General features: G+C 43.3%; 1 protein-coding gene across 1 annotated transcript; it reads right to left on the bottom strand.

The window, feature by feature from the left end:
• Window positions 1–39,875: 39,875 nt before the first annotated feature.
• On the bottom strand, window positions 39,876–132,255 carry GMPR (guanosine monophosphate reductase). The gene is made up of 9 exons (XM_040432995.1): window positions 131,808–132,255; window positions 112,734–112,853; window positions 109,059–109,142; window positions 105,163–105,336; window positions 96,995–97,076; window positions 82,779–82,885; window positions 67,230–67,272; window positions 60,569–60,728; window positions 39,876–40,188 (listed from the first exon to the last, which is right to left on the bottom strand). The coding sequence occupies exons 1-9, from the start codon at window positions 131,892–131,894 to the stop codon at window positions 40,008–40,010; spliced, it is 1,038 nt and encodes a 345-aa protein (XP_040288929.1). The 5' UTR covers window positions 131,895–132,255; the 3' UTR covers window positions 39,876–40,007.
• Between the last annotated feature and the right edge of the window lie 11,924 nt (window positions 132,256–144,179).

The following is a 144,179-nucleotide window of genomic DNA, read 5'->3' as shown; positions in this document are numbered from 1 at the left end:
GAAATGCAGCCATTTGAAATACAGCCATTTTGTGCAAAGATATATTTACTTTAGGCCTACACTGGTTCAGGCCCTGTGAGATACCCCCACTACATACAGGGGTTTGAATCAGGCATTTGAAATACTGCCATTTGAAATACAGCCATTTTGGCAAAGAAATATTGAATTCAGGCCTACAGTGGTTTTATACCGTGTGAGATACTCCCTCTACATACAGGGGTTTGAATCAGGCATTTGAAATACAGCCATTTGAAATACAGCAATTTTGCGCAATGATATATTTACATCAGGCCTACAGTGGTTCAGACCTTGTGAGATATTCCCTCTACATGCAGGGGTTTGATTCAGGGATTTGAAATACAGCCATTTGAAATACAGCAATTTTGTGCAAAGATATATTTTCTTCAGGCCTACACTTGTTCAGGCCCTGTGAGATACCCCCTCTACATACAGGGGTTTGAATCAGGCATTTGAAATATAGCTATTTGAAATACAGCCATTTTGGGCAAAGAAATATTGAAGTCAGGCCTACAGTGGTTCATACCGTATGAGATACCCCCTCTACATAGAGGGGTTTGATTCAGGGATTTTAAATGCAGCTATTTGAAATACAGCCATTTTGTGCAAAGATATATTTACTTTAGGCCTACACTGGTTCAGGCCCTTTGATATACCCCCTCTACATACAGGGGTTTGAATCAGGCATTTGAAATTTAGCCATTTTGGGCAAAGAAATATTGAATTCAGGCCTATAGTGGTTCAGACCGTGTGAGATACTCCCACTACATATAGGGGTTTTATTCAGGGATTTGAGATACAGCCATTTTGCGCAAAGATATATTTACTTCAGACCTTCTCTGGATCAGGCCCTGTGAGATACCCCCTCTATATACAGGGGTTTTAATCAGGCATTTGAAATACAGCCATTTGAAATTCAGTCATTTTGTGCAAAGATATATTTACTTCAGGCCTACACTGGTTCAGGTCCTGTGAGATACCCCCTCTACATACAGTGGTTTGAATCAGGCATTTGAAATACAGCCATTTGAAATACAGCCATTTTGGGCAAAGAAATTTTGAATTCAGGCCTACACTGGTTCAGGCCCTGTGACATACCCCCTCTACATACAGGGGTTTGAATCAGGCATTTGAAAATACAGCCATTTGAAATACAGCCATTTTGTGCAAAGATATAATTACTTCAGGCCTACACTGGTTCAGGCCCTGTGAGATACCCCTTCTACATACAGGGGATTGAATCAGGCATTTGAAATACAGCCATTTTGTGCAAAGATATATTTTCTTCAGGCCTACACTTGTTCAGGCCCTGTGAGATACCCCCTCTACAAACAGGGGTTTGAATCAGGCATTTGAAATACAGCTATTTGAAATACAGCCATTTTGGGCAAAGATATATTTACTTCAGACCTACAGTGGTTCAGGCCCTGTGAGATTCCTCCTCTACATACAGGGGTTTCAATGAGGCATTTAAAATACAGCCATTTGAAATACAGCCATTTTGTGCAAAGATATATTTACTTCAGGCCTACACTGGTTCAGGCCCTGTGAGATACTCCTCCTAAATACAGGGGATTGAATCAGGCATTTGAAATACAGCCATTTGAAATACAGCCATTTTGTGCAACGATATAATTACTTCAGGCCTACACTGGTTCAGGCCCTGTGAGATACCTCCTCTACATACAGGATTTTGAATCAGGCATTTGAAATACAGCCATTTTGGGCAAAGATATATTTTCTTCAGGCCTACACTTGTTCAGGCCCTGTGAGATAACCCCTCTACATACAGGGGTTTGAATCAGGTATTTGAAATACAGCCATTTGAAATACAGCCCATTTGGGCAAAGATATATTTACTTCAGGCCTATAGTGGATCAGACCGTGTGAGATACTCCCTCTACATACAGGGGTTTGATTCATGGATTTGAAATGCAGCCATTTGAAATACAGCCATTTTGTGCAAAGATATATTTACTTTAGGCCTACACTGGTTCAGGCCCTGTGAGATACCCCCACTACATACAGGGGTTTGAATCAGGCATTTGAAATACTGCCATTTGAAATACAACCATTTTGGGCAAAGAAATATTGAATTCAGGCCTACAGTGGTTTTATACCGTGTGAGATACTCCCTCTACATACAGGGGTTTGAATCAGGCATTTGAAATACAGCCATTTGAAATACAGCAATTTTGCGCAATGATATATTTACTTCAGGCCTACAGTGGTTCAGACCTTGTGAGATATTCCCTCTACATGCAGGGGTTTGATTCAGGGATTTGAAATACAGCCATTTGAAATACAGCCATTTTGTGCAAAGATATATTTTCTTCAGGCCTACACTTGTTTATGCCCTGTGAGATACCCCCTCTACATACAGGGGTTTGAATCAGGCATTTGAAATATAGCCATTTGAAATACAGCCATTTTGGGTAAAGAAATATTGAAGTCAGGCCTACAGTGGTTCATACCGTATGAGATACCCCCTCTACATACAGGGGTTTGATTCAGGGATTTGAAATACAGCTATTTGAAATACAGCCATTTTGTGCAAAGATATATTTACTTTAGGCCTACACTGGTTCAGGCCCTTTGATATACCCCCTCTACATACAGGTGTTTGAATCAGGCATTTGAAATTTAGCCATTTTGGGCAAAGAAATATTGAATTCAGGCCTATAGTGGTTCAGACCGTGTGAGATACTCCCACTACATATAGGGGTTTGATTCAGGGATTTGAGATACAGCCATTTTGCGCAAAAGATATATTTACTTCAGGCCTACTCTGGTTCAGGCCCTGTGAGATACCCCCTCTATATACAGGGGTTTTAATCAGGCATTTGAAATACAGCCATTTGAAATACAGTCATTTTGTACAAAGATATATTTACTTCAGGCCTACACTGGTTCAGGCCCTGTGAGATACCCCCTCTATATACAGTGGTTTGAATCAGGCATTTGAAATACAGCCATTTGAAATACAGCCATTTTGTGCAAAGATATATTTACTTCAGGCCAACACTGGTTCAGGCCCTGTGAGATACCCCCTCTACATACAGGGGTTTGAATCAGGCATTTGAAATACAGCCATTTAAAATACAGCCATTTTGGGCAAATATATATTTACTTCAGGCCTATAGTGGATCAGACCGTGTGAGATACTCCCTCTACATACAGGGGTTTGATTCATGGATTTTAAATGCAGCCATTTGAAATACAGCCATTTTGTGCAAAGATATATTTACTTTAGGCCTACACTGGTTCAGGCCCTGTGAGATACCCCCACTACATACAGGGGTTTGAATCAGGCATTTGAAATACTGCCATTTGAAATACAGCCATTTTGGCCAAAGAAATATTGAATTCAGGCCTACAGTGGTTTTATACCGTGTGAGATACTCCCTCTACATACAGGGGTTTGAATCAGGCATTTGAAATACAGCCATTTGAAATACAGCAATTTTGCGCAATGATATATTTACTTCAGGCCTACAGTGGTTTAGACCTTGTGAGATATTCCCTCTACATGCAGGGGTTTGATTCAGGGATTTGAAATACAGCCATTTAAAATACAGCCATTTTGTGCAAAGATATATTTACTTCAGGCCTACAGTGGTTCAGGCCCTGTGAGATACCCCTTCTACATACAGGGGTTTGAATCAGGCATTTGAAATACACCCATTTGAAATACAGCCATTTTGTGCAAAGATATATTTTCTTCAGGCCTACACTTGTTCAGGCCCTGTGAGATACCCCCTCTACATACAGGGGTTTGAATCAGGCATTTGAAATACAGCCATTTGAAATACAGCCATTTTGGGCAAAGATATATTTACTTCAGGCCTATAGTGGATCAGACCGTGTGAGATACTCCCTCTACATACAGGGGTTTGATTTATGGATTTGAAATGCAGCCATTTGAAATACAGCCATTTTGTGCAAAGATATATTTACTTTAGGCCTACACTGGTTCAGGCCCTGTGAGATACCCCCACTACATACAGGGGTTTGAATCAGGCATTTGAAATACTGCCATTTGAAATACAGCCATTTTGGGCAAAGAAATATTGAATTCAGGCCTACAGTGGTTTTATACCGTGTGAGATACTCCCTCTACATACAGGGGTTTGAATCAGGCATTTGAAATACAGCCATTTGAAATACAGCAATTTTGCGCAATGATATATTTACTTCAGGCCTACAGTGGTTCAGACCTTGTGAGATATTCCCTCTACATGCAGGGGTTTGATTCAGGGATTTGAAAAACAGCCATTTGAAATACAGCCATTTTGTGCAAAGATATATTTTCTTCAGGCCTACAATTGTTAAGGCCCTGTGAGATACCCCCTCTCTATACAGGGGTTTGAATCAGGCATTTGAAATACAGCCATTTGAAATACAGCCATTTTGTGCAAAGATATATTTACTTCAGGCCTACACTGGTTCAGGCCCTGTGAGATACCCCCTCTACATACAGGGGTTTGAATCAGGCATTTGAAATACAGCCATTTGAAATACAGCCATTTTGGGCAAAGATATATTTACTTCAGGCCTATAGTGGATCAGACCGTGTGAGATACTCCCTCTACATACAGGGGTTTGATTCATGGATTTGAAATGCAGCCATTCGAAATACAGCCATTTTGTGCAAAGATATATTTACTTTAGGCCTACACTGGTTCAGGCCCTGTGAGATACCCCCACTACATACAGGGGTTTGAATCAGGCATTTGAAATGCTGCCATTTGAAATACAGCCATTTTGGCCAAAGAAATATTGAATTCAGGCCTACAGTGGTTTTATACTGTGTGAGATACTCCCTCTACATACAGGGGTTTGAATCAGGCATTTGAAATACAGCCATTTAAAATACAGCAATTTTGCGCAATGATATTTTTACTTCAGGCCTACAGTGGTTCAGACCTTGTGAGATATTCCCTCTACATGCAGGGGTTTGATTCAGGGATTTGAAATACAGCCATTTAAAATACAGCCATTTTGTGCAAAGATATATTTACTTCAGGCCTACAGTGGTTCAGGCCCTGTGAGATACCCCTTCTACATACAGGGGTTTGAATCAGGCATTTGAAATACAGCCATTTTGTGCAAAGATATATTTTCTTCAGGCCTACACTTGTTCAGGCCCTGTGAGATACCCCCTCTACATACAGGGGTTTGAATCAGGCATTTGAAATATAGCCATTTGAAATACAGCCATTTTGTGCAAAGAAATATTGAAGTCAGGCCTACAGTGGTTCATACCGTATGAGATACCCCCTCTACATACAGGGGTTTGATTCAGGGATTTGAAATACAGCTATTTGAAATACAGCCATTTTGTGCAAAGATATATTTACTTTAGGCCTACACTGGTTCAGGCCCTTTGATATACCCCCTCTACATACAGGGGTTTGAATCAGGCATTTGAAATTTAGCCATTTTGGGCAAAGAAATATTGAATTCAGGCCTATAGTGGTTCAGACCGTGTGAGATACTCCCTCTACATATAGGGGTTTGATTCAGGGATTTGAGATATAGCCATTTTGCGCGAAGATATATTTACTTCAGGCCTACTCTGGTTCAGGCCCTGTGAGATACCCCCTCTATATACAGGGGTTTTAATCAGGCATTTAAAATACAGCCATTTGAAATACAGTCATTTTGTGCAAAGATATATTTACTTCAGGCCTACACTGGTTCAGGCCCTGTGAGATACCCCCTCTACATACAGTGGTTTGAATCAGGCATTTGAAATACAGCCATTTGAAATACAGCCATTTTGTGCAAAGATATATTTACTTCAGGCCTACACTGGTTCAGGCCCTGTGAGATACCCCCTCTACATACAGGGGTTTGAATCAGGCATTTGAAATACAGCCATTTGAAATACAGCCATTTTGTGCAAAGATATATTTACTTCAGGCCTACACTGGTTCAGGCCCTGTGAGATACCCCCTCTACATACAGGGGTTTGAATCAGGCATTTGAAATACAGCCATTTGAAATACAGCCATTTTGTGCAAAGATATATTTACTTCAGGCCTACAGTGGTTCAGACCGTATGAGATACCCCCTCTACCTACAGGGGTTTGAATCAGGCATTTGAAATACAGCCATTTGAAATACAGCCATTTGAAATACAGCCATTTGAAATACAGCCATTTTGTGCAAAGATATATTTACTTTAGGCCAACAGTGGTTCAGACTGTGTGTGATACCCCCTCTACATACAGGGGTTTGAATCAGGCATTTGAAATACAGCCATTTGAAATACAGCCATTTTGGGCAAAGAAATATTGAATTCAGGCCTACAGTGGTTAAGACCGTGGGAGATACCCCCTCCACATATAGGGGTTTGATTTAAGGATTTGAGATACAGCCATTTTGCGCAAAGATATATTTACTTCAGGCCTACACTGGTTCAGGCCCTGTGAGATACCCTCTCTACATACAGGGGTTTGAATCAGGCATTTGAAATACATCCATTTGAAATACAGCCAATTTTGTGCAATGATATATTCACTTCAGGCCTACACTGGTTCAGGCCCTGTGAGATACCCCCTCTACATACAGGGGTTTGAATCAGGCATTTGAAATACAGCCAGTTAAAATACAGCCATTTTGGGCAAATAAATATTTACTTCAGGCCTACAGTGGTTCAGGCCCTGTGAGATACCCCCTCTACATACAGGGGTTTGAATCAGGCATTTGAAATACAGCCATTTAAAATACAGCCATTTTGGGCAAAGATATATTTGCTTCAGGCCTACACTGGTTCAGGCACTGTGAGATACCCCCTCTACATACAGGGGTTTGAATCAGGCATTTGAAATACAGCCATTTGAAATACAGACATTTTGTGCAAAGATATATTTACTTTAGGCCTACACTGGTTCAGGCCCTTTGAGATACCCCCTCTACATACAGGGGTTTGAATCAGGCATTTGAAATACAGCCATTTGAAATAAAGCCATTTTGTGCAAAGATATATTTACTTCAGGCCTACACTGGGTCAGGCCCTGTGAGATACCCCCTCTACATACAGGGGTTTGAATCAGGCATTTGAAATACAGCCAGTTAAAATACAGCCATTTTGGGCAAATAAATATTTACTTCAGGCCTACAGTGGTTCAGGCCCTGTGAGATACCCCCTCTACATACAGGGGTTTGAATCAGGCATTTGAAATACAGCCATTTAAAATACAGCCATTTTGGGCAAAGATATATTTGCTTCAGGCCTACACTGGTTCAGGCCCTGTGAGATACCCCCTCTACATACAGGGGTTTGAATCAGGCATTTGAAATACAGCCATTTGAAATACAGACATTTTGTGCAAAGATATATTTACTTTAGGCCTACACTGGTTCAGGCCCTTTGAGATACCCCCTCTACATACAGGGGTTTGAATCAGGCATTTGAAATACAGCCATTTGAAATAAAGCCATTTTGTGCAAAGATATATTTACTTCAGGCCTACACTGGGTCAGGCCCTGTGAGATACCCCCTCTACATACAGGGGTTTAAATCAGGCATTTGAAATACAGCCATTTAAAATACAGTTATTTTGGGCAAAGAAATATTTACTTCATGCCTATAGTGGTTTAGGCCCTGTGAGATACCCCATCTACATACAGGGGTTTGAATCCGGTATTTGAAATACAGCCATTTTGTGCAAAGATATATTTACTTCAGGCCTACAGTGGTTCAGACCGTGGGAGATACCCCCTCCACATACAGGGGTTTGAATCAGGCATTTGAAATATAGCCATTTGAAATACAGCCATTTTGGGCAAAGAAATATTGAATTCAGGCCTATAGTGGTTCAGACCGTGTGAGATACTCCCTCTACATATAGGGGTTTGATTCAGGGATTTGAGATACAGCCATTTTGCGCAAAGACATATTTACTTCAGGCCTATACTGGTTCAGGCCCTGTGAGATACCCCCTCTACATACAGGGGTTTGAATCAGGCATTTGGAATACAGCCATTTGAAATACAGCCATTTTGTGTAAAGATATATTTACTTCAGGCCTACACTGGTTCAGGCCCTGTGAGATACCCCCTCTACATACAGGGGTTTGAATTAGGCATTTGAAATACAGCCATTTGAAATACAGCCATTTTGTTCAAAGATATATTTACTTCAGGCCTACAGTGGTTCAGACCGTGTGAGATACCCCCTCTACATACAGGGGTTTGAATCAGGCATTTGAAATACAGCCATTTAAAATACAGCCATTTTGGGCAAAGAAATATTTACTTCAGGCCTACAGTGGTTCAGACCATGTGAGATACCCCCTCTACATACAGGGGTTTGAATCAGGCATTTGAAATAAAGCCATTTAAAATACAGCCATTTTGGGCAAAGAAATATTGACTTCAGGCCTACAGTGGTTCAGGCCTTGTGAGATACCCCCTATACATGCAGGGGTTTGAATCAGGCATTTGAAATACAGCCATTTGAAATACAGCCATTTTGTGCAAAGATATATTTACTTCAGGCCAACAGTGGTTCAGACTGTGTGTGATACCCCCTCTACATACAGGGGTTTGAATCAGGCATTTGAAATACAGCCATTTGAAATACAGCCATTTTGGGCAAAGAAATATTGAATTCAGGCCTACAGTGGTTCAGACCGTGTGAGATACTCCCTCTACATACAGGGGTTTGATTCAGGGATTTTAAATACAGCCATTTTGGGCAAAGATATATTTACTTCAGGCCTACACTGGTTCAGGCCCTGTGAGATACCCCCTCTACATACAGGGGTTTGAATCAGGCATTTGAAATACAGCCATTTGAAATAAAGCCATTTTGTGCAAAGATATATTTACTTCAGGCCTACACTGGGTCAGGCCCTGTGAGATACCCCCTCTACATACAGGGGTTTGAATCAGGCATTTGAAATACAGCCATTTGAAATACAGCCATTTTAGGCAAAGATATATTTACTTCAGGCCTACAGTGGTTCAGACCACATTAGATACTCCCTCTGCATACAGGTGTTTGATTCAGGGATTTGAAATACAGCCATTAGAAATACAGCCATTTTGTGCAAAGATATATTTATTTCAGGCCTAACTGGTTCAGGCCCTGTGAGATACCCCCTCTACATACAGGGGTTTGAATCAGGCATTTGAAATACAGCCATTTGAAATACAGCCATTTTGTGAAAAGATATATTTTCTTCAGGCCTACACTGGTTCAGGCCCTGTGAGATGCTCCCTCTACATCCCGGGGTTTGAATCAGGCATTTGAAATACAGCTATTTGAAATACAGCCATTTTGGGCAAAGATATATTTACTTCAGGCCTACAGTGGTTCAGACCGTGTGAGATACTCCCTCTACATATAGGGGTTTGATTCAGGGATTTGAAATACAGCCATTTGAAATGCAGCCATTTTGTGCAAAGATATATTTACTTTAGGCCTACACTGGTTTAGGCCCTGTGAGATACCCCCTCTACATACGGGGGTTTGAATCAAGCATTTGAAATACAGCCATTTAAAATACTGTTATTTTGTGCAAAGATATATTTACTTCAGGCCTACACTGGTTCAGGCCCTGTGAGATACCCCCTCTACATACAGGGGTTTGAATCAGGCATTTGAAATACTGCCATTTGAAATACAGCCATTTTAGGCAATGATATATTTACTTCAGGCCTACACTGGTTCAGTCCGTGTGAGATACTCCCTGTGCATACAGGGGTTTGATTCAGGGATTTGAAATATAGCCATTTCAAATACTGCCATTTTGTGCAAAGATATATTTACTTCAGGCCTTCACTGGTTCAGGCCCTGTGAGATACTCCCTTTACATACTGTCATTCTATTCTACTATAAATTAAACACCCATTTAGGGCAAGATCCTAAATTCGAAAAATATGAGGAGAGCGTCAAATAAGGTATGTGGCCAAGGTCGTGGTGCTGCTGGTGGAGTTCCTGTTGCAGGTAGAGGACGTGGTCGATCTGTGCCAGCTACACGCACAAGTGAAACCCCTTACTCAGGTGCGAGTAGGCGACAAAACCTGCAGCGGTATTTGGTCGGGCCTAATGCTGCTCTACGAATGTTGAGGCCTAAACAAGTACAGGCGATAGTAGATTGGGTTGCTGACAGTGGATCTAGTTCCTTCACATTGTCTCCCACCCAGTCTCCTGCTGAAAGACCACAGTTGGCATCTGCAGCCAATGTCCATCAGTCTTTCACCTCACCCCCTTGCAAATCAGCCAAGCAGTCTGAGCTCCAAGTCATGCAGCAGTCTCTTCTGCTTTTCGAGGACTCTGTTAGCAGGGTTTCCCAGGGCCATCCACCTAGCCCTGCCCCAGAAGTGGAAGAGATTGAGTGCACCAATGCCCAACCACTTATCTTTCAAGATGAGTACATGGGAGGACCATCGCAGCACGTCTCGGATGATGATGAAACACAGGTGCCAACTGCTGGGGCTTTTGAAAGTGTGCAGACCGACAAGGAAGGCAGGAGTGAAGACTGGGTGGAAGATGATGTGGAGGATGATGAGGTCCTCGACCCCACATGGAATCAAGGTCATGCGAGTGATCTATGTAGTTCGGAGGAAGAGGCGATGATCGCACAGAGCCACCAGAACAGCAGAAGAGGGAGCAGGGTGCAAAAGCGGAGTGGCCGTCCTCTAGACAGTACGCCTCCTACTGCCCACCGCAGCAAGGGACCGAGCACACCAAAGCCAGCTCCAAGGAGTTCCCTGGCGTGGCAGTTCTTCAGACAATGTGCTGACGACAAGACACGAGTGGTTTGCACACTGTGCAATCAGAGCCTGAAGCTAAGCATAAACGTTCTCAACCTGAGCACAACCTGCATGACCAGGCATTCAAGTGCAAAGCACGAGCTGCAGTGGAGTAGACACCTCAAAAACCAAGAAAGGTCTTTGGCTCCTCCTGCTTCCTCTTCTGCTGCAGTCGCAGCCTCTTCATCCCCCTCTGGAGTGACAGTGCCACCTGGCACCCCACAGAGGGTCTGCCAGCAACACCAACACCTGGGTCACCAAGCATCTCCACAATGTCCCACGGAAGCGTTTAGCTTTCCATATCCCAAACGCTGGAGAGGAAGAGGAAGTACCCCCCTACCCACCCGCGATCCCTAGCACTGAATGCCAGCATTTATAATCTACTTGCCTTTGAAATGCTGTCATTCCGTCTGGTGGAGACAGATAGTTTTAAAGGCCTTATGGCGGTGGCTGTCTCACAGTACGTCATGCCCAGCCGCCACTACTTTTCAAGGCGAGCCATCCCTTCCCTGCACAACCAAGTAGGGGACAAAATCAGGTGTGCACTGCGCAACGCCATCTGTGGCAAGGTGCACCTGACTACGGATACGTGGACCAGTAAGCACGGTCAGGGCCGTTATATCTCCATAACAGCACACTGGGTAAATGCAGTGGCGGCTGGGCCTGAGGCGGATAGCAGTTTGGCGCATGTCCTTCCACCACCGATGATTGCAGGGCGCTTCAGTTTGCCTCCTGTTGCTTCCTCCTCCTACTCTGCTTCCTCATCCTCTACCAGCTCCTCATCCGGTCAGCGTAACACCTTCACCACCAACTTCAGCACAGCCAGGGGTAAAGGCAGGAGGCAGTTTTAAAACTTATCTGTTTGGGGGACAAACCCCACACCGCGCAGGAGCTGTGGATGGGCCTTTAACAACAGACCGATGAGTGGTTTGTGCCAGTCAGCCTCAAGCCCAGCCTGGTGGTGTGCGATAATGGGTGAAATCTCGTAGCAGCTTTGGGACTAGCCAGTTTGACGCACATCCCTTGCCTGGCGCATGTGCTGAATTTGGTGGTGCAGAGATTCCTTAAAAATTACGACATCTCAGAGCTGCTGCATAAAGTGCGGGCCGTCTGTGCGCGCTTTCGGCGTTCTCAGCCTGCTGCTGCTCGCCTGTCAGTGCTGCAGCGTAACTTCGGCCTTCCCGCTCACCGCCTCATATGCAACATGCCCACAAGGTGGAACTCCACCTTGCACATGCTGGCCAGACTATGCGAGCAGCAGCAGGCAATAGTGGAGTTTCAGCTGCAGCACGCACGTGTGAGTCTCTCAGCAGAACAGCACTACTTCACCACCAATGACTGGGCCTCCATGCGAGACCTGTGTTCCTTGTTGCGCTGTTTCGAGTACTCCACCAACATGGCCAGTGCCGATAACGCCGTTCTCAGCGTTAATATCCCACTTCTATGCCTCCTTGAAAAAATGCTCCTGGCGATGATGGAAGAGGATGTGGCACAGGAGGAGGAAAAGGGATCATTTTGTAGGGTTTCCGGCCAGTCATTCCCAAGTGGCTCCGAGGGTGGGTTCCTGCACCCACAAACCCAAGGTACACAATTGTCCAGCCAGGCCAAAGTTCAGGAGGATGACGAGGTGGAGGATGAGGAGATGGAGGAGGAGGAACCATGTTCACAGCAGGGTGGCACCCAGACCAGCTCATGGCCATTACTGGTGCATGGATGGGGGGATACAGAGGACACAGACGATACACCTCCCACAGAGGACAGCTTTTCGTTGCCTCTGGGCAGCCTGGCACACATGAGCGATTACATGCTGCAGTGTCTCCGCAACGACCGCCGAGTTGCCCACATTCTAACTTGTGCTGATTACTGGGTGGCCACGCTGCTGGATCCCCGTTACAAGGACAACGTACCATCCTTAATTCTGTCACTGGAGCGTGATCGTAAGATGCGCGAGTACAAGCGCACGCTGGTAGACGCGCTGCTGGTGGCATTCCCACCTGACATCGGGGGCACAGTGGAAGCACAAGGCGAAGGCAGAGGACGAGGAAGAGGTCGCCAACGCAGCTGGGGCACCGCCAGCACCTCAGAAGGCAGGGTTAGCATGGCCGAAATGTGGAAAAGCTTTGTCAGAACGCTACAACCAGCACCACCAGCTGATATGGAACGTCTTAGCAGGAGGCAGCATTTCACCAACATGGTGGAGCAGTATGTGTGCACACGCCTACATGTACTGAATGACGGGTCTGCCCCCTTCAACTTCTGGGTCTCCAAATTGGGCACATGGCCTGAGCTTGCCCTTTACGCCTTGGAGGTGCTGGCCTGCCCTGCAGCCAGTGTATTATCTGAACGTGTGTTTAGCACGGCAGGGGGCGTCATCACAGACAAGCGCAGCCGCCTATCCACAGCCAATGTGGACAAGCTCAGGTTCATTAAAATGAACCAGGCATGGATCCCTCAGGACTTGTCCGTACCTTGTGCAGAATAGACATGTATACCGGCACTAAGCAGCCATTGTTATACTGCAGCACAATTGCTCATGTTTGTATTTTGGATATTTCACACTCTTTTGGAGTGTACCTTAATTTTACAAAATTAAATTAAAACCAAAAACCTGTGTTGGCTATCTCGTCCTCCTCCACCGCCGCTTCCACCTACTCCACTACGTCCACCGCCTCCTCAAACTCCTACTCCATATGGAACTCCACCTCATAAATCCATTTTTTTTTTGTACGTGTTTTATTTTATATCATTTCACCACTTTGTCATTTACATTTTTGGGTTAAATTCACAAATTTTTGGGTGTATAGTACCACTGCTATACCTAGTAGGCCGGTTAAAAAAAAAATTGTCATTTACATTTTAGGGTGAAATTCACTAATTTTGGTGTGTATAGTACCACTGCTATATCTAGTGGACCGGTAAAAATAAAAATAAAAATTGTCAGTTACATTTTATGGTGAAATTAACAAAATTTTGGGTGTAATATACCCCTCTTCTACCTAGTTGACAGCTTAATAAATTTCTATAATTTTTCTGTTACATTCTTGGGTTGACATTATACAATTTTAGACGTGAATAAACACCTGCTATGCATAGGTGACAGGGAATAAAATTTAATAAATTATTCAGTAATTAATGCGCACCACATCCTTTCATTCAAACTTAAACTTTGAAAAGTTGTCACACTTTCATGCTTTAATAATTTCTCCCATATTTCAACTCTAATTTTAAATTTGAAAAAATTAATCCTCCCTTGGATGTGGTCTCTCTTTCTCACGCTCCCTCTCTGGCCTGGAACCCTGATTCCCCGCCACCCGTGATCACCATGGTAGGCGAATAAAAGAACATCGAAAGTTGATAGAGCAGATATCAAATTGGATCGTGAACATCACGGGGACGTGCGATATGGTGGGGCAGTAAGTATGCACACGCCTACACGAACTGACTGACAGGAGTCAGCCCCTGCAACTTCTGGGTCTCCAAATTGGGCACATGGCCTGAGTTTGCCCTTTACCCCTTGGAGGTGCTGGCCTGCCCTGCAGCCAGTGTATTGTCTGAACGTGTGTTTAGCATGACTGGAGGGGGTTATCACAGGTTGTATTTCTCAATGTTTTGGGGTGTACCCTAATTTTAAAAATAAAATTTAAAACCAAAAACCAGTGTAGGCTACCTCCTCCTCCACTACCGCTTCCACCTACACCGCCACATCCACCGCCTCCTCAACCTCCTACTCCATATGGACCTGGTCCTCCTAGATCAAGATTATTATTTTTTATTTTTACGTATTTTATGTTATTTAAAGTCATTTCCCTATCCACATTTGTTTGCAGAGCACTTGCCATGCTCTTAACCACATTTTGATGCCATTTGCAGCCCTCTAGCCCTTTCCATGACATTTTTACAGCCATTTTAGTGCTCAAAAGTTCGGGTCCCCATTGACTTCAATGGGGTTCGGGGTCAATTTCGGGTCAAGTTCCAGTCCCGAACTCAAACTTTTTTCCGAAGTTCGGCCGAACCTGTCGAACCTGAACATCCAGGTGTCCGCTCAACTCTAGTGGGAAGCTGTCGATGACTTGCGGAAATGGGCACACACACGGCACACCTTCACCAGTAGCTCAGGCAAATTGGAGTAGGTTTAGAGAAACCGCTGAACCACTAGGTTGAACACGTGGGATAGGCATGGTATGGCTCCAAAGCCGCCACCGAGTTACGGCCATTATCATACACAACCATGCCTGGTTCTAGGTTGAGTGACGAGAACCACAGCTCAGTCTGGTCCCTTATCCCCTGCCAAAGCTCTGTGGCAGTGTGCTGTTTGTCACCTAAGCAGATCAGTTTAAGCACGGTCTGTTGCCGTTTCTCCACTGCAGTGGTACACTGCTTCCAGCTACTGACTGATGTCTGACTGGTGCTGCAAGATGATAATTCAGAAGTGGAGGAGGGGGAGAAGGAGGGTTGCAGCCACTAACGTAGGTGGCGGCGGAAACCCTGATGGAAATAGGGTCCGCAATCCTTGGCGTTGGTAGCACCTGTGCTATCCCAGGGTACGACTCACTCCCGGCCTCCACAACGTTTACCCAGTGAGCCGTCAGGGAAATGTAGCGTCCCTGGCCAAAAGCACTTGTCCATGTGTCAGTCGTTAAGTGGACCTTCGCACATGGCCTGAGTTTGCCCTTTACCCCTTGGAGGTGCTGGCCTGCCCTGCAGCCAGTGTATTGTCTGAACGTGTGTTTAGCATGACTGGAGGGGGTTATCACAGGTTGTATTTCTCAATGTTTTGGGGTGTACCCTAATTTTAAAAATAAAATTTAAAACCAAAAACCAGTGTAGGCTACCTCCTCCTCCACTACCGCTTCCACCTACACCGCCACATCCACCGCCTCCTCAACCTCCTACTCCATATGGACCTGGTCCTCCTAGATCAAGATTATTATTTTTTATTTTTACGTATTTTATGTTATTTAAAGTCATTTCCCTATCCACATTTGTTTGCAGAGCACTTGCCATGCTTTTAACCACATTTTGATGCCATTTGCAGCCCTCTAGCCCTTTCCATGACATTTTTACAGCCATTTTAGTGCTCAAAAGTTCGGGTCCCCATTGACTTCAACTCAAACTTTTTTCCGAAGTTCGGCCGAACCTGTCGAACCTGAACATCCAGGTGTCCGCTCAACTCTAGTGGGAAGCTGTCGATGACTTGCGGAAATGGGCACACACACGGCACACCTTCACCAGTAGCTCAGGCAAATTGGAGTAGGTTTAGAGAAACCGCTGAACCACTAGGTTGAACACGTGGGATAGGCATGGTATGGCTCCAAAGCCGCCACCAAGTTACGGCCATTATCATACACAACCATGCCTGGTTCTAGGTTGAGTGACGAGAACCACAGCTCAGTCTGGTCCCTTATCCCCTGCCAAAGCTCTGTGGCAGTGTGCTGTTTGTCACCTAAGCAGATCAGTTTAAGCACGGTCTGTTGCCGTTTCTCCACTGCAGTGGTACACTGCTTCCAGCTACTGACTGATGTCTGACTGGTGCTGCAAGATGATAATTCAGAAGTGGAGGAGGGGGAGAAGGAGGGTTGCAGCCACTAACGTAGGTGGCGGCGGAAACCCTGATGGAAATAGGGTCCGCAATCCTTGGCATTGGTGCTATCCCAGGGTACGACTCACTCCCGGCCTCCACAACGTTTACCCAGTGAGCCGTCAGGGAAATGTAGCGTCCCTGGCCAAAAGCACTTGTCCATGTGTCAGTCGTTAAGTGGACCTTCGCAATAACTGAGTTGATCAGGGCATGGGTGATGTTACGGGACACATCCTGGTGTAAGGCTGGGACTGCACACTGTGAAAAATATTGGCGGTTGGGGACAGAGTACTGCGGGACAACCGCTGCCATCAGGCTGCGGAAAGCCTCAGTGTCTACAAGCCTAAATGGCAACATTTCCAGGTCCAGTAATTTGGAAAGGTGCTCATTTAGTGCTATGGTCTGTGGGTGGGTGGCTATAGACGTCTGGGACACAGAAGTGAATGTGCTAGCTGATGGTTCTTGCAAAGGTCCAGGTGCATAACGGGAGGCATCCGGGCCTGGGCATCCGGCATCCGGGCCTGCGTCTTGGACAGGGGATTGGCCAGCATGTAACACAGGGAAGAGGAGGCAGTGGTATGACCCGCAGACACTGGTTGTGGACCCAGGCGTTCGACCCACCTATTAGGGTGCTTTGATGCCATGTGGCGGATCATGCCGGTGGTGATGAGGTTGCTAGTGTTCACGCCCCTGCTCATTTTGGTACAGCACAGGTTGCAAATAACAATTCTTTTATCGTTCGCACTTTCCTCAAAAAAGCGCCAGACTGCGGAACACCTACCCTTTGGCAAGGGAGATTGCTGCAAGAGGGTGCTCCGGGGAACAGTTGCGGGCCTGTTTGGTGTGGCCCGCCTTCTCCCTTTTGCCACCCCACTGCCTCTTCCAGCCTGTTGCGGTGCTGCGGATACCTCCCCCTCTGTACTGCTGCCCTCGCTAGGCTTGCCACCTTCCCAGGTTGGGTCAGTGACTTCATCGTACAGCACCTCCTCTTCCACTTCTTCACTCTGGTCATCCTCCTGACTTGACCTAACAAGAAACTCACTTATTGACAACTGTGTCTCATCCTTATCATCTACCTCTTGAGACACCAATTGCGGTTGACTTATTGGCAACTGTGTCTCATCATCATCCACCTCCAGGGGCGTAGCTAAAAGCTCATGGGCCCTGGTGCAAGACTACAGCTTGGGCCCCCCTTCTCTCAATGCTTTCTGGCCAGGGACCAGGAAGCACATAGCCTTTTTGCTGCCTGAGGCAAAAATTAAAACAGCACCCCCCCCCCACCCATGCCAAATTCTTCACCTAATCCCCTTCCCTAACTTGACCAGCATGCACTTTCTATAATACTGGTGTCTTCTTCTGCTACCTCTGCACCCCCTATAGCTACACCCCTGTCCACCTCTTGAAACACTAATTGACGTTCCCCACCGTCATCTTCTTCTGACTGTGGGTGCTCCAGAGTTTGGGAATCAGGGCACAAGATCTCCTCATGTCCCTCTTTAAGTGGGCTTGGCGAGAGGCCCAAATTAAGGAATGGCGATGAAAACAGCTCCTCGGAATATCCGAGTGTGGGATCACTCGTTTGCCAAGACTCTCCATGGTGGGTGGAAGGAGTATAAGGGTGAGGATTCTATTGACCAGACTCTTGGCTACTGAGACTGGACTTTGTAGAAGACAGGGTGGTGCTTAACCGACTGGAAGAATTATCTGCTGCAATCCAACCGACCACCTGGTCGCACAGGTGTGACTTCAAGAGTGGTGTCCTGCGCCGCCCTGCAAACTGGGACATGAAGCTAGATATCGTTGATGAGTGTGTTTCTTGTGCTCTGGCAGCAGGCACAGTTTCACCGCGCCCAGGGCCACGGCCTCTGCGTGCACCATCAGCATCATGGCCACTTCCCCGTCCCTTACAGCTCGCCTTGCGCATATTGAATGGTATATATGCTTGCAAGTATGTCACACGTACAGTAGCGCAGGTTTTGTGTTTGCACAAATAAAGTACACAGAATGTCACAGATATTTTTAGGATGCGCACACGTTAAACAGGAGGTAAAGCGCAAGTAATGTCACTGTCACCACCTCGTAATAAAAAAATTACACTGAATGAATGTCACTGATAATTAGGATGGGCAAACATTATACAGGTGATGTAGAGCAGGTAATGTAACTGTCTACAGCAGACACCGTCTACAGAAAAAGTACACTGGATGTCACAGATATTTTTAGGCTGTGCACATGCAATGAGCAGGACCATGGTAAGGTGGCCAATGATGCAGTGGGTCAGGATAGGGGCATATAAGTCTATAAGTAGTTTGTGACGCCAATTGCAGCTTGCGCAGGTACTGTAACAGGGCCCTTTAAGATGTAATAACTCACGTACCAGGTGAGGAATGCCAGAGGGGGATAATGTCTCTGTGTAGTAGGTATTGTGTCAACGGTGTCTCCTACCTTGGTACGGCTGGACTCCTAGATCCTGGCTCACTTGCAATAAAATGAGTGTTGTTAGAAGGAGTAATTGAGGAACTTTGGTAGCAGTAAATGAGATCCAGACTGGTAATATAATCCAACTTGTCTTTACTGAATGCAGCATAAATCCATACGAGATATAGCAATAGTCCTTTAGGTCCCAGCAGGTATTGGAAATGTATGGCAGGGGTTAATATCTCTTCTGCTTCTTATCATATGCCTGGAGAATATGGCAGGTATCTATCTTCTGCTCTGTCTATCTTCTGTTTGGTATGGGCCTGACTAGCTGAGGAGGAATTTGGCTTCTCCTGGTCTCTGGATATGTACTCACAGCTATGCTCACAGGGAATGGTTCGTCCTGGAGGACTGGAGATGGCTGCTTGCTGGTCACCAGTTGAGGCTGAAAGGCTCAGACTGGGAAGGTTCTCTGGTCTCAACCGAGACAAGGTCCTGGTTTGGGGTCCCTATTTCTGGGAGCTCCTATTTGCACAGCCTTCCCCTAGCAGGGAGAGCTGGAACACACTCTGGATCTAACTGGTTTTTCCCTCCCTTGCCGCAGGGGGCGTGGGAAATTCCACTTCCCTTAAGCAGGGGGGCAGAACAGAACTGGAATGTTCCATTCTGAATGGCCATAACATTAAAACTATGCCTACCAACGATGCCGCCACCTGCTGGTAGACCTGAAACATTACAGAGGAAAATATAACATTTAAAATGGTTTCAACTGCACAGTAGTGAATGACATGAGGAAATCACATCAGATGACAATATAAATGCTCTTAGCAGATTGTAGCGGGGTAAAAGCGTATAGTAACCCCACTCTGGGATGTTACACACACGTTACACAAGAGATGCAGCGCAGATAATGTCGCTGTCTGCAGCGGCCAAACAATTGCAAGCTATTTAGCGCAGGTTGCGCTAAAAATATATATTGCTGCCAAATACAACTATAGTCCTTAACCACCTCCCGTATCGCTAATGCCGAAAGGCGTCATTGCTGCGGCGCTGCCAGGTCACACTAACGCCGATCGGCGCCATCTTGCGTGAGCCGAGATTTCCTGTGAACGCGCGCTCACAGGAGCGCGTGTTCACAGGATCGCGCAGTTCACAAGTTCATCTGCAGCCTGCCGGCCGCGATCATTGGCTGGCAGGCTGTGGATTTTTGAAATGACCAATCGAAGAGGTATGTCAGACCCTATTTTGAAAATAGCGTCTGATATACCTGCTACCTGCTCCTCTGGTGGTCCCTTTTGCTTGGATCAACCACCAGAGGACACAGGCAGCTCTGTAAGTAGCACCAAATCACCACACTACATATTACACATTACCCTGTCATTTATTAACCCCTTATTTAGCATCTGATCACCCATATTAGACTCCCTGATCACCCCCCTGTCCACCCCCTGTCATTGATCACCCCCCTGTAAGGGTCCCTCATCACCGCCAGGTAGTTAGCTACTTGTTAGGTAGTTAGCGCCCAGCCCACCGCAGTCACTGATTAGTCGCTGATTAGCGTCATCGCTGTCTCTAATCAGCACTAGTACTATATAGTATCTGTAAGTGATCAAGACTGATCGCATTCAGATCTATATCAGTACATTAGGGTCACCTTAGGCTCTACAAAAAACGCAGTGTTCGCCTGATCAGGCCTGATCTTGTGCGCACACTTGCGTTTAGTCCGCCCCACCGCAGTGACAGAATTTTTTTTTTCTGATCACTACAAAAACACCGTAAAATCGCTGCGCCGCTATAAAGATCCCTTTTGAGCTTTTTGGATCTTTATTAGCGATCGCAGCTTTACTTCGCAAGCACTCCTTTTTACTAGGCAGGTTTGCTCTTTTTCCTGGGTAGTCTCAGAGCAATACCCCCTAAATTTAGTGAACCCAAAATGTCAAACAAGGGGTATTCCGCTGAAGAGGCCTACAGGATTCTGGCCGTGATGGATGAAAGCGATGGGGACGCCTCACCCGCTGAATCCAGTGGTTCAGAATATGAACCTGTAGACAGCAGTGGCACTCTAACCTCTAGCGAAGATGACGAGGTTGAGGTCCCTGCTACGGTCAGGCGTACCCGATCCCATGTCAGGGTTCTGCATACCCCGCATGATGAGCCTCATTTGCAGCAGAGTGGTGCTAGCGCTGATCTTGTTTATGGTGCGGCGTACACCAGCAGCGCAGCACATCCTGGACCTTCTACCAGCACTGCCGTATTCCCTGGTGAAGTGGCGAGCACCAGAAGGGCAGTTCAAGCTGGTACGGTGGCACGTGCAATAACCCGTCGCAGCCACCGCGTTCACAGGCCCGTAGAACCCTTAGGCCCCTTTCACACGAGTGAGTATTCCGCGCGGATGCGATGCGGGAGGTGAACGCATTGCACCCGCACTGAATACCGACCTATTCATTTCTATGGGGCTGTTCACATGAGCGGTGATTTTCACACATCACTTGTGCGTTGCGTGAAAATCGCAGCATGCTCCTCTTTGTGCGTTTTTCACGTAACGCAGGCCCCATAGAAATGAATGGGGTTGCGTGAAAATCGCAAGCATCCGCAAGCAAGTGCGGATGCGGTGCGATTTTCACGCACGGTTGCTAGGAGACGATCGGGATGGAGACCCGATCATTATTATTTTCCCTTATAACATGGTTATAAGGGAAAATAATAGCATTCTGAATACAGAATGCTAGTAAAACATCGCTGGAGGGGTTAAAAAAATAAAAATAAATTTAACTCACCTTAATCCACTTGTTCGTGTAGCCCGGCATCTCCTTCTGGCTTCATCTGATCTCTGTGCAGCAACAGGACCTTTGGTGACGTCATTCCGGTCATCAGATGATACATCACCATGGTAAAAGATCATGTGATGGATCATGTGATGACCGGAATGACGTCACCAAAGGTCCTGTTGCTGCACAGAGATCAGATGAAGCCAGAAGGAGATGCCAGGCCGCGGACAAGTGGACTAAGGTAAATTAAAAAAAATTTATTAACCCCTCCAGCGATGTTTTACTATGCATTCTGTATTCAGAATGCTATTATTTTCCCTTATAACCATGTTATAAGGGAAAATAATACTATTTACAGAACACCGATCCCAAGCCCGAACTTCTGTGAAGAAGTTCGGGTTTGGGTACCAAACACGCACGATTTTTCTCACGCGAGTGCAAAACGCATTACAATGTTTTGCACTCGTGCGGAAAAATCGCGGGTGTTCCCGCAACGCACCCGCACATTTTCCCGCAACGCCCGTGTGAAAGGGGCCTTAGTCTCCCAGAGGTGCTGCCAAATCCTAATTGGCACTCCCCTGCTTCCGCCGCACCCGTATTGCCCCCTTTCACCTCCCAGTCTGGAGTTCGCGTGGAGACGACTCATTTAGGATCGGCCCTTTAGTTTTTTGAGCTGTTCTTCACCGCGGATCTCTATGACCTAGTTGTGGCAGAAACCAACCGCTACGCCACACAGTTTAATACCGCCAATCCGGAAAGCTTCTATGCCCAGCCTTACCGGTGGAAACCAGTCACAGTTTCCGAGTTTAAATTTTTTTTGGGCCTTATCCTCAGCATGGGTCTAACAAAAAAAAATGTATTGCGGTCATATTGGTCTAAAGACCCAATACATTACATGCCCATGTTCTCTGCTGCAATGTCCAGGGCACGTTTTGAGGTCATCATGTGCTGACAATAACACCTGTCATCCAAGAGGCCACCCTGCTTATGACCGGCTCCACAAAATTCGGCCCCTCATAGACCATTTCTCATCCAGATTTGCAGATGCGTATACCCCTAATCAAAACATCTGCATAGACGAGTCCCTAGTACATTTTACCGGGCGCCTTGGCATAAAACAGTACATCCCCAGCAAGCGCGCCCGGTATGGGGTCAAACTGTATAAGCTCTGTGAAAGGGCCACAGGCTATACATATCATTTTAGGGTCTATGAGGGAAAAGACTCAAAACTGGAGCCGGTCGGATGTCCTGACTACCTGGGGAGCAGTGGCAAGATTGTCTGGGACTTGGTGTCACCCTTACTCCACAAGGGGTACCACTTATACGTGGACAATTTTTACTCAAGCTTGGCCCTCTTTCGGCACTTACATCTAGTCGGAATTCAATGCTGTGGCACCGCGCGACCTAGTCGCCGGGGCTTCCCCCAACGACTCGTTAGTACCCGACTTGCACGGGGGGAGAGGGCTGCCTTGTGTGACCAAGAACTGCTCGCGGGGAAGTGGAGGGACAAGAGGGACGTTTACCTTCTGTCTACGCATTCATGCAGACACGACTGTCCAAATTGAAAGGGCAACTGGAGTCATTGTGAAACCCCTCTCTGTCCACGACTATAACCTTCACATGGGAGGGGTGGACTTCAATGACCAGATGTTGGCTCCCTATTTAGTTTCCCGACGCACCAGACGCTGGTATAAGAAGGTGTCTGTATATTTAATTCAATTGGCTGTATATAATGGTTTTGTTCTCTACAGAAAGGCTGGGAGAACAGGATCCTTCCTAAAATTCCATAAAGAGATCATTTCGGAAATCCTGTATCCAGGAGGGTCCGTGCCCCAAGTCCCTGATGTAGTGAGCCGGCTACGTGGCAGACACTTCCCGTCTGTCTATCCTGGTACCCCAACTCAACGTTCCCCAAGAAAAAGATGTTGTGTCTGTAGCAGGGGTGGAATATGGCTTGACACCACCTTTTTTTGTCCTGACTGTCCTGACCAGCCTGGGGGAGTGTTTCCGCAAGTTCCACACACAGGTACACTATTAGTATAGGGATTGCGTGACACAGGACAGGCACACAGGGATCTTAGGGCCCTTTCACACAGAGCTGCCACAAACCTCTCCTTTCACCTGGGACAAAGTGCATAATGTACTTCGCCACATCTCTGGGCGATTTGCGCTTTGCACATTGTCCCATGGGGAAGGAGAGGTTTGTCCTCTAAAGGTAAAAATAAAATAAAAATCACAGGTAAGCAAAAATGTTCTGTTTCAAAAGTTCAATAAAGTTGATAAAAGTTAATGTTCTGTTCAAATGTTATATAAAGTTAATGTTAATAAATTTATTGCGTTGTGGCCTTTTTTTTTTTTTTTACCTTTCTAGGTGGACCAAGCAATCAAGCAGCTGCAGCACTGATGTGCATTCTGACAGAAGCATTGCGCTGCTGTCAGATTACACAAAAGTCGGTGTATGCAGCGCTGCAAGACGAGATTTCTCCTCTGCAGTAAAAAAAGATACGTTTGCCGAGGCTTATGAGCTGAGGGGCGGTGTTCATATGCTTTGGCAAACATTTTTTATAAAAAAAAATAAAATCCCGGCAATGATTTATTTATCCACATCGATTGATGTGAATGGAGAAATCGGGTTTGCCAGGGCATACAAGCTGAGTGGGTTTGGATGTTGGGCGGAGCTCCTATGTCCTGGCAGACGCCTTTCCCCTCCTTTTTTTTTGCACATTTTTTGGCAGAGATTTTTTCATCCACATTGATCGATGCGAATGAAGAAATCTGTGCCGTTCATTTTTTTTTCAGCCCAGAGGCTGAACGAAAAAAATATATATCATTACCCGTGTGCTCAATATAAGGAGAATAGCAGAAACTCCTAATGCTGGCCATACATGTAATGATTGTGGAGACCCTCAAATGCCAGGGCAGTATAAACACCCCACAAATGACCCCATTTTGGAAAGAAGACACCCCAAGGTATTCACTGAGGGGCATATTGAGTCCATGAAAGATTGAACTTTATGTCCCAAGTTAGCGGAAAGGGAGACTTTGTGAGAAAAAATAAATAAAAATCAATTTCCGCTAACTTGTGCCCAAAAACAAAAAATTATAGGAACTCGCCATGCCCCTCACGGAATACGTTGGGGTGTCTTCTTTCCAAAATGGGGTCACTTGTGGGGTATTTATACTGCCCTGGCCTTTTAGGGGACCTAAAGCGTGAGAAGTAATTTGGAATCCAAATGTGTTAAAAATGCCCTGTGAAATCCTAAAGGTGCTCTTTAGAATTTAGGCCCCTTTGCGCACCTAGGCTGCAAAAAAGTGTCACACATGTGGTATCGCCGTACTCAGGAGAAGTTGGGCAATGTGTTTTGGGGTGTCATTTTACATATACCCATGCTGGGTGAGAGAAATATCTCTCTAAAATGACAACTTTGTATAAAAAATGGGAAAAGTAGACTTTTAAAGATATATTTCTCTCACCCAGCATGGGTATATGTAAAAATACACCCCAAAACACATTGCCCTACTTCTCCTGCGAACGGCGATACCACATGTGTGACACTTTTTTGCAGCCTAGGTGCGCAAAGGGGCTCAAATTCTAAAGAGCACCTTTAGGATTTCACAGGGCATTTTTTACGCATTTGGATTCCAAATTACTTCTCACGCTTTAGGTCCCCTAAAATGCCAGGGCAGTATAAATACCCCACAAGTGACCCCATTTTGGAAAGAAGACACCCCAAGGTATTTCGTGAGGGTCATGGCGAGTTCATGTAAAATTTTATTTTTTGTCACAAGTTAGTGGAATATAAGACTTTTTAAGATAAAAATAAATAAATAAAAAATACATCATTTTCCGCTAACTTGGTCCCAAAAAAAAAAAATTCTAGGAACTCGCCATGCCCCTCACGGAATACGTTGGGGTGTCTTCTTTCCAAAATGGGGTCACTTGTGGGGTATTCATACTGCCCTGGCCTTTTAGGGGACCTAAAGCGTGAGAAGTAATTTGGAATCCAAATGTGTTAAAAATGCCCTGTGAAATCCTAAAGGTGCTCTTTAGAATTTGGGCCTCTTTGCGCACCTAGGCTGCAAAAAAGTGTCACACATGTGGTATCGCCGTACTCAGGAGAAGTTGGGCAATGTGTTTTGGGGTGTCATTTTACATATACCCATGCTGGGTGAGAGAAATATCTCTCTAAAATGACAACTTTGTATAAAAAAATGGGAAAAGTTGACTTTTACAGATATATTTCTCTCACCCAGCATGGGTATATGTAAAAATACACCCCAAAACACATTGCCCTACTTCTCCTGAGAACGGCGATACCACATGTGTGACACTTTTTTGCAGCCTAGGTGCGCAAAGGGGCTCAAATTCTAAAGAGCACCTTTAGGATTTCACAGGGCATTTTTTACGCATTTGGATTCCAAATTACTTCTCACGCTTTAGGTCCCCTAAAATGCCAGTGCAGTTTAAATACCCCACAAGTGACCCCATTTTGGAAAGAAGACACCCCAAGGTATTTCGTTAGGGTCATGGCGAGTTCATGTAAAATTTTATTTTTTGTCACAAGTTAGTGGAATATAAGACTTTGTAAGATAAAAATAAATAAATAAAAAATACATCATTTTCCGCTAACTTGGTCCCAAAAAAAAAAAATTCTAGGAACTCGCCATGCCCCTCACGGAATACGTTGGGGTGTCTTCTTTCCAAAATGGGGTCACTTGTGGGGTTTTTATACTGCCCTGGCCTTTTAGGGCATAACTTTTGCGCAAACCGATAAATATACACTTATTGCATTTTTTTTATCAAAGACATGTAGAACAATAAATTTAGAGAAAAATTTATATAGAAATGTAGTTTTATTTGAAAAATTTTACAACAGAAGAATTTCGATTAATATCAAAAAAAGTAAAAATGTCAGCAGCAATGAAATACCACCAAATGAAAGCTCTATTAGTGAGAAGAAAAGGAGGTAAAATTAATTTGGGTGCCAAGTTGCATGACCGAGCAATAAACCGTTAAAGTTGTGGAGTGCCGATTTGTAAAAAAGGGCCTGGTCACTAGGGGGGGTTTAAACCTGTGGTCCTTAAGTGGTTAAAAGGACTTTTGGCTCTCTAACAAGTTTTAGCAATTTAGTGCAGGTTGCGCTAAAAATATATATTGCTGCCACACACAATAGTCCTTAGTAGGACTTTTGGGTCTCTAACAAGTTTTAGCAATTTAGTGCAGGTTGCGCTAAAAATATATATTGCTGCCACGCCCAATAGTTCTTAAAAGGACTTTTGGGCCTATAACAAGTATAAAAACCGAAAATATTGCTATTTCCATCCCTACACTTCTACCCTCCAGCTCTCCCTGACTAATACTGAATCACCCGATGACGCGTTTCGGCCAGCCAATCACTGTAATGCCAGCAGCCAACATGGCTACAGCATTATAGTAAATGGCAGCACTTACCTGCACGTTTATTGGCTGCGTAGCAGCCAACAAACGTGCGGGGAGGAGACTCGAGTATCGCGCTCGAGCACACGCGGTATTCAGCCGAACATCATGATGTCCTGAGCATCGCGATGCTCGAGCCGAACTAGTGCTCGGCCGAGCATGCCTGCCCAACACTAGTCATGTACTCCACAAATCTGAGCTTTGTGGAAGAGTGACAAGTAGTGTTAAACGAGCATGCTTGGCCGAATACCAGCTCGGCTTGAGCATCGCTATGCTCGGCACATGGCGGTACCCGGCCGAGTACCGCATGTGCTCAAGCGCAATGCTCAAGTCTCCTCCCCGCACATTTTGCAGCTGCTAAGCAGCCAATAAACATGCAGGTAAGTACTGCCCTCACTGTAATGCCAGTAGCCATGTTGGCTACTCGCATTACAGTGATTGGTTGGCCGAAACGCTTCATCGGGTGCTATATAACACCCGATGACTCATGTTCAGCTCATTCTAAGTCAGGGAGAGCTGAGCATAAGAAGGGACAGAGAGTGTAGAGAGTGAAATTAAATTACATTTTTCTACAAAAACGTTTCATAGACCCAAAAGTCCTTGTAAGGACTATTGTGTGTGACAGCAGCAATATATGTTTGTGGCGCAACCTGCGCTAAATTGCTCAGTGTTAGGGAGAGCTGTGCATAAGAAGGCACAGCCAGTGTAGGGAGTGTAATAGGAACATTTTTATACAAAAAAAAATTCAGACACCCAAAAGTCATTTTAAGGACTATTGTTTGTGACAGCAGCAATATATATTTTTACCACATCCTGCGCTAAATACCGTGTAATAGGCCACTGCGGACAGTTAAATTATTCGCACCACATCTCCTGTGTAAATTGTGCACAACCCTAAAATATCAGTGACATCCAGTGCACTTTTTCCGTAGACGGTGTCTGCTGCGGACAGTTAAATTATCCGCGCCACATATCCTGATTAAAGTGTGCGCATCCCTAAAATATCAGTGACATCCAGTGCACTTTTTCCATAGACGGTTTCCCCTGTGGACAGTTAAATTATCCGCACCACTTCTCCTGTGTAAATTGTGCGCATCCCTAAAATATCAGTGACATCCAGTACACTTTTTCTGTAGACGGTGTCCCCCTGCAGACAGTTAAAGGGAACCTGTCATGTGGATATTTGATTATATTCTAACTAATTATATACAATCATTAACTACTAAAAAGTACCTTAGATGTATTTACTTACTGGTGTGACAGATGGTTACCTCATAATATACACACAAAGATGCCACATGCCACATGCTAATGAGCTGATTTGAGTCCAGCGTGATGTCATTGAGTCCAGCGTTTATTTAATTCAGAGATATAGCCACTCCCCTGCCCACCTGCTGCTGATTCATATGGAAAAAAACTGTCAATCAGCAGCAGGTAGGCGGGGAGAGTCAGGAGCTCATAAATATTCATGACTCATCATTATCAGCTGGAGCTTTTCAATACAAGATGTTGGCAGATTGACTGCGTCAATTAAAGAAAGTGAACCAGCATTTTGCTAAGAGAATCAGTCACTTATTTATGTTGCCCTTAGGACACCATAAAACTGGTGACAGGTTCCCTTTAAATTATCCGCACCACATCTCCTGTTTAAAGTGTGCACATCCCTAAAATATCAGTGGCATCCAGTGCACTTTTTCTGTAGACAGTGTCCGCAGCGCACAGTTATTATCGGTGCAACATCTCCTGTTTAAAGTGTGCGCATACCTAAAATATCAGTGACATCCAGTGCAGTTTTTCTATAGACGGTGTCCGCTTCTGACAGTGACCTTACCAGGGTCACATCTTCTGTGTAACGTGTGCGCTTCTAAAATTTTTCTGTGACATAATTTTTTTTTTTTCAATAGATAGTGTCCTCTTCTGACAGTGAACTGACCAGGCCCACATCTGCTGTGTAACGTGTGCGCTTCTAAAAATTTTCTGTGACATAAAATAAAATTTTTCAATAGACGGTGTCCTCTTCTGACAGTCGGGAGTGGGTAATTTGCGCATCCCCCGCTTGCCTTCCTTGGATTTGTTAGCCATTTCTCAGGCTCCCTCTCCAGAATCGAACACTCATTCCCCGTTATCCATGGTCACCATGTTAGGCGCATAAAAGAACATCGAAAGTTGATAGGGCAGACATCCAAATGGATCATCGACGTCACGAGGACGTGTGATCAGGCAGAAGTTATCTAGAGTCAACAAAGCGGAAGCAGGCCCTCGCCTATGATGTTTGCGATGGTCAGATCACCTGCAGGTCAGCTCAATTCTTTCCGTGTCCGGGCCGGGTGAGGTTTGCCGTGTTGAATTAAATTAAGCCGCAGGCTCCACTCCTGGTGGTGCACTTCCGTCAATTAGTTTAAGTTTCAGCTTTGCAACCATACTCCCCCCGGAACCCAAAGACTTTGGTTTCCCGGAAGCTGCTCGGTGGGTCATGGGAATAACGCCGCCAGATCGCCTGTCAGATCGTCTTCGAACCTCTAACTTTCGTTGTTGATTAATGAAAACATTCTTGGCAAATGCTTTCACTGTGGTTCGTCTTGCGCCGGTCCACGAATTTCACCTCTAGCGGCACAATACGGATGCCACCAGCCGTCCCTCTTAATCATGGCCCCAGTTCCGAAAGTCAACTAAATCTTCTGCTGTATTTGCATTTTATATACAAGTAAATATACAGGAAAGAATGTTTCCTAACAATTTTTCCTCTAAAATCGTTTTCATCTTCGATTTTGTGTGTACTGTAAAATTGGCATACTAATCGGACAACATCGTTCCCAGAAGCGACCTGGGAGTCCAAGATGCAGCCAAATATCCTCCCCATGCTGTTCCTGAACCATTTCAGTGGTGTTTCCATCAATTTCTGACATTTTCCTATGAACCAGGCACCCTCCCCTCTTTAGAGCAGGGTGTACCTGGTTTAATGCTCAGATTCTCCCATTGACTTCCATTATACTCGGTTGCTCGGTTGAGCACCCAAACATCCTGATGTGTTCGGTTCCTAGCACCCGAGCACTATGGTGTTTGATCAACACTAGTCACAAGAAGAAAGCCATTTTTGAAAGCAAGCCATAAGAAGTCCCAATTACAGTTTGCCACAAGCCATGTAGGGGATACAGCAAACATGTGGAAGAAGGTGCTCTGGTCAGATAAGACCAAAGTTGAACTTTTTGGCCTAAATGCAAAATGCTATGTGTGGTGGAAAACTAACACTGTACATCACCTTGAACACACCATCCCCACCGTGAAACATGGTGGTGGCAGCATCATACTCTGGGTATTTTCTTCAGCAGTAACAGGGAAGCTGTTCAGAGTTTATGGGAAGATGGATGGAGCTAAATACAGGGCAATCATGGATGAAAACCTGGTAGAGGCTGCAAAAGACCTGAGACTGGGTTGGAGATTTATCTTCCAGCAGGACAATGACCCTAAACATACAGCCAGAGCTGCAATGAAATGGTTTAGATCAAAGTATATTCATGTGTTAGAATGGCCCAGTGAAAGTCCTGACCTAAATCCCATTGAGAACTTGTGGCAAGACTTGAGAGTTGGTGTTCAAAGACACTCTCTATCCAATCTGACTAAGCTTGAGCTATTTTGCAAAGAAGAATAGGCAAACATTTCAGCCTCTAGATGTGCAAAGCTTGCAGAGACATACCCTGTGATGACAGAGGTATCCAGATAAAAAAAATTATTGTTAGGAGTAGGCAACCCCTCCCTTTACATTCCAGGATTGGGTCATAACCTAGTCCTTGTTCCCTTCCCAAAGCCAGGTCAGGAGATTGTAGCCATAAAATCATTAAGATGGAACCACTTCACAGAGACCCTATAATAAAACGTGAAGAAAGCGTTAGGTTTATATATACAAGCTTACACAGACCAGAACCGTTAGAGGGGTCAGGAAAACTCTAGGATCCTTTCCAGCTGAGGTCACACATGAAACCCCTATCTTGCCATATACATCAAAGAAATACATGGCCTAATCCATGTTTGGGCCACGTGCTTCCTTCTGAGAACTCAGGCCATGTATATGCTACCACGGTATCAAAATCAAATAGATCACAGCTCAGTAATGGGGAGCAATTAGATAACTCCAGCCATCCTACTATTTCCTCTGCCATGTTTGGTACTCATGTGTGCGGGACATTAGAACGGAGTGGATGCAGGTAATATGAAATTGCTAGGATGCATGCCCCAAAAAAGATTGTGAGGAATATGGATTGATATTTACTGTCAGCCATGTCCCGACAGCCACCATTTGCTGAAAGATAGCAGAGGTAGTGAATGCCACAGGAGGGCCCTGCTTCAAAGCCCCATCCATATGGCAGGGAACTTCTTGCAGGCCACCTTTGTTTACAATTTCACACCCCATTCAGACAGCATGGATCCTGCAGGAAAACCTCCCGGCAGGGGGTTTAAGCCATTCCCTAGTTCAATCAAATCTAGCAGACAGCATGGAACCGGTGATTTATAAGGAATTATGAATCACCCGTCCATCACATGCGCAAACCGGATACATATTTGTGTCCCGTAGCCACGATGAACATGCCCATGGTCTTAGTTTGGTGGTGGGATGCCAGGGAAGGGAGATATGCATATCTCCCCACAGAAACCAATTAACGGTACCATGTTTGGACTCTACTTGTAGCTGGAACCCATGTGGATCTGTTGGTCCCAGAACCATCTCCCTGTGACCCTCTGACCTGGAGCTATGAACCCTAAAGGGTTTTGTGGGTCATTTGCTGCCAGCCCAGCAGGGGGGGGGTGGACCCTCCCAAAGGCCGGAAGAGGAGGGACCGGCTACAGGTTAAAAGGTTTGTGCCAGCAAGCGGGCGTGTCTTTTCTCTGAAGGAGGGTCACATCGTGCCATGTGTTTAGAGGGACCTGCAACCAGCTGACATCACTGCCCTCCATGTGAATACAGCAAAGGACTTATCATAACCCAATGGAACATTTATCTACCCGGTAACTGACTGGTGCCCTGTGTAATCCTGTTTGTACCATATTACCTGTATTTGTAACCTCAGACCACTTTATAGTGTGTATAGTGTTATATCTAGTGTGCCCTTAAGGCGATTAAATACAAACCGGATTCCAAAAAAGTTGGAACACTAAACAAATTGTGAATAAAACTGAATGCAATGATGTGGAGATGGCAAATGTCAATATTTTATTTGTAATAGAACGTAGATGACAGATCAAACGTTTAATCCGAGTAAATGTATCATTTTAAAGGAAAAATACGTTGATTCCAATTTTCACGGTGTCAACAAATCCCCAAAAAGTTGGGACAAGTAGCAATAAGAGGCTGGAAAAAGTAAATTTGAGCATAACAAAGAGCTGGAAGACCAATTAACACTAATTAGGTCAATTGGCAACATGATTGGGTATAAAAAGAGCTTCTCAGAGTGGCAGTGTCTCTCAGAAGCCAAGATGGGTAGAGGATCACCAATTCTCACAATGTTGCGCAGAAAGATAGTGGAGCAATATCAGAAAGGTGTTACCCAGCGAAAAATTGCAAAGACTTTGCATCTATCATCATCAATTGTGCATAACATCATCCATGTTAGAGAATCTGGAACAATCTCTCTGTGCATAACATCATCCATGTTAGAAAATCTGGAACAATCTCTGTGCGTAAGGGTCAAGGCCGTAAAACCATACTGGATGCCCGTGATCTCCGGGCCCTTAAACGACACTGCACCACAAACAGGAATGCTACTGTAAAGGAAATCACAGAATGGGCTCAGGAATACTTCCAGAAACCATTGTCAGTGAACACAATCCACCGTGCCATCCACCGTTGCCAGCTGAAACTCTACAGTGCAAAGAAGAAGCCATTTCTAAGCAAGATCCACAAGCTCAGGCGTTTTCACTTCACTGGGCCAGGGATAATTTAAAATGGAGTGTGGCAAAATGGAAAACTGTTCTGTGGTCAGACGAGTCACGATTCGAAGTTCTTTTTGGAAATCTGGGACACCATGTCATCCGGACCAAAGAGGACAAGGACAACCCAAGTTGTTATCAACGCTCAGTTCAGAAGCCTGCATCTCTGATGGTATGGGGTTGCATGAGTGCATGTGGCATGGGCAGCTTGCATGTCTGGAAAGGCACCATCAATGCAGAAAAATATATTCAGGTTCTAGAACAACATATGCTCCCATGCCAGACCACATTCTGCATCAATCACAACATCATGGCTGCGTAGGAGAAGGATCCGGGTACTGAAATGGCCAGTCTGCAGTCCAGATCTTTCACCTATAGAGAACATTTGGCGCATCATAAAGAGGAAGGTGCAACAAAGAAGGCCCAAGACGATTGAACAGTTAGAGGCCTGTATTAGACAAGAATGGGAGAGCATTCCTATTTCTAAATTTGAGAAACTGGTCTCCTCGGTCCCCAGACTTCTGTTGAGTGTTGTAAGAAGAAGGGGACATGCCACACTTGTCCCAACTTTTTGGGGATTTGTTGACACCATGAAATTCTGATTCAACATATTTTTCCCTTAAAATGGTACATTTTCTCAGTTTCAACTTTTGTTCCGTGATTTATGTTCTATTCTGAATAAAATATTAGAAGTTGGCACCTCCACATCATTGCATTCAGTTTTTATTCACGATTTGTATAGTGTCCCAACTTTTTTGGAATCCGGTTTGTATATAATTTAATCTTGTGCTGTCTTGTATCTCGATCACGAATCCCCACGTCCGTGTTTTGGCCTAGTTATAAGCTATCTCGGGTTGGTTTCTCACCCCATATAATCCTGTTAGCAGACCGGGCTTATATCAAACGAGAAGCTGGTGGCAGATTACCCGGGCTGAGAAAGCGCGGTTTCACTGCGGCAGTGAAATGGCTCTCTCAGCTTGTTGCCTCTCTGTGCCCGCGTGGCTCTGTGTAAACTGTACCAAGCTGACCTTACCTGCTCCTCCAGGAGGGCGTAACGTCACGTCTTGGTAACCAGGAACCATACCACATCTCGTAGTTGACGTCAAGCGGGCACGAGGGGTGGTATCCATCACAAATACAAAGATTTTGAGGCAGACCTGATGGGCAGGAGAGGCCATAAAAAGCGGTCATAAAAGTTCATTACCATACTTACTGGCCTCCTCTTACATCACAGGCCAGGGGGGTTGTGGGGGACTCTATAGACCCTTTTTAACACATGTATGGAAAAAAAAACAACTGTAATTTCTTTGGTGATTACTAGCTGATAGACTGACCGATATTTCCTCTTCCCCAGGCAACTAAACTTAACTGCCTTGTAATGTATTAAGTTATGTTTTTATCCCTTTTTTTTCAAACTGTTATTTTGCCCTATATGTATATGTTTGTATATTTTATGTTGTATTTTCTATGACAACACCATTGTTTGTACACATTGTCCTTTTTGATATTAAAGCTTCACTTTACTAAGAGCCTTTTTGTGTTCCAGCGATTCCATGACCCTAGAAGAAGCGTTACTTATATTGCATTATTAACCTGTGAATGCTAGCAGTTGTAGAGTGTACTTAGGTGTTATTTAATGCAAGATGTCTCGTCAGCCTGATAGGATGAGTGGTGCCAGCTAAGGCTACTTTCACACTAGCGTTCGGGTGTCCGCTCGTGCGCTCCGTTTGAAGGGGCTCACGAGCGGCCCCGAACGCATCCGTCTGGCCCTAATGCATTCTCAGTGGAGGCGGATCCACTGAGAATGCATCCGCCTGCCAGCGCTCAGCCTCCGCTCCGCTCAGTGAGCGGACACCTGAACGCTGCTTGCAGCGTTCGGGTGTCCGCCTGGCCGTGCGGAGGCGAGCGGATCCGTCCAGACTTACAATAGAAGTCAATGGGGACGGATCCGCTTGAAGATGACACCATATGGCTCAATCTTCAAGCGGATCCGTTCCCCATTGACTTTCAATGTAAAGTCTGAACGGATCCGCTCAGGCTACTTTCATACTTAGAAAATTTTCTAAGTTTTAATGCAGATGGATCCGTTCTGAACGGATGCGAACGTCTGCATTATCGGAGCGGATCCGTCTGATGAAACATCAGACGGATCCACTCCGAACGCTAGTGTGTAAGTAGCCTAAGATTGATTAGTTTTGGATGACGGAGTGCTAACAGAGGGAGGTCCGGAGTGACCCTGCAGGCCCCCATCCTGACATACCCCAAGAGACTTGCAGCTGAAATTGCAGCAAAAGGTGGCCCTACAAAGTATTGACTCAGGGGAGCTGAATGCAAATGCACACCACACTTTCCAGAATTTTATTTATTAAAAAGTTTACTCTATTAGAGCTGTATTTACTAGAATGTGGAAATGAGAGGTTTCTGATTCAGCTCTGCTATTTCTGGAGTACTCCAACCTGCATGCCTCTAGCACTCCCACACATGCAGTCAGGCTTGATTCCTCACTACCACAGGCAGCTTCAGACAGTCAAGACAAATGCTGCTGAACATTTTAATTAAATATATGTACATCATGCAGGATTATTCTGTGGTCTAAAATAAGAGACAAAGCAGCCGCATTATAATTAAAATGGCAAAGATAAAATCACTTTAAGGCTGTTACAGACTGAAAACAAGCAGTAGATTCTCTTTAGCCACCATCTGTTTAAGCACCCTTCAAAATACTGTGCTGATCGACAATGAGGAGCCACTCAAGCAGCAAAAGGTCTTGCCGGATTGCTTGCAACATTAAATACCTAAAGCACATTTTAATGCACGACATTCTATTCTGCCTGAAGTTACATTTGTGAAACAAGCACTTTTTAATGAGTATATAGGCAAAGTAAACCTTAAAGGGGTTTCCGGGAATGAGTTAAAATTACCGCAAGCAAGGACTGGTTAACCCCCCCCTTGCAGAACTTGCAGAGGGGTCCGAGCCTCAGCACACATTACACTGTTTTACAATAGAAGGTAATGATGTGATCCTGTCTATGATATGCTATCATGGTCGAGCAGCCTGACAGGAACAGTGTAACTGTTGTTTCAGTTTATTTTAATATTGTGTATGGACAGGGAGGTTATACTTTTGTAATACACTTTATTGGGGAAAGATGTTTCCTTGTACTGGAAAACAAGTTTTAAAGAGTTTTGTTAGGAAAGCTGTAACTGAACATTGCTAAGTAGAGTCTGTCTGCAGCATTCTTCTGAGCACCAAAGACACCTGTATGTAACAAATTAGCTAGGCAGGGATAGTTATGGCACATAGTCAGGGACTGGGGTAAGGACAAAAGGCAGGCTGGAGGCCTCTTTCTGTTACACATAGGGGTCTACTGGTTATAAGAGTCTAAGAGTATCTGTCAAAACGCGGATCTCAGATTTTGATGTTGAATCTAATAAAAATAGTTTTAATAGGACAGTGCTGGAATCTGCATATACATGGTTTACCTTACTCTAGAACAGGCATGCTCAACCTGCGGCCCTCCAGCTGTTGCAAAACTACAACTCCCATCATTCCCTGACAGCCTACAGCTATCATCCTACTGAAGGGCATCGTGGGAGTTGTAGTTTTACAACAGTTGGAGGGCCGCAGGTTGAGCATGCCTGTTCTAGAAGCTCCATGCACACTGATGTATATCCTGAGGTGATGAGCTGATATGCGATTTCTTTTTATTATATATCGTAGAACCTGGTAGTAACATTTTATTCCCCAAAATTTAGTAATCAGAATTAATGTTTTCTGCAGCTCAGTTCAGTATCCCACTCTAGGTAAATCCTATTCACAGAGCTACAGGAGCAGAGATTTGAGCTGCTTAGGCCTGAAGGACTGATTCAGTTGTCCTTGAGCAAGTGAATATAAGAGAAAAAATAATAATCACTGACTTTCTTTCACTGAGCAACAATGTAATAGCTCTACATAGAACAAAACTGTAGATTTCCTTTTCAACAATTGTTGTACTTAGTGTGTATAATTAACACAAGGTACCAAAACCCATTATATTGCTGAATCAAATGGTCACTGTACTTTCAGCAAACATTTTATAAATGAATAGTACAGGTGAATTTAAGAAACTTTGTAATATACGGTATCTTATGACAGAAACATTTTTTTTCTTCCTCTAACAACTCATACTCCTCACCCCTCCTATCACTATAGATTTTGTGGGTATCATGTATGTGTATGAGTCTTTCTCACTGCACATCACTACATCACCCCTCCCCCTCCATAGACCTCCATGGCCAGCATGAAATCTGATCTCTCAGTGAACTGATAGCTCTCTTGTCTCTAAAGATAGAATTAGGTCTGTATTAGACCTTTCAAAGGGTTTGCCAGATCATCTCAAACAAGCCTTCGTAGGAACACTCATTAGCGATAATGTGCCTGTGTAAAAGTGCTGCCAATTACCTGATGAACGAGCAAACATCGGACAATCGCATATTTTATGAATGCTAAAAATTTGTTTGCTGGTAGCAAATCGTGCTGTCTAATCACACTCTGCTGCCAGCAAATAATTATTCTGTATGGGGACAAGCAATGGCATTAGCGATTGCTCCTCCCCATACTATGGAGGAGATCACTATATGCAATAGCAGGGGGCTCCTTCACTGGCAAGCAGGCGATTGTTGGGAAGGAACTCCTCCTTCCCAACAATCGTAATGCTCATCTCTAGGTCTAATACAGCCCTTAGCAGAGAATGGGGCATTTTTCTCTGATAAGATATATTACATCGTTTTTTATATTCACCTGTACTATTGCTTTATGCAAAGTTTGTTGTATAAACTTTGACAGTGACCATTTAAAGGACTTGTTGTAGTGGTATCTTATTGTACATGAATACTGATTAGAAGACCTAAGTCAATAGCAATAAGGAATCTTCCTATTGCAGAACAACTGAAGATTACCCATCATCTTTATTGATGTTCTTTTCAGCGTGGATCTTTAATTTATAGTTACGGTTAGAAGAAAATGTAAGGTTCTTCCAAAGTGCATGTGTTTAACAAACCATATTTAATAAAGGCACATCCAAAGAAAATATTCTTACATTGCATCTTGACCTCTACATGTCAGGAACCACTTCTCTTATTACATGGATATTGCAGTTATCTTTCTAGTCATCCATAAATTATCATGGCTGTAAAGTATCTATTGAAACGGCACATAATTGCAGATTTGGCACGTTTTAATGACCCAAGACTGACATGGTGGAATGAGGACACGTGCTGTGCCTTCTTGTCACATGAGAAATGCAAATTTTAAGCAGCAGGGACTAAGTTTCAAGAGAAACATGATAGTGAAACAAATGCAGATCGCATTGTTTTTAAAAAAATCTCTAGGGTATGCTGAGTGAATGTTCACATAAGTGATACTAAACATGATGCTGTCATACAGTAAATGTTACAAAGCATGAACATACAGGGTATTAATCACTTTATGTAGAAAAGATACATAGCTCATTCCAAGTCACATAATATTATTTTCTGAAACCCACTGGACATTGCAAATCATCCTTGTCCAGCAATAATGATAATCTTTTCAGCACATTACATCATGTTTATTAGCAATATACAGTAATATACCATGCATATAAGTATTTTTTGCAGACAACCCTTTCTATCTTCCTCAACGAAATGAAAGTGTCTTCAGAGGAACATGTTACCTTCTTATTGGAACAATGGATATGCGGATCGGTGGAGTTTAGAGATTAGGTCCTACATCTACGTACAGAGAGAAATGGCGGATATCCACCTGTGGAAATGCTTGGCGGCTGATGGTCAACCCCCTAAATCATAACTAAAAAATTTAAAATCAGTAAAACTACCACTTTTGACATTGCCAACCACATTACCAGGATCAGCTGACAGAAGTACCAGAGGATCTTTGGATGGGACCAAGTTTTGACACAATAATTGTCCTTAAAGCTTCAGCAGAAGACAACTCTATTTGAAGCTTATTTGAAGACCATCCCTTGTTGCTAGTGTCAATAAATAAATAGAAATAAAATAAAAAGTGGATATGCATGTTTTCTACATAGTTTGATGGTAGGCAGGCACTCCTCTGGTGGGCCAAACACAATCCTGGTTGACTATTAGCACAAAAGGTTTAATTCACTATTTTGTATAATTTATCAACATTTTAACAGTGTATAAAAGAAAAAAGTTGTTACATTTAAAAAATTTAAATTCACTACAATATCAACCCATTCGGTAACACAAGTATTGTGTTCAACATTTCTATAGAGTAATAGGGCCTTAGGGCTGAGAACATAGATTCCAATGATAACATCATCTGGCATATCACTGTGACCTTTCTGAACATGATTTTAAGGGGGAAATTAAGGCCACAAATTGGCCACAAATGACTGGCAGAACTTTTCTAATGTACATGAATGCACGTTTCTATGACAGAAGTTAATGCATTAAATTAAATACAATCAGTGGGTCATTAGTGTAAGTTAAATTATTCTAAAATGTGAAATAAATAAATACACATTTGTCTGTAAAAATAAATTAATATGTGTTACGTAGAAAGTGCTGTGTGCACTGTCTATAAACTGGTTCTACCTAAGGTTACTAAGATCCTCAGGGTATGGCCTAGTTTCCTGATGCAGTTTTGGAAACCAAAATCAGGAGAAGATCATAAAAGGAGACCAAGTATTAAGGGCAGATACAACTTCTCCTCTTTTTTGAATTCACTCCTGGTTTTAGCTTCTAAAACTGTGTCAGGAAACCTGAACATGTGGCCATAGCCTAAAAGTCTGGTGGGATTTAAACCAGAAACCAGATTACAAATGATGATGTATCTACTGCACTGATCTTCAACCTGTGGAGGCACTCTAGTGGTTTTAAAAACTAAAATTCTCAGCATTCTAAGAGTTGTAGTTTTGCTATCACTGAAGAGCCTCAGTTGGAAGACCATTGATCAACTGCATAGAGTTTGTCATTATGTTTACTTGGCGTTTGGTTTATTTTGTGAAATGTTTATCCTTTACCAAGGAAAAGTTTTGTGGAATTAACAACTGGACAGCTCTGTGATGAAATAAGCATGGAAACTGCATATACATTAAGAAAATATCTGGTTGAATTGCTGAGTCACGCGGATAAAAGTTGTCCTCCTGCTTAGCTCTTTCAGCTTGGCAGCTCCTACATATGTGCAAGTGGATCGCAGTCCTCCTAAGATGTCTCGAACAGTGTTATCCACGTCTCCTCTGTAAGGAACCTCCACTGTCCTGCCTTCTGATGCCCTGGAAAGCAAAATATATAAGGAACATGATCCAGGATAACGCACTTCAGTCACATTTATTTTACCAGCAGCTCTGAAAAAGAGTTAACTGTAAATGTGATATATAAGGAATTCCTCCTGCATTCTAGTGAGCTGTCACATGAACTGTCAGATAGTTGTCAGTACTAGTTAAGGTGATTGATAGTAATGCATTTTTTTAACAAGTGCGGTCCATTATGCGATGTAATTATATTTTCCTGTCAGTGAATGCAAGTAACTCCCTGGAGCTGTGAAGGGAAGGGGGCATAACAAGGGGAATAAAATCACATTGCTGGTGAGAGAGAACTAGTTAAGAGGACCGAGAGAAGAAGCACCAAGACAAAGAGCAGGTGAAGAGAGAGGAACAAGGCAGTGAAGTTTCTCTAGCTACATAAAACTTGCCAACTCAGTAAAAAGAAAGTCATCCATTAGAGCTTTTCACAGATCATATCTGCCGATGTAGGTCAAGGAGAATTTTTATTGCAGGACTGCTTTAAGGGGGTATTCCTGCCATCACAGGATAGATGATAAATATTAGGTTGTAGGGGTCTGACCCATAGATGTCATCCACATCAACCACTAGAACAGGAGACCCCAGTGTCCTGTACTTCTTCACAACACATCCACGGTAGGCAGGAGATCCATGGAGTGATGGCCGAGCACTAAAGCTGCCACTCCTACACTTAGCAATGTAGGAGTAGCAATTTAGGAGTAGCTGTATGCAGCTGTTCACATATCTCCTCTAGAACGTTATAGAGTGGAAATACACGTGCTCGACCACTGTTCTGTACGCCTCTTGCCTCCATGGATGGTGTAACCATCAGTAGGTGCATTTATTATATATCCAGTAAAAAGGTGATAATATCCCCTTAATCATTTGAAGGCAGAGGCCTGATTAAAATCTATCCAGAGCCCCCCCCTTCCCCCTGCCTTTTTCTACCTATAAATTTAAATTACATTATGTGTGCTACATGTGTCTGTGTTTTCCTGTAACTTTCATATACACTGCTCAAAAAAAATAAAGGGAACACTTAAACAACACAATGTAACTCCAAGTCAATCACACTTCTGTGAAATCAAACTGTCCACTTAGGAAGCAACACTGAGTGACAATCAATTTCACATGCTGTTGTGCAAATGGGATAGACAACAGGTGGAAATTATAGGCAATTAGCAAGACACCCCCAATAAAGGAGTGGTTCTGCAGGTGGTGACCTGACCACTTCTCAGTTCCTATGCCTCCTGGCTGATGTTTTGGTCACTTTTGAATGCTGCCGTTGCTTTCACTCTAGTGGTAGCATGAGACGGAGTCTACAACCCACACAAGTGGCTCAGGTAGTGCAGCTTATCCAGGATGGCACATCAATGCGAGCTGTGGCAAGAAGGTTTGCTGTGTCTGTCAGCATAGTGTCCAGAGCATGGAGGCGCTACCAGGAGACAGGCCAGTACATCAGGAGACGTGGAGGAGGCCGTAGGAGGGCAACAACCCAGCAGCAGGACCGCTACCTCCGCCTTTGTGCAAGGAGGAACAGGAGGAGCACTGCCAGAGCCCTGCAAAATGACCTCCAGCAGGCCACAAATGTGCATGTGTCTGCTCAAACGGTCAGAAACAGACTCCATGAGGGTGATATGTGGGCCCGACGTCCACAGGTGGGGGTTGTGCTTACAGCCCAACACCGTGCAGGACGTTTGGCATTTCCCAGAGAACACCAAGATTGGCAAATTCGCCACTGGCGCCCTGTGCTCTTCACAGATGAAAGCAGGTTCACACTGAGCACATGTGACAGACATGACAGAGTCTGGAGACGCCGTGGAGAACATTCTGCTGCCTGCAACATCCTCTAGCATGACCGGTTTGGCATTAGGTCAGTAATGGTGTGGGGTGGCATTTCTTTGGAGGGCCGCACAGCCCTCCATGTGCTCGCCAGAGGTAGCCTGACTGCCATTAGGTACCGAGATGAGATCCTCAGACCCCTTGTGAGACCATATGCTGGTGCGGTTGGCCCTGGGTTCCTCCTAATGCAAGACAATGCTAGACCTCATGTGGCTGGAGTGTGTCAGCAGTTACTGCAAGACGAAGGCATTGATGCTATGGACTGGCCCGCCCGTTCCCCAGACCTGAATCCAATTGAGCACATCTGGGACATCACGTCTCGCTCTATCCAACCAACGTCACTTTGCACCACAGACTGTCCAGGAGTTGGCAGATGCTTTAGTCCAGGTCTGGGAGGAGATCCCTCAGGAGACTGTCCGTCACCTCATCAGGAGCATGCACAGGCATTGTAGGGAGGTCATACAGGCACGTGGAGGCCACACACACTACTGAGCCTCATTTTGACTTGTTTTAAGGACATTACATCAAAGTTGGATCAGCCTGTAGTGTGTTTTTCCACTTTAATTTTGAGGGTGACTCCAAATCCAGACCTCTATGGGTTAAAAAATTTGATTTCCATTTTTTTTTTGGTGTGATTTTGTTGTCAGCACATTCAACTATGTAAAGAACAAAGTATTTCAGAAGAATATTTAATTAATTCAGATCTAGGATGTGTTATTTTTGTGTTCCCTTTATTTTTTTGAGCAGTGTGTATATATATATATATATATAATGTTAAATTGTGAGTAAAATGTAAAATTAACAAAATTAAACATACACATACAACACCTGCATAAAGTTGCCATGCTGTCCCCAAGGGCTTCCTCTGATTTCATTAAAAGTTTAATTAAGTTAGATCTGGAGTTTTGTAGCAGAAAAACAGATATCCTACAACTATCAAGATATATTAAGAAATTTATCAGCACCGAATAATGAACCTAAAAATGACAACGTGTAAACAAGTTGGTAATTTTCTTTAAAATTGTATTTCAGTATATACAACCATGAAAGGCCAAAATGGCTGCAAATTCCAACCAGATGTGTTTTTTTATCTACTAATGTCTACTGGAAAACTGACAACTGACATACTTGCTCCTCTCTTCAGGTTCTCATACACATTAGATAATGATTGCACAACCATTTCTGGCCTTGGGGGACACATTCCCAGATTGAACCTCAAGGGCCTCAATAAAACTTTGAAAGGTATTATTAGGCTACTTTCACACTCGCATTTGGTGCGGATCCGTCATGGATCTGCACAGACGGATCTGTTCAGATAATGCAACTGTCTGCATCCGTTCAGAACAGATCCATTTGTATTATCTTTAACATGGCGAAGACGGATCCATCTTGAACGATATTGAAAGTCAATGGAGGACGGATCAGTTTTCTATTGTGCCATATTGTGTCATAGAAAACGGATCCGTCCCCATTGACTTACATTGTGTCAGAACGGATCCGTTTTGCTCAGTTTTGTCAGACGGACACCAGAATGCTGCAAGCAGCGTTTTGGTGTCCGCCTCCAAAGCGGAATGGAGACGGAACGGAGGCAAACTGAGGCATTCTGAGCGGATCCTTTAACATTCAGAATGCATTAAGGCAAAACTGATCCGTTTTGGACCGCTTGTGAGAGCCCTGAACGGATCTCACAATTGGAAAGCCAAAAAGCCAGTGTAAAAGTAGACTTACAATCTACAACATGTATAGCATATCCTCCTTTACACCTTTCTAGAGTACCACACAAGAGTCAGGTGTCCCCCTTTCTGCCTATATACACACATGGACAAAATGATTGTTACCCTTCCATTAAAGAAAGAAAACCCCACAATGATCACTGAAATAACTTGAAATGGAAAAAAGTAATAATAAATAATACATTTCTGAAAATCAGCTAATGAAAATCAGACATTGCTTTGGAATTGTGGTTCAACAGAATAAATAAAACAAATAATAAAACTGGCCTGGACAAAAAAAATTGAAAATAGTTTGACCATAGGGGTATGTTAAACTAAGGTGTGTCCTGTAATTAGCATCACAGATGTCTTCAAACTTGTAATCAGGGTGAAAAATAGTTACTGTAATGTTTGGTATCATGGTGTGTACCACACTGAACATGGACCAAAGAAAACTAAGGAGAGAGTTGTCTCAGGAGATTAGAAAGACAATTATAGACAAACATGTTAAAGGTAAAGGCTATAAGATCATTTCCAAACAGCTTGATGTTCCTGTTACTACAGTTGCACATATTATTCAGAAGTTTAAGGTCTACGGGACTGTAGACAACCTCCCTGGACATGGCCGCAAGAGGAAAACTGATGACAAATTGAAGAGACTATAATATGAATGGTAACCAAAGAGCCCAGAACAACTTCCAAAGAGGTTAGAGGTGAACTTCAAGGTGAACGTACATCAGTGTCAGATCGCACAATCCTTCGCTGTCTTAGTCAAAGTGGACTTAATGGAAGACGAGGGAGAAACCACAATTGAAAGCAAATGATAAAAAAAAACGAGGCTGGAATTTGCCAAAATGTATATTGACATGCCAGAAAGCTTCTGGGAGAATATTCTTTGGACAGATGATACAAAACTGGAGCTTTCTGGCAAGTCATATCAGCTCTATGTTCAGAGATGCAAAAGTGAAGCATATAAATTAAATAATACTCTACCTACTGTGAAACAGAGGAGGCTCGGTTATGTTTTGGGGCTGCTTTGCTGCATCTGGCACAGGATGTCTTGAATTTGTGCAGGGTACAATGAAATCTCAAGACTATAAAGATATCCTGGAGTGAAATGTGCTGTCCAGTGGCAGAAAGCTTCATCTCAGTCATAGGTCATGGGTCCTCCAACAGGATAATGATCCAAAAAACATCCAAAATATCTAATAATGGCTAATATCAAACCATTGGACCATTCTGAAGTGGCCTTCTATGAGCCCTGATCTAAATCCTATTGAACATCTGCTGAAGATGTTAAAACATACAGTTTGGAGAAGGCACCCTTCAATCCTGAGACAGCTTGACCAGTTTGCTCACAAGGAGTGGGCTAAAATACTTGTGGACACGTGCAAAAGTCTCATTGATAGGTAAAGAAATGCTTGAAAAAGCTTGATTGCAGTGATTGCCTCAAAAACAAGCCTGTTGGTCACTAGATGGTTGGGGACTAAAAAGAATGGCATTGCAGGTTTCATGGGGCCCTCAGACCACTGCACTCCTGCATTACATGAATGTCAACCAAGCCTGCCAATTTTGGCAGGCCTAAAGTGTATATGGGTGTGCCAACTCTCCCCTAGTAGTATATGGGATGTCCTTTTGTTCTCATGGGTAATAGCAGGTATATTCCAGAGGCTAACTCAACTCTCCCCATTGAAAAGACGCTTGGCTGAGCAGAGCCTGCCTTTTGTATGAGAAGGATGGGGAGGAATAGCTGTTGGACAAATGAATGTCCAGTAGCTAAAGACCCTATTAGACTGCACGATTATCCAGCCATTTATTAGGAACAAGTGTTTATAGGAATTGGTCCATATTATCGAGCAGCTGAGCAGTCAATGAACATCTCTGTGTGTCATCAGAAAAATGCTGCCGTTAATCCGTAGAACTGAAAGAGTGAGGAATGACTGCGGAAGCAATCCGTCCTGCCACAGTCAGATGTGATTGGCTTGGGCAATCAGGCCGATGCAAATGAGCGCTTAAGGATATGTTAACATCCTATGGTGTATGCCCACCTTGAGTGTTAATGAGTGGAAAATAACCTACTAAGTAAAATATAAAAATAACAATTTCTGTCTTATCATCTTGTCAAAAGGGACTCAGAACAATACTTTCCCAAAGGCTACATAAGGGAATAAATTAGCTGATGAAGAACATAGCATCAGAAGGCAATACATGGCAAATCCTGTGAGGTATCATCGATGACAGGCTGGAGTGTATAAATATGTCTTGACACTATCTTCACACTTCACCGCTACGGAAATGTAAAAGAGAAAAAAAGTCTGCCTGGGAGGATATACTATACACTGGGCTTTTTCTTCACCTAATTATCTCTTTACAGTTTGTCACATGCCCATGCTCAGCTATTAGCTCTGGATATATATATATATATATATATATATATATATATACAGTACAGACCAAAAGTTTGGACACACCTTCTCATTCAAAGAGTTTTCTTTATTTTCATGACTATGAAGGCATCAAAACAATGAATTAACACATGTGGAATTATATACATAACAAACAAGTGTGAAACAACTGAAAATATGTCATATTCTAGGTTCTTCAAAGTAGCCACCTTTTGCTTTGATTACTGCTTTGCACACTCTTGGCATTCTCTTGATGAGCTTCAAGAGGTAGTCCCCTGAAATGGTTTTCCAACAGTCTTGAAGGAGTTCCCAGAGATGCTTAGCACTTGTTGGCCCTTTTGCCTTCACTCTGCGGTCCAGCTCACCCCAAACCATCTCGATTGGGTTCAGGTCCGGTGACTGTGGAGGCCAGGTCATCTGGTGCAGCACCCCATCACTCTCCTTCATGGTCAAATAGCCCTTGCTTTCAAAGTTTTCCCAATTTTTCGGCTGACTGACTGACCTTCATTTCTTAAAGTAATGATGGCCACTCGTTTTTCTTTACTTAGCTGCTTTTTTCTTGCCATAATACAAATTATAACAGTCTATTCAGTAGGACTATCAGCTGTGTATCCACCTGACTTCTCCTCAATGCAACTGATGGTCCCAACCCCATTTATAAGGCAAGAAATCCCACTTATTAAACCTGACAGGGCACACCTGTGAAGTGAAAACCATTTCAGGGGACTACCTCTTGAAGCTCATCAAGAGAATGCCAAGAGTGTGCAAAGCAGTAATCAAAGCAAAAGGTGGCTACTTTGAAGAACCTAGAATATGACATATTTTCAGTTGTTTCACACTTGTTTGTTATGTATATAATTCCACATGTGTTAATTCATAGTTTTGATGCCTTCAGTGTGAATCTACAATTTTCATAGTCATGAAAATAAAGAAAACTCTTTGAATGGGAAGGTGTGTCCAAACTTTTGGTCTGTACTGTATATACACTGCTCAAAAAAATAAAGGGAACACAAAAATAACACATCCTAGATCTGAGTTAATTAAATATTCTTCTGAAATACTTTGTTCTTTGCATAGTTGAATGTGCTGACAACAAAATCACACAAAAACTAAAATATGGAAATCAAATTTTTCAACCCATGGAGGTCTGGATTTGGAGTCACACTCAAAATTAAAGTGGAAAAACACACTACAGGCTGATCCAACTTTGATGTAATGTCCTTAAAACAAGTCAAAATGAGGCTCAGTAGTGTGTGTGGCCTCCACGTGCCTGTATGACCTCCCTACAACGCCTGTGCATGCTCCTGATGAGGTGGCGGACGGTCTCCTGAGGGATCTCCTCCCAGACCTGGACTAAAGCATCTGCCAACTCCTGGACAGTCTGTGGTGCAACGTGACGTTGGTGGATAGAGCGAGACATAATGTCCCAGATGTGCTCAATTGGATTCAGGTCTGGGGAACGGGCGGGCCAGTCCATAGCATCAATGCATTCGTCTTGCAGGAACTGCTGACACACTCCAGCCACATGAGGTCTAGCATTGTCTTGCATTAGGAGGAACCCAGGGCCAACCGCACCAGCATATGGTCTCACAAGGGGTCTGAGGATCTTATCTCGGTACCTAATGGCAGTCAGGCTACCTCTGGTGAGCACATGGAGGGCTGTGCGGCCCTCCAAAGAAATGCCACCCCACACCATTACTGACCCAATGCCAAACCGGTCATGCTGGAGGATGTTGCAGGCAGCAGAACGTTCTCCACGGCGTCTCCAGACTCTGTCACGTCTGTCACATGTGCTCAGTGTGAACCTGCTTTCATCTGTGAAGAGCACAGGGCGCCAGTGGCGAATTTGCCAATCTTGGTGTTCTCTGGCAAATGCCAAACGTCTTGCACGGTGTTGGGCTGTAAGCACAACCCCCACCTGTGGACGTCGGGCCCTCATATCACCCTCATGGAGTCTGTTTCTGACCGTTTGAGCACACACATGCACATTTGTGGCCTGCTGGAGGTAATTTTGCAGGGCTCTGGCAGTGCTCCTCCTGTTCCTCCTTGCACAAAGGCGGAGGTAGCGGTCCTGCTGCTGGGTTGTTGCCCTCCTACGGCCTCCTCCACGTCTCCTGATGTACTGGCCTGTCTCCTGGTAGCGCCTCCATGCTCTGGACACTACGCTGACAGACACAGCAAACCTTCTTGCCACAGCTCGCAATGATGTGCCATCCTGGATAAGCTGCACTACCTGAGCCACTTGTGTGGGTTGTAGACCCCGTCTCATGCTACCACTAGAGTAAAAGCACCGCCAGCATTCAAAAGTGACCAAAACATCAGACAGGAAGCATAGGAACTGTGATGTGGTCTGTGGTCACCACCTGCAGAACCACTCCTTTATTGGGGGTGTCTTGCTAATTGCCTATAATTTCCACATGTTGTCTATCCCATTTGCACAACAGCATGTGAAATTGATTGTCACTCAGTGTTGCTTCCTAAGTGGACAGTTTGATTTCACAGAAGTGTGATTGACTTGGAGTTGCATTGTGTTGTTTAAGTGTTCCCTTTATTTTTTTGAGCAGTGTATATATATATATATATATATATATATATATGGGGGGTTCAGTCAGCACAACCCTGTATGCAGGTGCACATCGCTATGGCGAAATACATATACAAACGCAAAAACACAAATGCAATAGCACTCTGCAACCAGCACTCTGCCCTGCCTCTATGCTGGATGTTGAATGAGGCATTGCTGACTGAACCCCCACATTTTTTCTTTGTAGTATATATTGGAGGCGTGGCGATCTCCATGCAGTCATGCACACCTGACCAGTTAGACTGCCCTGGAGGCTGGTTTTAAAGTCAGTATAAAACTGAGTCTGCTTTTACAGCGCCTACCAGTAGCCATTTGGCTCCAGGAGAAGTATATAGTGGGCTCAGCATGCATGTTGGTACTTGCATCCCTGGATCCGATGAAAGCTGTCACGGCACTGGACGGGGTTAAAAGCAGAGTGTGCCTGGCGTGCATGCTGTGCCTGCGCTCCCTGGATTTTGTGTGGCTATCATGGCCCATAACAGGTAGGTACTAGTGTTAGGAACCACTCATAGAGGCGACCTTGACGTGGTGAGTGGCTTATTACGCTTTGGCCAAAATGTACACCATTGCCTCATTCAACATCCAGCATAGAGGCAGGGTAGAGTGCTGGTTGCAGAGTGCTATTGCATTTGTGTTTTTGCGTATATATATATATATATATATACACACTCACCTAAAGAATTATTAGGAACACCATACTAATACGGTGTTGGACCCCCTTTTGCCTTCAGAACTGCCTTAATTCTACGTGGCATTGATTCAACAAGGTGCTGATAGCATTCTTTAGAAATGTTGGCCCATATTGATAGGATAGCATCTTGCAGTTGATGGAGATTTGAGGGATGCACATCCAGGGCACGAAGCTCCCGTTCCACCACATTCCAAAGATGCTCTATTGGGTTGAGATCGGGTGACTGTGGGGGCCATTTTAGTACAGTGAACTCATTGTCATGTTCAAGAAACCAATTTGAAATGATTTGAGCTTTGTGACATGGTGCATTATCCTGCTGGAAGTAGCCATCAGAGGATGGATACATGTTCTCATTCTGTTTACGCCAAATTCGGACTCTACCATTTGAATGTCTCAACAGAAATCGAGACTCATCAGACCAGGCAACATTTTTCCAGTCTTCAACAGTCCAATTTTGGTGAGCTTGTGCAAATTGTAGCCTCTTTTTTCTATTTGTAGTGGAGATGAGTGGTACCCGGTGGGGTCTTCTGCTGTTGTAGCCCATCCGCCTCAAGGTTGTGTGTGTTGTGGCTTCACAAATGCTTTGCTGCATACCTCGGTTGTCACAAGTGGTTATTTCAGTCAACTTTGCTCTTCTATCAGCTTGAATCAGTCGGCCCATTCTCCTCTGACCTCTAGCATCCACAAGGCATTTTTGCCTACAGGACTGCCGCATACTGGATGTTTTTCCCTTTTCACACCATTCTTTGTAAACCCTAGAAATGGTTGTGCGTGAAAATCCCAGTAACTGAGCAGATTGTGAAATACTCAGACCGGCCCGTCTGGCACCAACAACCATGCCATGCTCAAAATTGCTTAAATCACCTTTCTTTCCCATTCTGACATTCAGTTTGGAGTTCAGGAGATTGTCTTGACCAGGACCACACCCCTAAATGCATTGAAGCAACTGCCATGTGATTGGTTGACTAGATAATTGCATTATTGAGAAATAGAACAGGTGTTCCTAATAATTCTTTAGGTGAGTGTATATACTGTGTATGTAGAAATGTATACCTGCACTGCATATCACTGACTTGAAAAGTCTGCAGTGACTAAAATAAGTCTGGGAATCTTTTCTTTATTATCTTAGGTTGATCTCCAAGATCCTCTATGGCTGTTTCAGGCCATGCTGGATGTTATAGTTCTGCAAGAGCTGGAGAGCCACAGATTTAAAACCATTGCTTATTGCTGGTCTCATGTCATTCTATATTTGGGGTAATGTAAATCCATGCACTGACTACCTTGTGAAATTGTATTGGGCTTGTGCTCATACAGACACAGCCTTACAAATCAGTAATAACTGCAATTTAAAGTATGGGGGTTAGGACTAAACAGTGGCTAGATTCTATGATCAGATGGGAGATGGGTTTAAGACAACCTCATATTCTTATTACACAATGTACCCAATTTGGAGTCACATGCTCTAGCTCTTTCCTAAGATAGTAGAGCTAAAAAGATAACACTAAAAAATTATATCAGTAAAAGTCCATAGTGAGACCTGAGAAGTGTCTTGGACTCACAATAACAACGTAAAAAACATCCATGGAAAAAAGAAGACCCATGTAGCTTTGTTGTATGGGACATAATACTCATTAGAATTTTTGGCAATAGATAAACTACCTGGAGAACTCTGTGATAACTAAATCAAGTTCAATAAGATTTGGAGGCCTTGGATGTAGTGTATGGAGCAAGAAGATGGGCAGTAAAAGTATGTTAAGGGTTTTTTGTTTTTTTTCCCTCTTCTATTTCTGCTCCATTCGTCTTCCCTCCATGGGATGGTGAAGGGTTGTTGTTGGGTATTATTTGTAATGTGAAATTCTTTTCTGTGTGATAAAGATAGCCCTTTGCATGGAACATGGTGTTATTTTTATTTTTCAAATATTTTGGTAAATTCTTTATTTATTGCATACTAGCAGAAGGACCCGGCTTCGCACGTGTATATTTCATCTATTTTACTTAATGTTTGTCGTTAAAAGATATCAACAGTATCCCTCATAACAGTGAACTGCACAGCCCCCTCACCCCTTAGCACTGCCCCCCCCCACAGTGCCCAGCTTTCTTAAAATGGGACCTCCACAGCAGCCCATCCCCTTAACTTTGACCTTCACAGCAGCCTGCCCCTTTAATAGTGAGTTTCACAGCACCCCACTCCCTTGACAGTGACCTCCTCAGGGGCCCGCCCACTTAACAGTGACCTCCACAGTGCCCGACCCTTTAACAGTGACCTCCACAGTGCCCGCCCCTTCAACAGTGACCTCCTCAGTGCCTGCCCCTTTAACAGTGACCTCCACAGTGCCTGCCCCTTTAACAGTGATCTCCACAGTGCCCGCCCCCTGAACAGTGACTTCCATAGTGCCCACCCCTTTAACAGTGACCTCCACAGTGCCTGCCCCTTTAACAGTGACCTCCACAGTGCCCACCCCTTTAACAGTGACCTCCACAGTGAACGTCCCCTTAACAGTGACCTCCACAGCTCCCGCCCCTTTAACAGTGACCTGCAAAGTGCCCGCCCCTTTAACAGTGACCTCCACAGTGCCCGTCCCTTTAAGAGTGACCTCCACAGTGCCCGCCCCTTTAACAGTGACCTCCACAGGGTCCGCCCATTAACAGTGACCTCCACAGCAGCTGCCCCTTTAACTGTGGCCCCTGCCAACTTCACAGTGTCCTCCACAGTGCCCCGCCCCTTTAATAGTGGCTCCTGTCCCCTTAACAGTGACTTTCACAGTGCCCTGCCCCTTTAAGGCTAGGGCTACATGACGACATATGTCGCGTGACATTTTGTCGTACCAATGCGGCGCAACAATTTTTATAATGATAGGCTATGGTGTCGCACTGCAACATGCTGCGACTGCGACACGACAGTCGCAAAATATCCATCCAAGATGGATACATGTAGCAGTGTAGTTGTGCCCTATGTGTCCTGTAGCCCTAGCCTAAAGCTGACCTACAGCAGTGAAGAAAAATGGCTGGGTTGTTATGGAAACCTGGAGTAAAGCTGTGTATGTGGAGACTAAGGGCCTGCGAGCTTCTATTGGCTGATAAGGGACATGTGACCGTGTGTATGGCAGTAGAGATATGAAGAGAAAGACTTGCAGGCTTGTATTGGCTAATGCAGGTCAAATTTTAGGAATAGCTCAGGAACGGTACGTCCTAGAGAGCTGAGACCCCCACAAGATTTCTTTCCAGGTAGCAAGGGATGTGTACACCAAGTTTTGTTGAAATCGATGGTTGCGTTTTTGAGTGAACATACACACATACATACATAGATACGTCCTTCTTTATATACAGTATATAGATAAACAGGATACAAAAGAAAGGTGAATAAAGTAAATGACAGTAAGTTTTCAATCATAAAGGCCAAAGGCCTATTTAGCTAGAAATATTGCATTCTTCATTCCATCTCTACTTGAAAAGAAAGAAGAGCCTCTGAGGTAAACAAAGTAAGAACAGTAGAAACCAAGTAGATGGCAGGGTCACATAATTTGTCACCAGCAGTCATATCAGTAGCTACATTGCTAGTAACAGCACATTGGGTAGATTAGGATATCTGAGGCCCTCAATAGTGAATGTCAAAGGAGAGATATCTCCACAGAATAAAAATAGATAAATAGACAATTAAACAAAACATTAAAGAAAACTCTGCCTCCTGGCAATAAATGCCTAGTGCTATGCAATGCCACCAAATACGTGATATGGACCCTGATGCCTGTTTATAACACCAGCACAGATCACAATCAGCAAAGTTGTACTTATATAGAAACTCACAGGTGCGAGTATTAGTCTAGTACAGATTTTCCTGTACCCTACACATCTGGACACTCCATGGGATAGGGATAATATATGCTTAATCTGCTCAGGTGTAAAATAGGTATTCAATTCCCCCTCCCATTCTACTATGTAGGCTGGCTTTGCTAGGGCAAATGATAGCAATAGGCCTGAATACATTCTGGAGAGCATTTAGGAGGGCCTGTGGGGAGCTGTGTAAAGTTCTCCAACCATTGGGATCTGGATAACGTGATTATCTTTGCTTCTGGAAAATTGTGCGCAATTGGTCAAAATTAAGCCATAGCCCTCCTCTTTCAAAAGGTCACCTAAAGCAAGGTTGATCATCTTTGATAAGTGTATAGACTTGTAATATAGTGTTATATCAGGTAATGACATCCCTCCTAGAGATTTTTTCTGGGCCAAAAGGGAATATGGCAGTGTGGTTTTTCCTTTATTCCACAGGAACCTAGAAAACAGATGCTGTACTTGCCCAACATACCTGTTTGGGAGATCAAGGGGAAGGGCTTGATATATATATATATATATATATATATATATATATATAAAACCTGAGGTAGAATAAACATGATGAGTACGTTTTTTTGGCCTATCCAGGAAATAAAGGGAACAGTGAGATTAGCAATAAGTTTCCTAGCTATGGGTGTAGGATAATGTTGTTTAAACAGATCTGTTGGATTAGCAGTAATCTAGATACCCATGTATGTTATTTAGGTCAAGGGCCATTAAAAGGGGGAGGAGATTTGTACAGATTTAATGACATTAGGTGTGACAGAAATATCTAAAGCTTCTAACTTTTTTAAATTAATTTTAAAGTTTAAAATGGTATGGAATTCCTTGAACGTTTTAAGTATACTAGGAAAAGCTAGTGCGGGGTTTGTAATGAAAACAAGATCATCCGCAAAAGCCACAATGGTGTGGACATATTTACCTACATATCTGGAATTTGCCTAATCTTCAGCAAAAGAGTTTCCATCAGGAAAATGAACAAGGTGGATGACAGGGCAGCCCTGCCTGGTTCCATTTTTAATATAGAAAGGATCAGACGGTGTACTATTTATCTGGATTCTAGCACTAGGAGACAATATGGACAATACCGTTTTCATATATCCCCAGTGAACCCGATCAAAAGCTTTTTCAGCGTCTGTTCTTATGAGGACATGTGGGATCTTTTTCACTTTGGCATATTATATGAAATGTAGGACTCTATGAACATTATGTTTTCCTTCCAGCCCTCAAACAAAACCCACTTGTTCTTCCTCTATAAGCCAGGTAATAAAGGTTCGATCCTCAATGTAAGCAGTTTTGCCCACCACTTAAAGGGAACCTGTCATCAACTTCATGCTAATCTCACTGAGGGCAGTATAAAATAGTGACAGAAATGCTGATTTTAGAGGTGTGTCACTCATGGGCTAAAAGTAAGTGGTTGCTGAGAACCAGCATCATTGTCATTGCAGCACAGGCCTTGAAAAGAGTCACATATACTTGAAAAGAGTCCTGGTTATTCATAATCTCCTTCTCTCCCACCCATCTGCTGATATTTGGCAGTTCTCTCCTAGAGAGAAAGGGAGAAAACTAGGTAGAAGACTGTCAGTCATCAGCAGGTGGGCAGGAGAGCAGGAATTCATGAATAACCATGACTCTTCTCAGGTGGCCGTGACTCTTTTCCAGGCCCAGTCTGCAAGGATTGTGATGTTGGTTCTCGGCAACCACTTATCAACTCGCCTGTCTCTACTTTATACCGCCGTTAGTATGGGCAGCACAAAGTTGATGACTGGTTACCTTTAACATCACAATTAAGCAGTGAGATGAGGTGGTAACTGCCACACTGCTCCTGTCCTTTGTTTACCTTGGGAAGAATAGTTATGCTGGCTTCCAAAGCTTGTTGAGGGAAGCAGGATCTATTTAAGAGTGAGTTGCATACATTCAAGGTAGCGAAGTATCAGTAACCTTTAATAGTATATAATAGGGAGACCATCAGGCTCTGGGCTCTTGCCCGACAGGATGGTAGAGAGGGCCTTCTGCAATTTTTGAATCGTAAAAAAAGTTAGTAACTTATCTTTCATTTACTCAGTGAGGGAAGGAGCCAGTATGGAATCTAGAAAGGTGGCTATTAATTCCTCCTGTGAGCCAAAACTGTTAGAGGTACTTTGATCATGAGGTGGATAGTTATACAGAGAGGAAAAAAAAGAGTGGAAGGCTTTGGATATATGAGGAGTAGTGGGTGACTCTCTTACCATCTGGTAATTTGATTGCACTCACAAACGTTTTATCTTGTCTTTGATGTACAAAACTGGAAATTACTTTAGTATCTTTATCCTCATGTGCATAGAACCTATATTTGGAGAGTTGCATGGCCTTAGCTGTTCCAATATTCAAGACATCTCTTAGGAAACACCTCATTTTAGTTAGATCATGGTGAAAGTATTGCAGTCTATCATGTTTATGAAGTGTTTTCAGGGCAGTGATTTGGGCCACCAGAGAATCAATGGGTTTTTGTCTTTCCTTCTTGATTTGTGTACCTAAAGCTATGAGCTCTCTGCTAATATAGCATTTATGGGTTTTTTCATTTATACATTTGATATATTCATTAAAGAAATTAAAAGAAAAATCAAGCTTGCGCTTTCAAGGATATTAAGGAAAGGAGATAAGTTAATGATATCCACAATAAAATGTGAACATGATCACAGCATTAGTGAGGTTAGCAACTATGAGGTATTTATACTCAACTTAAGCCTGCTTAAAGGGACACTGACAGGGCCAAAAAGCATATTAAGGTATATATATATATGTATTATAAAGTGTATTAGAATCATCTAAGTATCCCCCTTGTCCACCTTATAACTACATTTGATATATTCATTAAAGGCTGCCTCTGAGAAGGAGACTGTGCGCAGGAGCGATGCGATCCCAGCCAGTGAGGGTGCCGGGCGCATGCGCTGAAGATGGCCGTGGACACTAGTAGCCGCCCAGCGAAGTGAATATTGATGAGCTGGGCGGCGCTTCAAACGGCAGTTGTGGCGAGTCTGGCTGGGCGTAAGCTGAGGTGAAACACCGCCCCTTGGGCAGATTGAACTCGATTCAAGCAGGTTATAAAACTTCAGATTACTGTAGTTATAAGGTGGACAGGGGGGATACTTAGATGATTCTAATACACTTTATAAGACCTGTACGGTCATATATATACCTTAATATGCTTTTTGGCCCTGTCAGTGTCCCTTTAAGCAGGCTTAAGTTGAGTATAAATACCTCATAGTTGCTAACCTCACTAATGCTGTGATCATGTTCACATTTTATTGTGGATATCATTAACTTATCTCCTTTCCTTAATATCCTTGAAAGCGCAAGCTTGATTTTTCTTTTAATTTCTTTAATGAATATATCAAATGTAGTTATAAGGTGGACAGGGGGGATGATTCTAATACACTTTATAAGACCTGTACGGTCATATATATACCTTAATATGCTTTTTGGCCCTGTCAGTGTCCCTTTAAGTATTTTCTATAGCAGTTTGGTTGCTAAAATGACATATATCTAAGGACCTAAGTTATAGGGGCAAATTCAGTTTACATGCAGCGTAACTATGACCACAGATATGGACACAGTTTGAAATCAAGGACAAGGCCATCGTTAATTAACAGTATGGTCTTAAAGGGGTATTCTGGTTATGTAAAGTTATCCCCTATCCTATGGATAAGGGATAACTTTACATAACCAGAATACCTCTTTAAATGTGTTCTTTGTCCTTTATACATACTGAATCAGGTCATATAACCTCAAGGATATACTGCAACTACTGGGGTAACAGAACTGGCACAGCAGCTGTTATATAGCTTAAAAGCTACAGTAAGTTGGCTAAAATTCACTCATAGATGAGGTAAAGTTGATGATCACTGTAGAAAGCTGAAGGTTGATCACTGGAAAAATTGGTCTAAGGAGGAATGGACACATGGGACTCACTATTGAAGGTAGTCATGGAGTAGAGGGAGCTATTTTAAGATTTGCCATGGGGTACCTTTAAAACCCCTGCATGAATTTCCAGCAGATTATTTTTTGCTTTAGAAAATATTGAATTGGAAAATGTTGATTAATAGACGGCAGATAAACTACGATACTAATATAGTGTAATATCCACAAACATATAGATTCACAAGATCATTTGCTGTTTCAGCTTTTTCTGTCTAGTAAAACCAGAAATGTGTTATACAGTCTGATATCTGGCATGGAGTCTCATGTTAATTACTCATGCTATAATTATTCTAGTTTTTGAAGGGCACACATTTAACCTTCTTGTAAAGCACAATAAAATTACTGCATGTATGTGGGTGGGGTCATAAGTTTCAATTAACTGGCAGCTAATGCCCCCTCAGATCATTTTATTCTAAACCTATAGATCTATAAGGGTCTCATCTATTATTAGGGCTTATTGGGGTGTTAGTAGAGAAAGTAATGTGCCTAAAGGATATTATTCCAGTGTTCTGATTAAAAGGGTTAATTAACTGTAATGTACCAGTACCTCATAAATGTCTTGCACTTTGGGAGCTGTGGTAAACACTGGACTGCACTGTTTGTTGTCATCTAGAGAATCCTCGGACAAAGTATGCATAGACAGAACTCAATGTACTCATACCTCATCTCTAATGTGCTATTTGAAACTGTGCCGTCCAGCCAGTCAAGGTCCCCGAGAATCTTTTCTGAAAGACTGTAAGTAGTGTGCAAACAGCATTACTCTTGTCCATGGACTGTATCTGATATTGCAGCTCAGTCCTATTTAAGTGAATGGAGGTTAGCTGCACTACCATACACAACCCATAGACAAAAGTAGTGCTATTTCTGAAAAAATAGACAATTTTTTGTAAGCTCATGCAACCATTTTAAAGGGTTGTCTCATGAAAACAAGCTCTCTTGATGTTGAGGTTGACCAGATTCCCTGGTCTGACTTTAGAAGCTACAACTAATCAGATGTTGCCATCAAGGGAAACTGCAACCAGCAATATAATAGGAACACCATACTAATACGGTGTTGGACCCCCTTTTGCCTTCAGAACTGCCTTAATTCTACGTGGCATTGATTCAACAAGGTGCTGATAGCATTCTTTAGAAATGTTGGCCCATATTGATAGGATAGCATCTTGCAGTTGATGGAGATTTGAGGGATGCACATCCAGGGCACGAAGCTCCCGTTCCACCACATCCCAAAGATGCTCTATTGGGTTGAGATCTGGTGACTGTGGGGGCAATTTTAGTACAGTGAACTCATTGTCATGTTCAAGAAACCAATTTGAAATGATTCGAGCTTTGTGACATGGTGCATTATCCTGCTGGAAGTAGCCATCAGAGGATGGATACATGTTCTCATTCTGTTTACGCTAAATGCGGACTCTACCATTTGAATGCCTCAACAGAAATCGAGACTCATCAGACCAGGCAACATTTTTTCAGTCTTCAACAGTCCAATTTTGGTGAGCTCGTGCAAATTGTAGCCTCTTTTTCCTATTTGTAGTGGAGATGAGTGGTACCCGGTGGGGTCTTCTGCTGTTGTAGCCCATCCGCCTCAAGGTTGTGCGTGTTGTGGCTTCACAAATGCTTTGCTGCATACCTCGGTTGTAACGAGTGGTTATTTCAGTCAACGTTGCTCTTCTATCAGCTTGAATCAGTCGGCCCATTCTCCTCTGACCTCTAGCATCCACAAGGCATTTTTGCCCACTGGACTGCCTCATACTGGATGTTTTTCCCTTTTCACACCATTCTTTGTAAACCCTAGAAATGGTTGTGCGTGAAAATCCCAGTAAGGCCTCTTTCACACTTGCGTTGTCCGGATCCGGCGTGTACTCCACTTGCCGGAATTACACGCCGGATCCGGAAAAACGCAAGTGTACTGAAAGCATTTGAAGACGGAACCGTCTTCCAAATGCGTTCAGTGTTACTATGGCACCCAGGACGCTATTAAAGTCCTGGTTGCCATAGTAGTAGTGGGGAGCGGGGGAGCGGTATACTTACAGTCCGTGCGGCTCCCGGGGCGCTCCAGAATGACGTCAGAGCGCCCCATGCGCATGGATGACGTGATCCATGTGATCACATGATCCATGAGCTTGGGGCGCCCTGACGTCACTCTGGAGCGCCCGGGGAGCCGCACGGAAGGTAAGTACACTGCTCCCCGCTCCCCGCTACACTTTACCATGGCTGCCAGGACTTTAGCGTCCTGGGAGCCATGGTAACCACTCTGAAAAAGCTAAATGTCGGATGCGGCAATGCGCCGAAACGACGTTTAGCTTAAGGCCGGATCCGGATCAATGCCTTTCAATGGGCATTAATTCCGGATCCGGCCTTGCGGCAAGTGTTCCGGATTTTTGGCCGGAGCAAAAAGCGCAGCATGCTGCGGTATTTTCTCCGGCCAAAAAACGTTCCGTTCCGGAACTGAAGACATCCTGATGCATCCTGAACGGATTTCTCTCCATTCAGAATGCATTAGGATAATCCTGATCAGGATTCTTCCGGCATAGAGCCCCGACGACGGAACTCTATGCCGGAAGACAAGAACGCAAGTGTGAAAGAGCCCTAACTGAGCAGATTGTGAAATACTCAGACCGGCCCGTCTGGCACCAACAACCATGCCACGCTCAAAATTGATTAAATCACCTTTCTTTTCCATTCTGACATTCAGTTTGGAGTTCAGGAGATTGTCTTGACCAGGACCAGCCCCCCTAAATGCATTGAAGCAACTGCCATGTGGTCTTGTATTACATATCGGACATTCAAATAAATGGTCTTTCATCTAACACCTAGATAGGCCAAGTCTGTTATGGTTAATAGAAGAGTGTCTACAGCTGCTTTATTTGCATCATACCTTGGAGAGTTCAATGGTAATTCATTTCAAGTGCTTTGGACAAAGTCCATTCCACCTTGCTACCTACTAACAGGGACATTGAGTGCAACCCAATACTTTTCTATATTAAGACCTTGAGGACAATAGGGCAGCTCTAATATGCAGATATGTCTTGCAGGTAAGAATTTCTATAAGGCCACATGGCCAGTATTTGGTCAGTATTTTGCTTCAGTTTTTTGTGTTTTATCAGCCAAAACCAAGATTGGCTCCAAAACACAGAAGAGTCACAAATATTTTCATTATACTTTTTCTCTATAGGCTCCCCTCCTGGTTTTAGCTTACAAATACTGACCAAGCACTGAGTCAAAATACTGACCAAATACTGACTATATGAAAGTGGCTGAAGAGAAAGTAATAATTGAGCAATCTTGTGATCGAACACTTGTTTGCAAAAAAAAGTTAATAGATTTTCTTTATTATCTGTAATACCTGTATTCAGCCACACCACCGGCGTGCTTCTTCATAGCTGTGTTGGAACTCATACCATAGAAAAGCATCACCTTCTTTCCATTTTTCTCTGTGATTTCTCCTGAACACTGATCATGGCCAGCAAACATTCCTCCCAGCATCACAAAATCTGCTCCTGCTCCTGGACAAACCAACAAGTGAAAAAATGTGAAATAAACAGATCATAAAAATGTCAAATAACACAATGAATATTTCTAGTCTACAGAAGAAGGTGTCCCTTTCAAAACAGGGATGGGGGGTTTGAAAACTGATGGGCATCCATATAGGCACTGCACCTGCAACTTATTACTTTAATCTACAAGGCTATTTGCACTTCTAAGCATTGTCAATATTTGTACATTTACTATATAGTTTTACTTTCTTTCACATTTTGTTATTCTTCGGCCTTGTGGAAAAATAAAATAAAAATAAAAAGTTTTCCTCTATTAATACCCAATAATGAGAAAGTAAACACATATTTAAAAACAATGTAAAACATTTTTGCTAATTTATTAAAAAGGAAAGACTAAAATTTTGCATGGACATAAGTACTCTTTGGGCATGGACCAAAGACCCTTTGCTATGACACTTGAAATATGTATAGTTCTGGGGGCCTCCCATTTCTCTTATTCATCTGTGAGATGTATCTGCACCTTGATTGAAATCCACCAGTAGTAAATTCAGTTGACTTGACATGATTTGGAAAGACACACCCCTGTCTGCATACGATCTCAAAGCTGTCAATACATATCAGAGCGAAACAAGCCATGAGGAGGAAAGAAGTGCCGGTAGAGCTCAGAGACAAGATTGTGTGGAGACACAAATCTGGAGAAAGGTACCAAAAAACTTCTGCTGCACTGTAAGTTGCCACGAGTACGGTGCCCTCTATACTTCTTAAGTTGAGGATGTTTGGAACATCCAGGACTCATCCTAGAGCTGGCTGCCCCACCAAACTAAGTAACTGGGGGAGAAGGGCCTTGGCAAGAAAGATGACCAAGACCCTAGTAGTCACTCTGGCTGAGCTACAACACTACAATAATCTGGGCGTTATTGCAGAGTGGCCCGAATAAAGGTTCTCTTCAGTAAAAGACACATGAAATCCTACCTGGACTTTGTAAAAAAAAAAAAGCACCTAAAGAACTCTCAGACTGTGAACAACAAAATTCTCTGATCTGATGAAACTAAGATTGAACTTTTTGGCCTCAATTCTAAGCATCATATCTGAGGAAACCAGAAAACCAGGCACAGCTCATCAGCTTCCCAATACTATCCCTACAGTGAAGCATGGTGGTGGCAGCATCATGTTGTGGGGTGTTTTTCAGCAGCTGGGACAGGGAGACTGGTCAGGGTTGAGGAAAGTGGAATAGAGCAAAGTTGTGAGATATTACTAATGAAAACCTGATCCAGAGTGCTCTGAACCACAGTCTTGGCCAAAGGTTTACCTTCCAAAAAGACAATGATCCTAAGCACACAGCAAAGACAACACAGGAGTGGCTAAAGGACAACTTTGTGAAAGTCCTTAAGTGGCCCAGCTTGAGCCCTGACTTGAAGCGAATCAAACATCTCTGGAGAAACTTAAAAATGGCTGCCCACTGATAGTCCCCATCCAACCAGACAGAGCTTGAGAGGATCTACAGAGAAGAATGGCAGAAAATGTAATTTACTTTTAAGAATTCATCCAAACCCTTTTTAAAACTATCCACCGTTCCTGCTGTGACCACGTCCTGAGGTAGTCTATTCTACAGATAGATAGTAAAGAAGCTTTGACACTTCTGGAGACTGAACAGTGCCCCCTTGTATTTTGAGGGCGTTTTACATGGAACAGCTTTTCACCATGTTTTTTTGTATGGCGCATTTATATATTTGTATAAGTTAATCATGTCCCCCCTTAGACGTCTCTTCTCAAGACTAAATAAATTTTATTATTTTAATCTTTCTTCATAACTAAGACCCTCCATGTCCCTTATCAGTTTAGTCACTCTCCTTTGTACTTTTTCCAGTTCCAAAGCATCCTTTCTATAGACTGGTGCCCATAACTGAACTGCACATTTCAGATGAGGCCTCACCAAAGCTTTGTAAAGTGATATTATATCCCTCCTCGCAAGTCCATGCCTCATTTAATCGCTGCCAAAATCCAGAGTAAAGAGACTGAATACTTAGGTCAGTGTAATATTTTCTTTTTGAGTAAATCGATTGTAAACTAATCATATCTGTTGCGAATTTTACCCCAAAAATCACCTGCAAAATAAGTCCAAAGTTTTTTGATTCGTTTAGGACCAATTGCATAAAAACAGAACAAAGCACCATTTTGCTGTGAAAATTGCAGTAAAAATGGAGGGAAGAAGATGAAGGATCACATGACACTAGGAGGAAGTGGGGGATAGGACTTGCCCTGATTGGCTCAGAGGCTGACAGCCTGATAAGCCAATCAGGGGGAATAATGCAGGCAGGTCCTTCTGCTAAAAAAGAAGAAATGTCATTCTGTTCCAAGCTAGTCTTGTAAAAGGCTACAGACACAAGACAGTTAATAGCAACACTATAAGGAGAAAGTATGGAGATGTTATTGAAAAGAGTGGGGGACTGGTCACTGTCCCAGTTGTTTTATGCAGCTTGCTGGCAAGCTCTGCATTACAGAATCTTGCAAGAAACTCATATTTTTCAGTATGAACTACCAGCCAGTTTTTTTGGGGTTTATTGTTGTTTCTAGGGTTCGTGGGCTTTTGCCGGCACCCTAATAGAATACATTCTGATGCAAACACTGAGGAATTGCCCTTTTTCACTAAAAAACAGTTTTTATTTACCATTTGTAATATGGCATTTCAGTGCATTATACCTGTGGCAATTGAAAACTTTGCATATTTCTGCAAGATACCATTCAGTGTTACAGCAAAAGCAATTTACTTCAATGACGCAATTATTATACCTGTGTTATTGAACGTGTTGTATATTACTACACGATTCCATTCAGTGTCACAGCAAATGTATTGCATTACTGTTGCATATTGTTAATACTAGTGTGCAGCGTGTTTGTAGAAACGGAGGGACATTTAAGTGCACCGCTGTCTTTAAATTACAGAAAAAACACCTGCAAATTTTCTTAATAATCTGTTTATCAAACTCTTGACTTTTCATTTATAGGCCTCGTAATAAAATGTCTGGTAAACAGAAGAGTTGCAAATGAAAGATCCATGCCTCTTCTCCAAGATTCAGAATGTGGGTAGTTGTGCAAACAGAAGTAGCAGCACCAGTCGTCCGGCCAGTACGACTGGTTTCCGATTGACAACACATTATTATTAAGAACAAAGAGGATGAGATTCATAACTGGATGATTCACTCATATATAGCGCCAACATATTCCACAGCGCTTTACAATCAGAGAGTTCATGTACAAACAAAATCATATGTTACATAGCAACAAATAAGTCAACAATTAGAACAAGAGAAATGAGGGCCCTGCTCGCAAGAGCTTACAATCTATGAGGAGATAGGGGTTCCACAGAAGGTAAAAGTGATTGTTTTCTACAATGGTTCAGCCATCTTAACAAAAATAGGGGAGTACATGTAAGGCTGGATGAGCCAGTCATCAGCCCATGTTTGTAGTGCTTCTGAGTGCATGGGTTTGTAATGTATACAGTTGGATGATAGATCAAGTTCAAGTTCAATAGAGGAGAGTTAGATTAGGGGATGTCCCTAAAAAGATGTGGGTTTTAGGGAGCATTTAGTGGTTAGACAGACAGATAAGCGTGGCTGCTGTATTAAGGATAGATTGGAGAGGGAAGAGTTGAAGGAGAAACCAATTTATATAGAGTTACAGTAATAAATATGAGAATGGATCAGGATCCCAATGAGAGGTTTAGTTTCAGGCGGCATGAGCGGGCAAGCATTGACTATAGGATGTGAAGGAAAGATCAGTGTCAAACATGAGACCGAGACAGTGGGCGTGCTGCCTAGGCGTTATGGTGGAGATGGAGATATCAGGTTTAGGTAGGTTAGTAGATGGAGAAAACACAAGTAGTTCAGTTTTTTTAAAATTCAGTTTCAGATAGAGAGAGAACATGATGTTATAGACAGCAGACAGACAATCACTGGTGTACAATGGATGTACTGCATGCAACGTATAGTTAGGTGTCATCAGCATAGAGATGGTACTGAAAACCAAATCTACTGATTGACTTTGTCTGTACGATAGGGGCTGTGAAGAGAGAAAAGAGGAAAGGACCTAGGACTGAACCACAAGGTGCCCCAACAACAAGAGGGAAAGGAGAGGAAGTAGAGACAGTGAATGATACACTGAAAGACCAGTCAGAGAGCTAGGAGAAAAACCAAGAGACGGGTGTCCTTAAGGCCGATAGATTAGAGCAGGCATCCTCAAACTGCGGCCCTCCAGCTGTTGTAAAACTACAACTCCCACAATGCCCTGCTGTAGACTGATACCTGTAGGCTGTTCGGGCATGCTGGGAGTTGTAGTTTTGCAACAGCTGGAGGGCCGCAGTTTGAGGATGCCTGGATTAGAGCATGCTGAGTAGAAGATGGTGGTCTACAGTCTATGCTGCCGATAGATCCAAAAGAATGAGCAGAGAGTGCTCACTGTTGCATTTAGCTGTCAGGAGGTAATTTGTCAATTTGGTGAGGACAGTTTCTGTGGAGTCTAGAGGGCAGAATCTAGATTATAATGGATCAAGGAAAGAGTTAACAGAGAGGCAGTGGAAGAGTCGAGAATAGACTAAGCTCTCCAAAAGTTTATAAATGAAGGGGAGATTAGAGACAGGTCTGTAGTTAGTTGAGCAGAAGGTTTCTTTAGTAATGGGTTTATGGCCAAATGTTTGAAAGCGGAAGGTGAGATACCAGAAGAGTGAGAGAGAGAGAGAGAGAGAGAGGTTGGAAATTTTGGTTAGGTGGGTAGTGACAGCTGGGGAGGGTGACTGGAGGAGGTGTGAGGGAATAAGGTCAGTAGTGCATGTGGTAAGGCTACAAGAAGAGAGGAGCCTGGAGACTTCTTCTTCTGTGACTGGGTCGAATGTGGAAAGTGAAAAGCGGGTTGTTGATCACAGCACAAGCTCAGAGCAGAAGGAATCAGTGAGAATTATTTCACTCTTCTATTTTTGACACATGATGTTTTACAGAGTTAGTGTGGGAATACTGTGACTTATAAACATTTCTTCATGGTCACATTCCAACATGGTTCATGATTGAGAGATAAAATTATATTATTTTTTACTAAATCGTTCCTTTCACTGTAGACTTTAACTTGACATATAGTCATATGACATAAAAACTTTATAGGACAGATTTCCTAATCTTGTTTAAAATTCAAATTGGAGCTGAGATGCAGTAACCTGGCAAGACGACTACAGTTTGAATAAAGCTGTGCGTCTTGCTCATTTCCAAGTACTAGTTCCAGCACCAGTGGCTGAGCAGAACAGTGGGTGGAGTGCCAGAAGTAGGACTGCCACCGATCAGATATTGATGACCTATCCTTACAATATATATAACAAAACTTCTTTACACCCTTAATGACCGCTGATACTCAGTGGCAGTATTGCTGTTTACATCCACACCAGTAAGAGTTAAAGGGGTTGTCCAGCCATTAATATTAATGACCTGTCGTCATATCTGATCGGTAGGGGTCCGACACCCAGCACCCTCACCGATCAGCTGTTTGAAGAGCATTTTTAACCTTAAGTTCCAGTGCCTATTGCGCTTTAGAACCTGTACTCTCATGCACTGTTGTATGAGAGTACGGATTCCCCTCTCGCCGCACTGAGCACTGTACAGGCTGGAGCATACATTGCTCCTCCTGCCTGTACCAGCGCTGATCTTCTAAAACCTGGCTGGCGTAAATGGGTCTGGAAGTGTTTTTAGACCAAACAGCAAACGTGTATTTTCTTCTGTGACTGGAACCTCTGGTGGTGTTTAACGCATCACCATCGCTGCAGGCAGAACAGCGATGTGATATGGGAGCTCCTGCCTTGCGTTCACTCTGCTCTGCTTATAGCCTGTTCTGACACAGTCTGCAGGCTGTTGTCTGTATATATATATAAAAAAAAATGGTGAAGGTTTATTGCTATAGAAGGTAAAGGGACCTCGGCACACTTCTTGCACTGGAGCCATGAGCTGTCACTGTCTGCCTCTGCCTCCCACATATACACTTTATCCATATGACTTTTACAGTGATTAGTTTGTTATGCCACAGTTACAGAGGTGAGTTCACTCATTTATTCATTTTGTGTTTTTAGGGGATTTCTGGGAAGAAATAGAAAAAAAGGTCAGAAAATATTAGAAATAAAAAAGAAGCATTACCTGCTTCCCCCACCGCTACTGGTCCAGTGATAGTCCAGTGCCCTGTTCAGGCCAAGACAGGAAGTAGAGAGCAGCGGGGTCCGGAACGGTAGCGTTGGGGGATCGGTGGAGGATCGGTGGAGGAGATTAATGCTACTTGTTTATTTTTTAACATTTTCTAGCCTGATTTACAAAAAAAAAAGATTTCCCAACCCAGAAAACCCGATTAATAAAAGTATCACTTTAGACAACTTTGTTGAGATCAGTTTTCATTTTCTGTTGATCCCCTTATAAAAGAACTCCAAGATGTGTGGGATGGAGGGGGTGAATACTTTTCTTTACAGTATGTTGTCACACAACTTACCAAAAGCTTTGGCAACATCTCCAGGACAACTGCAGCCTCCATCCTATGAGAAATATAAAATAAAGCATATGCTGTAGTTTTAATTTTTATGTGTCTGATACTATTCAATTTTTAGCAATATTTGCACATATGTAAAAGATAATGGATAATAGACAAACTAGATAAACCATTTTTAAAGTATACTTTAAATTTGGTTGTGTTGAGCAAGTCAACAATATCAGAATAACCTTGATCCATAACTAAATGTAAAATTGATTAGATAATACTGTCTGTCTAACAGAAATGGTTTCCCACAGATGCCAGTTAGCACAACCTGGATAAATAGAGCCTGATCGCCACCTAGTGAGGAGAACAAAAAATGGGAGAAGTCTGAGATTTCCTTCTGTCTTGCATTTGCCTTTTGAAATACTTTGCCAAGCCTTACAGTAAAATGATGTAATGTTACAAACTAATAAGCCACAGAGGTCCATAGGAGCAGCTGTCTGGGAAGATCTCATTTCAGCTGCTAGATTATCGTGTTCCACGCTATAGCAAAAGAAAGCCAATAAATGTAACCATCCTGAACATGGAATTTATCTAAATATGAGTTAGGGCTAGGCTAACAAAATTTAACCCACTGGTGCCAGCTTTTAATGTGAGATCCCAAAAGCAGATATAGCCCATTGCTTGTGGTCGTGAAAGGTGATTTTTTAGTATTAAACAATTCACACAAACTCATCTGACCACCTTAAAGGACGTCTTTGCTTGGGTGGACCCTAAAAAAATAGTAATGCACCAATGGTTCCAGAAAACTATTCTATCAGGTCTCCAGAAGAGCAAAGAAATTATCCTCAAGGACCCCCACCCTCCCTCTCGGAAACTATTCTGAGAAAAATTGCCCCTCCTTTTTAGGATGAAGTGGGTGGAGGCAGCCATTCTTGAAAAAATATAACACTCTGAGGAATTCTATGGGAAAGCTTTATAGCCACACTTCCTTTCAGTATTCAAGACAAACTGAAAACATACTCTCAAACTACTTGGTATCTGGAACATGAGTTGATGGGTAACCCTCCTAATTAACTACCTTATAGTGCTTTCAGTGGAGCAGACAGGGACCCATGGGCTTCTTCTACTACTCTCCTTTTCCTTCTTATTTTTATTTTATTAAGACCACATACACAGATTTGTACAGATTATTATATATTTTATTATTATTATTATTATTATTATTATTATTAGTAGTAGTAGTAGTAGTAGTGGTATTTATTATTATTATTATTATTATTATTATTATCACTGTGACCCATAGATAAAGGGATTTTTCAGGATTTTACTAGTGATGACCCATCCTCAGGATAGGTCATCAGTATCTGATCGGTGGGGGTTCGACACCTGGGACACCCGCCGATCAGGAGCTCATAGGAGCACCGCAGGCTTCTCAGTGCTTACCAAGCACAGCACCGTACATTGCATAGCGACTGTGCTTGGTATTGCCCTCAGCCCCATTCACTTCTATGGGGCTGAGCATGATACTAAGCACAGCCACCATACTATGTACGACGCTGTGCTTGGTAAGCATGGAGAAGGCAGCGGCACTCACAGGATCACCGTTGCCTTCTCAAACAGCTAATCGGTAGGAACCCTGGGTGTCGGATCCTCACCTATGAGATACTGATGACCTATCCTGAGGATGGGTCATCACTAGTAAAATTCCAATGACGCCGTGCGCTCCTGCTCTCAGCAGGAAACACGGCCGTGTGCATTCGGCCTTAGGGTATATAGCTACCAAATCACTGAATAAAGAAAACCCTTTAAAATATAACGTTTATTTCCTTATGCCAGGGATGCCCAACCTGTGGCTCTCCAGTTGTTGCAAAACTACAACTCTCAGCATGCCCAGACAGCCTACAGCTTTCAGGGCATGTTGGGAGTTATAGTTTTGCAACAGCTATAGGGTCGCACGTTGGGCATCCCTGCCTTATGCAATAAGAACTTTTTTTTTTTTCCTTTTTAAACAAGACAGATAATTTTGCAGAGCAATTCTGTGTTAATATAATTAGGGTCAATATTTAAATAGCAACAGATGCAGGGCTCATGTTGAAGGGACCAAGTGGCAAAATGCCCAGTCCATCTTACGGTTAGTTAAAGTAGTTGAGTCGGTGAAGGTCAGTCGATACTCGCTGCCGGGATCACCTAATTTCCCTGCGGTGTCCCTCTGCTACCTCTGCCTACAGGCAGAGCACTCGCCCCGACGGGAGACCCTACCTCTCGGAATCCTATAATTACCCTATAACAAAAATATATTATGTGTTCCCCTCCCGATGCGTGTGTTTCCCCAACAACAAAAATGCCAGTGAAAGTGTGCATTCTGGGGTTACATAGTTACATAGTTAATGTGGTTGAAAAAAGACATATGTCCATCAAGTTCAATCATTTACTTTCAAGAATTCATCTAAACCCTTTTTAAAACTGTCCACTGTTCCTGCTGTGACCACGTCTTGAGGAAGTCTATTCCACAGATTCACAGTTCTTACAGTAAAGAAGCTTTGACGCTTCTGGAGACTGAACTTTTTCTTATCCAGTCGGAGGCAGTGCCCCTCTTGTCTTTTGAGGGCATTTGACATAGAACAGTTTTTCACCGTATTTTTTGTATGGCCCATTTATATACTTGCATAGGTTAATCATGTCCCCTTGTAGAGATCTCTTCTCAAGACAAAATTAATTTAATTCTTTTAATTTTTCTTCATAACTAAGACCCTCCATGCCCCTTATCATTTTAGTCGCTCTCCTCTGTACTTTTTCCAGCTGCAGTGCCTCCTTTCTATGGACTGGTACCCAGAACTGAACTGCATATTCCAGATGAGGCCGTACCAACGCTTTGTAAATTGGTAATATCACATCCCTGCCTCATTTAATGCATGACAATATACTGGTGGCCTTAGAAGCAGCTGATTGACATTGTAGGCTGTTATTTAATCGACCATCTACAAGGACACCCAAATCTTTCTCTATAAGTGACTCCCCCAGTGTTACATCACCTAGGACATATGATGCACGGAGATTATTACTACCAAGATGCATAAGTTTACATTTATCCACATTGAACCTCATTTGCCAAGTTGATGCCCAATCACTCAGAGTGTTCAAGTCAGCTTGTAGTTTATGGACGTCTTCCATAGACTGCACAGTACTACATAGCTTAGTGTCATCTGTAAAAATAGAAATGGTTCTATTAATCCCATCCTCGATATCATTAATAAATAAATTAAATAATAGAGCACTGAACCTTGGGGTACACCAGTTACAACCCGGGACCATTCTGAATAGTGATGAGAGGCAGTATTCGCAATATTTAGCAAATATTTTGTAGAATATTCGTCATATATTCGCAAATTCAAGAATTTGCGATTATTTTCTTGATTGTGAAAATCGGCAATGTAATATTTGCGTAATGCGAACACAATACAGGCGTGGGTCACTTTTGCTATATTTTCCAAGCTGCTAGAAGTTTCCTGAGACTGGAGAAAATGGTTGGCACGGCAGAAAATTAAAAATGGCTTTATATGCAGATAGAGTGATCCAATATATTCGTGATTGCACTATTCGGGGCACCAATGATGCGAATATTTTGGAGCAATACGTGAAAATTCACATTTTAGCAGGTCTGAATACATATTACTGATTGGTGCACTATGTATTGTTGTGACATCACAGCACTATGTCTTTAGCATGTATGTATGGACAGCAGAGTACCTATCACACTACCTAACACACTGCAACAGCTACAACTATATCAGGATATAACCTACACTGACTATCTCCCACTAACTATCTGTATTATATATATAAGCTAACTAACTAACTAACTATCTAATGTAATGTGGAAAGCACAGAGCACAGCAATGACACTGCTGTCTCTATCAGAACTTTAAAAAACTGCAGAAAATGGCTGCTGGGGACGTTCTTATATAGTAAAGGGTAGGCAACTTTCCTATTGGTTGCTAGGGATGTTGCTAAGCTCAGACAAAGACATTGCAGCCTTCTCATTGGCCCACAAGCAAGAAGCAGGGAGGGATCATGGGCTCAGATAAAAATAAATCTAGAATATTCGAAAATACAAATATATATCACTATATTCTAAATATTCGCGAAATTCTCGAAGTGCTGATATTCGCACTTAATATTCGCGATTCGAATATTCGCACCCAACACCAATTCTGAATAGGAATCATTGACCACAACTCTCTGGACTCTTCAAACAGTTTTCAATCAAATTACAGACTATACTTTCCAAGCCTATAGGTCTATAATTATCTGTGGAGGACCTACATCCTTTTTTTGAATATGGGCACAACATTTGCCTGGCGCCAATTACTTGGCACTGTACCAGTACCTAGAGAATCTTTAAAAAATTATAAACAGGGGCACATCAATGACTGAACTGAGCTCTTTAAGGGTGTAATCCACCTGGACCCGGAGCCTTGTTCACATTTACCTTATTTAACTTAGCTTGGACCATATCTACAGTTAGCCAATTGAGTATATTACTGGATGTACTAACAGCCCCAGCACCACAAATATCAGCTCCTTTCTCTTCTTTTGTATATACAGATCTAAAAAAAACATTTAGTAACTCTGCCTTTTCCTTATCTTCAGTGACTAACCCCCCTTTACTATTATTTAGGGGACCTACCTGCTCAGACCTTGGTTTTTTAGCATTTATATATTTAAATAATTTTTGGGGATTTGTTTTGCTCTCTTTTGCCACCTGCTGTTTGTTTTGTATTTTTGCTAATTTTATCTTTATCCCTTTACAGTAGCTGTAAGCTATGGGGGGTTTAATTTTAGCCTATACTTGTTACCTGAAGGAATACATATTTTTTAACATTTTTTTTCTCTCACCACTTTTCTACATGTGAAATCCACAAGCAAATCTGCACAATATCTGCAAGATTTGGTGTTGATTTGCCACTTCAGATTTCCTGTAAGGGGGCCGAGTTCTGAGGAGATCACTGTTAAGGGGTCAGGATGCTGTAGAGGTCATTGTTAAGGGGGCGATGAGCTGTGGAAGTCATTGTTAAGGGGGTGGGGCTCTCTTTAAGTCACTGTAAGGGGGGCAGAGCGCAGTGGAGGTCACTGTTAAGGGGTCATCTCTGTAGAGGTCACTGGTAAGGGGAAGGGCGAGCCGCCATGGAGGCCACTGTTAAGGAGGTGAGGTGCTGTGGAGGTCACTGTTATGAGGCAGGATGCTATGGAGGTCACTGTTAAGGGGGCAGGTCACTGTTAAGGGGGTTCAGAGCTGTGGAGGTCACTGTTAAGGGGACAGGACACTCTTTATGTCACTGTAAGGAGGAAGAGCACTGTGGAGGTCACTGTTACGCAGGGTGGGGAACTGTGGAGGTCACTATGAATGGGGCAGCATGCTCTGGAGGTCACTGTTAAGGAGCAGGGTGCTGTGGAGGTCACAGTTAAGGGACGGGGCGCTGTGGAGGTCACTATTATGGGAAACACTGTGGATATCTTTTAACCACACACACAAAGATTAAATGAAATAGATGAAATATACCCACATGAAGCCTGGTCATTCTGCTAGAATAAATATACAATTTTTCATCTCTTTATATGAACTCTAACCCTAATCCATAATCACATATCCTTAAATCTAATCTAGTAAATTAAAGATGACCTGTCACCTTTCCTGACATGTCTGTTGTAGTAACTATGTGCATTTCCTTTGTATTAACAATTCTGGAGCATGTATTTTTAAAACTCTATTTAATTTATCAAACTGGTGTAAAGTAGAACTGGCTTACGCTGGGTTCACACCTGAGCGTACTGAAGGAGCGCTCTGTATGCGCGATTTTATCGGGCGTTTACTATTCGCGGCCGGCAACAAGCAAACACCCATTGTCGCGCGTTCCCGGAAGTCTATGTACGGGAACGCGCGACAATACGCCCCAAAGAAGCTCCTGTACTTCTTGGGGCGTAGGTTGTTTTACAGCGCGTTCGTACGCGCTGTAAAACGCTCAGGTGAGAACCATGCCCATAGGGAATCATTGGTTCTTGCCTGTTGAGCGTTTTACAGCGCGTAGGAACGCGCTGTAAAACGCTCAGGTGTGAACCCAGCCTTAGTTGCAACGAATCAGATTCCGCCTTTCATTTTCCAAAGGAGCTAAGGAGCTGTGAAAAATGAAAGTTAGAATCTGATTGGTTGCTATGGGCAAATAAGCCAGTTTTACTTTACACCAGTTTGATAACTGACCCCATATGTTGTGCCATTCCTGTATTATTCCTGTTAGAAGTTATCCAATGACGATGACGTCAGCCCTACGCCCGGAAGAGAAGACTGAGGCACAGCCAGAGGTAAGAGGGGTATATATGGACTCTGCGTACATTAGCATATATATTAAGTCCAATACTGAAAATTGCTGTTTGGGGGGTTACAGAAGCCCTTTAATTTATGTTCTGTTTGCAGAGAGGATTGAGACCCATTTGAGCAGGATGTTTGCATTCTGTTTTAACCATATTTGTGTTTTTATGCAATGAAGGTCTAGCTGAATGTTACCAGTTGGGGGTGTGCCCCTACACAGGCAGCACTGATTGGATATTGTCAGACTGTGCAGGGACACACCCCAACTAGTTCATGATGAAAGTGAGTCAATGAAGATGTCATTTCTGACTGTCAAAAATCTGTTCCATAGGTCAGAGATGTTTGAGACATAGAAACGTTATTGCCATGACTGTAGCATGTAATGGGCATTCTAGAGAAATGGTCAGTCAATTTTACGCGTAAGATCACAAACAAACTGAACAGCGATATTCTAAAATGTATACATTTCATTGATGTTTGTCTGCGTAGTCCTTGCTGCAATTTCTTCGGTGCCACAATCCACATAGTAGTAAATGTCTGTATTGTGGAGTCAATAAATAGCCTAAATAGGTAGAGAAGAGTAATTTGATAGAATTGTAATAAAGGACATCCAGGGCAGCATTCCCTCCTGTCAATCTCCTGATCACTAAGAGGAGACCCCTGCTATTACATGCAGTGATCTCCTCCGCAGTATATGGAAGAGTGATCGCTAATGCATCGCTTGTCCCTATACTGTCTCATTGTTTGCCGGCAGCAGAGCGCCTATTACACTGCGCGATCTGCCGCTGGCAAACCAAGATTTTTGAATTTTGTTATCTAATCCCGATTACCCAAAAAACGAGCGCTTGCTCATTCTTTGGGTAATTAGAGGCAGTATTATACTGCCAGATGGTCGCTAACGAGCCATTATACGAACGCTCGTTAGTGATAATCTTAAAGGGTTTCTATCACTTCGTTTCACATAATTAGCTTTCAGACACTAGCGATCCGCTAGTGTCTGCTCTGCCAAACCTTCCTAATATAATTGCTTTTGGGGCAGCCGTTTCGCTAAAAAAAGAACTTTTATTGATATGCTAATGAGCCTCTAGGTGCTATGGGGGCGTCATTAGCACCTAGAGGCTCGGTCTACCTTCACAAACTGCCGCCGCCCAGCGCGTCCCTCCAGCCCGCCCATCTCCTCCTGAATGCGATCATCCCTGCTCAGACATCTCCACTGCGCCTGCGCGATGACGTCATAGTGCTCCGAGGAACAGGCGCAGTGGAGATGTCTGAGCAGGGAAGCGGTCAGACATTCACTGCGCATGCGCCGAATACATACTCTCACAGGGATGATCGCATTCAGGAGGAGATGGGCGGGCTGGAGGGACGCGCTGGGCGGCGGCAGTTTCTGAAGGTAGACGGAGCCTCTAGGTGCTAATGACGCCCCCATAGCACCTAGAGGCTCATTAGCATATCAATAAAAGTTCTTTTTTTAGCGAAACAGCTGCCCCAAAAGCAATTATATTAGGATGGTTTGGCAGAGCAGACACTAGCGGATCGCTAGTGTCTGAAAGTTAATTATGTGAAACGAAGTGATAGAAACCCTTTAACAATAATCTGCCCGTGTAATAGGGCCTTGAAGGGTTCTCCGGGAATTAAGAAAAGGTGATGGGAGTCTGATCTAAGGCTGGGGGGTCTGATAGGAGGCTGATTTGAGGCTGATGGAGGTGGGGGGCAGATCTGAGGCTGAGAAAGGGACAAAGGCAGGGACAGTTGCAAAGAAAGAAGCAGGAACAGTGGCAGGGAGAGTGAAAGCTGGGTGAACCCCTCTCTGGACCGCCCTGGGATGAGCTTCCTGCCATTAATGCCAAATAAAGAACTAAATATGTAACATTCTAAACTTAAAAATTAGACTACTATGTGTGGTCACAATGGCACCTGTACTATATGTAATATATTTAGTGCAGGTGCCATTTTGTGCTCCAAAAATACAGCGCTCTAGATTTTTTTTTTATTGAAGCCCAATTTCTGTAACTTACCCCTAAGTCAATTATATGTTTGACCAAATACAGCAGTCACATTTTTAAGTTGAGAATTTTGTATGGCCTGCAAATGATGTTACAAATATCCAAATAGCCCTCAGCAGCAAAAAGGTTCCCCACCCCTGCTATATATGGACAAAAGGGGTATTAGAAATCCTCCTCTTACCCTGCAAATTGTCAGAATGTTCTCTGCTGACTCTCCCCTACTCATCTCCTCCTCCACATAGGCTGAAAGAGAGATGCAAGATACTTGCCTTTAAAACAAGATCAAAATTGCAGCTCTAGCCATGATATAGCCCAGTATGCCTAGTTACATAGCTAGTAGGTTGGGGAAAAAAAGACCTATAAGGCCCCTTTCACACGGGCGAGTATTCCGCGCGGATGCGATGCGTGAGGTGAACGCATTGCACCCGCACTGAATACCGACCCATTCATTTCTATGGGGCTGTTCAGATGAGCGGTGATTTTCACGCATCACTTATGCGTTGCGTGAAAGTCGCAGCATGCTCTATATTCTGCATTTTTCCAGGCCCCATAGAAGTGAATGGGGTTGCGTGAAAATCGCAAGCATCTGCAGGCAAGTGCGGATGCGGTGCGATTTTCACGCATGGTTGCTAGGTGACAGTCTATTCATTGTATTATTTTCCCTTATAACATGGTTATAAGGGAAAATAATAGCATTATGAATACAGAATGCATAGTAAAACAGCGCTGGAGGGGTTAAAAAAAGTAAAAAAATTAACTCACCTTCTCCTCTTGTTCGCGTAGTTCCCGGTCTCTTCTTTACTTCTCTAATGATGAGTTGTGGGCTAAAGGACCTTTGGTGACGTCAGATCACAAGCTCCAATCACATGGTCCATCACCGTGGTGATGTACCATGTGATTGGAGCATGTGATCTGACATCACCAAAGGTCCTTTAGCCCACAACTCATCATTAAAGAAGTAAAGACCGGGAACTACGCGAACAAGAGGAGAAGGTGAGTTAATTTTTTTATTTTTTTTTAACCCTCAATTGATCACCTACTAAGCATTCTGTATTCAGAATGCTATTATTTTCCCTTATAACCACGTTATAAGGGAAAATAATACAATCTACAGAACACCGATCCCAAGCCAGAACTTCTGTGAAGAAGTTCGGGTTTGGGTACCAAACATGCGTGATTTTTCTCACGCGAGTGCAAAACGCATTACAATGTTTTGCACTCGCGCGGAAAAATCGCGGGTGTTCCCGCAACGCACCCGCGCCTTTTCCCGCAATGCCCGTGTGAAAGAGGCCTAAAAGTTTATCAATTTCAACAATTTAGGATACTTTTACACAAGCGTTATTATTTTCCGGTATTGAGATCCGTCATAGGGGCTCAATACCAGGGAAAAAATGCTTCCGTTTTGTCCCCATTTAAAACGTAACTGAACAGAACGGAATGCTCCGAAATGCATTCCGCTCTGTTCTCCTACCGGGGACGGATCCGTTTTCTCTGCCACAATCTGACACAATAGAAAACGGATCCGTCACCCATTGACTTTCAGTGGAGTTCATGACGGATCCGTCTTGGCTATGTTAAAGATAATACAACCGGATCCGTTCAGAACGGATGTAGATGGTTGTATTATCAGTAATGGAAGCGTTTTTGCTGAACCCTGCCGGATCCAGCAAAAACGCTAGTGTGAAAGTAGCCTAAAACATAAAGTCGATCAAGAAGAAGGCAAAAGCCACCCGATAAAAGGCATAGTGAAAAAATGTCATCTTGATCACTGCTGAAAATGAAAACTAGTAACCAAGTATATTGTGTTTTATCCACTTAGTGACCAGCCTGTTTTGGGCCTTACTGACCCAGTGTTTTTCTTCCTTTTTTTTATCATTGCCTTCCAAGAGCTATTCATTTTTTATTTTTCTGTCTATATAGCTGTATGAGGGCTTGTTTTTTGAAGGCCAAGTTGTAGTTTTGGGGTACATGTTGGGCAGTGGCGTACATAGAGAAGTAAGGGCCCCATAGCAAGGACCAAACCAGGCTCCCCAGACAGGACAGAGGGGTTTCTGCCTAAACCCTTTTCAATGACCATTGGGCCATTTTTCCGCTGCCTTATTTGCTAAAAGTTCTTCCTTTAGACTAAAGGGTAAAGTCCTGACCAAGTTTTCACCTCATGTAGAAAAGGAGATTATCCCAACTAAGACTGGGCCCCCTCTTGCCCTGGGCCCCATTGCAGTCGCATGGTCTGCCACTATGGTAGTTACGCATTTGTTCCCTCTGTCACCGCTTTACATGTGGCGGGCGCCATTGCCCACGGCATGTAAAGCCTTAGGCAGCCCGGATCGGCACTCCTGCCATTCTGGGCTGTTAGAGTAGGAGCGTCGCTCTCATGTGAGAACCGGGTCCCCGCTGCATGGGTCCCAGCCTAAGGCCTTTTTGTGTAGTGGTATAGTGTGGGGGGGGGGGGGGGGGGCAGGGGGGCTGTTGCCCTGGGTGACAAATTGTAGGGGACGCCAGGCAGCAGGCAGTATAATGAGGGTGATGGAAGTCTATGGCTCCCATCCTCTCTGTTCTGCCTCATAAGCTTCAGGCCAGGCCTGAAGCCTATGAAGCAGTAGAATAGCGCAGTAGATCGCAATTACATGACCGTGACCTCCTGCGTCGGGTCTCACGAGATGACATGATGACGCGGCACAGAAGGGCACGGTGATGTGTTCCTGACTACCTGCGCTGGGAAGCCCGAGCAAAGGCTACAAGAGGCAATGAAGAGAGGTGAGTATTTTATTTTATTTTTTATGTAAGTACTAGGGGCCATACTAGGGGGACTATGGAGGTGGGGGAAAGAATGGGGGCCATTACATATTATACAGGGGGACCTATATATATTATAAAGAGGGGCCATTACATATTATGCAGAGGGGGCAATATATATTATACAGAGGTCCCATTATATATTATAAAGAGGGGCCAATATATATTATAATTAAACAGAGAGGCCATTATATATTATAATTATACAGGGGGACCATTATATATTATACAGGGGGGCCATTATATATAATAATTATACAGGGGGGCCATTATATATTATACAGAGGGGCCATTATAAATTATAATTATACAGAGGGCCCATTAATGGCCCCTCTGTATAATTATAATATATAATGGGCCTTCTGAATAATATATAATGGTCCCTTTGTATAATTATTATATATAATGGCCCCCCTGTATAATATATAATGGCCTTTGTATAATTATTATATATAATGGCCCCTCTGTATAATATATAATGACCCTCTGTATAATATATAATGGTCCCCTTGTATAATATATAATGGCCCCCTGTATAATTATATATAATGGCCCCTCTGTATAATATATAATGGCCCCCTGTATAATTATTATATATAATGACCCCTCTGTAATATTAGGATATATAATGGCCCTCTCTGTATTATTATTACATATATATAATGGCCCTTCTGTATAATTATTATATATAATGGCCCCTCTGTATAATATATAATGGCCCCCTGTATAATTATTATATATAATGGCCCCCCTGTATAATTATAATATATAATGACTCCTCTGTAATATTAGGATATATAATGGCCCTCTCTGTATTATTATTACATATATATAATGGCCCTTCTGTATAATTATTACATATAATTACGCCCCCCCCCCAGTATTATTATAATATATAATGGTCCCCTCCGAATTATTAGGATATATAATGGCCCATTATACATCCTAATATTACAGCGGGGCCATTATACATTATACAGAGGGGGCCATTATATATTATACAGAGGGGGCCATTATATAATAATAATAACTAATAATAATAAAACTCTGCAGAGATGAGACGCAGCTGAAAGAAAGTGTCCTGGCGGTTTTATCTCCGAATGAAGACGTTGAGGAAAGTCTACATTACAGGAGATGTCACTGGATGGATGAGGTATGTGGTGCTGTATTATACTGTATATTTTTTAGTGATGTATGTAATGTCCAAACACATATTTGTTTCACGGTAGGGTTGGGGGGTGGATTGAGAATATGGCCCACCCTGCCGCATCATGGCCCCAGACTTCAGGTCCTAATGTGCGTGTTCTTAATTCTGGGGCCTCACACTCATCTACTACATTATCTGTACTCAAATAATTATCACTGTATTATCTGTGGCGTTACATAGGACTGCTACATTGCTACATTATCTGTAAAAAGGGGCATGTCCACAGGTGGCGGGGAGGGGGGGCGCAATACATAGCTTGCCCCGAGTTCTGGCAACTCACATTACGCCACTGCCTTAGTGACGGCCGTAAAAAGGCGTATGGGTGGTCACTAAGGGTTTAAGAGGAAGATAAATAAAGTAACCCCTTCTTAAAGCTATCCACACTTTCAGCTATTATCAGATCCTTTGGAAGCATATTTTATAACATTAGAGCATACTTCCAGTTATAAAAGAGAAATGATTATCAGACAGGATGTTGGAATATACTATTTTTTTCTTAATCTGTGCTATACCCTACAGCACTGACTCCTGCACTGAATGCGGTAGCCTAGGAGGCAGAGCAGGATGCTGCCTAGTTAAATATTTAATATTTTTCAAAGTAGCACCTGGATCTGAATACATATGTAATTGCATGTAATTAAACATTTTGTATAGCCACTACGTTTTTTTAAATAAAATGTATTTTTATAGCGCCACCTGTTGTTTGTTCTTTTCCTTATTTCTCTGTCCACCTCGCTAATGTGGACACACTTGCTCAGTTCCATCCTATTGTTAGAAGATGTGAAATGTACAACAAGAGAGCTGCAGTAGAAAGCTGTGATAGGAAGAGAGCTGCAGCAGAAAGGACACACCTCCTGAGCTGCCAGCTTGAAATAAATCTAGCAGAGCAATTAGAGATATGAATTGGGCTTACATAGGGCATCTTTGATGAGTTGTTGTTGCATATTTCAGAAACAAAACACCATCTGGAAAGCCACATACAGTTGCAAGAAAAAGTATGTGAACCCTTTGGAATTATATGGATTTCTGCACAAATTGTTCATAAAATGTGATCTGATCTTCATCTAAGTCCCAACAATACACAATCACAGTCTGCTCAAACTAATAACACACAAAGAATTAAATGTTACCATGTTTTTATTGAACACACCATGTAAACATTCACAGTGCAGGTGGAAAAAGTATGTGAACCCCTAGACTAATGACATATCCAAGAGCTAATTAGAGTGAGGTGTCAGCCAACTGGAGTCCAATCAATGAGATGAGATTGGAGGTGTTGGTTACAGCTGCCCTACCCCATAAAAAAAACACACCAGTTCTGGGTTTGTTTTTCACAAGAAGCATTGCCTGATGTGAATGATGCCTCGCACAAAAGAGCTCTCAGAAGACCTACGATTAAGAATTGTTGACTTGCATAAAGCTGGAAAGGGTTATAAAAGTATCTCCAAAAGCCTTGCTGTTCATCAGTCCACGGTAAGACAAATTGTCTATAAATGGAGAAAGTTCAGCACTGCTGCTACTCTCCCTAGGAGTGGCCGTCCTGTAAAGATGACTGCAAGAGCACAGCGCAGATTGCTCAATGAGGTGAAGAAGAATCCTAGAGTGTCAGCTAAAGACTTACAAAAGTCTCTGGCATATGCTAACATCCCTGTATTAGCGAATGTACGAAAAGTAAAACACTAAAGAAGAATGGATTTCATGGGAGGATACCACAGAGGAAGCCACTGCTGTCCAAAAAAACATTGTTGAACGTTTACAAGAGCACAAGAGCACCTGGATGTTCGACAGCAGTACTGGCAAAATATTCTGTGGACAGATGAAACCGAAGTTGAGTTGCTTGGAAGAAACACACAACACTATGTGTGGAGAAAAAGAGGCACAGCACACCAACATCAAAACCTCAACCCAACTGTGAAGTATGGTGGTGGGGGCAACTGTAGGTAAAAACTGCAGACAGTTTTACTATTGTGTTTTTTTTCAACAGATGAAATAATTATCACCAAATGGTTATAGTGGTTTTATCTGTTTAAAAAACCACATCAGTAAAATTGCATATGTCTTCTGTTGCATTTTTAATTTAAAGCCGCAGTTTTTTTCTGCTTGTGGTGGCATTTGGTTGCTCCAAAACACAATAAAAAAACTATTAAGAGTCCTGTGTAAACCCAGCCTTAGGCCCCTTTCACACGAGCGTGTCCGGATAAGGTCCGGATGCGTTGCGGCAAACCCGCGCGAGTGGGTACCCAATTGCGATTGCGTTCCGTTGTTCAGTTTTTATCGTGCGGGTGCAATGTGTTTTGCACGCGCGTGATAAAAAACTGAATGTGGTACCCAGACTCAAACTTCTTCACAGAAGTTCAGGTTTGGGTTCAAGGTTGTGTAGATTGTATTATTTCCCCTTATAACATGGTTATAAGGGAAAATAATAGCATTCTGAATACAGAATGCATAGTACAATAGGGCTGGAGGGGTGGAAAAAAATAAAAAAAATAATTTAACTCACCTTAATCCACTTGTTCGCACAGTCGGCATCTCTTCTGTCTTCTTCTTTGAGGAATAGGACCTTTGATGACGTCACGGCGCTCATCACATGGTCCATCACATGTTCTTTTACCATGGTGATTGATCATGTGACGGACCATGTGATGATCGCAGTGATGTCATCAAAGGTCCTTTTCCTGTGCACAGCAAAGAAGAAGACAGAAGAGAAGCCGGGCTGCGCGATCAAGTGGATTAAGGTGAGTTAAATTATTATTATTATTTTTTTAACCCCTCCAGCCCTATATTAAGAATGCTATTATTTTCCCTTATAACCATGTTATAAGGGAAAATAATAATGATCGGGTCCCCATCCCGATCGTCTCCTAGCAACCGTGCGTGAAAATCGCACCGCATCCGCAATATAGAACATGCTGCGATTTTCACGCAACGCACAAGTGATGCGTGAAAATCACCGCTCGTGTGCACAGCCCCATAGAAATTAATGGGTCCGGATTCAGTACGGGTGCAATTCGTTCACGTCACGCATTGCACCCGCGCGGAAAACTTGCTCGTGTGAAAGGGGCCTTAATCATAAGCAGTGTGCAAAACTCAAAAACTGAACATAGCGGGTGTGACTGATGAGAAAATTTTAAATTCTAAAGATAAAACAAAAAAATGTACGTGCTGAAAATTTAGAACATGTCTGTACTTACTGAAATGATGTGTCCTTTCAGTCCATGGGCAGAGTCAGCACATTCAATCACAGCACTTAACTGAGGATAGCCCACGCCTGTTTTAATTCTAGTTGTACAAACAGAACCTGTGAAAGAAGAAAAATAAAATGGTAACTGCAGAATACTGCAAAGAGAGGGTGAGTTCAAGACAGTTGCAGGTTCGCTAGGTCATAGTGCAGTGACCCAGTGGATCACGGCTAAAAGAGTTAATATAGTGCATCTCTGCTTAAACAGTTGATGCTGTTATTCTCTGTAAAAGGGTTAATTTTCAGGTTCACTACTTCAGCCTGTTTACTGTGATGATGATTTATGCACTATGAATCCCAAAAGTTTATATATATGTAACCCCCGCAGAGAAAGCAGTGGGTACAGTGGATGCTGCTGTCTATTACAAGCAGGGATTCACAGCAAAAGACTTTACTGCTGATCCTTCTGAGGCAAAGTGGACTACAAATCCCATGAGCAGCTGCTCCTCCCTGCAGCCAACAGCAGAGGGACCAGGGGAAAAGTCTAGAGAAGGAGAAGTAGCAGCAGGCATCTTAGAGACAGCAGCATGGCCAGGAGATAGAGAGACTGAGAGATCTCCACAGACAGAAGTGAGCCCTGCTTCCGTGCAGACAGTACAGCACAGTCCAGACAGCTCCTGTGTTTCCAGTGTAAGGCTACTTTCACATCTGCACTTTCCCTTTCCGCTATTGAGATCCGTCATAGGATCTCAATAGCGGGGGGAAACGCTTCAGTTTTGTCCCAATTCATTGTCAATGGGGACAAAACTGAACTGAACGAAAATAAATGCACCAGAATGCATTCCGGTCCGTTTGGTTGCGTCCCCATCGCAGCCAGGATAATGCTGCAAGCAGCGTTTTTCTTTCCGCGATGTGGTGCGGAGCAAGACGGATCCGTCATGACTCACAATGTAATAGAAAACGGATCCTTTCTCCCATTGACTTTCAATGGTGTTCATGACGGATCCGTCTTGGCTATTTTAAAGATAATACAACTGGATCCGTTCATAACGGATGCAGACAGTTGTATTATTGTGACGGAAGCGTCTTTGCTGATCCATGACGGATCCAGCAAAAATGCTAGTGTAAAGGAAGCCTAAGAAAAGAAAGCTCAGCTGCATCCCAGGAGGACCTTGCCCTCGACTCCACTGGCATCCAAGCTTCTGAATGCTGCAGCCCCCAGCTGGTTCACGGGCAGGACAATCATAAGTGCACAAACATTAGCACGCCAACGTTTTCTGCAACCAGATCCCAACACTCGGACTGGGTTAATTGCCAGACAGCAGTTTATAGCAAGCTGAGTATTAGGAGTAGATAGCTGGGAAGAGTATACTGTCTGCAGCGTCCCACTACGTGTGTGTGGGCACTGCTTGAAAGCACTTTTTACCCTAAAAACTGTATTATGCTGTACTATGTGACTTTGTACTGTTTTATCTGCAAAATCCCTGTTACCAGGCAGATTAGGTGTAATTTATACATCCCACCACTAGATGGGGATAAAACTTAGGTTCTATATATACCTAGGTCAGGCCTAGTGAGACAGGACTGGGGACAGCTCAGTGGTTGCTGATTAGTTAGTCAGTCTGCTGAGAGTGAGAGAGTGCAGATCTAGCACTTCTGCTCTGATGAAAGTTTAGTCCAGAAAGGACCGTGACCGCTAACCGTGAGTAAACTGATGAACTGTGTTATTATTTGGCCCCTCATCGGTCCACCGTGCACCTCACGTGTTGCCCCTGCACTACTGGCTGGCTGCATACCTTTTATTGGCGTCACGAACAGGATATTAACCCTTGCGCCATATTTGAGAGACTGTCGCATGTGAATAAGCCCCTTTGCTTTATTGAGAGACTTTTGCTTATTGTGCGCTGTTTTGGGCTACAGAGCTGTTTAAATTGCTTGGAAAGTATATGGAGGTGCTATACTAGTCCCCAGCATTAAAATCTCAGTGTTAAAAGTGAGAAAATCAGACATTTGTGTGTCACTAAAACGGCTTGCTGTCAGTGAATAGACTGTTTATATGCATTTAAGATGGCCGCCGGAGCTCTTGTTTGAAAAGAAATACTGCGCCATCACTGTGGACAAGTTAGCGACACCCCCTGAAGAGCGGGAAAACATAGTGCCGCCCATTTATGCAAACTGTCTGGTCAAGCCCATCCTACCTTTACTGTGTTGTTTCTGAGAGGCCAGCCCTGTATGCAAATGCAGCGCCGCCTCCTCTGTCTGTAGCCTCATCAAAGGGAGACGCGCACTGGAGGAGAGTGTGACGTGCGTGTATCCCAAAATATTGCGAGATCTCATACAGGCGAGCACACAGTCTGTGAGTACTCCGATTTTACCCACTAAGCTTAAAGAAGCACCGCTAGCCAGGAGCGCTACCAGAAGCTTAAGTAAGCGCTGCCTGAGTATTGCATTCAGCCGGTATCAAGTATTTAAAGGGCCATACACCCGCAATATAGCGGTCGCCCATAGCAACGCCACATAAAAAGTATCTACAGTCACAATTGACCTACTTAACTATAATTCACCTGCTGTTACCATGTCAGTGCAAGAAGATAATGTGCAGTCTGACCTCCGCGGACCTCCTGCGGCAGACGCAGCCGGTCCCAGCGCAATACCAACTGCTGCAGCGCCAAGTTTAATGCCTTTAACAATGCCTTATTATTTTGGGGCCCCCTGGTTTCCACGGTATTCTGGAGAGGTTCATACTTTAAGGGACTTTAAAGAGAAAATTCTTGCTGTGTTCAGATTGTACCCTGTATCCCCAGAACAGCAGATGGAGATTCTCCTTGCGCAATTGGAAGGAGCTGCTCTCAGAGAAGTGAAATCCTGGCCAAGCTCAGAAAGGAGGACACTGGAACAGATATTTGAATGTCTCTACACCACCTTTAAACCCAGAACCGTGTCAGAGGTCAAGATGAGGTTCTTCAGCAAGAAACAGCAATCGGGTGAGTCACTCAGAGACTTTGCATTATCTTTGCAGGAAGCCCTTAGAGTTGTTGTCCAAGTAGACCCCCGTGAGGCAGAGAATCAGGATAAAACCCTGAAAGAGCAATTTATTGAAGGTGTCAATACAGACAATTTAAAGAGCCAACTAAGAATGTTAACCGCCCAACATCCAAGTGCTGCTTTCTTGGAATTAGCTATCAGTATACTGGGAAAAAGTTCACCAACAGAGCCTGTTGGATCCGCTGCAGTGCTAGCAACACAGCTGGTCACCCCTGTGAAACCTTTACCTGTCATCAGTCAGGCAACTCAAGCCCCAATTCCTGACGCAGTTGCTGCCCTTACTGAGCAAGTCCAATTCCTGACTAAAAGTCTGGAGAAAGTTCCCAAAAAACTGGAACAATGGGAAAAACCATTATTGCTGGAGGATGAGAAACCTGTGTCCAGAAGGCTCTTCTCTCCTGACTATAGAGAGACTTACTCCAGAAATTCAGGCGGATGCCCACCTGACCGCACTAGTACCCCTAAGCGGCCTATTTGCACATACTGTCACAAGCCAGGCCATACTAAAGCCATCTGCTGGCAGTTAAACGGGCGACCCCCGAGGTCAAGGACCACCCCGCGGGAGGTAGATCAATAGGTCCAGAAGATCCCTATTGGATGCCCAGATATGTTGGATCCCGTCCAGAAGTGACACTTCAAATAAATGGAGTTCCTTTTGTTGCCCTAGTTGACACAGGATCCCAAGTCACTACCATCCAACAAACTGCATTTGAAAAATACTGGGACCAAAATCAACTTACCCAACCCCTAGAATCCTGGCTGAGTCTCATAGCCCGTAAAGGCAAACCTGTACCAATACTGGGTTACTGGGAACCTACTATTCAAGTAGGAGGAACTATTCTATCCCAACAAGGCATTATTGTGGTACAAGTCAAAGAGAATAACAATAACCCTCCAATAGTCCTAGGCATGAATGTCCTCAGGAACTGTTATGTTGAGATGCTGGAAGCCTTACACCAGTCAGTGCCTACTGCCTCTTCTGCTTCTAAGAAGGTAATCCAACAAACCATTCGTGTACTAAATGCGCAACAGAGATTCGCCAATGAAAAAGGAGAAATCTGCTGTGTCCGTATCCGAGATAATCAACCTGTGATTCTCAAACCCAACACCGAAACCCTCTTGTGGTGCCGAGCTGTAGTTAGAATTCAAGGTCAAGATTACCAAGCCTTGGTGGAGCCAGTTGTCTTGGAAGACTATCCCCTAGTTAGAGCCGCAAGAAGCCTAGTAACCGTCTCTGAAGGTAAAGTGCCTATTCGTCTCATAAATTTGAGTGATCACAGTGTAACATTGACAAAATACCGTCCCATCGCACAGTTGATCCAAGTTACCTTCCAAGATGTCATCAATGTGTCTACAGATACCAAAGAGCCACTTACTAAGAAACAACATCCAAAGGGCCAAAATTTAAGCAACCCCTGGTGGAAAGAACTTCATGTGGGAGATGCTTCCACACCAGAACACCAACTGGAAGGAGTACTGAAAATCGTGAAGGAGTGTCACCGTGCCTTCAGTAAGCATTCTACAGACTATGGAGAAGTAGATATCATTAAACACTCCATTCCTACAGGTTCACACCCACCGATCAAGGAAAGGTATCGGCCTATACCACCAACTATGTACCAATCCGTAAAACAAGTGATCCAGGAGATGAAAGACTCCAATATCATCAAAGACAGCCATAGCCCATGGGCTGCACCACTAGTCCTTGTCCGTAAAAAAGACGGCAACATCAGAATCTGTGTGGACAACAGAAAATTCAACCAAATTACCCACAAAGATGCTTACCCTTTACCACGCATAGTGGAATCCTTGACAGCTTTAGGATCTTCAGCCTACTTCTCTACTCTTGATTTAACCAGTGGATACTGGCAAGTACCAATGGCACCTGAAGATCGTGAGAAGACTGCATACCCTTTGACTTTGCAATGCACCTGGAACTTTTCTGAGATTAATGGAGCGTTGTCTGGGCCACAAAAATTTTGAGACTGTCTTGTTGTACTTGGATGATGTCATTATCTACTCCAGATCTTATGAAGATCATTTGAAACATCTGGCCGAAGTTTTTCAAGTTATCATTAAGCATGGACTAAAAGTCAAACCATCCAAGTGTCATCAACTAAAGCCTGAAGTTAAATACTTAGGGCATATCGTCAGCTCTGAAGGTGTTAAACCAGATCCAGAGAAGATAGCCACAGTCTGAAATTGGCCTACTCCTACTACGGTGAAGGAAGTGAGAAGTTTCCTCAGTTTCGCAGGTTATTACAGACGCTTCATTCCTCACTTTGCCCAAATTGCAGAACCAATATTAGAACTTCTGAGGGGATATCCTAAAAGGTATAAGAAATCTCCAATACCAGTTGAATGGAACACTGAAAGAGAACCTGCCTTCCAGCTCCTGAAAAAGAAGTTAACAGAACCACCAATCTTAGGCTATCCGGATTACCAACAGCCATTTCATCTTTACACAGATGCTAGTAAGAAAGACCTGGGAGCTGGCTTGTCACAAGTACAAGAAGGTAAAGAAAGTGTAATTTCCTACGCTAGTAGATCTCTTAGAGGTACTGAAAGAAACAACCAAAACTACAGTTCCTTCAAATTGGAATTCCTCGCACTCGTGTGGGCTGTTACAGAAAATTTTTTATATTACCTTGCCGCAACACCCTTCGTGGCCTTCATAGATAACAACCCACTAGCACATCTTAACACCGCCAAGTTAGGAGCGTTGGAGCAAAGATGGGCCTCACGCCTTGCTAACTATAATTTCACCGTAAAGTACAGAACAGGAAAAACAAATGAAAATGCGGATGCATTATCCCGTCTGCCGACCAAAGAAGACCCTACTTCACAAGAAGATGTTTGGGAAGAGGTAGAGATGCCATCATTCTACAAAAATTTTGCCCACCAAGACATCATCACTGTCAAAGGGAAAAAGGTTTTCAACCTTCAACAACAAGTGGATCCAAAATCCCATGTGGACAAAGAAAGATGGATCAAGCTGCAAAAGGAAAGCAGAGTGTTAGGTGAACTGCAAGATTTCTTCACCAGCGGAAGAACACCAGAGAGAATCCGCAGGAGGAATGCTGATCTGGAGTTGTCAAAACTATGGAGACACAGAAAACACCTCTTTCTACAGAAGGGCCTACTATTAAGAAGAACTTTAGACCCAATTACCTGGGATCGTCTATATCAAATCCTAATACCACGCCGAGATACAAGAATAATTCTTGAGATGTACCATGATCAATCAGGACACTTTGGCGTACAGAAAACAGAAGCGACCATCAGTAGAAGAATCTATTGGATTGGGATGAGAGGAGACATTGAAAAGTGGTGTCGAGAATGTTCCACCTGTGCTGTTGGAAGAAATGAGAAACATGACCAAAAAGCCCCCTTACATTCCATTGTAAGCAGAACACCATTAGAAATAGTAGCAATCGACCATGTGAAGTTGGAACCAAGTTGCTCAGGTTACACATATGCTATGACCATCATTGATCATTACACTAAATTTGTTGTAGCCGTGCCTGTCAAAGACTTGACTGCAAAAACAACTGCAGATGCTTTCTGGAAACATTTCTTGTTGCCATATGGATGCCCAGAAAGAATCCTTACAGATCAGGGATCTGCCTTTGAATCACAACTCTTCAAAGAACTGTGTACCTTTCACAACTGTCAGAAAATCAGGACCACAGCATACCATCCCCAAGGGAATGGACTTTGTGAAAAAATTAACCAAACTCTAATTGAGATGTTAAGAGCAGTCCCACCTGCTACAAGAAATGATTGGCCTACTTTATTGCCTCAGCTGATGTATACCTACAACAACACTATTCATTGTTCTACTGGGTATACACCTTACTACCTTGTGTTTGGCCGACAAGGTACATTACCTGCTGATCACACTTTGGGCGTACAAGTGCCTGATGCAATCAACCCTCTACCAAAAACTGATTGGGTGACTGAGCACCAAATACTTTTGATTGATGCACAGGAAATTGTTCAACAACGGATGGGACATGTCCATGAAAAACAACAGAAGGACTATAATCAATCTGCCAAGGCAGAACCTCTCCAAATTGGTGATCGTGTGCGGTTAAAAAATAACCATCGTACCAGCAAATTAGATAGCAAATGGGAGAGAGAACTTTACACCATCACTGCTATTCTCAATCCAGAAACTGATACGTATGAGATTACCCAAGAGGACAAGTCCCGTGTAGTGCATCGTAATCGCCTAAAATTGTGTCTTAAAGAAGATACCCCAGAAGAAACTTCTCAAGAAGAAGCTGTTCCAGAAGAAATTCAATCCTTAGAGCCAGAACTGGAAAAACCAACTGATCCAGAGGAACCAATACAGTCCTTGGGAAAAACATTATTAGCCTCTGATCCTTGGCAATGGTTCTTAACTCCATGGCTCAACATCTTAGTGCCTGCTAAAACCAATACCCCAACACTTCAACCAGAAGCTGAAGTTACTGCAATTCAGGAAACATCAAGTTCCCTTGAAGCAAGGTCTGAAGAGTCTCAGCCGCTTCGTAGATCCAACCGGATTACAAGAGGACAACCACCAGTCCGTTACGGAGATTTCCTGCTCCAGCAGCCGAGAAGATAACTTACAGATCTGTCAATTCAACGTTGAAGACATCCTTAACTTGTCTGGAATTCCACAGATCCAGAAAAAGACTAATCTACGGTTATCATGTTCCATTTTTCCTTAAAGGACTTTTTAAGGGACTATTTGCCTGTTTTGCAACATTCAAGTCTGCACCCGGAGATAAACTTTCACGTACCTGAGCCTCCGTGATATTCCATTTTGACATTTATTTGTGCCCAGGGAACGGACTCATACCCTGTGAGCCTCCTGAGATGTTTATTTTAGTTTTTTCTTCATCATTGTGGACAATTTTGGTTTCTGGTACATCATCAGTCTTCAGAAAAAAAAAAATGTGTTACCCCATTTGTCACATTTCGTTGTTGCCTGAGATATGCTTGCCTAACCCGTTTTACTTTCAGGTACAAGCAATACAAGAATGGAGTTATGGTATTGTTTTCCTATGCATGCATGCTTTTCCCATTTTTATATCTTACAGGAAGATACAACATCGAGTCAAGAATGTGTCGAGGTCGACTTACATTTTACCATGGGGGTATGCAGCGTCCCACTACGTGTGTTAAAAGCACTTTTTACCCTAAAAACTGTATTATGCTGTACTATGTGACTTTGTACTGTTTTATCTGCAAAATCCCTGTTACCAGGCAGATTAGGTGTAATTTATACATCCCACCACTAGATGGGGATAAAACTTAGGTTCTATATATACCTAGGTCAGGCCTAGTGAGACAGGACTGGGGACAGGTCAGTGGTTGTTGATTAGTTAGCCAGTCTGCTGAGAGTGAGAGAGTGCAGATCTAGCACTTCTGCTCTGATGAAAGTTTAGTCCAGAAAGGGACAACAGAAAAGACTTATACATCCAAAGGATAAAAGCCACAAATCAGGCATCAAGGACCTTTGGGATATTCAGGTGTAGGATACCATAGCCTCCGGCAATCTCACCAAATTACACTGATACAGAAAATATCCGGCTAAGCTCAAATCAAGCCTAAGAAAGCCTAGAAACAGTGGATCTGCAGAATTAACTCTAATACCAACAAGAGACTGTATTTTGTACTGCTACAACCAAAGTCATCAACAGTAAAAGTTGTGAGTTGCATATTACCACTGTCTACCTCATTATTACCACTATTGGTTGTACCACCATTAACTGTACTGGCGTCACGACAAAAACCATCAAGGGACTCAGCCGCAACAAGCACCCTAAGCACCCCTAACATCAAGGGCACCTCAACCACCATCTTGGCTGATGCTTCCCTACCACAGAGCGTGCCCCGGAGGATTTCTTGCTGTCCACCTCAACACTGTGCTGCCAGCCCAGGGAGGCCTTCTGTTAACCGTGAGTAAACTGATGAACTGTGTGTTATAATTTGGCCCCTCATCGGTCCACCGTGCACCTCACGTGTTGCCCCTGCGCTACTGGCTGGCTGCATATCTTTATCTTCCAAAGGAGTGTGTGTGACCACCATCAGTGCTTACTGTTACAGATAGCCTGCCCCTTAACCAGGGGTTTTCCTTAGACAGAGTTGCAATCTGTGCTTTGTTCATGTTATTGCATTATCCCATCCATCTGAATGGAGGCTGTGGTATCCTCCTTTTCAGTGGCTCCACGCTCAGACAGCAACCCAAACTGACTGACTGAAGCTTCTCTCAGCGCCAGTCAGTCAGGCCAACATGTCATTCTGTGACTGACTGAGGATCAGTGAAGCATTCGGGCCCCGCACAGCTCACCCTCAGGTCATCACGTACTCTTTTGTCAGCGTGACCTAGCTGAGTCGAGATGTGGCTTAGCAGGAGTGGGGGAGTGGCCCATAATGTCCGGCTTTTGTGGGTGAAGCAAGTGGCCACCCTAGAAACACAGCCATTTGAATCCGTACCTCCCAACCATCCTGGACTTTTTTTCTCTTTCTGTGAAGGGGGCACATCTCTGGGAATAAATACTATGAAGTGGGCACAATGTGGGCACAACTACTGTGAAGGGCCCAATGTGGGCATAACTCCTAGAGGGGCACAGTGTGGGCACTACTAATGTGATGGGGCACAATATGCGCATAGCTACTGCATGGTGGCACAAAGAGGGAATAATTACTATATGGGGGCATTATGGGGACTGGGGGGGATTGGGTGTGTATAGTTATGTTTTGGTCAGAGTTACAGGGGTGTCCTAGTGTGAAAAAATTTGCCGTGCCACGTGTAACGCTCTGCGCATATTGTCCCCCTCTGTGCTTGGGAGGTATGCATGAATCTGGTCTTAGGGTAAGCATGGTATGGTCATAAAATTGCCATTATTTGCTACAGTTTGCCTTGATTTTGCACAAATTGCGAAAAAAACTCCTCCACCGAACTGTGTGAATATTTTCTAAGGCCAGTTTCACATGTGCTGTGAGTTCAAGTCATTGGACCCACTATTGAGTCAGAACTTGCAGTTGTAATAGAGGTGCCTAAATGTGCCCGTATTATGATGATGTGATAATGACCTACAACCAAATTGGCAGACCCTACTTTTGGTGGTGGTGGTTATCCCCAACTACATTAGATTCCTAGCCGGCTGGCTTTAGAACTGTATTTTGTCCATTTTATCTGTAATGAGCCAAATCAAAATGATTTTCAGGCGATGTGGCAGTCTCTTTAGTGAAAAATATCAGAGAAGCTATTTACAGCATCAAAACATCATAATTGAGCAATGTTCCATGGGGAGCGGAGTGACTAACTAGGTCTATGTGTGCAGTATAAACAGACGGATCTCCGTGTTGGCTGCCTATGAGGAAGTACACACAGCATGCTACACTGGTGGTAAATGTAGGTAACCAAGTCTGCATGCAATATAAACTAAAGCAGATGGTCATTATATCCTTTAGATAAGATAGATTTTAGTGGTGAAAATAATATATAAAAGGGCTTCCAAATCAAGAGCAGGCTTTTCCTAAAACATAAACTCCATACAAAACTCTGAGCTCAGCTCTGCTTGGAATGTTTCTTGATCCCTCATCCATAAAAGGTACTTCCGCTTGGGGTCTTTGGTGGCCAGGATCTACAGGAGTCCATTGCCACTTGGATATTCACTTCAATTGTCCTTTTTACTAACAGGTCTTATTCAGACATTCACATTAAAATCGCCCATGTTGAGGCTGCAACACACAGGTGATTTTTAGTACAGCACTGGCTCTGTATGTCCACCTAAGACACAGACCTCGCAGCTGTCTCCAATGATCTCCAGCTCCATGTTCCCTGATATAGGGACCAGAATAGGACATGCACTTTTATAGCATTGGGTGTTGAACTGTGTCAATGAACAGATTTGACTTTGGCTAATCCTAAGGGCATTTTCTGTCAGTCCCTGGGTTTTCACCCTTTAACCCCTATACAGGGATCTGGACCCCTATTGAGGGGAATCACCAGGCCACTACCTCCTGGAATAGTCTCTGTGTAGTTGACAGTTGACCCCTGAGGATCAGAGAGGGACAGGCCAAGGTCAGGACAGGGACAGTACAAGTAATCTGATAAACAGTCCGAGGTCAAGGTAGGCAACAAAGGATCAATATGGAGGTCAGGCACAGATCAGGTCAGGCAGCAAAGGTTAAGAATACATGAATCGGGCAGAAGTTGCCCTTTCATCAGCCATTCATTTGATAGCGGCTGTGCTTGGTATCACAGCTCAGCCCCATTTGCTTCATATATCCAATGAATGACATCACATGGCCTAGTGAAAGCTGAGCCAGTGTCTTCTCAAACAGCTAATTGACGGAGGACCCCCCAGATCAGATACTGATGACCTATCTGATAAGTCATCAGTTCAAAAATCGTAGAAAACCCTTTTAAGTTGGCTGGTAAAAGTTAGAGAGTGAGCGATGGAGCTGAAGGGAGCATGCAGGAGCCCTGAATGCAGAGTGGGAGAAGCTAGGCTGACAAGCAGGCCCCAGCCTGTGTGGAGGGACAGAGCTTACCCGGTGGTTAGGACTGCTGGGAGGGAAAGTAGAGTGGGAGGTGGGCCTACACCGCTGGTACCTGCAGCATGGGTGGGAGAGACAGCAGTGTCCCCAAGCTTCATTGACTTGGGTTTGTGTGCTGCTCATTTTTTTTAAATGTGCAGTGCCCCACTAGAAAGAATTTGAAAATGGTTTGTTCTTATTGTAGTGTAATGTTATGCAAGGTTATGTACACCCAGCATGACCTGGTGTGATTGGCGGAGACGGGGTTAATCACACTGTTCTTCCCCTCTTTGCAGGCGTGGGCTAGTCATACTTCCTGTCTACAGGGGGAGTTCTAGTCTAGTGAGTGAAGAGAGTGTAACCAAGTCTATGTGCTCCTTTTCCTTAGGCCTTAAGATCCAGAGACTAACAGATTTCTATGAGTCACTGCTTCTGCTACAGATAGAGAAGAGAGAAAAAGAAAGATAAGAACTTGGAATCTGCATGGCCAAATGTATGAGTCAGCAAGGTAACCTGTAATTTCAGCTGTTACAGACTTTGCTGCTTGTGATGGACTACAGTTAAGACACCCAAACTCTTAACCACATCCTAGCCAGACGTGCCTCTAAAACCTCTATTATGCAGTGAACACTGCAGCCAGAGATTGTAGAGATAGAGACTTTAGCAAGATAGTATACCAAGAGAGCCATTACTTGCCACTTTGCCAGCCTCCATACCTCGCAATCTAGGAAAAGGATTTACACTGTGCACAGATTATTGTTGGATGTACTAAAACTCCCATTTTGCACTCAAGTAGAAAGATATGTTTATTCTTCTACCTCTGGCCTAGTTCCCTGACTCCTACCACACCATACACTGGCCATTGCACTACTACACCTCCAGCCAGGCACCCATACACCTACCTACATGAAGGACACCCAAAAACTACCATCAGGCAGGAGCCCCCAACTACAGGGAGTGCTCAGAGGAAAAAAGGGTGCACCCTCCACTTGCTACACTGGCCCTAGGGAGCGACGGCCTAAGGGAAACCACTATGACACATCCTATAGTCAGAGATACTATCACTATGGCTCCTCAAGGGCTTGCTGCAAACGGACAGCACAATGAAGAAATATCATGATGCTGGCACTGATGTCCATTCATTTACATTTATTAAGGGGCATCTGTGCACATTTATATGAAAGTAATCTAGTCTAACAGATATAGTCTAAACTTATGCTTCCATTCCCCGTTTACCCCCTGGGTCTCAATGTGGTGCATAAAGTTTTCACCAGCCACACAGCCTGCATCCCACTGCTGATGAGACATCTGATAGTTTCTAAATTCCAGTAATCTGTGACCGCAACCGTCCCTAAGAGTTTTCCTATACAATCCTGTTTACTATTTATAAGAAGATTTGGGTATTGTGGTATAAAATGTGACTGTGAGGGTAATTCTGGCCTTTCTAATTAAATGTAAAGACTTAAAGTTTCATTTTCAGAATAATATGAATATACCAAATCAGTTGTGTATAAAAATGAGAGCTGCATGAAGTAGTAGTGATATATGTTGATTCAGTGGGGTGTCTTTTATGTGTGAATATGGTGTTGCTGTGAAGCAAGAGTCTAGCATATTCAGAAGATGCAGGCTCTCCCACATGATTGACAGCTTTCTCACTATTACTCTTCATTGGAAGAAAGATGCTAGTCAGCAGCAGTTGGACGGGAAGAACCTGAAGATCATGAATACACAGGACTCCTAGTTCACAGCACTTATATGGTATTACAACTAATAGACTGGATATTTTACAAAAACTATATCAAAATGACACATAAATGCAAGGGCGGACTGGCCATAGACCCTACAGGGAAATTTCCCAGTGTGCTGATGTCCAGAGGGCCACCAGAGCCCTCCCTTGCTGGCCAGGTACATAACGATTTGATGCTCTAAATATCAGTTAATGCTAGGAATATCAGGTACCTTTGCACCTGGCCAACAGCCACAGGTGCCTTCCTGAACTCAACTGTATTGTTGTCATCAGGATGGTGATACAGTGGAATACTGTGGTGAAGGTGGTGGCATTTTGTGCTGCACTGTGGTATTTGGTTCTGCTGTAGTGGTATTTTGTAATCCAAAGAATACAAAAGAAAGCAAACGGCACTCACCTAAAATCTTTGCAGCTTTATTGTAGGTTAAAACAAGATGGATGCGGGCACAGCACAGTCAAAAGGCCTAAAGATTTTTAGTGAGTGCCGTTTGCTTTCTTTTGTATTCTTTGGATTATTGCATATACTCATCATATACTGAGCACCACCAGACATCACGAATACATGTTGCAGTGTCCGTAATTTTGGAATAGACACCTCAAGCAGTGCCGACTACATTCTTCTTTATTTTACATGTGAAGTGGTATTTTGTATTGCAGGTCCCACCTACTTGTATTGTCCCGGTCTACTTGTGTTGCCTCCCCCTTTCTGTCAATTTGGACCCGTCTACAACTTGGGCCACTTTTAGTTTTTTCTCCAGGGCCACTTTAAGTTCCCAGTCCACCATGCATAAATGGCACACCGATGGAATCATAATGTCTGTCACTTCTTCATAAATATGGTAACGGGATCCTTTAAATGATTAATTAAATAAAAAACTATTTGTATATCAACTTGCCTGGTCCAATTCCGACTTTTATGATGTCAGCTCCAGCAAGAATGAGCTCTTCCACCATTTCACCTGTAACCACATTTCCAGCCTATAAAATAATTAGGAATTTAAATACAGGAATAGAAATCCAGTTTACAATCTTTGCCTTGTAAACAGCACAAAGTAAAGTGACAAGCCTACTGGACTACTCGGCAAACTAAGAAAATGTAAATATATGTGACATAAATATCATCCAGAATACTATGTAAGAGTATCCGCATTAAAAAGTACGACACCAGTGGACCGGTTCATAACACAGTCCGAGAATATACAATAAATTGAATATTGTCAAGGTCGTTATAAGTATATTAAACCCGCTCAAATCTGCTCTTACTTATACCTTGACTAACTTTATGTCTAACAATTTACATTGGTTTCAGTTTGTTTAGATTATTGCATAAGGTATAAAGACTTCATCATCAGTACTTCAGACTAGCAAGATCTGATATAGAGGTTTTGAGTGTGTGTAGGATCAGAGAATGTGACTGGTCAAAAATGGTCTTACCAACACCTATGTACAATGAGAGATCTGCATGTCCTTGCACCCCTTACTGATACAAGCTAGATCTCAGCTTGGCATATATGTGGTGCATCAGAGATGAAGACCAACCTTTGTTTGCTCTAACTGTCGCAAGTTTCCAACTCTCTAAAGTTTTCTTTATAAGTCCTCATATAAGGCCAAGTGAAAGTCAACTGATTGGACTCTCTGTTTGAGCAGTGACTGTTTAATTCTACATATTGTCACTTGTGAGCCATTACAATGTACGTTAAAGAGGTTCTCCAGGATTTTTATATTGATGGACATTCCTTAGGCTAGAACATCAAGATCAGATCGGTCAGGGTCAATCTTCAGGCACCCCCGCAAATAACCTTTTATGCAGTAACTCTTTTGCTGTAAATAAGCACCAAAACTACAAAGCTCTGTCCACTGTGTTGAAGACAAAGGTTACTGCAGTGTTACTTCCAATCTGGGGTAAGCCATCAATATAAAAATACTGGAGAAACCCTTTAAATGAACATAACGATGCCCTAACGGTAATTTTTCACTAATTTTTTTACTAGTTGTTTCCATTCTTCAGATAAAGATGGCCACGACTAAAGAAGAGAATTGTTTATTTGGGAGACACCTATCTCTCCTGAAAGCCCTATAAACACATACAGTATGCTTGTTTCAACTGAGCGTCTATTTTTATTTCAATGTACATGGAAAGTCAAACCTTCTGGCAACAGTTTGTCTACGGTAGAACAATGGATTGGGCATGTTGAAATCTAAAGATCTGAACCCTCATTTCCCTGACACCGGTAATTAGGGGAAAGTCAGAAGTGTGAGTGGGTAATTTTTCTCAAATTTTTTTATAATCTATAATTTGTATAATTTACTTTTGTTAAATAAAATATATATTTTTTAATTATTAGACGTGTCTCGACCTCAAGATGTCATAATTTCCTAATGTTGTGTGTGCTTGTTATATACCTCTGGACATGTGGCATGAATGTTTTGGCTAGGCTCAGTTTTTCCCTCAAGTCAGACATATTCACTAAATTTCCTAAATTAAGTGCATCAATGATTCTTCATGGAAGACAGTGACTCACAGTTTATGTGTCAGAGGGTGCAAACAAACCTTAAAGGGTTTCTGTCACCTGAAAAATGGGTATTAAGCTGGCTGACTTTAGCGATGTGCTAATGTCAGCTGAACATAACTGTATTAGTGCCATCTCACTGCCTGGAGCCTTTATTGAGAAAAAAAACTTTTATAATATGCTAATTAGCCTCTAGGAGCCAGAGGGGAAAGGGGGGGGGCGTTGCACCTGCTCCTAGAGACTCAGTTTGCCCACCTCTTTTTACGCCCCCTTCTTCTCTTGATTGACAGGGCCAGGCAGTTTCGCCTGCGCCGAATACTGAACGGTGCGAAATTTACATTGCAGACAGGGCCGGAGGCAGGAGACTAACGATGCCTGCCCCTATCAATCTAGTGTAGCAGGGCATAGCCAGAGGTGGGAGAACGTAGCCTCTAGAAGCAGGGGCAACGCGTCCCCCCTAGAGTCGAATTAGCATATTCTAAAAGTTTGTTTTTCTCAATAAAGGCTTTAGGCAGCGAGATGGCACTAATATAGTTATGTTCAGCTGATATTAGCACATCGCTAATGTCCGCCAGCTTAATAGCCATTTTTTAGGTGACAGAAACCCTTTAAACATAGGCACTTTTTGAGACAAGCAAATTAATATAAACGACACTTGGAGTTTTTGGAAACTAAGGGGGTCTTAATAACCGATATATCTGGCAGTGGATCCGCTGATGTTATGAAGAGGCGTCTAAATGTAAGACAGCTTCCTAGCTTTCTTACATTTAGACCATTTTCTATGCCAAGCGTAGAAAATGATGAATAGCCAACCTGTTCCCTTCCCCACCCATGCTGGGCCCACTTTTTTAGACCTGATGTGAGCGGGGAAAAGTCTCAGATTGTATCGCAAATAGCCTTTGCGGCACAATCTGCACCAGAAATATGCCTAATTTAGGTGTATTTCTGGATAATAAATGACCCCCTAAGTATTTATTTTTATTTCAAACTATTTGATAATTTTATGCCTTCACTTATTGAATGTTATTTATTATAACAGCATATGTCCAGTGTATACAGTAGGGTTAATACAAAAGGGACCTGTTACTGTTTGGAGACACCCATCAAAGTATACATCTTACTGTACTGAGTTTTGTACTGAAACCCAATTAAGTTCAAAAATCCCATTATGTGGCTTTCCAGTAGTAATTGATTGCATTCATGAATATCCAGCCTGATGATCATTAGAGTCCATTAGTGGTTTAAGAATGAAATTCTACAGAGACAGTGAGGTAATGGTTCCTCCACTACTCTCTACACACATTCTCCCATTAAAGTAGACAATGGTAACCGAGAGGTAGTCAGCAGAGAATATGAAAAATGTCTCTGCCTGTGAATGCAGGGCTATTTTAGTAATAGTTAAAGGGACACTTCCATCAACATTTTTTACCACATTAACAACCTATATGTGAATATTCTATGTAATAATAAAAAAAAAAAAAACAGTTGAATTGTTTTCTGGATATAATTTTTTTCAAGTTGCTCCATTTTATTTTACTTCCTTTGGCTCTTTGACTTCCTCTTTGTTTGGACATTCTCAGTCAGACCATCACTGTAGCCAGAGAGAACCCCTGTGGTGACTCAATTACAGCATCCCACATTACACCTATCAATGCAATACTCTGTGGACATCTTTATCTAGGTCTGTCAAGAGAACATTAGAACTGTCATATTTTTATCCCAATCTCCACCTACTCCTCATATCAGTGGCATGCTAAGGGAGAATGGGGGGCAGTCCACATTGGGTGCCGGCTCTCAGAGGGTGCCAGAGCCCAGAAGCAATGAGTGCTTCCATCAATACAGATGGAAGCTCTCATTGCTTGAACGCTGAGAGCTGCGGTCCTGTCTCTCAGCTTCCCGCGCTCCTTCTCTCCTGCACTGAATGTTGAAGCAGGAAGACTTCTCCCTGCTCCACCATTCAGTCTGCAGACACAGATCGTGCTGCCGGCCTGTGTGGGAGGAGCCTGCAGCCCGGGAATCTGTATAAGCTCCGCCCACACAGGGCTGCAGAACGATCTGTGTCTGCAAGGGAGAGCTAGATGTGATCTTCAGGAACGGGACAAGGTGAGTAGGTAATGTGTTTTTTTTTTTGTTTTGTTTTTTAACACAGAGGAGGCACAGGGGGCTTTACTACTGTAATGGGGGCACAATAGGCATTTCCACTATGGAGGGGGCACAGAGGGCATTACTACTACAAAGGGGGCACAGAGGGCAATACTACTACAAAGGGGGTACAAAGGGCATTACTACTATTAAGGGGGCACAATGGTCATTACTACTATGAAGGTGGCACAATGGGCATTACTACTATGAAGGGGGCACAGAGGGCATTACTCCTGTGAAGGGGGTGGGCATAACTGTTATGGGGCTCAGAGTAGGCATTGTATTTTACATTTAGTCGTGAGACTATTGGTTGCCTACTCTTGACGTACACTTTTTGATTTTTTTGGGTGTTATTTGTAGTAAAAATTAACTTTTATTTATTAAATTTAATAATTAGTGAATGAACTTATTGCTAACCTACTTAAATTATAAATTTAAAACTTACACTGGTGGACCTGAGCAGTGCTTTTCTGAAGAAATTAATCAGTTAATCAACTAGCAGCCGTTTGACAATGGTGACTGTAGCTTAATTCAGCTAGCTGGTTGCTTTTTAGTATGCTGAATTGGATATATGTATCCACTTGTTGCTACAGTAATTCATAGCATTGTTGGTGGGCTGCTTGATTTTGGTGCCTATTGGCGCCGTATTGTGGCGTGATTAGTACTGCAGATGCTGCGGTGACTGCCTGCTGCCTGTCTTATCTCCTGGATTGATTCGTTTGGCAGTGCAGTCTCTCGCTGTGCTGCCTTTTGGCGATGCAGTCACCTACTGCACTAGGTACTAGCTATTCTATAGCACACGCTCATCATGAAAGGTCCTCTGTGTTCTAAAAACCTAAATGCTGCCCCCCGACATGTTTCGCCATGGATATGGCGTCCTCAGGGGATCGGGCAGGCTGTTACTGAGTTTGTGAGTACAGAGAGGGAGAGGATCGCAGAGGATTTCTCTTCTTGTTCACATATGAAAATTAGTATTACAGTGAGCGGGGCCCGGTGCGATAGAATACAGTGACTGCACCGGGCCCCGCTGCCATTTCAACACCAGATGCCGGCCCCCAGACCCTGTATTGGGGGTCATTCACTCACAGGGACACTGTTATGGGGGGGATCTGTGGATGACACATATATAGCATAAGGTGCTATATATGTGTCACCCACAGTGCCATCCACAGAGCCCCCACGACAGTGCCATCCACAGAGCCCCCACGACAGTGCCATCCACAGAGCCCCCACAACAGTGCCATCCACAGAGCCCCCACGACAGTGCCATCCACAGAGCCCCCACGACAGTGCCATCCACAGAGCCCCCACGACAGTGCCATCCACAGAGCCCCCACGACAGTGCCATCCACAGACCACCATTAGTTCAAAACCCACCAAAAGCACACCTTTTGGTTCAAAATATTTTTTAATTTGGCTATTCCCCACCCCTCTTGTAATTGTTCCGCTACTTGTGGGATGTGCGGGCATGAGTTCAGTCAGTTCGGTGCGCAATCCCGTCCTGCAGCGCGTGATCCCGCGAGACCCGCCGCTGTAGGTCACGGGTCTCGCGGGATCACGCGCCGAAGTGACTGAACTCATGCCCACGTAGCCCTCAAGTAGCAGATCAGTGGAACAAGTACAAGGTGGAGGGGACTGCTTCTAACAGAGGCTCACTAATGGACGCTGAGATTAGATCACCCCATACGAAAGCATTGAATCAATGCTTTCCTATGGGGAAAAATCTGACCCTGGAGGTCATCATGCAGAGTGTGAGGACGTCCAGTGTCAGATACCGGACCAAAGGTCTGTTACTCCAGGAAGCCCTCAGGTGGCTGCCGGCCACTAGAGGCTGACTTATTGCTGGAACGTAAACAATGCAGTTTCTCTAGAACATTGCAGCTCGATTTGCAAAAGGGACACTGTACCCAGACCACTTCAATGAGCTGAAGTGGTCTGGGTGCCTTTTGTGTCGCTTTAACTTTGAAATCTTATTAAAGGGTTTCTACCACCTCGTTTTGAGAAATTTAGCTGTCAGACACGAGCGATCCGCTAGTCCAGAGGAGATGGGCGGGCTTGAGGGATGCGCTGGGCGGCATTTTGTGAAGGTAGACCGAGCCTCTAGGTGCTGAAAAGACGCCCGCATAGCACCTAGAGGCTCATTAGCATATCGATAAAAGTTTGTTTTTTATGGAAATGGCTGCACAAAAAGCTATTATAAAAGCATTGTTTGGTAGAGCAGACCGGATCGCTAGTGTCTGACAGCTAAATTTCTCAAAACGAGGTGGTAGAAACCCTTTAAAGATTGTGTAGGGTGTGGCTGGAGGCGGGGCATGGAGGCGGGACAAGGGTGGGGCTTGCAGCAGAACATGGGTGGGGCCTGTAAGGGGGCCCTTGATTTATTTTGCCCGGGGGCCCTGAGGGTTCTCAGTCCGCCCCTGGATATGGCATTGCCAAAATAAGAAAGAAAAACAGCCAAAAGTTCTAAAATAAAATAGGTTTTCTATGACTATTTCATACAAAAAATACCCCTTCCTGATGGAAGTCTTACTTTAAACAGAGGCAATAGCTTTGAACCATCTAACAGAAGCACCTATGATCTGGAAACAGATCAAACAAACTAATATTTAAAGGGGTTGTCTCACTTCAGCAAATAGCAATTATTATGTTGAGGAAGTTAATACAAGCCACTTACTAATGTATTGTTATTATCCATATTGCTTCCTTTGCTGGCTTGATTTATTTTTCCATCCCATTATACACTTCTCGTATCCATGGTTATGACCACCCTGCAATCCAGCAGTGGTGGCCATGCTTGTACACTACAGGGAAAAATGCCAGTCTATGTGCGGTCTTTACCAAAGAGGCCGGCATTTTTTTCCTATAGAGTGCAAGTACGACCACCACTGATGAATTGCAGGGAGGTCGTAACCATGGAAACGAGCAGTGTATAATGTGATGGAAAAATGAATCCAGCCAACAAAGGAAGCAATATGGATAATAACAATACATTAGTAAGTGCCTTGTATTAACTTCCTCTACATAATAAATGCTATTTGCTGAAGTGACACAACCCCTTTAAGGACAAGATATTTAAACTTTCTGCAAATCAATCTGGCAGATAAATGTTCCAAGAATCAAAAAATAATTATAGATTTTCTTTTCCAATAATTACCCCCAATTAAATCCCTTCAGTTTATTGTAAATAATCAACCCAATCAGTTTTCTCATCAGCCTCTGAGCGTCCTGGCATTTCTGACATATTGCACTGTAGTGACATTCAAAAGAAAGTTAATATGCAATATGAATCATGAGGAATAGGGAGTGTCCTTTTGGCACATGTTTGCTGGTGTGTTGACCTTTTGTTATAACTTGCATTGAAAAGCACTGCCTGTTAGGTTGTTGATACAACTGAATTTAGCAGAGAATGCTTAATATGACATACACATTTCTTTACAATGGAAGCCAATGGCAAGTGTGTGTTAGGGTCCATTCACACGTCCGTATAATGGGTCCGCATCCGTTCCGCAAATTGCGGAACGGGTGCGGACCCATTCATTCTCTATGTGCTCTCCGCATCCGCATTTCCGGATCGTGCTCCCGATCTTCCGGTCCGCGGCTCTGGAAAAAAATAGAACATGTCCTATGCATGTCCGCAATTGCGGACAAGAATAGGCAGTTCTATATGGGTGCTGGATCCGCAATGCACTACGGACGTCAGAATGGACCCTTAGGGTCTATTTACACTGTATATACAGGGTATGTCGGAGGAATATGTAAGCAGGATACCTCTGATGGAAGCCACTAGTGTATGCCTCTATATAGGCATATGTACTCCAGCATACAATGGCTCTCACATATACAGCAATGTATAATTCTTTTCCTGCATGCCTCACTATGCTATTCCATACAGTTAAAAAAAATGGATACAGTATGTTAGCCTATGTAACAGAAGCTTAACAGTATAGATAATACAGATGCATGTATTTCTATTGCACACAAGCATGTACCATATACCCTGGAGCTAGCTTATAAAAGCTTCTGGAAAACTGTAGGTCTTGTCAATGATAAACACTCAAGTCAACAGCTTCATTTTAGATCTTTTTTGTTTGCAATACAAAAGGTTCAAGTGTACCTACCATTTCCTTTTTGAGTGGTCAGATCTCGGATTTTTGAGCTTCAAATCCCCTTCCTGCCTTCCACTAGGGGGAGCTATGGAGCTTACTGAAGACAGGCTTATTGTAACTACAAATTGCAATTGTCTAAATCTTCCTTCAGGAAGTTGCATTTCACCATAAGAAAGAAAATAATTTAACCAGTTTTTTTCAAAATAATATATACTACATTAATAATATATTACAATAATTTGAGCAATACCCATGTACAAACCCAGCATTAGGAAGCAATTTAGGCAGTGATGTAAGGTAACTTACCATAATAGTGTGGTATGGAAATTTGGCATGTACAGTCTTCACAAATTCTACAAAGTGTTCGGAATATCCATTAGCTACATCCAAGCAAATATATTTAATGAGAGGGATGGCTTCCAGGATGCTACTCAGCTTGTCAAGATCAGCTTGACTACTTCCAGAGCTTGCTGCTACGTGCTGTAGTGGAACACAATAAAATTAGAAATGTCTGAAGGTAAAGGTCTCGTCGCAGCAAAAAATAAATAAAGCTAGAAGTAACCGACTAAACATTCTTTCATACGTTGTTGGAAGTAATTTTACAAGCTCACAAGATATACTGTAGTTTCATGTAAAAGTCTACCTAGGAATTAAAGAGACTGTCCAGTTACATACACTGAACAAAAATATAAATGCAACACTTTTGGTTTTGCTCCCATTTTGCATGAGCTGAACTCAAATATCTGAAATATTTTCTACATACACAAAAGACCCATTACTCTCAAACATTGTTCACAAATCTGTCTAAATCTGTGTTCGTGAGCACTTCTCCTTTGCTGAGATAATCCATCCCACCTCACAGGTGTGGCATATCAAGGTGCTGATTAGACAACATGAATATTGCACAGGTCTGCCCACAATAAAAGTCCACTCTGAAATGTGCACAGTTTTGTGTATACGCCGACCCAGAGCATCCCAAACATGCTCAATGGGTGACATGTCCGGTGAGTATGCTGGCCATGCAAGAACTGGTATGTTTTCAGCTTCCAGGAATTGTGTACAGATCCTTGCGATATGGGGGCCATGCATTATCATGCTGCAACATGGTCGTGAATGAATGGCACAACAATGGGCCTCAGAATCTGATCAATAAAATGCACCTGTGTTCGTTGTTAATAACATACACCTGCCCATACCATAACCCCACCGCCACTCGATTCACAATGTTGATGTCAGCAAACCGCTCACCCACACAACGCCACACACGCTGTCTGCCATCTGCCCTGAACAGTGAAAACCGGGACTAATCATTGAACAGAATGCCTCTCCAACATGCCAGACACCATCGAATGTGAGCATTTGCCCACTCAAGTCGGTTACGACGACGAAATGCAGTCAGGTCAAGACCCCGATGAGGACGATGAGCATGCAGATGAGCTTCCCTGAGACGGTTTCTGACAGTTTGTGCAGAAATTCTTTGGTTATGCAAACCGATTGTTGCTGCAGCTGTCCGGGTGGCTGGTCTCAGACGATCATGGAGGTGAACATGCTGGATGTGGAGGTCCTGGGCTGGTGTGGTTACACGTGGTCTGCGATTGTGATCCCGCTTGGATGTACTGCCAAATTCTCTGAAACGCCTTTGCAGACAGCTTATGGTAGAGAAATGAACATTCATTGCATGGGCAACAGCTCTGGAAGACATTCCTGCAGTCAGCATGCCAATTGCACGCTCGATCAAACGTGGCATTGTGCTGTGTGATCAAACTGCACATTTCAGAGTGGTCTTTTATTGTGGGAAGTCTAAGGCACACCTGTGCAATATTCATGCTGTCTAATCTTCACCTTGATATGCCACACCTGTGAGGTGGGATGGATTATCTCGGCAAAGGAGAAGTGCTCACTAACACAAATTTAGACAGATGTGTGAATAATATTTGAGAGTAATGGGTCTTTTGTGTATGTAGAAAATGTTTCAGATCTTTGAGTTCAGCTCATGCAAAATGGGAGCAAAACCGAATGTGTTGCGTTTATATTTTTGTTCAGTGTATATAGTTAGGCCACTTAGGGCCATGTTCAAATTTCACCTAGAACACACAACGAGGCAGCCATAGCTTTTGTTATGATACATATACTGCCCTATATCCACCATCATATACATGTACAACGATATATGCACTATATATACTGTACATCACTCACAGGTAAATGGTACAACAATAAAAAATTGGATGCAGTAGAAATTATTCTTTAATCCATCCTTGTTGTATTTGGTGACCATACATCCACTTTTTCACAGAAATGTCCTCTTTCTGGGACCTAAAAAAATTGACCAGCCAGGATTTATAGATGACCAAAAATGTTGGTGATTCTCATGTGGGAAGGGAGGGTTTGGGGGGTGCTGTCAGGTGGGTGCTATAATCTGCTATGGTGCAAGAGCTAAAGGACCTTGCCCAGTTCCATCCTTCAACAGTGACCAGCTGTAGCAGACAGGCTATGCCCTCTGAGAAAGGACATGCCCCGTTAGCTGCCAGCTTGAAATAAGTCTAGCAGAGCACATGAGACAATAAATGGGGAGCTCTCTGGATCCATGTGAGGTACACGACTTTTTCTGGCTTTGTTAGAAAGAGTTTGTCATGTACTATATGAAGTTGCATTTTAATTTTTAACCCTTGGAAGCCAAAAGTAGCAGTAATTCAGTATATAGTCAAAGAAGGGAAGCTGTGGAGAAAAATGCAGATGGATGGCTGTAAGGGTTATTGTGTTCTAATGGCACATGTCTATATGGAAGAGACTAATCAGCTATACAGGAGATTACACTCCACCCCTTCCACTACTTAGAGTAGTGTTGGTGTGTAGGGGTATCCGGTAACTAATGTGAGGTCCATATCAGGACCTACTGCCTAGGTAGATAGAAGTTGGATGTTCATGAACTGGCTGACACCCAAGTGTAGGGTTGAGCGAATAATATAATACTCACCTCATCCATTTGAGGGTGAAGAGGCTGCCGTAGCCATCTTGATTGAAGATCCTGTGCAAAATCTTGTGTGCGGCCAGTGTGATGGCGTCATCACGCACCACACAAGATTTTGCGCGGAATATTCAATCAAGATGGCCGCGGCAGCCTCTTTGCGCTCAAATGGATAAGGTGAGTATTTTTTTTAACTGATTGACCCCTGAAAGCCATAATTTTTATCTCAGATGCCGCGATCAGTGTTGAACGTGGCTTCTGAGGGGTTCAATGAAATCATTGCATCGACTACTTACAAAGAAATATGTTTTGTGATGAAGTAATTCATCGCAAAGCTAATTTCTTTATGAAATTTGGCAAAGCAGCCAAATGGAATTATAGTAAACTTCGCTCATCACTACCCAAGGGCAAGTGTATGCATAGAACTACACAAAAAGCACAATGTGGTGTGAAGCCCCCTTCTTCTGGCAAAACACCTGAGCTGCTGCTGTCACTATTGGGGAAGCAGACAACTCCAATCAGAGCAATCATTGTAATGTAACCACTGGCTGTTAGAGTTTCATCAGTGAGTCACTTAAGAGAACCAGAGATGCTGCTGAACAAGCTGCAACTGCAAGTATGAGGGCAGAGAAGTTGCAAAGGGGGCCCAAACTTAAAGGGGTTGTCTCACTTCAGCAAATAGTATTTATCATGTACAGAAAGTTAATACAAGGCACTTACTAATGTATTGTGATTGTCCATATTGCTTCCTTTGCTGGCTAGATTCATTTTTCCATCACATTATACACTGCTCGTTTCCATGGTTATGACCTCCCTGCAGTCCATCAGTGGTGGTCGTGCTTGCACACTATAGGAAAAAATGGCAGCCTATGTGCACTCCCACAGTCTCGGCCACCAGAGAGGCATGCGCCTTTTCCTATAATGTGCAAGCACGGCCACCACTGATGGATTGCAGGGTGGTCGTAACCATGGAAACGAACAGTGTATAATGTGATGTAAAAATGAATCCAGCCAGCAAAGGAGGCAACATGGACAATCATAATACATTAGTAAGTGTCTTGTATTAACTTTTTCTACATGATAAATATCATTTGCTGAAGTGAGACAACCCCTTTAACTTTTGCATCGGGCCCATGAGCCCTTAGTTATACTGCCAACAATTTACAGTGTCAGTTCATTTTTATCACAAACTCAGCATTTCATATCTCCTAAATAAGAATTAAAGTATTCCTACCTCAAGACATTCAGGAGATGTAGATGCAAATTTCTTCCAGTCTTCTAATGTATAATGCTTGTGAATTGCCGTAAATAGCGTATGCTTAAAAAAAGAAGAGGGGTATATTTAGTTGAAAATTAGCTATTTTAAAGGGTAGCACAGTCCCATTCACTTCAATAGGGCTCATCTAGGCTGAACCTAGGCCATGTGACCAATTAACATGACATCACATGGCTTAGACTAAGCTGCGAGAAGGCTGCAAGGCTACTGCAGGCGCTGATGCCTTCTCAAACAGCTGATCAACATTGTCCCATGTGTTGGACCCCCACCGATCAGATACTGATGATCTATCCTCTGGAACTTAAAAAGTCTTGGAAAACCCCTTTAAAATGCTGTTTTTCTTTTGTTGATTTGAGACTCTGTTCGGGAGTTATGATACGTTTTCTTAATATGCAAATTAGACCGTTGGTGCAATGCGGGTGTCAACATTGCTCTTGTTACACCCAAGCTCCACTCATTTCTGTGGTCAGCCCCTCCCTGGCTGCTTTTAGTTTTATATGTATAGGCGTACAGTAGCTAGGAAAGCATAAAGAAAGCGCACCATAGGGTAGTATGTTCTAATTGATTATGGCAAATAGATAGAACTAAAAAATGGAGGCTCACCTTAAAGAGTTGTGCTATCAATAGGCACAACTGTACTGTAGGTTTAGCACTTTTCGTGCAAATTTGTGTGTCCATTTGTCGGTTTAATGCTGCCGTAGTATTCAAAGGTGCCGGAGAGAATGCCCAATTTTCTCCAAAAGGCAAAGTAGTAACAGTATCAGGATCCAATCAAGGCGCAAAAGACACCAGCCAGGACACTCGTGTGAAGAGAAGGAATTTTCTTCTTTATTGAGTTTTTTTCTTTTTATGTCAAATAAAACAAACAACACGTTTCGGAGGTACTCAAGCTCCTTCAGCAGGTTCAAAAAAGACTCAATTGAGTCTTTTTTGAACCTGATGAAGGGGGCTTGAGTACCTCCGAAACACGCTGTTTGTTTTATTTGAGAAAAGGAAATTGAGTCTTTTTTGAACCTGCTGAAGGAGCTTGAGTTCCTCCGAAACGCGTTGTTTGTTTTATTTGACATAAAAAGAAAAAAACTCAATAAAGAAGAAAATTCCTTCTCTTCACACGAGTGTCCTGGCCGGTGTCTTTTGCGCCTTGATTGGATCCTGATACCGTTACTGGCTACTTTTAGTGACAGGGCCAGGCAGTGTAAAACTTTTTTTTAGAATTTATGGTGATATTTTTTTAATTTTCATGTGCCTATCTGTATTTAAAAAATAATGCTAAAATCATACAGTTTTGACACTGACCACTAGACCTCAAATATGTCATGACTTCCTGCATCTGCAGTGCTTTGTGATGTTATTTAATGTTAAGTACACCCAGCATTGCCTGGTATGGTTGGCAAGGATAGAGTTAATCACCCTATACCACCCTTCCATCTCCTTGGGCCTAAAGATTCAGAGACTAAGGCCTCTTTCACACGGGCGTCACGTTTTGGCTCAGGATGCGTCCCGGGTGCATTGCGGCAAACCCACGCGAGTAGGTACGCAATTTCAGTCAGTTTTGACTGTGATTGCATTCCGTTGTTCAGTTTTTATTGCGCGGGTGCAATGCGTTTTGCACACGCATGATAAAAAACTGAATGTGGTACCCAGACCCGAACTTCTTCACTGAAGTTCAGGTTTGGGTTCAAGGTTATGTAGATGGACCATATGATGGACCATGTGATGAGCGCAGTGACGTCACCACAGGTCCTTTTCCTAAAAGAAGAAGAAAGAAGAGAAGTCGGGCTGCGCGAACAAGTGGATGAGGTGAGTTAAATTTTATTTATATTTTTTTAACCCCTCCAGCCCTATTTTACTAAGCATTCTGTATTCAGAATGTTATTATTTTCCCTTATAACCATGTTATAAGGGAAAATAATAATGATCGGGTCCCCATCCCGATCATTTTCTAGCAACCATGCGTGAAAATCGCACCGCATCCGCACTTGTTTGCGGATGCTTGCGATTTTCACGCAGCCCCATTCACTTCTATGGGGCCTGCATTGCGTGAAAAACGCACAAAATAGAGCATGCTGCGATTTTCACGCAACGCACAAGTGATGCGTGAAAATCACCGCTCATGTGCACAGCCCCATAGAAATGAATGGGTCCGGATTCAGTGCGGGTGCAATGCGTTCTCCTCACGCATTATACCCGTGCGGAAATCTCGCCCGTGTGAAAGAGGCCTAACAGATCTCTGTTTGATTGCTGCAATATCTACAGCAAAAAAGAGAGAGAGAGGGAGAGAAAGAGAAAGGAGAACTTTCAGTAAGAGGGCAATTCAGAATTTACTGCCATGGAGGGATTACAGTTAAGACTCACTAAACACTTAAAGAAGACCTTTCATCGGTCCAAACATTGTGAACTAAGTATCATGACCTGTACAGCGGCGCCCAGGGATCTCACTGCACTTACTATTATCCCTAGGCGCCGCTCCGTTCTCCTGCTATGCCCTCCGGTATGTTCGGGGACTTGGTTATAGTAGGCGGAGACTGCTCTTGTTCTGCTGGGCGTCTCCTTCTCTTAGGCTGTAGCGATGGCCAATCGCAGCGCAGAGCTCACAGCCTGGGAGAAGACGCCCAGGAGAACAAGAGCAGTCTCCGCCTACTATAACCAAGTGACCGAACATACCGGAGGGCATAGCAGGAGAACGGAGCGGCGCCCAGGGATAATAGTAAGCGCAGTGAGATCACTGGGCGCCGCTCTACAGATCATGATACCTAGTTCACAATGTTTGTACCGATGAAAGGTCCTCTTTTAGGAACAACCCGGCCAGACTATATATTCAACCTGTACACTGCAGTGCACATTACAGGTATAATTGCAAAAGTACAGTTGCCAGCCATAGATTCTATTGAGAGACTCTATCACGGCAGAAAAGAAAAGATATAACTCCCATCCTTGCCTAAATCCATACACTGCTATATGGGCAAGAATTGCTCTGTTGGACGTACTACTACTCCTATTTTGTACTACAGTAAAGAGAGATGTTTACTCTGTTTAATCTGCACTGATTACTGACACTTGCACTGTATGCCAGCCATTGCACATTGCACTCTACATGCCCTGCCTTGCACTCATCCAGTCACCTACTATCATGGGCACACCATCAGGCTATGCCTTGATAGAAGAAAGAGTGACTGTATTACAACAGGAACCACTACCACTTCCATCTTCTGCTCCAGCCCCTCAAGGGTTTGCTGCGTTCCTGTTGTTTGAGAGCAGCCACAGGGGCTATAGACACAATGGACAGGAGGGGACTTCATTGACTTCTATGGTAGATAATACAAACTGCTCCCTAAGAGCAGCAGTTTGTATTATCAGAGGGAGAGAAAGGTCCAGTCTGGCACATTTGGCATACGGATCCAGAGTAGCATACACAAGATTGACAGGCAAGCTGGACAGCAAGAGGAGATAGCAGAGGTTGTGTCTTGTATCAAGTGGTGAATTGATCACGGGCAGTTACCTATCAACTCCACAATGGCGGACTATAGTTGCCACGTCCAGTCAGAAGGTAAAGAAGGGAAAGTGTAATCTAATATATATATATATATATCCTAAAAAGGTGTAAAAAATTACATTGATTTCAAAGAATCTTACCTTTCTCAAGGTTTTTGCCATTTCAAAAGTACCCACAGTATCCATATTAGCTGCAATAATAGGGATCCCAGTATAGGTCTGCTTGGAGTTGCGGAATGTAAATGTGCGTACCAGATCTACCTGTAAAAGAAGCAACAAATGCATGAATTTATAGATCTATATCATTCTGAAGAGCTTTTAGAAAAATCCACGGCTGCTTACTTAGCAGAAACAGCGCCACCCCTGTCCACAGCCTGTGTCTGATATTGCAGTTTAGATGCATTGAAGAAGAAGAGGCTGAGTGGAAAAACACAGGCTAAGGCCGCATGCACACGGCCGTTGCCCGGCTGTGCCCGTATTGCGACCCGCAATCTGGAAGGTGCGGTGTGGAATGGAGACGCATTACCCCCCTGAAGCACTACTGAGTGCTTTTGTGGGGTTTCTCTCTGTGCCTCTGCACCGCAAAAAAAACGGATCACGTTGATCAAGTTGAATGGGTCCGTATTCGTCTGCGGCAGCCGCACGGATGGTGCATGTGCATTGGGGACAGCAAATTGCGGTCCCCAATGTACGGAATGGCCTAAGAATAGAGGGGCGCCGTTTCGAAATCACTGTCGACCACATGTAACAGGTGAGATCTAGATTAGGCTAAGAAGCAATATTAATTTCTGGGCTCCTTGGTGATACTAATCCAAGACCCTACTAGAATCCCCAGGTTGGTGGGTGCAAAGTTAACTATTTCATGGTACCCTCATAGGCCTAAACATTAATGCGCACTTGATCTGTGATCTACCCTGATACGGCATAATGTCATAATGTTAGTGTACAATCATCTTCAAAGCATGTACGATACATATTCAGCAAAGGGTTATACGCCGAAAATAAGTAAAACTCGTTTTTTTTGTGGGCTGAGGATAAATCTCTGACCTCCCATATCTAAATGGATGTACACATTAAATCAGTCCCTTGACAGAACCCATGAGTACATTGCTGGTTTCATTTCATTACAGCCAGAGAATGCTAGAAAAAACTAGATTATGCTGCAAACTGTAGATAATAGATTAACAATTAATTTAAAAAAATAATCTGAAAACCAAATGCAGCTTCAGGCAAATGCCAGTGACGCCATAATACCCGCTTGACTACTCTTATTTGACAGGCACAGGGATGGGTTTTTAACAAATTAACTTAGGCTGTTACATTTTTACAATCCCTTTTGTTGTCATTTTAATCCATTAATAAAATTGCTGTGGCCATATCCTTGCCATCTCACATGCTGCATGGAATTTTTTTTTAACAATACTAATATTTTATGAAGAGCTCTATTTGGAATCTTTCAAGAATCAGTACATGCCTTCTCTGTATAAAGTCTATGCACACAATGATATTAACCCTGCAACCCCACAGACCTCCGAATACTAGGGCAGTGAGAACAGCCTGTAAAAGCAAAGCGCTATACCTCTGATAATTAAGGGAGAGTCTGTCACCTCCAAAATCGGTCTCAAAGTAAGCATTCCGCCATGTATGGTGGGTGCCCCAACAAATAAATGCACATTTCTTGTGAAAATCCACTCTTTTAATGCTTCTTTATTTTTATACAAATAAGGTTTTCGCTGCACCATGGGGGGGGGGTTGCTCCACTTAGTGCACCATTGTTTTGCCATTAATGCCCCCCAGCGCCTACCTTCTTGTTTGACCGTTCCTGAAATGTCAGAGCCAGTGGTGATGACACAGGGGATGCTAGTGTCCACCTCCACAGTGCACGGAAAACTTATTTGAATAAAAATAAAAAAAGAAGCATTTCTCAGGATTAGAGGACCAGAGTTTCACAAGAAAGACATGATTATGTTTTGGGGCACCTACCCTCAATGACGGCATGCTTACTTTTAGCATCCATTTAAACGTCCGTAATGTGTTTTGCGGATCCACGGGTCCGCAAAACACGGACACGGCAATGTGCGTTCCGCATTTTGCGGACCGCACATCACCGACACTAATAGAATATGCCTATTCTTGTCCGCAATTGCGGACAAGAATAGGACATGTTCTGTTTTTTTCAGGAACAAAATTGCGGACCCGGAAGTGCGGGTTCGCAATTCCGTATCCGGGCAGCACGTCGTGCTGCCCCATAGAAATGAATGGGTCCGCAATTCGGAACGAAATTGCGGACGTGTGAATGGACCCTTAAACTGATTTTAAAGGTGACTGTCTTTAAGCTGGTCATATACTTTAGGTGTGTATCAGATGAACCCTCTGATTTTGATGGGACCAGATAATAATCTACTGTGTATGGTTGCCTCCTGACTGTCCCCTGATGACAGATGTTGCCGTTGGATTTTACCTGTCGAATCCTTTTGTTCTTGTGGAGGTATGACACTTGCCATAGATCTGCCATACACCCAGAGACTCTACTCTCTCTGCAACTGCTGTGCCCACTCCATTTTCCAAGAGAAGAGGGAACGGCAGTTGCAGAGAGAGCTGAGCCTCTTAGAGTAACGGCAATGCCCCTGTTGCTCCTAGAGACTCATTCCCATTTATTAAAATTTAATCTCTCTCAGCAATATGGGACATGGGACCAGCACAGATTCCTTCAGCTGCCAAGTGCACATGTACCAGGTCAGCCAGTGTCATAGGGACAAACCTGCTGACAGATGCCCCTTTAAACGGTTTCTATCAGCAAAAAAAAACCTTATGTAGCTGGCTGACATTAGCGACGTGCTGATGTCAGCAGAACATAACTGTATGACATATCTCCCTGCCGCCGTTCGCGCTAAATAATGCACCTAGAGGCTCATTTGCATATTATAAAAGTCATTATTTAGCGCGAACGGCGGCAGGCAGGGAGATATGTCATACAGTTATGTTCTGCTGACATCAGCACGTCGCTAATGTCAGCCAGCTACATAACGATTTTTCTGATGACAGAAACCCTTTAAATACAGTGCATTCAACACTGTGTCAAGTTAACATCTGCTACTCTGCTAAATCTGTAGCATGTAGTCCCTGGCCTGTATTGTGGGTGAAAATGTGTTTTAATACACGTACAGTATGTGATTTTATAATTAACATGTTTTTTGGTGTCTTATTGTTCAATAAAAATAACATCATCAATAGAAAAATACAGGTCTGAAATAAGCAGTACAAAAACATTACGATAAGGGCTCATGCACACAAACTTTAGCTGCTTTGAGGTCTGCAAATTTCAGATCCGCAAAACAAGGATACCAGCCGTATGCATTCCGCATTTTGCAGAACAGAATGGCTGGCCCCTAATAGAACCTAGTCCTGTCCTTGTCTGTAATGCAGACAAGAGTAGGACATGTTCTATTTTTGTGAAGGGCCACAGAACTGACATGGGTCCAATATTGTACTTCTTCTAACATTATCCTTTTCTTGGACGGGCAAAACTACCCAAATAGCGTTTTAGGTAGGTTCCACAAAGTCAACAATGATGCATGTAGATGAGAAAGTAAAACATTCCCTATTTTCCCCCATCCTTATTTTGACATTCACTTTGGCAACTGCTGGAATGCACTGCTCCAGCATTTCTCCGAGGAGAAGAAGAGAAAGATGGAGAAGAATAACCCATGACTACAGAATCAGTCGACCGGGTTTGTTTGTAGTCTGCAGTTATAGAGGAACATACGACCACTTTGGAGTTGCAGACAAAAGATGGCGGGATACTGTAGACTAGAAAATTGGATTAAGAATTTAGTCACTGAGACACATGGGGGGGGGGGTTATTAAGACAAAAGTCATAATAAGAAAAGTCAGTGGTGTATGATGCACCAAAAGTATAGGACATGGTGTACATCTCAGGTATAATGTACCTTATTGTTTAATGTGTTGGGTCACAGAGGTCCGGACTGTGGGCCACTTTCTCCCACCCACACACAACTCACATTTTAAAAGTGGCAAGGGTGTCACAAAATGGATAAAAGTAAAAAATGTTGGCACAAAACGGGTAATTGTCAAAATCTGCGACTCTTCTACACCAGAAAACTGGCGAAGAACAACAATGATTCATCCCCCTAGATGTGTATAGAAGCTATATACTGTAACCCATTGCTATCTGGATTCAGTATAACCAATACTATATGGCTCCAGTCTAACTATTCCATGTCTCTATTTTTCACTTTACTTTTCCCAACAGAACAGTCCCAAACAGGTGCACAAAATGCCCAGACCATGATCAACTGGTTGAGATCCAGACCATGGGGCATCACCGATCTGCCAATGCTGGTAAAGGGGTTGGCTGGTGCATGAGACAGCTGCACAGTTGTATTGACAGTTCATCATAGTGTCCTATTCAACTCAACTGGTTCTCCCTTGTTAGCCAGATCCTGCTGTTGCCACACCGAGCGTTTGCTGCTACGTTAGGCCTCATTCACATTTTCATTTTTCACTGTCTGGACATGTGCTATCTGCATTTTCCATGGACAGCACACATTGTTGTCATAATTGATTTTAATGTGTTTGTTCACACATTAGTATTTTTTTACTGACCATGTGTCAGTGAAAAAAATCAGAGACGTGCACTACTTTGGTCCGTGATCCGGTCCAAACAGGCCCATTGAAGTCTATGGGTCTGTCAAAAATTACTGACACAACATGGATAGCATATGTGTTTTGTCTGTTTTTCACTGACGACTGGAAGAGATGTTCTGGAAATAAATTTTCAGCTCAGCGGTGTACGTGGAATACGGATAACACATGGAGGCCAAAATAATGGACAAACTGATCAAACATGGGTCCTTCACAGACATCTTCACGAACAAAACATGAACGGATGTTTTTCACGGACATCAAATGGACACAGAAATGTGAACAAGACCTACAAGTTAATTTTACTCATGCTCTGTGCAATAATTTCCTTAATCTAGGGATGGGATCAATAATGAGGTAACACAAAAGAACTTTGCAAGGCACATTAGGGTCAGATGGGGCGGCCGTAGTTATTTACTGCACAGCCATTAACAATGAACACTGAGAAAACAATCTAACAACTTGTAACATAGTAACAGAAAACCTCCACAGCCTGCATGGCCACATCAAGGCAGCATGTTAGCCAGGTCACGACCGTCCAGTCTGGCAATACCCTTAGGTTTTAAGCTGAGCTTTGTGCACTCTGTTGATCATTGGGATCTTGCTGTTATACACTTTAGAACACAAAAGTACAATTAGATATAATACTCACCGACCAGTGAAAATGCAGTTACGGTATGCTTAGGACCACTGCAACCATCATTCAGGGAGTGGAGATTTTCCTCATATGGGTCTCACTATGAGGTTTTCCTGGGGGAATTTTTTGGATGCTAAAATGACCTCTACATCGAAAACCTCTCTATAATGGCAAACCGACAAGGTGGTTATGCAGGGTTACACTGGTTCATATTTGATACACCACAAAAAGAAAACTGAAGACCAAATATCAAAAACTGAATTCTGACCTATTGACGGTCTATCAAACATATCTCCGTAATCCTACCAGAGTAAGAGAAAGTATCTCGAACTGAAACATCCGTTAGACAGCGTCACATTAACATATTGAATCCACATCAATAATTATTACAGATTGGGGAGTAAGACAGGGGGTCTATTGGCTATGTTGACAAAACCATTGAGTTCAAGACACACTATTCTACAAATCTGGAACATTAGCTAGTTCTCTACGGCGATTCAAGCAGTGTCTGTAATACTCAAGCCACTTTCAAATAATAGTTACATACAGTACAATTCACTCTTCAGAACAATTTTTACCAAACCCTTCCTTATCCCCCCTCCCCCTAGCTGCCGTAGCACATACCTAATTCCTATTTTATATTCTATCTCTTCCATTAGTAACTTGCCCAACAGCTTAAAAAAATAATCTATGGGGGGTTGTTTCTCATCCAACCACATCTTTAAAGGGGTATTCTAATTATATCAAGTTATCCCTTATCCTGTGGATTGTGTAGCTATTAGACCGGTGGGGGTCCTACAGCTGGGACCCTAATTAATCACAAGAATGGGAACCCCAAACCTGAAATGAACAGTGTAGGGGGGTTGGAAATGCAGCTGCTCAATTCATTATCATATTCAAAAAATTCCCTTTGAACCCCCTTAACTCCATTACCTTGAAAAGCCATGACCATTCCAGATTGTGAAATGCCTTTTTCGTATCGACAGACACAATCGCCGCCCATTTTCAGTCCCTTGGATGTTCTTTTGTCAAATCTAATGATGATGTTGTTTCCTGCCTCTGTCCGCACTTTTATAAACTCTGTTTGAAGCTGTGATATCAGATGATTCATCTCTTCTATTTATCTGTCATCCAATATTTTAGTTAAGTATTTTATATCTTGACTAATTAAGGCTATCGCCTAGATCAGGCTGGGGCCAATAGGTACTTCCCTTCTTTCAATAGGATTTTTAAATGGGCTGTTTCTCTCATGGATAAAATGATCATATTGTCACGGTGGCACTCCAAGCCCACCTCCATCCCGCCAGCCAGAGTGGACAAGGGTGCAACATCATTCACCCTATGGGTGACCGTTGGCTTAGCCCAGCTAAGTCCACTCTGCCTTCCAATCGCTGGCTGCCGGAGGCCACAGTACAGGCCAGTGCACCTAAAATCTATTCTCACCAGCCAATGGCTAGCCACCTGTGTACATTTAAAGTGTCCCATGGTAGAGGTGCTTGAGCTTTAGGTATTCTAGTCCTACTAGTTTTAGTGAAGGTGTGATTATATCTTTCCAACTGCCCATGTACCGTGGGAGTTGTAGTTTTACAACAGCTGGAGGGCCGCAGGTTGAGCATCCCTGATTTACACCGCCATTATCCCCTCTTAAAATCGCATCATCTGACTTTGGCAAGGATTTTTGGCTTAGTTGTTTACCAGTTTTATTTCCATATCTGTGCCATTGTTTCTCTTTCTCATTTTTGGGGTTTTGCTGGAGTATATATACAGATAATTTCCTCATCGCATTTCATTTTAGACTCTATAAATCTAATTCTATTCTCATCTGATGGTGATTAAAAATGCATATCAGCTTTCCTATGTATATTCCTCACTCCCTTTTCTGTAATCTGTCATTTGTTTTCTTCTCTACAATGAACAATACACCATTATTTTACCCCTCAGCACACATTTAGCTGTCGCCAAAAACAGTACTGATCTATCAATACGCTGTTGATTATTCCTCTTGTATCCATGCCACCAGCTGTTCACTAGAGCTTTAAATATAGTATCCTCTGCCATACTTGTGGCTGTATATTAGGGTAGGAATTCTGCAATTCTTTACTATCAGGTGACTGATCAGATATCACTTGGTCATGTATACTAGCCTTCATTAACCTGGTAATTAGATCTGGTGATATTAGGAAGAAATCAAGCCTAGAGACAGTAAGTAATGTACTGTATAGTGCCTCTCTATGGAATTTAGAGGATGCCAAGAATCTACCATGATTGATTCTCTGTACAAAATCTTGTAGAATAGTTATTTCACCTTCACTATATGGGCTTGATGGAATTATTCATGGCTAAAGTTGTGTCCTTATAAGTGTATCATTATGTAAAATTATATTTGTTACACGCGAGGAATCCTAGTGTTATTTAGTGCAGAAACACAGTATATCCTTATCTTAAGTGATTTTAAATCTAATAAAACACTTATCCATCTCCATTGCGACTTCTGCTTTTTCGCCCCTTGAAAGTGTACCCTATAGCTTAGCTAATTTCTTTATCGAAAAATGTGTTTCCTGTAAGCAGGCAATTTCCACATTCCATGATACAATGGTACAACCTTTCTTCATATTAAAAAATAAAATCATTTCACCTTTTCCCAAATTATACAATTTAAAACAGCTATGTTGCTGTATAGCTCCCCAAGCATAGATCTGGATCAGGAGAGTAAAAAAGAAATAAACATATAAGGAGACTCCACTCATTCAATCCTTGTCAACCTTATAGGTTCTTCTCTCTAAACATCTTAGCCTCAGCCACTGTAAAAAAATATAAAAAATAATTACCGGAGTCCTCCAGAACAAAAAATTTCCAGAACCAATTCTCTTTTCTACCAACAATCCACAGACTTGTCTAAAAGTCTTTCTTCTCAATGAGGCGCCTGATGAGTAGTCCTGATAGACTGCACATCTTTAACCTTCCAATAATAGCCCTTTCTTTGCTTGATATCAGTGCACAATAAGTTCCTTCTCCTGACAGTGTAGTAAACAGGCTATCACTGTGCGAGGATGCCTTTCTGTTCTTACTTTCAGGAGTCCAGACCCGTGAGAACATTCAATAATCACTGATCCAGGCATGCCCAATAGTTCCAGAATGGCTTTTGCTATTACTTCCATCAATTTTGTGGTAGCTATTGATTCTGGGATGACAGTTATTTGCACATTGTTCCTTAAACAAGTATTCAGTTGCTAATGTTTTCTGTTAATACCTTATTGACTTCTGGTAACTTGGTGTCCTGCATGGAGATGTTCTGCCTCTTCCTCTAAAGATGCCATTCTTACAATTGGGAGAAGTGTTGGTGTACTGTCCAAAGCTTTTCTTTATAGACATCAATTTCAATAAATGAATAAGTTCACTGGCCATTTTTTTTGCCAGTCTTTTAGGTCTCCATTGGGCATCTCAGTCTGGATGTTTTCATTATACTCCTCTTCCAAACATCCTCTTGGGTCATTTTACCTCTTCTTTCCAAGTACTAAGTTGATTGGGATGGACTCCTATAATCTGGCCCTATTCTGTTATCTTTTAGCATCTTTCCTGCTCTGTTATTCATTTGTGGGGTAAAAGTCTTTGCCATCTTATTATTAGATCTGATGCTGTAGTTCTTTAAAGTTCACTCTCCCTTGATACCTTTTCCTTTTTTTATATGCTTAAAAAAAAAAGTTTTTTGTTTGTTTGTTTTTTTGTTTTTTTCGTTTTATTCTTCTGGAGTTTCTGGAGTTCCAACTGCCATAATAGCCACAGTTTTGGCCAAACAAAGCAAATTCACAACCATCATGCGTCTCAGTCTAGATGCTTAGAAAGTAATTGACTCAAAATAATTGGTATTCCTGCATACCTCTCTGAGACACACAGGCCTTGGTAACACTTAGCAATTTCCAAATTTCCTACAAACAGGAACCACTATCAGATTACCACTGAATAATTCATTTTCTGCTCCCATCCCACTTGGCAGGGGTGCCTGACAGTGTTACCAGTTATTACCACATACATTTAATTTGGCCTTGGATCCACTATTACACTATCCTGGCCTTCAGGGTATTCAATTTGGGTCCCATTAGACTAAATCTATGAAGTTTGCCAAAGTACTTTGAGGCAGGGGCGTAGCTATAGGGGGTGCAGAGGTAGCAGTTGCTACTGGGCCCAGGAGCCTTGTGCCACATAAGAAGACACAGGTATTATAGAAAGTGCATGCTGGGAATGCTATGTTATAGATTTAGCACTGGTGCCCAGAATGTTCAAGTTAGTCCTCTGGCTGCAGGGTAGGGGTCAGGTCAAGAATTTGGCATGGGGGGTGCTGTTTCAATTTTTGTCTCAGGCAGCAGGAAGGCTATGTGGTCCCCTGCCCCTTGCCACAAAGCACTGAGGGAAGGGGGTCCCAAGCTGCACTCTAGCACCAGGGCCCATGAGCCTTTAGTATTCCCCTTCTTTGAGGCATCCTCCTTTCCAAAATAAAGAAAAAAGGGTTATTGATGGGATTCAAGGTCAACATTGTTAAGTCTGAACCATTACTTCTGTTAGGTTCTCATCGCTTCCTATAGTCACACAGATTCCTGTTAAGATGGCAAACATTCTCACTAAAGGTCCCTTTACACGGGCCAATTTTGTAGGCGATTCTTGGGAAGGAAGTATTCCTTCCCACCAAGTGCCTACTCATCAGTGGAGGAGACTGCTGCATTTAGGAGGAGGAGGGATTGGTAATTCCATTGCACGTCACCATACAGACTCGTTGTTTGCTGGTAGCAGATACTGTTCATACAGCACCATCTGCTGCTGGCAAACGACAATTTTGTGACCACATGAATGATGCGATTACTTAGGCAGGGTTCACACGGGCGTTGCGGGAAAATGTGCGGGTACGTTGCGGGAACACCCGCTATTTTTCCGCGCGAGTGCAAAACATTGTAATGCGTTTTGCACTCGCGTGAGAAAAATCGCGCATGTTTGGTACCCAAACCCGAACTTCTTCACAGAAGTTCGGGCTTGGGATCGGTGTTCTGTAGATTGTATTATTTCCCCGTTTAACATAGTTATAAGGGAAAATAATAGCATTCTGAATACAGACTGCATAGTAAACTAGCGTTGGAGGGGTTAAAAAATAATAAAAAATAATTTAACTCACCTTAGTCCACTTGATCGTGTAGCCCGGCATCTCCTTCTGTCTCCTTTGCGGAACAGGACCTGTGGTGAGCATTAATTACAGGTAAAGGACCTTTGGTGACGTCACTCCGGTCATCACATGATCCATCACTATGGTAAAAGATCATGTGATGGATCATGTGATGACCGGAGTGACGTCACCAAAGGTCCTTTACCTGTAATTAATGCTCACCACAGGTCCTGTTCAGCAAAGGAGACAGAAGGAGATGCCGGGCCGCGATCAAGTGGACTAAGGTGAGTTAAATTATTATTATAATTTTTTTAACCCCTCCAGCGCTGTTTTACTATGCATTCTGTATTCAGAATGCTATTATTTTCCCTTACAACCATGTTATAAGGGAAAATAATAATGATCAGGTCTCCATCCCGATCGTCTCCTAGCAACCGTGCATGAAAATCGCACCGCATCCGCAGTTGCTTGCGGATGCTTGCGATTTTCACGCAGCCCCATTCACTTCTATGGGGCCTCCGTTGCGTGAAAAACGCAGAATATAGAGCATGCTGCGATTTTCACGCAACGCTCAAGTGATGCGTGAAAGTCACTGCTCATGTGCACAGCCCCATAGAAATGAATGGGTCGGCATTCAGTGCGGGTGCAATGCGTTCACCTCACGCATCGCATCCGCGCGGAATACTCGCCCGTGTGAAAGGGGCCTTAGGGTTTTGCTTGTTCATCGGGTAATCAGCGACACCTTTACACTGACAGATAAGTAGTTTGGAATCCAAATGTGTAAAAAATGCCCTGTGAAATCGTAAAGATACTCTTTGGAATTTGGGCCCCTTTGCGCACCTAGGCTGCAAAAAAGTGTCACACATGTGGTATCGCCATACTCAGGAGAAGTAGGGCAATGTGTTTTGGGGTGTCTTTTTATATATACCCATGCTGGGTGAGATAAATATCTCTGTAAAAGACAATTTTTCCCATTTTTTTTATACAAAGTTGTCAATTTACAGAGATATTTCTCTCACCCAGCATGGGTATATGTAAAAAGACACCCGAAAACACATTGCCCTACTTCTCCTGAGTACGGCGATACCACATGTGTGATACTTTTTTGCAGCCTAGGTGTGCAAAGGGGCCCAAATTCCAATGAGTACCTTTTAGGAGGGCATTTTTAGGCATTTGGATTCCAGACTTCTTCTCACGCTTTAGGGCCCCTAAAATGCCAGGGCAGTATAAATACCCCACAAGTGATTCCATTTTGGAAAGAAGAAACCCCAAGGTAATCCGTGAGGGGCATGGCGAGTTCATCAAAGTTTTTTTTTGGCACAATTTAGCGGAAATTGATTTTTTTTAGTTTTTTCTCACAAAGTCTCCCTTTCCGCTAACTTGTGACAAAAAGTTCAATCTTTCATGGACTCAATATGCTCCTCAACGAATACCTTGGGGTGTCTACTTTCCGAAATGGGGTCATTTGTGGGGTGTGTTTACTGTTCTGGCATTTTGGGCGGGGCTAAATTGTGAGCAACCCTGTAAAGCCTAAAGGTACTCGTTGGACTTTCAGCCTCTTTACGCACCTAGGCTGCAAAAAAGTGTCACACATGTGGTATCGCCGTACTCAGGAGAAGTAGGGCAATGTGTTTTTGGGTGTCTTTTTACATATACCCATGCTGGGTGAGAGAAATATCTCTGTAAATTGACAAGTTTGTATAAAAAAAAATTAAAAGTTGTCATTTACAGAGATATTTCTCACACACAGTATGGGTATATGTAAAAATACACCCAAAACACATTGCCCTACTTCTCCTGAGTACGGCGATACCACATGTGTGACACTTTTTTGCAGCCTAGGTGCGCAAAGGGGCCCAAATTCCAATGAGAATATTTACGATTTCACAGGGCATTTTTTACGCATTTGGATTCCAAACTACTTCTCACGCTTTAGGTCCCCTAAAATGCCAGGGCAGTATAAATACCCAAGTGACCTCATTTTGGAAAGAAGACACCCCAAGGTATTCCTTGAGGGGCATGGCGAGTTCCTAGAATATTTTTTTTTTGCACAAGTTAGCGGAAAATGATTTTATTTTTTTTCTCTTACAAAGTCTCATATTCCACTAACTTGTGACAAAAAATAAAATTTTACATGAACTTGCCATGCCCCTCACGAAATACATTGGGGTGTCTTCTTTCCAAAATGGGGTCACATGTGGGGTATTTATACTGCCCTGGCATTTTAGGGGCCCTAAAGCGTGAGAAGAAGTCTGGAATATAAATGTCTAAAAAAATTTACGCATTTGGATTCCGTGAGGGGTATGGTGAGTTCATGTGAGATTTTATTTTTTGTCACAAGTTAGTGGAATATGAGACTTTGTAAGAAAAAACTAAAAAAAACAAAAAAAAAACTATTTCCGCTAACTTGTGCCAAAAAAAAAAAATCTTCTATGAAATCGCCATGCCCCTCAAAAGTGATCTTTTTATAGCGCCGCAGCGATTTTACGGTGTTTTTGCAGTGATCAGAAAAAAAAAATTCTGTCACTGCGGTGGGGCGGACTGAACACAAGTGTGCGCACAAGATCAAGCCTGATTGGGCGAACACTGCATTTTTTGTAGAGCCTATAGAACATGTCCTATTCTTGTCCGCAATTGCGGACAAGAAAAGGCATTTTCTATATAGTTCTTGCAATGTGCGGATCCCCAAAATGCGGAAAGCACATTGCCGGTGTCCGTGTTTTGCGGATCCGCGGTGTCCGTGTTTTGCGGATCCGTGGATCAGCGGATCTGCAAAATACATACGGACGTCTGAATGGAGCCTTACAGGGGGGTGATCAATGACAGGGGGGTGATCAGGGAGTCTATATGGGGTGATCACCCCCTTGTAAGGCTCCATTCAGACGTCCGTATGTGTTTTGTGGTCGATCCAAGCAAAAGGGACCACCAGAGGACCAGGTAGCAGGTATATTAGACGCTGTTAATAAAACAGCGTCTAATATACCTTTTTGGGGTTAAAAAAATCGCATCTACAGCCTGCCAGCGAATGATCGCCGCTGGCAGGCTGTAGATGTACTCGTTTACCTCCCGATCCTGTGAACGCGCGCTCCTGTGTGCGCGCGTTCACAGGAAATCTCGCGTCTCGCTAGAGGACGCGCATATGCGTCCAGGAGGAACAGATCGACCGCCTGCAGGACGCAATCCTGCGTTAGGCGGTCCTGAGGCGGTTAAAGACTGAAGGCTTTAATATTGAGCAATGGCCTGATAGCTAGTAGTTATTTGTGTTTAGCGCGAACACAGTACACATCAGGTGATCATCCCTCCCTTCTTCTAGCTTGTGGGCCAATGAAAAGGCTTTGTCACAGCTTAGCAACATCCCTAGCAACCAATAGAAAAGTTGCCTACCCCTTACTATATAAGAACCTCCCCAGCAGCCATTTTTTTAAGTTTATTGCTGTTATGAAAGAGACAGCAGTGTCATTGCTTTGCTCTGTGCTTTGTGTTATTACATTAGACAGTTAACTTATATATAATTCAGATAGTTAGGGGGAGATAGTCAGTGTAGGTTAGATTGATCTATAGTCTAGCTGATAGGTTCTGCTGTCCATACATATGCTACAGACATAGTGCTGTGATGTCACAAGTTGCACGTATTGTGAAAAAATATGTGCATCATTAATTGCTGAAAATTCGTAAGCACAAATATATTGGAGCACTCTATCTGCATATAAAGCTCTTCTAATGTTCTGCCATGCCAAGCATTTTCTCCAGTCTCAGGAAACTTATACTAGCTTGAAAAATGTAGCATATGTGACCCACGCCTGTATTTTGCACGCATTACGCGAATATTGCATTGCCGATTTTCGCAATCAAGAATATAATCTCGAATTCGCAAATATATGAGGAATATTCTACTAAATATTCGCAAAATATCGCGATTTCGAATATTGCCCCCGCCGCTTATCATTAGTAGTTATCTCTCTTTGACCACAAATAAATGAAGATACAACTAACACGGGCATATCAAAGTGGGTCACTCACTATTTAGATCTCTTACCTAAGCTCATTCTCAATACTCTGTCTGTATCCCATTTATTTCCTTCTGGGGAATGGCTATTTAAATAATTCATAGAGGTTAAATTTCTACTAAGCGACATTCCCTTATGGGAAACAAACCAAGGAAAATGCTCCAGGTGTTGGGAACCCGAGGATGACCGTTACCACTTTCTCTGGGCATGCATTCATACTTTCTTTTTAACTCATACTTATTCTAAAGACCTCACTCCAGCCTGGTTTTTCTTTGGCTATGTTCCACCTACAAATACTCCTCTGCCTTCTGCTGATAAAAACTTTACTTTAAAGGGAACCTGTCACCTGGATTTTTGGTGTAGAGCTGAGGACATGGGCTGCTAGATGGCCGCTAGCACATCCGCAATATCCATTCCCCATAGCTTTCTGTGTTTTCATTGTGTCAAAAAAACCATTTTATAGATATGTAAATTACCTTAGATGAGTCCTGTCTCCTCCATGCTCCAGAGATGAGTCCAGCATTCTCTGACTCTGAGCCCAGCTATGCCCACTGTGAAGGAGTCCAGCCCGCCCCGCATCCTCCGAAACTCCTCCCTGCTCCCCGACGTCACAAAGCTAGAGCGCCGTAATTTCGCGATGCACGAGCTAGCGCATGCGCAGTTCGTTCCCTAAGGCTGATGCCAGCACAGGGAAGGAATACTATGCCGACACTACGCATGCGCTAGCTCGCGCATCGTGAGAATACAGCGCTCTAGCTTTGTGACGTCGGGGAGCAAGGAGGAGATTCGGAGTATGCGGGGCGGTGCTGGGCTCCTTCACGGTGGGCGTTGCTGGGCTCTGGAAACGTTAGTAACAGCTCCTTAGGGTTCTTACTTGCCTCATTTACATACAGTACAGACCAAAAGTTTGGACACACCTTCTCATTCAAAGAGTTTTCTTTATTTTCATGACTATGAAAATTGTAGATTCACACTAAAGGCATCAAAACTATGAATTAACACATGTGGAATTATATATATATATAACAAACAAGTGTGAAACAACTGAAAATATGTCATATTCTAGGTTCTTCAAAGTAGCCACCTTTTGCTTTGATTACTGCTTTGCACACTCTTGGCATTCTCTTGATGAGCTTCAAGAGGTAGTCCCCTGAAATGGTTTTCACTTCACAGGTGTGCCCTGTCAGGTTTAATAAGTGGGATTTCTTGCCTTATAAATGGGGTTGGGACCATCAGTTGCGTTGAGGAGAAGTTAGGTGGATACACAGCTGATAGTCCTACTGAATAGACTGTTAGAATTTGTATTATGGCAAGAAAAAAGCAGCTAAGGCTACTTTCACACTAGCGTTCGGAGCGGGTCCGTCTGATGTTTCATCAGACGGATCCGCTCCTATAATGCAGACGTTTGGATCCGTTCAGACGTCTGCATTATAACTTAGAAAAATTTCTAAGTGTGAAAGTAGCCTGAGCGGATCCGTCCAGACTTTACATTGAAAGTCAATGGGGGCGGATCCGTTTGAAGATTGAGCCATATAGTGTCATCTTCAAACGGATTCGTCCCCATTGACTTACATTGTAAGTCTGGACGGATCCGCTCGCCTCCGCACGGCCAGGCGGACACCCGAACGCTGCAAGCAGCGTTCAGGTGTCCGCTCACTGAGCGGAGGCTGAACGCTGGCAGACGGATGCATTCTCAGTGGATCCGCCTCCACTGAGAATGCATTAGGGCCAGATGGCTGCGTTCAGGGCCGCTTGTGAGCCCCTTCAAACGGAGCTCACGAGCGGACACCTGAACGCAGGTGTGAAAGTAGCCTAAGTAAAGAAAAACGAGTGGCCATCATTACTTTAAGAAATGAAGGTCAGTCAGTCAGCCGAAAAATTGGGAAAACTTTGAAAGTAAGGGCTATTTGACCATGAAGGAGAGTGATGGGGTGCTGCGCCAGATGACCTGGCCTCCACAGTCACAGGACCTGAACCCAATCGAGATGGTTTTGGGTGAGTTGGACCGCAGAGTGAAGGCAAAAGGGCCAACAAGTGCTAAGCATCTCTGGGAACTCCTTCAAGACTGTTGGAAGACCATTTCAGGGGACTACCTCTTGAAGCTCATCAAGAGAATGCCAAGAGTGTGCAAAGCAGTAATCAAAGCAAAAGGGGGCTACTTTGAAGAACCTAGAATATGACATATTTTCAGTCTGAGCTATGGGGACTGGGTATTGCGGATGTGCTAGCGGCCATCTAGCAACCCATGTCCTCAGCTCTATACCCCAAATCCAGGTGACAGGTTTCCTTTAATATTTCTACCTCCGCTTGTAAAACAGTACTACAAACTTTACACCCACCTTATGCTTATTTTTACAGAAGTTAACTTTTTTGGCTCAAAATGGACTGGGCTGATGCCTCTTTATGGAAAGAGTAGCAAGTAAAAAAAAAATCTTCAATTTATGGTCACCAGTGATACAGCTTCTTCTTGCACACATCAAGCTCAGAATCTGACCTTGTTTCAATATGACCGGATTGTTCCTTGAACAAACTTCAGTAGGCAGCATGCCCTTGTGACTTATCTTGATCTATGGGACCCTGCAACATTGTAAACTTTGGAGGTTGTCCTTAAGGGTTGGAATGGTCTGCACATCCTCTCCCCTTCCCTTCCTAACTCATGACACACAAGAGATATGGAATGGTCTAAAGAGCCAACATCTACAGTACTATTCATTCTTAAAAAAAAATCTCTGATAGGCACCTCCTATAGTACAGCTATAGTCAGGCACAGTTAGATGAGCACCCTAAATCTGAGAAAAAGTGTTCACTTTCACCATTTTGGGCTGAAAATGGAGGGTTCCTTGCTGGTTCCAAAGACTGAGATGATTTACGTCTTCCCAGACTATTTATCCCATCACAATTGTACTCATCAAGGGGTGAGATATATTAAGCAGCATTTGATCATTCAGTTCTAGAAGTTGATGTGTTGAAAACAGGTAAACTGGAGAAGACCAAAATTGCAATGGCAACGGCGAGGATACGTATTGTCAATTATTTTTTTTAACCATTTGTGGCCAATTTAATTAAGCAACTGGATAACAATTGTCACTGGAAACAATTTAAAATGCTTTATTGACAATAAATGGATATTTTTAATATTGGATATAATACTTCTATGTCTGATAATAGCAGCCCATAAAAGATGTTATCAGGCATGGCAATGAATGAGCAAGAGGAAAATACGTGTGCATCCCTGTAATACTGTGCAGATACAAGCAGGAGTGTCTCAGGACCATCCCTCTAACAGACGGACAGTAAGCAGATGCAGCTGCAATGCAGTGATGCTTTTGAGCACCAGTCCTGGCTATTTGCTCCACTGTGAAATTATTATATGTCTGTCACAGGGAAGAAATTAAACGAGATCTTCAAGATTTGTTACCTTAAAGTACCTAAGCTTCATATGAATAAATCGACTAGGACATGACATAGCAATTTCCCAGAAAACCACTATGCCAGAAGGAGACGCCCACTGTCTGTAGTGAACAGGGCTCCTGCCGGATACAATCTGCTGCAGCAAGAATGCCTTGAAGGTGACTTCCTATTTAAAGCTAGGGAAAATACACTTACACCAAATATACTATATGCAGAAGCTATCACAGGCTTGCAATTTTTGCTGCCGGGATATCATTATATAGAAATTCCAATCTATAATGGAAATAACACTTAACAGCAATTAATGGAGATTGTGGTATTGACATGCAGGCATAAATATAGAAACTGTGCTAAATGCAATAAGAATTTACATATATTAATGTTCTACTATATGGAGCTGCTTGATCTTCTCCAGAGATAACTTGTGGCATTGCATGGGCTAACAGATTGCAAACTAGAGCGAACGGTGAATAGGACAATGTACTAAAAGTGATAGAAGAGGTTATAATAATAAATAATAATAACATTTATTTATATAGCGCCACCCTATTCCGCAGCAGTTTGCAAATTCATAGGGTTCATGTACAAAACAAAAGTAACTGGCTATAGGTTATATACCTTTAATATACATACATTTACACCCTTGAGGTCATCGCAACAAGTCAAAGGTGTCAGTGGCTAATGACATCATTAAATTGTTAAACTTATGCTTTTTCTATATGTTTAGGTCACGGTTTCTAACAAGCCAGCCCTGCCCCTTGAGGCACATTGCATGGTATTATACCGTATTATATCACTCGCGCTATACACTAAGCCGATATGCTTGATGAAAAGTGCATGCTAGCCCTTTGACTGTGCGCCGTCAACTTTCATCGTCATTTGTGTTTGCACTGTACTTCTGCAGGCTTGGATTTCAAAATGCCAGCGCCTGACTAATCCACTTCCAACCAGAACTATGAGTCGTTCTTCCAGCTGCCAAGGTGAATACTGAAGGTGAAAGCAAGACTGCAGCCCAACAAGATTCAAAGCCTTCAATCCTCACCCCCTGCTGCGAAGTCTTCTGTGGAATTAGATTCCTCATTAGACAAGAAAAAAAAGTGAAAATTTCCACTTGTGCTTCAAGAAATTTTCTAAGACAAGTTCAATGTATCCTAATTGAGTCAATTATGGATTTTGGTGGAGCAGTGTTATAAATGTAAATTCCTGAAGGACCTTTCAGACATCACAAATGGTGGGTTGTCTTCTTGTGCAGTATATTCCATGCTAGAAAGTAACTGTGAATAAGTAATGATACTGATAGTAACACACAGAAATATCCACTGTAGTATAGTGGAAGGAAAACTCACCTCAGATCTGCTTTTGAGGCTGCTCCTCTTTGGCCTGAGAAGGACATCTTTAAAGTCCAGCTTGAGGTCGGCGTCCACTCTGGGCATCCTTAGAACTGATTAAGACCCTTCACTCCTGTTATGCAGTGAGGAGCAGATATCCTTCCCAGAGAGTGTATATTAGATACGAACCTGAAACAAGCAAAGCCTGTATGATCTTCAGCGAGAGTATTTATAGTGTGGAAGAGGAGAACAGGGAACGCACAAGCCCCATATCTTTATTAGGCAAGTGCTGTTTTTAGAAAGAGCTCAGCGACAGAACTGTAGTCTTCCCTCTGGCTCCTGTTCTGCCGGCTGACAGAGCGAGAATGTGTGTGTGTGTAAGAACTGAGTCTACGGCTCTCCATAGCAGTGCTGCGTAACCACACCAAAAGCTCTGCACGGGGACGACAATCAATGAGTGGTTTTTATGCTAACAGATCTGGAGGCACAGCCTGCAGTCATTAGTCCTTCACTAAGCACAACGCATGAATGTGACCCATGCCAAGCTCTTTTCTGTGTTGAATAATGACTGCGGCACTTGTACAATGTGCTACATTGTGTATATCATTAATTATATCTTTCAGTTCAGGACTCCAAGCTATATCAGCACGGATACAGTCGAAGAGTCATTTTGACTTTAAGATAGGCGTGAAACCGCTTTCAGACCACTGTCCAAATATGCACTGAATGTTGTCCAGCATGGACGGGCATTATTTCAAGAGTGGACCTTAGATGGCTATTTAGAAGGAAAAGCGTCACCAAAAATGTTATCGGCCAAAGTGTAATCTTGAAGAGGAAGCAGTGCTCATATGAGTGCCACTAACAGCTCATTGGCAGAGGTGCCAGGATTCGGACCCCCCACTGATCAGATATTGATGATCTATCCTGAGGATTGGTCATCAATATGTACTGGCTGCACAACCACTTACCTTCATCCAAAATCACTGATAATGATTCAAAGGAATAAACATGTAGGGGGTCATTTACGAACCGATATACGACAATTTTTGTGGCGTATATCTGGTGCAGATTCTGTCTAAAAAAGGGGGCGTGGTATGGGCGGGGCGTAGAAAATTGTCTAAATGTAAGAAAGTTAGGAAGCTATCTTACATTTAGAATTGCCGTTGGATACGCCGAAGTTATGTAGAGGCCGGAGCCTTAACCACCTCAGCCCCCAGTGCTTAAACACCCTGAAAGACCAGGCCACTTTTTACACTTCTGACCTACACTACTTTCACCGTTTATTGCTCGGTCATGCAACTTACCACCCAAATGAATTTTACCTCCTTTTCTTCTCACTAATAGAGCTTTCATTTGGTGGTATTTCTTTGCTGCTGACATTTTTACTTTTTTTGTTATTAATCGAAATTTAACGATTTTTTTGCAAAAAAATGACATTTTTCACTTTCAGGTGTAAAATTTTGCAAAAAAAACGACATCCATATAGAAATTTTGCTCTAAATTTATAGTTCTACATGTCTTTGATAAAAAAAAAATGTTTGGGTAAAAAAAAAATGGTTTGGGTAAAAGTTATAGCGTTTACAAACTATGGTACAAAAATGTGAATTTCCGCTTTTTGAAGCAGCTCTGACTTTCTGAGCACCTGTCATGTTTCCTGAGGTTCTACAATGCCCAGACAGTACAAACACCCCACAAATGACCCCATTTCTGAAAGTAGACACCCTAAGGTATTCACTGATGGGCATAGTGAGTTCATAGAACTTTTTATTTTTTGTCACAAGTTAGCGGAAAATGATGATTTTTTTTTTTTTTTTTTTTTTTCTTACAAAGTCTCATATTCCACTAACTTGTGACAAAAAATAAAAAGTTCTATGAACTCACTATGCCCATCAGCGAATACCTTGGGGTCTCTTCTTTCCAAAATGGGGTCACTTGTGGGGTAGTTATACTGCCCTGGCATTCTAGGGGCCCAAATGTGTGGTAAGGAGTTTGAAATCAAATTCTGTAAAAATTGACCTGTGAAATCCGAAAGGTGCTCTTTGGAATATGGGCCCCTTTGCCCACCTAGGCTGCAAAAAAGTGTCACACATCTGGTATCTCCGTACTCAGGAGAAGGTGGGGAATGTGTTTTGGGGTGTCATTTTATATATACCCATGCTGGGTGAGAGAAATATCTTGGCAAAAGACAACTTTTCCCATTTTTTTATACAAAGTTGGCATTTGACCAAGATATTTATCTCACCCAGCATGGGTATATGTAAAAAGACACCCCAAAACACATTCCTCAACTTCTCCTGAGTACGGAGATACCAGATGTGTGACACTTTTTTGCAGCCTAGGTGGGCAAAGGGGCCCATATTCCAAAGAGCACCTTTCGGATTTCACAGGTCAATTTTTACAGAATTTGATTTCAAACTCCTTACCACACATTTGGGCCCCTAGAATGCCAGGGCAGTATAACTACCCCACAAGTGACCCCATTTTGGAAAGAAGAGACCCCAAGGTATTCGCTGATGGGCATAGTGAGTTCATGGAAGTTTTTATTTTTTGTCACAAGTTAGTGGAATATGAGACTTTGTATGAAAAAAAAAAAATAAAAAAAAATCATCATTTTCCACTAACTTGTGACAAAAAATAAAAAATTCTAGGAACTAACCATGCCCCTCACGGAATACCTTGGGGTGTCTTCTTTCCAAAATGGGGTCACTTGTGGGGTAGTTATACTGCCCTGGCATTCTAGGGGCCCAAATGTGTGGTAAGGAGTTTGAAATCAAATTCAGTAAAAAATGACCTGTGAAATCCGAAAGGTGCTCTTTGGAATGTGGGCCCCTTTGCCCACCTAGGCTGCAAAAAAGTGTCACACATCTGGTATCTCCGTACTCAGGAGAAGTTGAGGAATGTGTTTTGGGGTGTCTTTTTACATATACCCATGCTGGGTGAGATAAATATCTTGGTCAAATGCCAACTTTGTATAAAAAAATGGGAAAAGTTGTCTTTTGCCAAGATATTTCTCTCACCCAGCATGGGTATATATAAAATGACACCCCAAAACACATTCCCCACCTTCTCCTGAGTACGGAGATACCAGATGTGTGACACTTTTTTGCAGCCTAGGTGGGCAAAGGGGCCCATATTCCAAAGAGCACCTTTCGGATTTCACAGGTCAATTTTTACAGAATTTGATTTCAAACTCCTTACCACACATTTGGGCCCCTAGAATGCCAGGGCAGTATAACTACCCCACAAGTGACCCCATTTTGGAAAGAAGAGACCCCAAGGTATTCGCTGATGGGCATAGTGAGTTCATGGAAGTTTTTATTTTTTGTCACAAGTTAGTGGAATATGAGACTTTGTATGAAAAAAAAAAAAAAAAAAAAAATCATCATTTTCCACTAACTTGTGACAAAAAATAAAAAATTCTAGGAACTCGCCATGCCCCTCACGGAATACCTTGGGGTGTCTTCTTTCCAAAATGGGGTCACTTGTGGGGTAGTTATACTGCCCTGGCATTCTAGGGGCCCAAATGTGTGGTAAGGAGTTTGAAATCAAATTCTGTAAAAATTGACCTGTGAAATCCGAAAGGTGCTCTTTGGAATATGGGCCCCTTTGCCCACCTAGGCTGCAAAAAAGTGTCACACATCTGGTATCTCCGTACTCAGGAGAAGGTGGGGAATGTGTTTTGGGGTGTCATTTTATATATACCCATGCTGGGTGAGAGAAATATCTTGGCAAAAGACAACTTTTCCCATTTTTTTATACAAAGTTGGCATTTGACCAAGATATTTATCTCACCCAGCATGGGTATATGTAAAAAGACACCCCAAAACACATTCCTCAACTTCTCCTGAGTACGGAGATACCAGATGTGTGACACTTTTTTGCAGCCTAGGTGGGCAAAGGGGCCCACATTCCAAAGAGCACCTTTCGGATTTCACAGGTCATTTTTTACTGAATTTGATTTCAAACTCCTTACCACACATTTGGGCCCCTAGAATGCCAGGGCAGTATAACTACCCCACAAGTGACCCCATTTTGGAAAGAAGAGACCCCAAGGTATTCGCTGATGGGCATAGTGAGTTCATGGAAGTTTTTATTTTTTGTCACAAGTTAGTGGAATATGAGACTTTGTATGAAAAAAAAAAAAAAAAAAAAAAATCATCATTTTCCACTAACTTGTGACTAAAAATTAAAAATTCTAGGAACTTGCCATGCCCCTCACGGAATACCTTGGGGTGTCTTCTTTCCAAAATGGGGTCACTTGTGGGGTAGTTATACTGCCCTGGCATTTTACAGGGGCCCTAATGTGTGGTAAGTAGGTAAATGACCTGTGAAATCCGAAAGGTGCTCTTTGGAATGTGGGCCCCTTTGCCCACCTAGGCTGCAAAAAAGTGTCACACATCTGGTATCTCCGTACTCAGGAGAAGGTGGGGAATGTGTTTTGGGGTGTCATTTTACATATACCCATGCTGGGTGAGAGAAATATCTTGGCAAAGACAACTTTTCCCATTTTTTTTATACAAAGTTTGCATTTGACCAAGATATTTATCTCACCCAGCATGGGTATATGTAAAAAGACACCCCAAAACACATTCCTCAACTTCTCCTGAGTACGGAGATACCAGATGTGTGACACTTTTTTGCAGCCTAGGTGGGCAAAGGGGCCCAAATTCCTTTTAGCAGGGCATTTTTAGACATTTGGATACCAGACTTCTTCTCACGCTTTGGGGCCCCTAAAATGCCAGGGCAGTATAAATACCCCACATGTGACCCCATTTTGGAAAGAAGACACCCCAAGGTATTCAATGAGGGGCATGGCGAGTTCATTGAAAAAAAAAAATTTTGGCACAAGTTAGCGGAAATTGATTTTTTTGATTTTGTTCTCACAAAGTCTCCCTTTCCGCTAACTTGGGACAAAAATTTAAATCTTTCATGGACTCAATATGCCCCTCAGCGAATACCTTGGGGTGTCTTCTTTCCAAAATGGTGTTATTTGTGGGGTGTTTGTACTGCCCTGGCATTTGAGGGTCTCCGCAATCATTACATGTATGCCCAGCATTAGGAGTTTCTGCTATTCTCCTTATATTGAGCATACGGGTAATGAGATTTTTTTTTTCCGTTCAGCCTCTGGGCTGAAAGAAAAAAATGAACGGCACAGATTTCTTCATTCGCATCGATCAATGTGGATGAAAAAATCTCGGCCAAAAAAAGAAAAAAGGAGGGGAAAGGCGTCTGCCAGGACATAGGAGCTCCGCCCAACATCCATACCCACTTCAGCTCGTATGCCCTGGCAAACCAGATTTCTCCATTCACATCAATCGATGTGGATGAATAAATCATTGCCGGGATTTTTTTTTTTATATATACAAAGTGTTTGCCAAAGTATATGAACACCGCCACCTCCTCAGCTCATATGCCTTGGCAAACATATCTTTTACTGCAGAGGAGAAATCTCGTCTTGCAGCGCCGCATACACCGACTTGCGTGTAATCTGACAGCAGCGCAATGCTTCTGTCCGAATGCACATCAGTGCTGCAGCTGGTCGATCGGATGGTCCACCTGGAAGGTAAAAAAAACAAAACAAAAAAGAAAAAACCAGGCCGCAAAGCAATAACTTTATTAACTTTAGAACAGAACATATTAACTTTTTTAAACTTTTTTAACTTTTTTACTTACCGGTAATTTTTTTTTTGTTTTGTTTTTTTTACCTTTATAGAACAAACCTCTCCTTCCCCATGGGACAATGTGCAAAGCGCAAATCGCCCAAAGATGTGGCGAAGTACGTTATGCACTTTATCCCAGGTGAAAGGAGAGGTTTGCAGCAGCTGTGAGAGAAAGGGCCCTAATAGCCCTGTGTGCCTGTCCTGGTGAGATGTGATCCCTATGCTAGGTGTACCTGTGTGTGGTACTTCCGGAAACACTCTCCTAAGCATAGGGCAGGGTGGTCCGGACAGTCAGGACAGAAATAGCGGGTGTCACGCCTTATTCCACTCCTGCTACAGACACGACATTTTTTTCGGGGTGGCGGTTGGGTTGAGGTACCAGCAACGACACTGGGGAAATGTCGCTCGTGTAGACGGCTAACTACACTGGTGGATGGGGCCACGGAACCTCCTGGGTAAAGGAGGTTCTCGATGATCTCTTCCTGGAATTTGAGGAAGGATCGTGTTCTCCCAGCCTTACTGTAGAGAACAAAACTATTGTAGAGCGCCAATTGAATTAAATATACAGACACCTTCTTATACCAGCGTCTGGTTCTGCGGGAAACTAAATAGGGAGCCAACATCTGGTCATTGAAGTCCACCCCTCCCATGAGCGCATTATAGTCGTGGACTGAGAGGGGCTTTTCAATGACACGGGTTGCCCTTTGAATTTGTATTGTCGTGTCTGCGTGAATGGAGGAGAGCATGTAAACGTCACGCTTGTCTCTCCATTTCACCGCGAGCAGTTCTTCGTTACACAAGGCAGCCCTCTCCCCCCTTGCAAGACGGGTGGTTACAAGCCGTTGGGGGAAGCCCACGCGACTAGTTCGCGCGGTGCCACAGGCGCAAATCCGTTCTAGAAACAAATGCCTAAAGAGGGCCACACTTGTGTAAAAATTGTCCACATAAAGATGGTACCCCTTGCCGAATAAGGGTGACACCAAGTCCCAGACTGTCTTCCCACTGCTCCCCAGGTAGTCAGGGCAACCGACCGGCTCCAGGGTCTGATCTTTTCCCTCATAGATCCGAAATTTGTGGGTATAGCCTGTGGCCCTTTCACAGAGCTTATACAATTTGACCCCATACCGGGCACGCTTGCTTGGGATGTACTGTTTGAAGCCAAGGCGCCCGGTAAAATGTATTAGGGACTCGTCTACGCAGATGTTTTGCTCAGGGGTATACAAATCTGCAAATTTCTGGTTGAAATGGTCTATGAGGGGCCGAATTTTGTGGAGCCGGTCAAAAGCTGGGTGGCCTCTGGGACGGGAGGTGGTGTTGTCGCTAAAGTGCAGGAAACGCAGGATGGCCTCAAATCGTGTCCTGGACATAGCAGCAGAGAACATGGGCATGTGATGAATTGGGTGCGTTGACCAATATGACCGCAATTCATGCTTTTTTGTCAGGCCCATGTTGAGGAGAAGGCCCAGAAAAATTTTAAGTTCGGAAACTTGGACTGGTTTCCACCGGAAAGGCTGGGCATAAAAGCTTCCCGGGTTTGCGGTTATAAATTGTGTGGCATATTGGTTGGTCTCTGCCACGACTAAGTCCAAGAGCTCCGCAGTCAAGAACAGCTCAAAAAATCCCAGGGCCGTACTGATCTGAGCCGTCTCAACCCGAACTCCAGACTGGGCGGTGAAAGGGGGAACTACTGGTGCGGCTGAAGTTGGTGACTGCCAATCAGGGTTTGCCAGCACCTCAGGGATTCTAGGGGCTCTACGGGCCTGTCTGTGCGGTGGCTGCGACGGGGTAACTAGTGCACGTGCCACCGTACCAGCTTCAACTGCCCTTCTGGTGCTCGCTACTTCACCATGTTGTACGGCAGTGCTGGTACTAGGTCCAGGAAGGGCTGCGCTGCTGGTGTATGCCTCACCACGTGATCCGGCAGCGACAGCCCCACTCTGCTGCTCTTGAAGCGGATCCTGCATAACCTGTGGTCTAGCGACACGGGGCCGGGTACGCCTGGTGCTGCCAGGGACCTCAACCTCCTCGTCCGAACTTTGGGTCAGAGAGCCACTGCTTTCTACAGGTTCATATTCTGACCCGCTAGATTCATCAGATGAGGGTTCCCACTCCTCATCCGACTGGGTCAGAATCCTGTAGGCCTCTTCAGAAGAATACCCCCTGTTTGACATTTGGACTACTAAATTTAGGGGTATTCCCTGAGACTACCCAAGAAAAAAAGCAAGCCTGTCTTACAAAGGGGAGGCTAGCGAAGTACCGGAGGCCGCTGCGGTTGATAAAAAATATCAAAACTGATTTTTTTATCGCCGCAGAGCGTGTAAAGTGAATGTGCAGTGATCAAAAAAAAAAATTTTTTTGTCACTGCGGTGGGGCGGGCGTGGGTGAACGCACGTGTGGGCGACCGATCAGGCCTGATCGGGCAAACACTGCGTTTTGGGTGGAGGGCGAACTAAAGTGACACTAATACTATTATAGATCTGACCGTGATCAGTTTTGATCACTTACAGATACTATAAAAGTACAAATGCTGATTAGCGATACGCTAAACAGCGAATAAAAGTGACTGCGGTGCGGTGGGGTGGGCGCTAACTGACGCTAACTACCTAACCAAGGGGCCTAAACTATCCCTAAAACCTAACAGCCAATACTAGTGAAAAAAAAAAGTGTCAGTTTACACTGATCACTTTTTGTCTTTCACTAAGTGATTGACAGGGGGCGATCAAGGGGTTAATTTGGATGATGGGGGTGATGGATGGTGATCAGGGGCTAAGGGCAGTGTTTGGTGTGTACTCACAGTGATGTCTGCTTCTCTGCTGGATCCAACCGACGAAAAGGACCAGCAGAGAAGCAGAGAAGCCATATAACAGATCATATTTACTAATATGATCTGTTATCTGGCTTGTGATTCGATTTTTTAAAAATCAGCAACCTGCCAGCGACGATCATTGGCTGGCAGGTTGCTGATGAAATACTCCTCTAACTTTTGCCGGCCCGCGATGCGCATGCGCGGGCCGGCTGTGACCGAAATCTCGCGTCTCGCGAGATGACGCGCCGGCGCGTCCAGGAGGAATGAATCAACCACCTCCAGGACGCGTCTGTGCGTACAGCGGTCCGGAGGTGGTTAAAGAGGACCTTTCACCAAAAAACTGGTATTGAAACAGTAACATTACCTAACAGTGCGGCCCCCAGTGATGTATTTCCGATTATTATTTTTTCAGAGGACCCCCTCTTTCGTCCGCTGTGGTTTCCGGTAATTCTGGCGCCTCATATGCTAATTGTCACAGGACGCTGGCGATGCGCGTCCTTCACCTTGCGCCGCAGACTTCCTGTTGCTCTCCGGCAGCTGCAGGAGGCGCCCTACGCGCAGAGCCGCTCAGCGTCTCCGCTGCCATGACAACGGCCGGCGTCCTCTGTTGCCAGGATACCTGTCTGGGCTGAGGGCCGGCTGGACACTCAGCACTCAGCTATCAGTCCTGGGACAGGTCATGTGGCGCTGGCCACGTCACATGACCTTAGCCCTTCAGTATATAAGCAGGCAACCTGCTGGCCACAGGTTGCCTGTGATATTGTTTATATAGGCTTTTGATACTCTGCTCCATTGTTTTTGAATTTGACAGATGGCTAGTTATTTGACCACGCTCCTGCTTCTCCCTTGTACACTGACGCGACCTCCAGGCTTGACCTCTGGCTTGTTATTGGTATTGTCTTTGCAGCTCCCTCATAGTTTGACGCGACCTCTCGTTGTGACCTTTGCTAGTTTGTTGACCCTTCTCGACTGCTGTACGCTCCTGTCGCCGCACGCCGTTCGTTGCCTGTCTCTGCTTTCCTCTGTCCCGCACTTACTCAAGTTAGGGATCGCCGCCCAGTTGCGCCCTGTCGCCTAGGACGGGTAAGTGCAAGTAGGCAGGGACAGGGGCGTGGGTGGCAGACTAGTGGGTGCACGCTCTCCCTCTCTCCTTCCGGGGCGGCGTGACACTAATGAGGCGATTCGGTTCGAGTAGCCGTTGACAAAGATTTGTACAGGGTGGAGAGGATCGCAGCAGAGGCATAGGTGGCAGCAGCAGCAGCATCCTGTCAGTAAGTTTTAATACTTACTGACAGGATGCTGCTGCTGCGGCCTATGCCGCCACTGCGATCCTCTCCACCGGGGACTCCAAGATGGCGCACGCCTCGGGATGTGTAAAAGCCTAAGTTTTCGCGAATCTCGCGAGAACTTGAGCTCCTTCTCCCTGGCTAAGAGCGCGACGCTCTGATTGGATGCGCTCTTAGCCAGGGAGAAGAAAACCGCGCCTTGTACAAATCTTTGTCAATGCCTACTCGAACCGAATCGCCTCATTAGCATATAAGGCACCAGAATTACCGGAGACCACAGCAGACGAAAGAGGGGGTCCTCTGAAAAAATAATAATCGGAATTACATGACTGGGGGCCACACTGTTAGGTAATGTTACTGTTCCCATACAAGTTTTTTGGTGAAATGTGCCCCATTGAACACACACAGGTCCACCTTACAGATATCTATCCCAATTCCCCAGTACACATGCACATTCGACTTAGCTAAGCATGCATGTGTCCTAAACAGGAAGAGGCGAGAAAGCTGCTACCAAACTGGTTTTGGAGCAGCTAAACTCAGAGGACAAGAGGACCTGGCATTTGGCATATAACTACTTGATCCTTATCTCCCCCAACATTTCACCCCATACACAGTGTGCTCAGCCAGCCCGCATCTAATGTGTATATCCAGTTTTACACTTGTACATTACATACATTTCATTTCAGGTTCGGTGTCTTGTTTGTTCCCCTGTCACATCAAATTCCTAGAGTAATATCATATACAATTATGTAATAAAAATATGGATTGACTTTGCCGGGAGATTTCTACCCAGCATACCCAATCACACGTAGTGATGAAAATCTGCGCAAATATCAGAACATACTAGCAGCATGGACATTCTTTTGCATTGATGCAACAGCAACGCAGAGGTATGACAATCATTTCTAGCATCCCTCCCAACTTTTTGGACGGTCAAAGAGGGACACTTATGGTTTATTTTGTGAAAGGTCCACTTTTCCTGCATATTTATATACTTCAATAGCTTTTCTTTTTTTTTTACACAATAGCGCAAACATTTTTGGAATATAAAGATTTCAAAATTTTTTCATTACATCAAATAAGGAAATAATATGCAAGGTGGGCTTTATTATATAGATAGCAACCAGGGAAACACATTCCGGATCAATATTGTAAATGTAATAATGCAAATCTTTACCTCAGATCAAAAAGAGGGACATTTAAGTAGCAAAGAGGGACAGAGGGACTTGGGTCAAAAAGAGGGACTGTCCCTCCAAAAGAGGGACACTTGGGAGGTCTGATTTCTAGAGAGAGATTATTTGAGTTTTGTTTTTTTAATCTCATCTTTCCCCCCATGATCTGTATTACAAGTATTGCCTTATGATTAATAATTAACATTACCCTACCAGTAAAGCATACCCATACATTGGTTATGTGATCCTAGCCAAGTGCAACCCATGTACATTGTAGGTTGAAACTGGGCTAGGATCACATCCTTAATGTACGGCACATGGTCCCGTAAGTGCCCGCAACCTAATTAGACTGGGGTGGGCAGCACTCAGGCTCGGTCTGGCCCACAGGGGTACAGGTGAATCCCCCAGTGGGCGCCGAGCAAGCTGGGCCCCTAGTTCCCCAACCCCTGCACACATGGTACAGTAGAGTGACTTCATAGGCAGCATACAGCATCTCAACTAGCCTATGTCCATATAAAAACTTGGTAGATTTAACAGTTTACTATTCTAGATGGATTGGGTGGTTGAGATGACTTCTAGACACCGGGGCAGGCCAGCCAATATCCTCATTAACTAGGCATCTGGCTTCTTGAAGTCGCTGCAGGGAACCCTATAATCAACCACCTTGTAGTGTCTTGCTGCTGTCTGCCACTGTGTGAACGGGTAATATTTGCAGGCATATGCAGTGGGCCCCCCTAGGCACCCCAGTCCAATACTGATTGTAGTCCTCTCATACCCAGTCCTGAAATATCCTCTAATATCCCATAATACATGCCTGGACATGCTGGGAGTTGTAATCCTCTCCTCTTATACCATTCAACTGAAATGCCCTCTGATATCCTACAATAAAGACCTGGACATGATGAGATTTGTAGTTCTCTTCTCCTCAACCTCATTCTTGTAATATCCTCTGATATCATATAACAGCTTGGGCATGCTGGGAGTTGTAGTCTTCTTCTCTTGTACCCCCTTCCTGTAATGTCCTCTGCTATCACATTATATCATCTTCAACATGCTGGGAGCTGTAGTTCTCCCCTCTTTTACCACCTCCCTTCCTCTGATATCCCATAATAGCAGTTTGGACATACTGGGAGTTGTAGCCCTCTCCTCTTATACCTCTTCCCTGTAATGTGCTCTCCTATCGCATTATATCAGCCTCAACATGCAGGAAGTTGTAGTACTATCATTATAGACCTCCTTCCTGAAATATCTTCTGATATCCCATAATAATGACCTGGGTTGTAGTCCTCTCTTCTTATACCTCCCTGTAATCTCTCTTGGTATATAGATTATGCTTTTCATTCTGTGTGTTGTATCATCACCCACTGTCCCGGGTAGGGTGTCCTCCTTTTGAGGGTGATGGAAGCGGTGCCCTAACCTATTATACAATGGATGAACTACATGTAGGGTTGTCACTTTCCCCGCAG

The sequence above is a fragment of the Bufo bufo genome, chromosome 5, assembly GCF_905171765.1.
Source record: "Bufo bufo chromosome 5, aBufBuf1.1, whole genome shotgun sequence".
NCBI classification, from domain to species: domain Eukaryota; kingdom Metazoa; phylum Chordata; class Amphibia; order Anura; family Bufonidae; genus Bufo; species Bufo bufo.
This window is presented reverse-complemented; position numbering and strand designations above follow the sequence as displayed.

Excerpts from the sequence above, each read along its gene's own strand:
- GMPR (XM_040432995.1), bottom strand. The coding sequence starts at position 131,894 with ATGCCCAGAGTGGACGCCGACCTCAAGCTGGACTTTAAAGATGTCCTT. Across the intron at positions 97,077-105,162 it reads TTCCATACCACACTATTATG|GCTGGAAATGTGGTTACAGG; the intron begins GTAAGTTACCTT and ends ATTATTTTATAG. Across the intron at positions 82,886-96,994 it reads AAAAGTCGGAATTGGACCAG|GTTCTGTTTGTACAACTAGA; the intron begins GCAAGTTGATAT and ends CTTCTTTCACAG.